The sequence below is a fragment of the Hippocampus zosterae genome, chromosome 6 (genome assembly GCF_025434085.1).
Source record: "Hippocampus zosterae strain Florida chromosome 6, ASM2543408v3, whole genome shotgun sequence".
Lineage (NCBI taxonomy): Eukaryota > Metazoa > Chordata > Actinopteri > Syngnathiformes > Syngnathidae > Hippocampus > Hippocampus zosterae.
This window is the reverse complement of record NC_067456.1, coordinates 3,489,582-3,611,477: the sequence shown is the minus strand read 5'-3', so window position 1 is coordinate 3,611,477 and position 121,896 is coordinate 3,489,582. Positions and strand designations below refer to the sequence as shown.

The window sequence follows — 121,896 nt, the reverse complement described above, 5'->3', positions numbered from 1 at the left end:
GTACTTTAAGAAAACTACCAGTACATTTGATTCCTCTATATTGATTTTAAATGTCTTAATTTTTGAATTTTATGAAATCCACTATATAAATACATTTGCCATCCTTGCCTCTAACTCCTTTTCAGGGACAGCGGTTACTACAGTGGACAGCCAACATGCTATCAGGTTACAGGGTGCACGAAAGGGTTAAACACCCCCTTTTATAACATCCGTAATTCATTTTCTCCCAGGCCACCTGAAATCAACCAGTTCATGCGTCTGTATTTTCTCCACGGACTGACTTAAAAACGTCCTGCAATTCTGGAATGACCCGAGGTCATTACTAAAGGACATATTTCATTTAAAAGCTCATCTTGAGCTTCACTTCAACTTGATGAAGATGTGTAACCAGAGATGGTGGTCTTTTCGCGGGTTTGATGAAGTGCCACCATCTTTTAAATGCTTGTTGAGAAGCCGTGAGGACGCCCGACTGTAAATCTCCACTCACACATGCAAGAGGAGCTCGGCAAATCCACCCCACCCCCCCACCCGCCCCCCAGCAGCAGTCAGAGGGGGCTGCACGCAGCCTGCACGAGGGAGGACACACCTTCAAGTCCCTGCTGCAACTCCACAGCGCGACAGAGAGGGAGGCATCCCCCCCCCACACACACCCGCCCCCCTCCCCAACTCCTCTTCTCCCCCTAACTCACACAAGAAACTTTCATTTTCGGGAAGTCTGCACGCTCTCAACACACACACAGGCGCGTGCAATGCCGGCGTGAATGGTGAATGGGATCCCAAAAAGGTGCACGGAGAGACGATTAGGGGAGACGCGCGCAGGTGGGAGACGATGATTGTCTGCATTTATCGTAAAAGCGTGAATTAGTTGCGTGGATTTAAAAAAAAAAAACAGCAACAGCAACAGAAGGAAAGACAGAAAAGAAAATCAATTGCAAACGGGGATGGAAAGCGCTCCTCTGCCTCATCCGGACAGGAGTGAAGCCCCCCCCAAGAAAGAATGAAGTAACCGCGATGGAGCCGGACAATGCCCCGCACTCCGATCTCAAAGGAGCCGGGGGGTGAGTCGCCACACTTTGGCATCTTATTTCTACTTGCATGAAATCCATGCTTTAACTTTCCATGTCATGAATTAAGTTCGTGGAATAGCGCATAAACGTCAAATGCGGAGGGGGGTGGGGGTGGGGGGGTAATCATTGGAAAGTGCGGCGCAGTTTTCAACGTCCCGTTTTGGCAGCCCGACTGGGATTTTGTGTTAAAAGAGATGTATGGGAGGAGGAGACAAGACGTCCTGATCTCTCCTCCCACGTTGTGCATCATCTTCTGTTTATTGGCTGCACCCCCCTTGCCTCAAAAAGGGGGACGAGGGGGGGGGGCGGTGTTGCATCATATCCACTCATCGCTCGTCTACACTACTGTACATACAGTGTGAGTGCAGCAGCACACCCACTTTTCTTTTGGTTTTAACATCCAGGAGAGAGGAGGGGGAGAAAGAGTGAGGGGGGGGGGGGGGAGTCCTGAGGAAGGATTTAATGTCAGCGGAGTGGTTTGACCGCCGGTTTGCAGCAGCAGCTCTCTGGGGGAAAAAACCACAAATGTAATAAACTTTGTGAATTACAAGCGCCGTTTGCGAGCCACCCGCAACCCACATTATCAACTGCGGGAGTGTAAAAGAAGCTTTCAAAAGAGAGAAAGAAAGAAAAATTTGGGTGAGGGAGGCCGACGCTGCGGTTATCACCTAGCATGGGAAATAACTACTGTTTACTCCTTTCATAATAAAAGATGATGGAACTATCCGTGGCGGCCCGGTAGTCCAGTGGTTAGCACGTGGGCTTCACAGTGCAGAGGTACCGGGTTCGATTCCAGCTCCGGCCTCCCTGTGTGGAGTTTGCATGTTCGCCCCGGGCCTGCGTGGGTTTTCTCCGGGTGCTCCGGTTTCCTCCCACATTCCAAAAACATGCATGGCAGGCTGATTGAACACTCAAAATTGTCCCTAGGTGTGAGTGTGAGTGCGAATGGTTGTTCGTCTCTGTGTGCCCTGCGATTGGCTGGCAACCGATTCAGGGTGTCCCCCGCCTACTGCCCGGAGACAGCTGGGATAGGCTCCAGCACCCCCCGCGACCCTAGTGAGGATCAAGCGGTTAGGAAGATGAATGAATGAATGAATGAATGAATGGAACTATCCGTCCATTAACGAATTCGCTTATCTTCACGAGGGTGGCGGGCGTGCTAAAGCCTATCTGCAGGCGGGGTGCACCCTGAACCTCTCGCCAGCCGATCGCGGGGCACACATTGACAAACAACCATCCAAGAGTTTGTGGCCCATGTGTAGCAGATGACAATTTTGCATTTGTATTAAAATGTTTTTATTTGTTTTTCTGTGTCCTAGGAGAGTCCTCATTCTTTGGACTATTCTGTGTTGTAGCTGCTCTCTCACACTGGCTCAAAGTGAGTATTATCTCCAGAACAAACGCAAGTGTGCTTTTATTTTGCTCCTATTTGGAAACAACAAGACAGACATGGTGGTTCTCATTCAGTACCAGACAATTCTAGACCAAGTCTGAAAAGACGTTTAAAAACGTCTTTGGGAGTGAATGAGTTTTAATAACCTCGATGTAGGGCGGCCCGGTAGTCCAGTGGTTAGCACGTTGGTTTCACAGTGCGGAGGTACCGGGTTCGATTCCAGCTCCGGCCTCCCTGTGTGGAGTTTGCATGTTCTCCCCGGGCCCGCGTGGGTTTTCTCCGGGTGCTCCGGTGTCCTCCCACATTCCAAAAACATGCGTGGCAGGCTGATTGAACACTCTAAATTGTCCCTAGGTGTGAGTGTGAGTGCGAATGGTTGTTCGTTTCTGTGTGGCTGGCAACCGATTCAGGGTGTGCCCCGCCTACTGCCCGAAGACAGCTGTGATAGGCTCCAGCACCCCCCGCGACCCTAGTGAGGATCAAGCGGCTCGGAAGATGAATGAATGAATCTCGACGTACATTTGCCTGACTTTGGCGCAGGCAGCCTGGTTCAGTTCAGACACAAGTGATGCGGAGAATGAAAATAAAGGAATGCTTATTCCGGTTCTGGCAACCGATCCAGGGTGTCATCCGCGACAGACCCCGGTTCCCCCGTTTCCTTGAACAGGAATAAGTTGTGTGAGGAAATGGACAGGTCGAGTGATTTATGCGGTCAGTTGCAATTTTCTGACGACTCTGGCGACAAATTCGGGCTCCAGATAAAAGCGAAAGAATCTGTTCAACTCTTGAGGGCATCCCGGATGAGGGTAGTAGCAAGGGTGTAGCAAAATTGATCTTTGACCCACCTGCCGTCTGGGCCAACATTTCTTTCTCCGCAGCACAGCCCTGAATTGATTTGGCAAGGCAGCTTTTCTTGTGTATTTAATGGAGAGAAAACCCGTGCATATTTTTCCATCTTTATATAAGCTGGCAGTTTCGCCAGCGCACGTACTGAGTGGATTAGCGCACAGTATCCAAGATGAGCTGATTGGCCCTGGATGATTTTCAGACCTCTTGAAGCTAAACACAGCGCCTTTGTTTGACAGCGCCAACGAGGCTGCGGTTCCACGGTGGAGACCGGCCAATTATAATTTTTTTTTTAATGTTTTGAATACAGTACCGATGAATGCCTCAGATCATGAAATTAAAATCAGATTTTCACTTTTCATCAGTTTTCACCTGGAAGTTGAGACATAGTTTAATGCCATGATTTATATTAATAAGCCTCGAAATTCTTTCGTCATTTTACAAGTGAACATTGAAATATCGGCAATCAAAACTCGCGAGAGAATCCATCGATTTTCTGAACGATGGATGAAGCTATCCATCCATTTTCTGAACCGCTTCATGCTCACAAGGGTCGTGGAGCATGCTGGAGCCTATCCCAGCTGTCTTCGGGCAGTAGGCTGGGGACACCCTGAACTGGTTGCCAGCCAATCGCAGGGCACACAGCGACGAACTTCCATCCGCGCTCACACTCACACCAATGGACAATTTTGACAAGTGTCCAATCAGCCTGCGATGCATGTTTTGGGAACGTGGGAGGAAACCGGAGTACCCGGAGAAAACCCACGCAGGCCCGGAGAGAACATGCAAACTCCACACAGGAAGGCCGGAGCCGGGATCGAACCCACAACCTCTGCCCTGTGAGTTCGACGACACTGGACCACCAGGCTGCCGAGAGAATCTTCATCTTTATTTATTTCAACACTCAAAAATCTCCTAAAATATCACCGCTGTTCCCTCCCAGGACCAGTTCACCCTGCATTTTTGTTTCGGTCACTGATCTAAAAACGGCAAGTGGATGTGATTTGTAGGCCAGCGCAGGAAATCTCAGCGCATCCACTTGTTTCATGACCTCGTTCCATTGGCTGGCTTTTGACATTTGTGAGACTGAAAAGCAAGCTATTTGTCGAGGAAAAAATGTCGCTGTGCAAACGACTGCACAGTGGAAGCTGGAAGTCGAATGCCGATGAGGTCGTACAATATATCGGAGGCTCTCGGTTTCCGACGGAATTCCCTTTGCGTTGGTGGAACCGAGTGACTGGACTCGGAAGATGCCCGTCAGGGTTTCTAAAAGCTCTCCGCCTTGAACGAGATACAAAAGGTGTTCTGGAGTTGCCGACTCCTGAACTTGTATTCGGTGCATGCAACAGAAACAAGACAAAGTTCTCCCCTTGCGAGTCTTCGGTTTGATGTTTGCGGTCTGACGTCGCTGACTTCTCCTCTCTGTCTGTTTGAAGATGTCGATATTCTGCAGCAGCTGGGTCTCTCTGGGCAAAGGGCAGGCGGGTCGTCGTCCTGGAGCGCTCGACCCATCCCGGATGGAGTCATCCCCTTCAAGTCCGGCGTGATTCTCACCCCGAGGGCGAGCGTCCAGGTGCCTCTGCGCACTGTCATCCCAGCTTCCTACAGCGCCTCCAACCTCTCCCTGATTCTCAGTCTGTCTCTTCACCGCAGCAACAGTGCCTTTCTTTTCTCCGTTGTGTCGAAGAGAGGGCGAGTGCAGCTCGGTGTGCAGTTCATACCGGGCAGGGTCCTTGTTTACGTCAGCCACAGGTACTCTGTCGGATTCGACTATGATGTCCACGATGGCCGGTGGCACAGTCTGGCCTTGGAAGTCCGAGGTCACCGGGTGTCCTTGCACACGTCTTGCGGGAACAGCAGCCTTCACGCGGATTTGAAAGGCAAAAAAGTGGAAAGGCTCGATCGGGAGGGCTCGTTCCTACTGGGGAAAACGAACCACGACGCGGTGCCATTTGAAGGCGCCATCTGCCAGTTGGACATTTACCCCTCAGCGGAGGCGGCTCATCACTATTGTGATTACGTGAAGAAACACTGCAGACAAGCCGACACGTATCGGCCCGTCTTTGCACCCCTGCTACCTCTAATCGATCCAAATGTAACTCGTACCACAGCACTGGCATCCCGAAATACTCTCAAAGCTACCGCCTTCTCAGCAGAGGGATTCGTTTTTGTTCCGAGTGATCATTCTCGAGTTGGGAATGACACGTCGATGTTTCGGACTCCTGAACCTGCTCTTGCTGTCAGTCAAGTGGACCGTCCGGGGTTGGAAAGACCCACCGAAACCGTGACCTCATATCTCTGGAGCAGTCCGACACCACCGACATGGGAATTACCATCGCAAACAGACGCCGATACAAAGGAAAGAGAGGTCCACTCCCTTGTTGGCCAAGGATTCACGGATGTACCAAGACTGCCGGAAACCACGAGCGAGTCCACACAGGCATCCTCTTCAAGATCCTTTTTTTTCCAGCAAGTGTCCACCGTTGCGCCAAAAACCCCCGATCCCGAAGCAACCAGAGCGCGGGATGTCAAAACCATGCCGGTTATTCCTGTCACTCCTGCAGCCATCGATGACTTCCAAACATTCGACCTTGAACCGACCCTTGTCTCACTATTGGCAGGACCACCCGGACTTAAGGGAGAACCGGGGCCTCCGGTGAGTGTGCGGACGAGAAGTCAGTTCTTACAAACCTGTGTGGGAGAGTTCCTGGTACAGTTCTGTCAGCAGAGTGTTTATTTTACAAGTGATTATGATTAATTATACCATTTCATAACTCTTGGCTGCCCTCCGTATGCGGGCTAATCCCTAATACGATTTTGGTTCTCATTTGTATGCGAGTTCGTAGCTTTAATCCTGCTGACGTGGATATCAAACGTGTCTCCAGGGTTTGAGGTTGTGTAAACCTGGAGCGCTCTGTGTTGATATGTCCAAATATGAATTTCTGTTTCCCCTGAGGCGGCCCGGTAGTCCAGTGGTTAGCACGTCGGCTTCACAGTGCAGAGGTACCGGGTTCGATTCCAGCTCCGGCCTCCCTGTGTGGAGTTTGCATGTTCTCCCCGGGCCTGCGTGGGTTCTCTCCGGGTGCTCTGGTTTCCTCCCACATTCTAAAAACATGCGTGGCAGGCTTAATGGACGCTCTAAATTGTCCCTAGGTGTGAGTGTGAGTGCAAATGGTTGTTCTTCTCTGTGTGCCCTGCGATTGGCTGGCAACCGATTCAGGGTGTCCCCCGCCTACTGCCCGAAGACAGCTGGGATAGGCTCCAGCACGCCCCGCGACCCTAGTGGGGATCAAGCGGCTCGGAAGATGAATGAATGAATGAATGAATGAATGTTTCCCCTGACTTCAGTTTATTGTTCCGAAGTTACATTTAAACTAGTCAAAAAGAGCTAATCTCCATTTTAGCCGTTTTATAAACATCCTTGGCTTGTCTGTATCTTTGATGACTGGCGCCGGGGTGTTAGATTCTTCTGACTGACAGCCCGACGACAGCCCACTATTTGAACAAAGGCACAATTAACCGGTTACACTGAAAAATACCTGATATTTTCCTCCCATTCGATGCACTGCACCCGAGGCCGAGTACGCCTATCAACTGTTTTTGTGCTAATTTTGCCTTTTCCCAACCAAGGGCACCAAACATCTGCTTTATGTCTTATGAGATTGTCATAAGATTCTATTTTTGGTCTGAGGTGTGTCAAGAGCGGATCTGTGCCGATAATGGGTTCAACAACTGCAGAATCTTTTTGCTTGTTGTGCTCTGCGTTGAGATAATTGGAGCACGCCATACCATATACACCCACATTTTCAAATGCTTTTAAATCTTTATGTGTAGGATCTGTCACAGATTAAAAGAAAAAAAATTGAGGATTAAAAAAAAAATTGCGTGTACCACGCCCTCTTGGACCAACCAATTGAATTAAAGCCACATGTACTCTTTGAAGGTCAGCTATGTCAAACAATGCTTGTCTTCTCGAACATTTTGGCTTTTTAAAAGCAAGAACCAAAAATTTGCGAGAACACATACGTAAACACTCAAGAGCTAGAACACCAAATACATGTGTCTACTAGAGTAAGCGTGGAATAAAATGCAATTTGACACCAAAGTGTCAAGTGCTTGCATGATTAGCAATAAAATAGCATATGTAGGGCAGCACAGTGACGAGTGGTTAGCACATCTGTCTCACAGTTCTGAGGGTTGAGGTTTCAGCCTTGGCCCCGGCCTTCCTGCGTGGAGTTTTTATGTTCCTTCCCATGCTTGAGTTTTCACTGGGTAATCCAACTTCGTGCCCTGTTCAAAAAAAACAAAAAAAACATGCATGTTAGGGTTCCTGAAAACTCCAAGTTGCCCATTGCCGTGAATCTTTGTTTGCCTATCTGTGCCCTGTGACTGAAAGATTCTAAGACATCTGCACTTCGCTATCGGCTGTCTAACAGCGGGTAGGTAGGGCAGGGGGAGGGGAAGGGGGATACTGACAAGGGAAATTGGAATTAATAAAAAAATGCCCGTAAAAAAATATAATCTAGAAGGTAACTGGAGGGTGGGTTGAATTGAATTAGCAGTACGTTTAGAAAACTAGTTGTTGCCTCGCATAGCCTACCGGTAGTATTAAATGGGCATGATTACAGCATTATTAACTAAAACTGGCGCTTTTCTGGCTTCGTGTAATTCTGAGAACAAAAAGTAGCAAATATGGTTTTAGTTCTCAGCTGCCGTCCCAGCCCTAGATTCCTTTTTAAAAAAAATATATAGCTAGCTTTAGCATAGACTTTAAACAGATTTAGCTTCCGGTGCTCACCTTTTTTTTGGACTACAGACTACTTCGACATTATTTAGTCAGCGGTTTGATATGAAACAACGTTACATAGCATATGAAGTTTAGATTAAAGATTAAATCTCAGCCTCTTTGATAGTGACCTTGCTCTATGCCTAGCTTTGCAGAGTTAGCATTTAGCTGCATCAGCATGTTTCCTCCACTTGACATTGTTGCAGTCTTGTTCACTGTCTGTCCGCGAAACATAAAACGCTTACATGCTTTTTCCATTGTTGAAGAAAGAAACCTTCCGTGCATGAGCACGTATGACACACACACTCACACACACGCACACAAAATGGTTTGAAATAAGTTTTTCCTGCTGTGGTGGTGAAGGGAACCGCAGCTCTACGAGCCACTCAGACTAATTTTTGTGAGAGCAGAAATTGCTGCCAATCACTTGGGTGGTGAAGGTCATCTTCCCGATGCTTCGCATGACTGCGTAACTCGCTGACATCTGCTTTTATGTACTTGACGCAGACTTCCATGGCAACCGTACATTTGAAAAAGCCCATGACACGGTGTCTGTTTCACATGTTGTAAATTGAACAAAAAAGAAAATAATTGAAACATGTTATGTCAAGACTGAATTCCAACATTTCCACAACTCTTTTTTTTTCCGAGCAGTCCAGCTGAAGTAGCACTTCTACGCTGTGATTCATTTTTGTTTTATAATATTCGATAGTCTATAATTACAGTCAGGCCAAGATAGGATCATCCTTGATTAATAACAGGGGGGGTGAGGGGAGGGGGGGATTCAAATGTACCCACCCAGTGAAGATGTCTCACAGGGTGTGACCAAAACTAAGAAACGGGTTGATGAGAACCGGCTTTGATTTTTCTAACCATAATTACAACAGTGGCACCCTGTGGTGAGCATGTCTGCCTCACGGTTCTGAGCTTGTGGGCTCGAATAACGGCTCGAGCTTTTCCAGTTAATACGTTCTTCCCCTGAGGTCAACGCCGCTTCTCGCCCAAAGTCAGTTGGGATACGAATCCATCCAAAATGGTCAACCGCTTGCGATGGATAGTGTTTCCTTTGAAAAGTGACATCACCACCTTTGATTAGTAATGCCTACTGAAGCACTTTTCAATTTTTTTTATGTTCACGATTCGCGTGAAAAGGTTTTGATTGGATGCAAAAGTTAAGCCCTAAGCTGTTCGTAAATACACTCATTTCATAGCGGGTGCTTACGCTTCCCATAAAATCCTTCTTTTGAACAATACGACAAATATTTCTGGTAGTATTTGATTTTGTACGACTTGACTAGATTCTCCCGAGAGCAAGCCTGCTCTTGTTATTGCTTCGGCCGTGGGAAAACGAAGCAACGCTGCTAACTTCTCAAGCGAGCTCATGTTCCTCAGATCCCTCATTAGTTTTGACCTTTCCGAGCCTCGCTAATCCATGTATGAAATTGTTTTAAAGCCGGCCAATGGCTTTCATTAAAGCGTGTTGCCTTGCCTGTTCGATATGTCACAAGTGACACCCTTAACAAGACATTTTCTGGCCTGCCAGTGCTGTATTTTACTCTCCCACAGTTTTAGCATCTGGGACTTAATAGCATTCAAATAACCGTGAATAACACTCATTCACTCCCAAAGACGTTTTTAAACGTCTTTTCAGACTTGGTCCAGAATTGGCTGATACTAAATGAGTTAATAGTCCGACATGAATGCACCTGTTGTGACATCACTTTAACACACTCATCGAGATGAAAAGTAACTTGTGATCTGACACCATTCTTTCCAGGGATTTCAAGGACTTCCAGGATTGCAAGGAAAGCCAGGGAAGCGGGGCCCACGGGTGAGTGAAGGGAACAACTTCCATTGCGCATCGCAGGTGCTCCGAACATTTCCTCGGTGGTGTGTGTGGCCTCCATCGGCAGGCAAAAGCGACTCCTTTTGTGCATTGCTTGGCATGTGGGCGAAAGAAGAACTGATTCGCGTGTGGTGTGTATATGACTTCCATGTGCAGTCCCTGTGATGTCCGGGCATGCTGATAGGATGTCCTATGTCGAGGTCAAGATGGTCAAGGAAGAACATTGTGTTTCGGCGTGCCCTTTTGAAAGGAGCATGAATACAATTAATGTATTGTTGTGGTTTCACTCGCTATGTTGTACCACATATGGCATCCAGAAAAAGCCAAAATGGCAGCAGCTGTCTGTCTGCTTTTTATTACTTTTTATTTTTAGTAGGCAGGCTGTGAAACCTAGTAAAAAAAAACCCTTAAAAAAACAAAACAACAAAACTGACGGGCAAACAAGTAACAAAATCGGACATCATTTTAGCAGGAAAAAAAATCTGTGATGGTCTTTTGCAGAGCTGCTGCATGACTTTTGAGTCCTACTTGAGGTATTGGGTAGGGCTGTGTGGCCTGTGTTGCAGGCCAATCCCTTTAAACAGCAAAGAAAGAAGCCTTTGTCCCCCATCAAATCATATTAAAGTGTTTAAAGACCTCATCGGGAGATCAACGAGTCTTTGCGCTCGCACACTTGGAGGTTCAATCATCAGTCAGCATCCAAATGGATCCAAATGTAGGCCAGTAACACTCCGAGTATGACTAACGCGCCCTTTGCATGACCCAGCACAAATTTCCAAGCATAGTTTGTGTGATTAGAAAGAAAAGGGAGAGATTGGGAATGAATAGCGTCACAAAAAGTCCACTCAGGTAAAATATGGGCGATATTAAAACAGAAACTCTTGTATACCGCACGGACATGAAACGCATTTGCAAATTATCATCCATACATTTTTTGTATCACTTGTTTTGTTTGGGGTTTAAGCCAAAGGGGTCACTGACCTTTTTGAAAAGCAAATCTACTTCTTGGCTAAGGATTGTGAGTTGCCTTTCATTTTGTGTCGTCATTCGGGGTTGGGAAGAAAACAGACTTGAATCGGAAAACCCAAACCGTCCTCAAATCGGTTTGATGGTTCCTGGAATTGGATGAACCAGAATCAGAATCAGAATCAGAACGTAGATCTGCAACGAGCCAATAAAACAACCCGAATATGCCACTTTTCAATGTCACATATTTACAAATTCAATCGCTTACGCTTGCGCTAGGAGCTAGCCTCCAACATTTTGCGCTAGGAGCTAGCCTCCAACATTTTGCGCTTGTTGGTGCATTGCTAACGAATGAAATCACATTCACAATGGCGCTTAAATGAACGTCGCGTTCAAGGTCGTGATTGATGACGGGGGAAAATATTTCACCAACTGGCAATGATTTGCCTTTCGGTGCCAGAAGGAAGTCCTTCAATATGAAGAGGTTAGCATTGAATTAATCGTGCATTCATTCATTCATCTTCCGAGCCGCTTGATCCTCACTAGGGTCGCGGGGGGTGCTGGAGCCTATCCCAGCTGTCTTCGGGCAGTAGGCGGGGGACACCCTGAATCGGTTGCCAGCCAATCGCAGGGCACACAGAAACGAACAACCATTCGCACTCACACCTAGGGACAATTTAGAGTGTTCAATCAGCCTGCCACGCAATGTTTTTGGAATGTGGGAGGAAACCGGAGCACCCGGAGAAAACCCACGCAGGCCCGGGGAGAACATGCAAACTCCACACAGGGAGGCCGGAGCTGGAATCGAACCCGGGACCTCTGCACTGTGAAGCCGACGTGCTAACCACTGGACTACCGGCTAATCGTGCATGTCTGTGGAAATAATTTAACATTTTACATCGATTCTTAATCATCGAAGTCTAAAAGCACAGTCAAGGTGTTCGCGGGTCTGGTGTGCGCTAATGGCCCATAAAAACGGTAGTCCCTCCCGGAAAAAGTCACCGGCACACGTAGTAAACGCCCTAACGGGTTCGACTTGCTAGGTGCCCTCGGTCTAAAGATGTCAGGTGTGTGTGTGTGTGTGTGTGTGTGTTTGGTTACCTGTAGGCATGCGTGTTTCACAGCTCCATTGCAAGCTTGGCATTTTGTCATCAGATGGAGGTTGCTGCACAAACGGCAATTCTTCTGCTCCTTATCGGCCAATAATGACTTCCATACGTTTTAATCTGGAGCATACAAAAAAAAAAAAAAAGGTGGGGAATTCACTGAAACAAAAAGAAGGAGGAAATCTGCGGATGAGCTTCTGTTAAGTGTCTCCATATGTCCAGCGCCTGCAATGGGGAACAAGGGTCCGGGATTTTTTTTTTTGGGGGGGGGTGGGGAGGGGGTGTCGAGGGGGGGTGTAAAGAAAGTAGGTTCTTTTTGACTTCTATGACTTCTCCCCCCACATGCTGACAAGTCAGATAAAACACAGAGATGTGGAAAGGATCACCCAGGTGGAACCTGATCCTTTTCTTTCACCTCCGGTGCGGGCCCGACGCAGTCAAAGAACGGGCAGAAGATACAGTGGCTTCCTGTTCAGCCCTTTGACGATATTTTAATGCGAAAGATTTTGTCATCTCAGCACTTCTTGACCACCAGGACACTTTATGGTGCTCTGTTTTTCCAACTGGCCCCTCTTTGTTAGCTCGCATGAATTTATGATCCCATCAAGGGTAAAACGTATTTTCACTTCTGCCCACCTGGTCCGACTCGCTTTTGTTCAAACATTTGGCGTGGATTTGCTCAAAGAATTATAACCGAGCGGGTTTTAAATCGCATGCCGACAGTTTGTGGCGCGGGGCCACTGGAGGAGGGGGGGGCGATATGATGTGATGGATGAGTGGCCTTCACATCATGGGCCCCCCATTTACCAGTGGGAAAAGTGCAAGGGAAAGGAAAATAACCGACGTTACGTGCGCAGGCAGGAGAGACACGCGGGAGACACATAAGGGCTCGCAGAGCACGCAGACACAAACAATGGGCCCCAGGGGCCGTGACCTGGGCCTCAGATACCCGCTGCAAAAAATGAAGAATATATACAAATATGCACATGTGTTAGTAGTCATATAGTCAAACTTTAAGGGCCCTTCTGGGATACCTCTCATTTCTTCTCAACATTTTCCCCATTGGAAATAATGAAGACAAAGAATAGAACCAGTCAGTTTTGATCATAAAAGCGTTGTTAACGAGACAGGTAATATATACGATTGAACATCTGACATTGTCATAGAATTCCAAAATCCGTATTCGGTTTGGCCAGTTAGCTAGCGCTAAGCGTCTCGCCGTTCCAACGTCAAACATTGCCAACTCCCGACGTGCTAGCAGCGAATGTCATGACAAAGGCTTTCATGCGCTACCTAAGATGGGCTTCAGTCACTGATTGATTCAAAGTTGAACGTAGCGCCGATTCGCCGGCTCAACATTCCCATACATGCACCGTGAACACCACACACGCACTATGTCAACCAAAAATATTTTACATAATATATGCCCCCCCCCCCCAAATATATATATATATATATATATATATATATAGGGCGGCCCGGTAGCCCAGTGGTTAGCACGTCGGCTTCACAGTGCAGAGGTACCGGGTTCGATTCCAGCTCCGGCCTCCCTGTGTGGAGTTTGCATGTTCTCCCCGGGCCTGCGTGGGTTTTCTCCGGGTGCTCCGGTTTCCTCCCACATTCCAAAAACATGCGTGGCAGGCTGATTAAACACTCTAAATTGTCCCTAGGTGTGAGTGTGAGTGTGAATGGTTGTTCGTTTCTGTGTGCCCTGCGATTGGCTGGCAACCGATTCAGGGTGTCCCCCACCTACTGCCCGAAGACAGCTGGGATAGGCTCCAGCACCCCCCGCAACCCTAGTGAGGATCAAGCGGCTCGGAAGATGAATGAATGAATGAATGAAATATATATATATATATATATATATATATATATATATATATACAGTAGGCGGCCCGGTAGTCCAGTGGTTAGCACGTCGGCTTCACAGTGCAGAGGTACTGGGTTCGATTCCAGCTCCGGCCTCCCTGTGTGGAGTTTGCCTGTTCTCCCCGGGCTTGCGTGGGTTTTCTCCGGGTGCTCCGGTTTCCTCCCACAGTCCAAAAACATGCATGGCAGGCTGATTGAACACTCTAAATTGTCCCTAGGTGTGAGTGTGAGTGCGAATGGTTGTTCGTCTCTGTGTGCCCTGCGATTGGCTGGCAACCGATTCAGGGTGTCCCCCGCCTACTGCCCGGAGACGGCTGGGATGGGCTCCAGCACCCCCCGCGACCCTAGTGAGGATCAAGCAGTTAGGAAGATGAATGAATAAATGAATGAATGAATGAATATATACAGTATAGTCAGAGACTTTTCTAATCACTTTTTTGGTTTCAGGGTCCTGTTGGCCCACATGGAAGCCCCGGTCAACCTGGACCTCCTGGATTGAAGGTATGGTATTGATATGCTAACAATTTGTCTTACATATTCTTTATAACTAAAGCCACAGAATCCAAAGTACATTTGTAGTATTGTGGTTCATATGGGTGATTTTCACGCAATTTTCTGTCCATTGCCCTGCGATTGAGTGGATTGAGCTATTCAGTCAGCTGGTATAGTTTCGGCGGAACTCTGTACAGCAAAATCAGTATTAATATTGTGTTTGACGGTGGGAGCAGCATCAGGTAATAATAATTGCGTAGGAAGCTTAACGTTCGGAAGAAGCCTATTGCTTCCTTGAGCAATGTTCTGGAAAATCATTTGTTGATTAAATGATCATTTTTCAGTGGAATTTTGGTTTGCAGACACTTCTCCACAGTTGTTTTTATCTCGAAAACGTAATATATTCCCCCCCAAAAAATACATGCACAACAATTAAGATTAAGATTCGGAAACATGTCTTAAGTATTAATCACGCGATCATCACATGAAAGCAGACTGGTGACAATCCAGTCCAACATCAGAACACACTCCCGCCCAAATTGCAGAGGAATCGACCTTGAACCCTGAGGAACCTCATTCCAATCACTGCCAGTCTGTCTTATACGTAACTAATTATCCCGCTCAAGCACCAAAACATTTCCAGTTCATCACCACCAAAATTACGTAATTAGCAGAAAATTCATTCATCATTCATTCATCTTCCGAGCCGCTTGATCCTCACTAGGGTCGCGGGGGGTGCTGGAGCCTATCCCAGCTGTCTTCGGGCAGTAGGCGGGGGACACCCTGAATCGGTTGCCAGCCAATCGCAGGGCACACAGAAACGAACAACCATTCGCACTCACACTCACACCTAGGGACAATTTAGAGTGTTCAATCAGCCTGCCACGCATGTTTTTGTAATGTGGGAGGAAACCGGAGCACCCGGAGAAAACCCACGCAGGCCCGGGGAGAACATGCAAACTCCACACAGGAAGGCCGGAGCTGGAATCGAACCCGGTACCTCTGCACTGTGAAGCCGACGTGCTAACCACTCGACTACCGGGCCGCCCTAGCAGAAAATTGATGAAGCCTATCCATCACCCCACATGATGAAATCCGCGTTGAAAAATCGTGCCAATCACTACCTTTCAACATCCACGTCATGATTTTTGCATATGCGAACAAAAAAGGCGCCTGACAATAGAATGAAGCGACTGTTTTGGTCATCGTAAGTTCACATCTATTCTTGACGGTACTCGTTGAGTCCACTTACTCTTATTGAGGTCAAATCCCCCCCGCCCCCACACTGAGCAACTCTTTTCGCTCCCTTAAAAAGCCTCTTGTTTCTTTTCGGGTGAAGCGAACAGCCTCGAGTGGGTCCAAACTCATTTACAATTGGTTGACATCAGCATGCGTTGCAGCTTGGATTTGTTAAGAAAGCAGTTTGCTCGGAATAATATGTCAAGCTGATGTCACGGGGGGGGGGGGGGGGGGGGGGGGGTGGGGGGAGACTCGTGCATGTTATACTTTCCTGGAATAAGAGGTGTTTCTATGTCAGGTAAATCGATTAAACCGCAATGGTTTTCCACCGCATATGCCACCGTGGTCATCAACGCATGCCATCACGCCATAACTCAAACCCGCGGTCGAACCGCTGACTCCGCAACCCGAGAGTAGATGGTGAGCTAGCCGAGATTTGTTTTGCGGATGTTATCTGATCTGGATGTAACGATGATAAATTGCGACAAGACGATGTTCAGTCACTCACTACTGTGAACTGTCTGACCATTACATCTGACACGGAGAAGAAAATGGAGATAAATGATGCCGGGAGGGTACGATTGCAGCGAGGCGTTTGAAAAGAAGTCACGACGTTTTTGCGTTGAAATCTTTATACGATTCAGTTGGGAAAAAAAAACTACACAAAAGGATGTCTGTACAGGATGTTGTTTCTCTTGGCTGGAGATCCGCTCCTCGCAATCAAGCTGGACAAAATTCTCACAGACGTTTCATGGCCAGGTTTTGTTTGATACGGACATGGAAAGGAAGCGATACGTTGTTGGTGTCACTGCTTAATTTAAAGGCGACATGTGTACTCGTTGAAAAACGAGTATAAAAATATGCTAAATCCCCCTCCCCCGCATCTAAGCCAGTGATGTCAGTTCTTCCCCACGGATCTCTTGCAGTAGAAATGTACAGGCTGTTTTCTCCCTTTGGTGCGATTAGACACTACAACGCTGACCCAGAATGCACCAAGTAGTCCCGCTGCCCGAAAAGGGAGAAGAATGTTCCGCAGTCACTCCTTGAAACCTCCTTGGTGTAAACCGAGTTCCTGGAGGGCATAAATGGCCCGCGCGCTCGTGTAAATATACCAAAAAGAAGGATGACCTCATTACTTGCTGATAGCGTGAATGCAAACAAAGTGTCTCGGGGCTATGGGAGTGAGTGAGTGCTTTGGCGATGAAGAGAAAGCGCAGTACACTGCAGAAAAATGACTCAATTTTTCTCTTCCAGGGAGAAAAAGGTGATCCCGGTCTGTCTCTTGGGCAAGCCCCGGAAGGACAAAAAGTATGTAGCGCCTTCCAAAGAGATTCTCCAAGATACATGACATAGAGCAGCTTGCTGTCATTTATTTTTAATTCCATTGCAAAGAGCCCACTTGCTTGAAAATTATCATTAAAAACCGCTCAGCAGCAAACCAACATTAAGTGCAATCACGTATTTTGTACTTTTTTAAAAAAAACAAAAATCAACTCATTCAAAATGTTAATATTATTGTGGTACTACTTTGTCTTATATATCATTCCAATTCTGTCGCCCAAAATTGATTATTGAAGTATTTGGCAGTATAAGACCCAGTGAAAGTGCAACTAAGACATGTCTGCCATCTAGTGGCTCATGGTGATATTACAACAAAGTCGGCAACCTCGGATTCAAATAGATAGAAATTACAATATAATTTTTAAAAATTTCGGTATAGCGTTTTCTCTCATCTTAATTTGGGCAGAAGGTGAGGCATACAATCTTTATCCTCCGCAAAGAGCGGCTGATATTTTTGCAGCTGGGTGGAGGATATGTGACCCACTTTGTTCTCGCAGGGAGAGCCCGGTGCCAAAGGCCATGCCGGACCGCCTGGCCAATCTGGGCGAAAGGTAGGACGCATCTGTTTCATCTCACAATCTGTTTAGGTTTGTGCAAGCAGGAAGGCATCTGTAACTTGTTACAGGCCCATATGTGTGATATTGTGTCTTTTCAGCAGACATCTGATTAACAAGTCTTCTTCCTGCTTCTCCTCCTCCTCCCCTAGCCCTGATCTGATTTGGAATGACTATTTCAGAGCCAAAAAAATAAAATAAAATGGATGTTAGGCTTGTTGCTTGGAACGTGGTGCATCCAGCGGCACACCTGCGTTCTGGATTCACTGTACTTTGGACATCTGCAAGTCAGATTCCAAGCTCACGGTGTGATAGGCGCTTCATTTGACTCGGCGATATTAGCATACATTCCCTCAATATGAGTTATCGGTCCAATTTTAGTGCCGTCCTGCACACTTTTCGCTGTGATTCTTTACATGCTACGTGTCAACCTGTCACAGCGATGATGATGAGCAGTGAACTCTTCTGCTCAAGACCTTGTGCTTTGGATTGTAGCCTTGGCCTCTTCCCGAAACCCTGGGATTCTGCTTTCTGGAATCCCACAACCCAAGTCATTTCCAATACAAACCTGTCCCCCCCGGGTTACCCATTGATTAGTTTCCCAAATGGATAGAAAGGAAGTTGTAAACACCGACACTTGATGCGCAATATGCATCATACATTAGGAAGCGTATTATTACTATATAATACATTACTGTAATAGACATTGAAACGCTTTGCCATGGGAATTCTTTGCCAACTTAATGCTAACACATTATTGAAAACGCCATTGATCGGCTTAAGCATAACCATGATAGATGATTGTGACTCGATGAGAAACTCATATTTGAACACAAACATTAGAGAAAGACATCTACACACACACGCACAAGGCATGTATTCTTTATCCTCTGAAAAGAAAAGCGGCCGACTAATATTGCGGCTTACTGAAGCACTGAGACCTGGAGTGATTGTTCTTTGCGTCTGCCCGATTGCAATCAAGGCGAGAACTCCAAAAGGAGCAGTGTAACAAATCGACTTGTAGCATTAAATCATGATGCATAACTCTTGACATTCTATTCACTTCGGTTCTGACTCTACATCTTTTAAAACTTTATTTTCTTTGTAAAAAAAAAAAAACACTTGGCAAACATTCCAGTTTTCTCGTGGGTGGGATTGGAGTAGATTCATGGCATTCCCGTTCATTTGAGATCCACGGGTTTTGAGTTACAAGCGTGGTCATTAAACCGCTATCTAAAGGCACAACTGTATGATCACGTTATTCTGCGGTGCAGCTGCACGCCGTCTGTCACAAGCACTGATTTGCGTGGTCGAGTTGCCCAAAAAAAAAAAAAAAAGGCAAGCAAGCCGTGAAATAAAATCAAAATCACAAAAGTCGCAAAAACTCACGACAAAAGGCCAGTGCAGAATAAATTTGGCCTAAATTTGTATCCATACACTATTATCGGCATATAAATTGCATATATGATCCATCCAACTCATCTATTTTCCAAAGCGCTTCTCCTCATTGGGGTCGCCGCTGAGCTGGAGCGTTTTCCAGCTTGCTACCCACAAAATTGGCCAATTTCACCATAACAGCTATATAACCAGCAAAAAAAAAGACACGCTACTATATGCACTGCAAATCACATAAGTGGGCCTCGTTCAGTTCGCCAAATTCCCTCTACCCTGGATCCAATGGTGCTTAACACCAAGAAATGAACGAGTGCTTTGCCTAAAACCCTCAAGACTCTCAGATGATCCCCCCCACTGGCTCCGGCTGGAACGTTATGACTGTCGTCTCCAAATAATGTGAATGTAAAACTTTTCATATGTTTTAATTTTTTTAGATGGGTTCTTAGAAACAGCAAGAAAACGATACTGGGCCTGTGAGTGCCAAAATTGTTGACATTCATCTGGCGGTATCGTCTTACTTTGGAGGAACCCGCCCTAAATTTACTTACTTGTGCAGCCAGAGTATCTCCTGAGATCTACAGTGAGCCTGTTCAGGATGAGCGCTGTTGAAAACGGATGGATGGATGGATGGATATTATCGTTGCTTTGACGAGCCACCACGTGCACCGTGTCGTGACTGATTAAATTGGATTCGAGTTGCATTTTTAATATATACGCCTGCTCTCCACGGGGATAAAGACTCCTTATCAATACACCAAAAAGGTCACCGAAAGGTCAGGGAGTCTGTCGGAAAAGCGCACACTCACATGATATGAATCATAGAAGATGTCTGAATGTGTTATGCAATCAAATAGTGCTGCAGACTGTAACCGACCCTCCCGCCCGCCTCCTAGCCCCCCCACAAAAAAATGTCTTCTTTTCCTCATGAGTCATAGAACATGTAGTCATGGGAAAACGCTGATCTACTTCCTGATCGTTTATGGTAATCTCTCTCTTGCAGGGCGTTGTCTGACAGTCTGGCTCAAGTCCGGACACATCTGGGTTAAACCTTGTCCCCCGCGTTAAAGCCGCAACTGCAAACAGCGCATTAAAAATTCACGTTTGAGTCCAGTGACTTAAAGAGATTCAATCACCTCGCATCGAGGCCGTCAGAGTCCTAATCGCACACAGCTGCACTCAACTAACTCCTTTTGCAAATCGTCTGGATCATATTCCAACTGCGGGAGCCAGAAAAGAAAAGAAAAAAAACAAAACAAAACAACTTTACTCAGCACGTTCTATTCAAATTTTGCAAAAAATTCCATCACCTGCCTCTCATGTGGTTCATTCTCGTAGAGTCGATTCTATTTGGATACATGGAAACACTTGAAACTCAATCATCCTTTATCAATAGCAAGGGGTATCAAACTCATTTTTGTCGCCGGCCACATTGTAGTTACAGTTTCCCTCGGAGGGCCGTTGTGACCGTGAATTTTGTGAAAGCATATCAATATTGAACCACCTCCACACATGGCAGACTATTGGAACTCTCGAAAAAAAATCTCTTGGTGTGAGCGTGAGCGCGGATGGTTGTTCGTCTCTGTGTGCCCTGCGATTGGCTGGCGACCTGTTCAGGGTGCCCCCCCGCCACCCCGCCTACTGCCCGAGGACGGCTGGGATAGGCAGCATTCCCTGCGACCCTTGTGAGGATAAGCGCATTAGAAAATGAATGGAGGGACATCTGTTAGCCACTGTCACATTATGCATTCGTGAACATTATCACGGAGCATAAGAACATTAAAAAAAAAAGAAAAAAAAGAAAAAACTGCATTTATGATTCACTTGAGACTTGAATAAGTCGTAGTTTCGGCTCAATTTGACTAATGAAGGGACTGACGACCAAACCAGCAACTGTCGGCACACAGCCAGCTCGTTCCTTCATACGATCCTTTGATGAGCTTCATAATGTTTCCCTCAGTCTTGCATTTAATTTTTTTTTTTGGGGGGGGGGGGGTGAAAAGGAATTCTGTTGGGATATTCCGTGATTCATTTTGTTGAGAACATAAAATGTCATTCATTCATTCATTCATCTTCCGCACCGCTCGATCCTCACTAGGGTCGCGGGGGGTGCTGGAGCCCATCCCAGCCGTCTCCGGGCAGTAGGCGGGGGACACCCTGAATCGGTTGCCAGCCAATCGCAGGGCACACAGAGACGAACAACCATCCACGCTCACACTCACACCGAGGGACAATTTAGAGTGTTCAATCAGCCTGCCACGCATGGTTTTTTTTGGAATGTGGGAGGAAACCGGAGCACCCGGAGAAAACCCACGCAGGCCCGGGGAGAACATGCAAACTCCACACAGGGAGGCCGGAGCTGGAATCGAACCCGGTACCTCTGCACTGTGAAGCCGACGCGCTAACCACTGTTTTGTTTCCCCCCCCCTCTCCAAAAAGCGCTGGATTGCACGGCTTGTCTGTGTCATCACCCTCAAATACAATGCGAGTTTGGGAGGAAGTCCCCCAAACTCCTTCGACAACAAAAATGATCTTCGAATTCCATCACTTGGCAGGAGTCACGCTCTGTAAAACGATGACCCACCGCAATTTCCCTGACATCTTTTTGCCGATTCTTTTTTTTTTTTTTAATCTCTTTGGCCGACCGGCTGTCTTTGGGCCAGAGAAAGCCCCTCGGTCTCTCCGGGGAATGTAAAGGTTGCCTGGGAGACAGTCAGCGCTGTAAAGTGACACTTGTGTGGATTATTAGCAGCTCTGGGCTGCTGTGATTTTTTTTTTTTTCCTTCTGTCGCCAGCTCTGAGTATGCTGGAAAAGAAGCACTTAAGATGTGATTCTTTGTGGCGAAATAGCACGCACGCAAATGTGATTTGCTGAATGCGCATGCTAAGCCCTTTTTCTTTTTCAAAAGGTTTCTTATGGTACGTGTACGATCGTCTGCTGGCTAATCTTGATTGTGGTTATTTTGTTTCCTCAGAAGAAGTCATTTACACCCCCCTGAACCCCTGATTTTTAAGTCAAAGCAGACTGAAAAAACAAAACAAAACAAAACAAATAATCATCACGCCTTTGACTGTCAAAGCCTTGATGGTGGATTAGAATAAAGTTTAGATCCTCCCTAATGGGTTTGTTGCGTCACCGGGCGTCAAGACGGTTATAATAATTAATCACTTGAGTGATTAATGAAGTGTTCGGAATTAGCTCGAGGGCGGCCCGGTAGTCCAGTGGTTAGCACGACGGCTTCACGGTGCAGAGGTACCGGGTTCGATTCCAGCTCCGGCCTCCCTGTGTGGAGTTTGCATGTTCTCCCCGGGCCTGCGTGGGTTTTCTCCGGGTGCTCCGGTTTCCTCCCACATTCCAAAAACATGCGTGGCAGGCTGGTTGAACACTCTAAATTGTCCCTAGGTGGGATTGTGAGTGCGAATGGTTGTTCGTGTCTGTGTGCCTTGCGATTGGCTGGCAACTGATTCAGGGTGTCCCCCGCCTACTGCCCGGAGACAGCTGGGATAGGCTCCAGCACCCCCCGCAACCCTAGTGAGGATCAAGTGGCTAGGAAGATGAATGAATGAATTAGCTCGATGGTGCGGAGCAGACCGTAGATGAATCGCGTCTTGAAGCTAATGTTCGCAAAATGGAGCGCAGCGCTGTTGAGATGACATCAGCTATGCCGAGTTGAAAGACGGCCGCGAGAACTCCTCTGAAAAGTTTTAAAGCTCAACTAAAATATATTCATTCATTCATTCATTCATTCACTCACACATTCATTTTCCGATCCGCTTTATCCTCACAAGGCCGGGGGGTGCTGGAGCCCATCCCAGCCGTCTTCGGGCAGGAGGCGGGGGACACCCTGAACCGGTTGCCAGCCAATCGCAGGGCACACACACAGACGAACGACCATCCACATAATAATTTTGCCATGATTCAAAATTGGAAATGTCCCGCATGTCACAACAGTGCAGCCTCACAGTTTGAATTTGGAACGGGAAAGACCGGAAACTTTTTGGTTGAGCTTCACATTGTGGGAATCTTAAGAGATTTGGAAACGTCGGATCGGTTCCAACCGGTAAAGAAATGCGGATGGAGTCAAACGGTGAAAATTGGCAAAATAATGAATAAAAAAAAAAAAAGAAAATTTACTCGGAACATCATCGGGGTTGTACGATTGACCACTTTTCGAGTGTTTGATGACGGCAACGACTCTTCGGTCACAACGCAAGAAACGAAATTACTTTGAAATGCTGTCTAAGCGTGAGACGGCTCACTGAGCCAACGAGAAAAGTCATATCGGTGCTTATTTTATTGGCAGTGCTCTGCTCGTTTTATCAGGAAATAGAAACATTGGGAAATTCCAAAGCGCATAGTTCACTTACATACCGTCTCACTAATTTTTTTTTTTTTTTGGGGGGGGGGGGGGTCAACAGGGGCAAAGAGGTCATCCAGGCCCTGCTGGTCTGCCTGGGGAACCTGTGAGTATTTCTTATTTTTCTTCCCTGGTGTACACATAATGAATTTTAACCGCTTAACTGATTTTGAGAACACGACCGAATCCAAGCATAAGTCGGAAAAAATAAAAATCATGAAGTGTGCGCGTACTGATTTTCTGAGGCCTGATTTACTCGAGTGTGCAAAAGATCCAAAAGGCACAAACTTGACTCCCTGCGTAACGGGCGCAACCGGGAGTGCATCTGCCAAATGTACGAAATTGCCGAGCAGTTCATTTTGTGCATTGTGGGAGGAGCATATGCAAATGCTAACAGGAAGTAGCATGTCGAAGTACAAACCAGCACAAGAGGTGGTGGCGGAGAGAACTTTTACTCTTCTGTAAACATTTTTCAAATGCCAGAAACAAAAATGATCACGCTGGGAGGAGGAAAAAATAAATAAAGATAATTATTGGGGTCAACTTAAACAGGAAAACGCCCGAAGTACGAACTTGTGGAGTGCTTCACGCATTGTTTATTTATCTTTTTAAGCTAAGTTGTGAATATACTCCAAAACTCACTGCACGGTCTATAAAAATGAACAATTATTTGTGGATACAAAGCAGGATGCGAGCGGGGATATTAATCGAGACACATCAGCTCTCAGTTGTTCAGGAATCTTGGCGGGGGAGAGAGAGAGAGAGAGAGAGAGAGAGAGAGAGAGAGAGAGAGAGAGAGAGAGAGAGAGAGAGAGAGAGAGAGAGAGAGAGAGTGACTGCTGGCAAGCACACAAGTGGGCTAAATCGGTCGGACACCAGAGGCTAGTTGCAGCACTCCCACACTCCCAAATCTTGTGCAATCTCCCTCGCCAATTAGCTTCCTTCCTGCCTGCTAGCTTTGGATGCACATGTGAGCGACATGCTGACGCCTCAGAATCGGATGCATGCAGACGACATCACGTTTTGTCGTCTTTTTGCTTGATTTCAAATGAAGTGCCATTATCGTGCAGAGCGTAAAATCGCATTCGGGACTGCGCCAGCCATAATAAATGGGAGCAATGTTGCTTTGAAATCCTAATAGAAATCATCTTTTATTTAAAAATAAATAAATAAAATAAAAAATTTGATTCGTGGCCAGAATGACATCCTGGCCCTCCCCAGGCAGCACTCGAATCTTTAATTTGATGTTGCAGGGATTGTATAATCAATTTTAAGTAGCTTTTTTTTTACTCAACTGACGAGCGATGATCACATTCCTTATTTTTACTGAACAATGAACTGTTTGTCATTTGTCATTTTGTTTTTTTACATCATACAATATCATTTCGCTCTTTTTATTGTGCTTCAGCTGCACTTGTGGCTATTTAATAGGAAAACATGTCGAATTTAGTAAACAGTACAGCCCGTTTTGGGATTCTTCATGCAACTGCGTCATCAAGTCATCTTCTTTGGAAGTTTGCGGTTAATTTCAACAGGATTCTCATTTTGCTGCGGAAAATTCGGCTGATTTATGGGGTAATATTTCAATTTTAATTCGCGAAAGTATTCATCGCAAATAATCTGGACGTAGCGCAGATGAATTCCACGTCATTGTGCACGTTAAAGATCAAACGCTGTTCATCATATTGGCACGTTATTATCTTGGTAAAGGCAGAATATTTGAATCGGGTCTTGTTATGCGTGTGTCTTTCAACTACGGTAAAATGAAGCATTACACCAACGCTCATTTTTAATTTTTTTTTTTTTTATAGGCAGTGATTACAGCCCGATGTCAAATTATACCGTAGCGTAGTCGCCCTTCGCTCAAGCGTTTCAAGTGTGACGCCGCCACGGGCGACATTGGCTCGCTCGACTTTAACAACGCGGCATTTACGATGCCATTTGCATGTCGATCCCTAACGGCTGCGAATGTTTTCTTCTCAAAAGACCTTTTCCATCCTGTTCCTCCAACTCAAAACACACACACGCGCGTTAAATAAGAGGATGCTTCCTTCCTCGGATTTACCTCCTCCCTCGTGTCTCCTTTGCGCTGATCTCTCTTTCATTTTTTCTCTCCAAAGGGCAAGCGGGGAGCGGACGGAAGCCCCGGGGTCAAAGGTTATCCTGGCAGGCAGGTGCAGTGAATCTAGTCTTGCAGGGTTGGTTGAGCAGGGCCACACACACACACATACGCGGGCACACGGGAACACACACAAAGGGCATCATCATCATCATCATCATCATCATGCATTGTGCCCTTAAGACGCCTAATTCTCACACACAGACAGACACACACAAGGTAAAGCAACGACCCCCCCACCCCCAAATGCTTTCATCAACTGAAATATGAAATTGCTTGAGAAAATTCAGACGGTTGGATCCACAAACACACGTTGGTGATATTTTGTTTTCCATTCAGGGTTTACCCGGGCCTAAAGGTGATCCGGGGCCAAAGGGAGTCAAGGTGAGTTCAATGCCAGGATCAAAAACACAATGAGTCCATTAAGACGCATTTTACTGTCATGGAATTTACGCGGGTGTGTCAGGATCGACTTGAATGAGGTCCTTGTGTAACGTCTGTTTCTCCACCGAGCAGGTCGGGCAGAAAGGTCATCGGAGATTCTTGACGCGAGGGTATGTGCCCTTGGACTACATCGTGGAAGCCAGCACCATGCAGTCCATGGGCATATACACTGGCCTCAAGACCTCGCTCGTCTTGAACGGCGTCTAAAAATTACCAGCCAAAAGATGCGCTTCCTTACTTGTGACGTTGCTCAAAGTTTCTGCTGTCCTTAATCTCTTCAGGGGCCGATCGGTATCCCGGGGCTCTTTGGCCGGCCTGGTCTTGATGGCGAGAGAGTGAGTGTGTGTGTGGTATTGCGCTGAAAGAAACCAAGAGATTAAATTCACACATTTCCAATTCGTTCGATTGCACAGGCAAGGTCCAGAGTTGCAAAATTAGCCCAGCCCCCCCCCCCCCCCCCCCCCCCCGCTAGGAAATTGGATCGAGTGAGATCCAAACATTTTAAACGCCTTCTGAATGAACGAGGGTCGGTCCTCATTTGCTACAGGACAGTATATGTGTTTTTATATGTGTTTCCCCAAATTCTGAACCATTGGCCTTAAATTAACTATTAACTAAATTAACTAAACCATTGTCATAATTAATCATAATTAATTGATCATAATTAAGACGTTGGACACGTTGGTCACTACCTGGTGCGAGCAAGTCGATCCTTTTTCAACGTACGGTATTTCATGATTTAAAAAAAAATATGTATCTATTTTTTTCACATCCAAAAATGTGTAAACATGCTATTCATACAAATATAATATTTTTGATTGACAGTTTACTCGTTCAGCACGATGTAGTTTCCTCTTATTTTCTCCTGACATGCATTATAATTATTCATTCATTCATCTTCCGAGCCGCTTGATCCTCACGAGGGTCGCAGGGGGTGCTGGAGCCTATCCCAGCGGTCTCCGGGCAGTAGGCGAGGGACACCCTGAAACGATTGCCAGCCAATCACAGGGCACACAGAGACGAACTTCCATTCGCGCTCACACTCAGACCAACGGACAATTTTGACAAGTGTTCAATCAGCCCGCCACGCATGTTTTTGGAATGTGGGAGGAAACCGGAGCACCCGGAGAAAACCCACGCCGGCCCGGGGAGAACATGCAAACTCCACACAGGGAGGCCGGAGCTGGAATCGAACACGGTACCTCTGCACTGTGAAGCCGACGTGCTAACCACTGGACTACCGGGCCGCGCATTATAATTATTTTTTTTTTAAATTAAGCATTGTGACATAGTGCACAGTTAAAACATGAACGTGGCACTGAGACATAGTACTGCTTAAAAACGACTTAAAAAGAATTCAATTATTGCCCAATTAGGTAAAATAACACCCAGATGTTCAAAAACACGCATTTCAAAATAATCAATTGCAAATGCGTTGCACTTCAAAGTGAAATACAACTGAACAAAATGTAGTGTACCATTGTTCTTTTTTTTAAAAATAAATAAATGGAATCCCTTGCAAAATTAAATTCTTCTTCAAAATGATTCTTTCACACAACACGAAAGGGAATCCATTTTGCTCACTTGTTTGTTTATTTGTTTGTTTCAGGGAATTCCGGGCATTCATGGGAGGAAGGGCGAGATGGGTAGGCCGGTAAAGTTTTCTCTCAACACACTTTTCATCATCCTCATTTTCCAGAGCATTATTTTAGTCGAGCCATATCGTCAAGCTTTGTGAACCGATCACCTCTCGCGAACATCGCAAGCACGCGCGCGGGTCTCCTTCACGACGAGGCGAAGAATGCCGAGAATGTTTTTATTGTACGGTCCTTTGCTTTTGTTTTCCCGAGTGAAGTTCAAACACGCTTTCCCTGCAGTTTGAAGACAATGTCGGAAACGCAGGACGTCGCGCATGGTTTTTTCATTTGCATACTTTGCTAATACCAAGTGTCAGTTGTGGTTTTGGCCCCGCGGCGCAAAGCAAGCCGCACACGCCTGGCAAAATCTATCGCGGACGGCGCCGGGATGTCACTCTTACATGGAAAATGGCGAGACCGCCGGTGAGCGCTCGTGTCAGCGTGATGCGGCCAAAACGACGGGCTCATCGTCGCCTTGCCATGAGTTATTTCTCTCTCCCAGTGAGCTCATTTTCTTTGCATAATGTACTTGGTCCCCCCCGAGTCAGCAGAAGTGCCATTCTAAAACAATCAGGCTTGTTTTACGCTCAAATCTGCTGCACATTAAATCAAGTGTCCAAATTAGAGACTGGCTGGAGTTCTTTAGGCGGATCCTCACATTTAAGAAAAAAAAAAAAAGAAAAACCGTTGCCAATTTGTTAAAGACTTGCATGTGTTTCTGATCGAACCAAGACGTTTATTGGCATTTCTGGAAAGAGGCAACATTTTCCACATTTCCTGTGGGCTTCATGTTGCACCAATTACCGCTTATTGCTCGATGCACATCAGCCAAATGTTCCAGATCAGATGCACAAAGAAAGTGGAAGAATTTTTTTTTTTTTAAAGTATCTTTTTAGAAATGAACTGAATCTCAGTCACCAAACAGAACGCAATACTGTACCTTTTTTGTTTTGTTTTTTTTTTTCCCCCCTCTTGGTCATCATTCTCGTCTTTCGCAGACGTGTGCGATGTTTCCTTGTGATGTGCGTGTTTACTTTGGCATGCTGATGTGCATGCATCTTTTTTGGGGGTGGGGATTCCTGCATTCATAATGGCATCAGCAGCACCAACCACAATTTTAAAAAAAATGCACAGTATTTCATGGCTGAAGGAGTTTTATTTGACCATGCGGACAAGTCCCGGTGGCTTCGGATGCGCACGCTATTGAAATTTCCTGCCAGGCTGTCAGAAATGAAGCATGGGAAGCGCATCTGATGGGATCCGCTCGGATTTAATTTGAACACGTCTTAACACTGAACGCGCAGTTGAATGAAACCATAACAGCGAGACAATGAAAAAGCCAGTCGGTTCCCCCCTCTACTTACATAACGACCTCGTCTGTCTGCTTAGGGATTTCCTGGCGACTTTGGAGAAAGAGGCCCCCCTGGTCCTGATGGCAACCCTGTAAGTACACGACGGCAAAGCTTCATGGATGATGTAATCCGTATACGGGCACCCTTCACGTTGATAAAATGCACCGAGGGAGAGCAGGACTGTTCAAAATACGGTCCATGATAAGGATCCATTCGCTCCGATTTTGCTTCTCCTGGGATTGTCGCAAATAATCCCAGGGCACACATCAACAAACGGCCTCCGATTTATGAACAATCCGGAGTCCTCAATGAACTTAACATGCATGGTTTTGGTTCAAACTCAGAACCTCTCGACTGTAAAGCAGACGCGCTAACCGACCGAGATAGCTAATATTCCGGAGCAATTAAAGTGAAAAGTAAAATCAACCTTGCTGCAAGGTTGAACACTTATAGAACCTTAACTATGCAGGAGCTGTGTTTGAACATTTTACTATTCTTAGCAGTCATACAACTGTATTAATAGAAAGAAAAGAAGAACAAAAAAAAAGCACCTTCAATGATTGCTGTGGAATCGTACAAAGCCAGTCACTCCCGGTGAAGATTGTTGTTCTTTTCTCTTAACAATTCCTCGTGGAGGCGGTTTCTTTTTTGGGAATAGGTGTTGCGATAGTCACAAATCGCAGAAAGAAAACCTCCCCAAACGCCTGCAGAGCTAATTCTTTGATGCTCGCTGATCTTGGATCTTCTCAGGTGTGCTGGAGGCCGTTTTGGAGTTTGGTGCGACTTATGAGGAATATTGGACAACCTCACTACATTCATGTGTGGATAAAATCCCCAACAGACGGGGTTCCCGCTCAGGCCACTGGAATGACAGAATCCTAATCGGAAGAATGGTTGCCATTCGAGCAGTGACACTCATCGTATGCGGTGATGTGATGTCACTTGGGTTGCGTATGAGACCTGGCTACCAGATTTGGCTCTTCGGAGTCTCTGCGGTTCTGCTCAGTGGTTGAAACAATACTTGTGGGATTGACTTCTTTGGTCGGCCATCTGTGGTCCATCAAGGGGGGAAGGACACTTGTGGAGATGAAGAATGGGGCCCCTTTGTTGGAATTAGCCGACGATGCTATCTTGCCAAACCGCTTGGTTGTTAAGCGTTACGGTCAGTGCAAAAGATGTTCCAACTCAAGAGACCTGAATTGAGGGGACCACTGCTGAGTTCCGTAACGTGGTTTATCCGAGCTGGGACCAAATTCCCCTGTGGACGTTCAGTCTTATGTATAGTCCCGATGCCACAACGCTCTAGTTCGTCCAAAGTGGAAGGCAGCATCCTAAGTTTTACTTCTCAGGAAGCCTAATTTCCCCGTCCGGAGCAGGAAGTAGGTCACGTTTGGCTGCTTTCATCTCCTGTTATCCTTTGGAGAACCGGAGGAGGTGACGGGAAGGCCACGCCGGGCCGCTTGTCATCCATCCCTCCGCCGAGTTGCGAGAGGATGTGGACATGGCATGCGAGCGCAGGGGTTGATCGGCAGGACAACAGAGGTCTCTGTGTGTCGCGCGCCAAGTGCTCAGGCAGCAGCGGGCTCAATCGAAACAAAACACCTGCGCAGAAATGCACTGGATTAACTTGCGTAACCTTGGGTCTAATTTCGTCTTTCCCTTTTGTGTTTAAGGGCGACTTTGGAGCTCCCGGACCACACGGAGTTCCTGGTCTTCTCGTAAGTATTTCAACTGGCCTAGCAGACACTTTGAGATTTGAACTGCGGGGTTTTCTTATCTGTCTTTTGTGCGCGTTGTTTGTTAAGGGCGAGATGGGTCCTGCTGGCATTATGGGTTTACCGGGACCTCCGGGACTCAAGGTAAACGCTGCAACGAGTCTCCGTGGTGATGAGATGTGGAAGGAGCACACTTTGGCTTGTTATTTCTGAGCTATTTGTCTTTTTGCTTCCAAGGGTGTGTCGGGAAATACCGGTGAACCTGGACTGAAAGGTGATCAGGTGATCTGCACATGTACTTCTCAGACTACTAGTTCTCAAAAACCATTAAACCGGCCTAGTTTGTCAAACAACCGTAGGTACGCGATTATTTATTAGGCGTGTTATTTGGTGTGTTGGACAGTGCCGCCGGATTGCTTTTATCATTCGTAAAATGGCTCCTGGGGCGGCCCGGTAGTCCAGTGGTTAGCACGTCGGCTTCACAGTGCAGAGGTACCGGGTTCGATTCCAGCTCCGGCCTCCCTGTGTGGAGTTTGCATGTTCTCCCCGGGCCTGCGTGGGTTTTCTCCGGGTGCTCCGGTTTCCTCCCACATTCCAAAAATATGCATGGCAGGCTGATTGAACACTCTAAATTGTCCCCTAGGTGTGAGTGTGAGTGCGAATGGTTGTTCGTCTCTGTGTGCCCTGCGATTGGCTGGCAACCGATTCAGGGTGTCCCCCGCCTACTGCCCGGGGACAGCTGGGATAGACTCCAGCACCCCCCGCGACCCTAGTGAGGATCAAGCGGTTAGGAAGATGAATGAATGAAAAAAAGGCTCCTGTAATACGTCTTTTAAAAGCAACCACAAAAGTCTTCCATGCATCAGTCGATATTTTTAAAAGGTACCAAATTCAGCTAATGAACTTGACAATGTTTCGTTCAAGCAAGACCGGTACATACAGATGGCTTTGACATCTGTGATGACTTTCAGCATGTACCCTTATTGCTTTGCAGCCACAAAATGACCATGCGGTTATCTGAGGTGTTGTCGAATCACCGTTATCTGGTCGTTTGCAACTAGTTTTACAGTGGCTGTGATTTATCCTGGAGCATATTTGGCAGTGAAGAGTTATGTGGGTTGTGGCGAGACACTACCCCTTACAGCGCTAGTTGCGGTGCGTCACTTTGAATTGATTGACAGACCGTGGCTAGCGCTGACGTGAAACCACGGTTCCCATCGGACATTTTGGCAGGCTGTAAAAAAAATGTTTTGCTTCTCAGGGTGACGTCGGTTTGCCAGGGGAACCAGGAGAGGCGGGTTTCAAAGGGGACAAGGTAAGCTTGCCCAATTTAAGCCCCGCTAAGTTCGTGGTTCGATTTGCTCAATCCTTTTAATAGTGTCAACATGTTCCAAGAGAGTTAATGGTAGCCTTGTTTACACGAAACTTGTACTTTCACAGGGTTTCCACGGGGCACCTGGTATACCAGGACCATCTGGAATTCCAGGACCACAGGTGAATCCCTTAGTTTGGTAACACTTCCTCGTCAAAAACTGAAAGGTACATTGTTTTCTCGCTGCATTGATTTCTGAACACTTGGTGAATGGCGGTGCTTTGCCAATGACAAACTAATAACCAAAGCATATGTTGGAGGAAAAAGACTTTCAATGCAGTGCTGGGACAAGTCTGACCTCATTTTATAACATGGTCTGGGAGGTTTTTGTTTTATTTTGCTGACAAAAAGGTACGCCAAGCCCACTTTTCTGTGCTGATACGCCACACAGTAGTAGTCGTCATACCTTGGAGGCTGGTCTGGTCTCTTGTCATTTAAACGACTTGATCTTTTCAAATGTGCAACGTATACCTTTAGAGTGAGGTAGAGTGATATTTACCATACTTGAGGGTCTACTGGAGTATATACTGTTCATGGGTCAGAGCCGTTTGCTTTTGCGTCAGACTGTTACGATGTCTTTAGTGATTATCTTCATACTTTTTAGGGTCAACCCGGTGAAAAAGGCGCAGATGGTTCAGCCGGCCCTCCTGGCCTCGAGGTAGGACGTGTTTCCGTCATGTTTTGAAAAAAGCAACATAAATGCATCATGGAATAAAATCACGAATGACAGTGTAATGACCTCCCACTGAACATTCGGCAAGCCTCCTCGCTGCCCATCTTCAAAGCCCTCCTCAAAACTCACTTGTATTCTTTGGCATTCGATTAAGCATGACTTAGATTTGTTCTTGGTTTTACTGTTTGGTGCTTTCTACCGCCTTTATTACCGATTTGTCTTACTGTTTATTGTGCATGTTAAATTGCTCCATGTACAGCACTTTGTATGCGGCGATGGCTGTTTGAAAGTGCTCTAGAAATATGCTTGACTTGACTTGTGATAGCGTCGATTTGGCTCCACGGGGATCATTCTAGGGTTTCCCGGGTGACATCGGCCCGCCGGGTCAAAATGGTCCAGAGGGTCCAAAGGTCGGTATTGTGTAAATATCAACAAACGGTGTCTAAAATGTGGCGAAAGTTGATTTTTGGTGTTGTCGATCCCAGGGTAGGCAAGGCGCCCGAGGGTTTCCTGGTCCACAAGGAACACCCGGACTCAATGTGAGAAACACCCACTCGGTTGATCAAGAATAGATGGCTGTGTCTTCCGCTGGGTTTTGATACTTTATGCTCAACAGGGCGATGAGGGGCCGATCGGGCCGGCTGGGCCAGCTGGAATTGAGGTGAGTGCAGGCTGGACGAAACCAATCACAATCGGTTGACCCAATTTTTGATGTCGCTTATCCTTTGAAGAAGTAAGTCAATCCTGATCAGGTTTACGTTGGAACAAAAGGGTAGTACGAACAATTTCTACCAATAAGTGATACGGGATCAGTGTCGACTTCTCAGGCGTGACTCATTGTATGGTTTCTTCCCATTTTACTCTAACTGCACTACTCTGTCGTCTTCCATTGGCTGTTTTCAGTCAACCAATCAGTCGTGAGCCTAACTTGCAATGCAAACCAACTGCGATGTCTTTAGTTTCACCGAAACAAGGCACGGCTGACAAAGACCAGATGGATTTTAGCACCGTGCGAGTAAAATAACTTGCAAACATTGCCTTCACATTGAGTTGAAATAGAAATGTCCAAGGCTCTGCGGCGCTGTTTTAGATTCAAGATTCTAATGTATTTTGCTACGCAATGGTAACCAAATCAACGGACAACGTCCACTCGAGTGGACGCGTGCTGAGTGTTTTCTCATTCCACAGCACATTCTCTGTGTCACTTTGACTTTGTGTTCAGGGCAGGCCGGGGAGGCAAGGATTCCCTGGACTTACAGGCCTAGACGGAGTCAAGGTCAGAAGGACAAACCGAACTATCTCCCGGCTTCTCTTTTGCTATAATGCCTTCATGATCAGCATATGTATACATTTTCCTTGAACACGCTCACAAATGAGACGCACTTTACATTCTCTAGGGTGAGATCGGGATAGCCGGAGAGGTCGGGAATCTAGGCGAGAGGGTAAAATTTCTTTTCTACTGGTGAACCTCAGCACGTCTTCGTTTACTTTGCAAAGCTGGGATGTTCGTGTGAGGAACAAAAGAAGTGTTCTTTTCTTTTAGGGTTTGCCTGGCGTCGTGGGGACGACTGGCGCGACGGGCCTTGCAGGAGAAATGGTTTGCTTGTTTGTTTTTTTTTCTTTACTAATTACATATTTTGCGACCCAGGCTTAGTTTGGATCAGTTTGCTGTCCATCATTTGGGATAAATAAAAAAAACATTAAAGTATTTGTTTGACTTTAATGTAGATACTGTAAGTTATAATTACGATGTGCCCTTGTACAGGGTGATCGAGGGAAAATGGGCACTCCCGGACCACCGGGAGAATCTGGGCCGATGGTAAGTCTTGGAGTCTTGTCCCGAGGGCACTCAGTCCTTTGTGAGCTACGTGCGGCTTAACGCTTTCATGTGCCCAGTAACCTGATAACATGATAAGCCGTCCACTGTAGTAAGCGCTGCACCTGATAGGGTCGAAGGGAATGTGATGATGTTCATTCAGCCAGGCAGATTGAGCCCCTTTAATTTTGATGTCCAACATGTTTGTGAGTCACTGCAGTTTCACTTTGTTCTTTCAGGGTCACACTGGAATACCCGGAGAGACTGGCCCTCCTGGGGCAGAAGGGATCCCGGTAAGTCAGCCCCACCTTCATCCTCAAAACCACAGGTGTCAAACTGTCGCGGGTCTGATTTGAGTTACAGTTTCCCTTAGAGGGTCGTTATGACTGAAACCATACTAAGAAGTCAAGTTTGTGATACGTTGAATTATTTCAATGGGTTTTCTTTTCGATTACGATGCATGCGTGCATGAGAGCTGGAGTGTATCCCTGATAAATTTGGGGTACATCTTGTACTGAGGCGGCCCGGTAGTCCAGTGGTTAGCATGTCGGCTTCACAGTACAGAGGTACCGGGTTCGATTCCAGCTCCGGCCTCCCTGTGTGGAGTTTGCATGTTCTCCCCGGGCCTGCGTGGGTTTTCTCCGGGTGCTCCGGTTTCCTCCCACATTCCAAAAAAAACATGCGTGGCAGGCTGATTGAACACTCTAAATTGTCCCTAGATGTGAGTGTGAGTGCGAACGGTTGTTCGTTTCTGTGTGCCCTGCGATTGGCTGGCAACCGATTCAGGGTGTCCCCCACCTACTGCCCGAGGACAGCTGGGATAGGCTCCAGCACCCCCCGCGACCCTAGTGAGGATCAAGCGGCTCGGAAGATGAATGAATGAATGAATCTTGTACTGATTGCAAGCCAATTTCAGTATTGACAGTATATATCCTGGATATTGCTATTTTTAGGGCCCAACTGGCTCACGGGGATCAGGTGGCACCAGAGGACCCAAAGGCATTGAGGTAAGTAACTTAGTTTGGCTTGGAAAAAAAACCTCCGTTGACATAGCTTTTGCAGATATATTGCAAATCTGCAATAAAATCGGAGATGTCAATGTCACGGGACATTGATATTGTGCCTGCCAAAACATACTCACGACTCTCCTCCATAAAGGAACCGGGTCAGTGATATACTGTCAGAAACATGTGGTGTGGAAAGGAGAGGCGGTTGAGTGCAAAGTTTATTGCCTTTGCCGTCATTCAACTGATCAAATGAGACGGCCGCACTGGATGAAACAATTGAACACGAGCGCGGATAATGAAGCCATTTCATTTTGGAAATGAGTTTAACAATCCTCCCCTGACATCACAAATGCAATATCTGATCACCATAATCGTTGAAAATTACATTCAGTCCCTGGAAAATAGAATTAAAACACCCCTCTCCTTAACACGCTGCCTGATGAAAATCCTCATTAAAAGTTTCCCATTTGAAGAGGCCACCGGTTGTCTGCACGCGTTTCTTTGCTTTTTAGCTGTTGTATGTATGAAGAGTGATGTTTCCTTAGCATCGTGTCTTTGATTACAGAGGTTCGTGAGCTATCAGCATTTGACAACTTAAAAAAAAAAAAAGTCTGTCTCCAGGGTTCGACTTCATGGGGGCGTCCAGAATGAGGATAAATTGCTTTCACTTCAATTACTCCGTGTTTGAAACCGCACCAGCGAATGTGAAAGTCGTTATTTTTCTCACAATATTTAGGAAGGATTTTTTTTTAAATAACCTTTTTCTTTTCTTTTCTTGAGGGTCCGAGGGGCCCTGATGGCATCGTCGGGGAAGATGGTCCTGCAGGACTAAATGTGAGCCACCTGAACAATTGTCCAACATTCTTGAAATTTCAGTTTCAAGTGTTTGTTTCTTTGCTGATGCTCTTATTTTTGCCTTTCAAACTCCATTCGGAAAGTGCGGCTCTTGAACTGGACACATCAGAATCGCTCCACTTGCATAAACATTTTGTCCGTAGAGACAAAGAAAATCTAGCAAAAGTAAAAACAAAAGAGCTTTTTTTTTCCATCAGGTTTATTTTCCTGTCATTGATTATTCTTAACATCTGAAGAACTTTATTCAGGAAAGCTCTTTGTTAGAGAAGTAAAATACAAGTTGTTAGCACTTGGCTCGCTGCCTCGGTTTGATTTTTTTTGGGAGGGGGGGAAAAAAAAATCACCTGAATCTGTTCTTTGCAGGGCCCTGATGGTCCGCCAGGAAAGACAGGCATTCCTGGCCATGAGGTACAGTGTATGAAAATTAAAAAAAAAAAAATCAAAAATTAAAAAATATATATACTGTTGCGTTGATCTATTTTTTTTTGTAATTTACGTTGTACAAAATACAAAAGGTAGTTTGTTACATCTCACAGACAAGGCCATGACACACATGGTAATTTTGTTTTTGTTTTTTGTTTTTTTTATTTTATTGAGCATATAACAGGTTGACAAAGGTCAAACAAAATTATAAAAGGAAAATTAGAAATAGTTAAAAGAAAAAAAAAAAAAATTGGCTATTTTGAGCCTGAATGATGGTTAAAATTTTTTAAACAATTTTCCACCTCCTGAATTACAGTATAGTACACATACAGATAAAAAAATTTAATACATAATTTAAAAAAAACATTGCTGAAAAGAGTACTTATTTTGCCTTATTGTGTTGCAGGGAAAGCTTGGCGAGCCCGGTGAAGCTGGGCCGAATGGATTTCCGGTACGTGGCCATTCTTACCTGGTATTAATTACTGCACACTTATTTTATTATTATTATTTATTTTAATTAGTTAATAGTATGGTGCCTTATTTTAGGGGATACAAGGGCACTCTGGCCCTCCAGGGGACAAAGGACTTGCTGGGGATGCCGTGAGTCATATTTTCATCAACTGTCATCAGTCAGCCTTTTTTTTTTCTTTAGATTTCTTTGTTCCAAGAATCATGTGTCTTCGTAATATGATTTATGGTATTTGGTCACTGTCTTTATTTCGCTGTCATAAAACCGTTGTGAACCGCACATATATTATTTAAAGGCGAATGAGTCACTTTGTAACTCTCACACAAGTGTTGAAATTCCCACTAACTGTATGTTAACACTCACTTAACTTTTGACAGTTTGCCCGGTTATATTGCTGCTATCCTGGAGTGTATGATATATAAACAAACACGTAGCTGTGAAATCACCCCCCCCCCCCCCTGCTGTGGAAACAAACTGTAAAGAATTGCGACAGGAAAACGCCGAGCACAATTTTTTTGTTCTTGCACCTGAGTCTCACAGACGCCATTTAGACAAGTCGTGAGACAATGAGTCACGACATCCTATACCTGCCGAGACAGTTTTACTGTCGTCCTGACAGTGTTGCCACGGCAACAGGCTCGTCTCCATCACTTACAAAGACTCTGGTGCGTGATTTTCAAAGCACTTTCCATTGCAGATTTAATTTGGCTCCTCCGGCCCACACACGCCATCTCATTTATTTTCACACATTTATTTCCCTCCTTCGCTGTCATTTTTTTTTTAGGCTGTCAAAACTTCACATTCATGGCCTACCTTTGTGTGTGTGTGTAGGGAGCAGCCGGGCCTCCAGGAACGGGCGGGGCGACGGGGGAGATGGGACCCTCGGTGAGTCTGATCACACAACTGGCTTCGGAACGTGTGCTGATGATTGAAAGTTGCTTTGTGTTTCTGTACAGGGATTACCGGGGAAGGCTGGAGATGGAGGACTGTCTGGTGAGCCTGGGGACAAGGTACATATATGGCACTTTATTAGGTACACCCACACAGTCTAATGATATCCGACGTCTTTAGAACTTGCGATTTGCTGAAGGATGATCATTCATTCACAGGGTGACCTTGGTCCATCCGGCAACATAGGAGAGCAGGGCTTGATTGGCCAGAGAGTAAGTATCGTCTATACCAGGGGTGTCCAAACTTTTTGCCAAGGGGGCCAGATTTTATGTGGTAAAATGTCGGGGGGCCGACCTTGGCTGACATTCTTTACATTGAACAACAATATTGTTCAGCAAATTTTAGTAAGCCAGTCTGTTTCACATTTCCATTTTTATTTTAATTTCAACAATCTTCAGAATTTCTTTTGGTTCATTTGAAACAGGTATATCACACGCAACTGCTTATTCACTTGACTTTTTCTTAAACAGAAGTCTCCTGAGTGCAAATTGATTGATTTGAAACATAAAATGTATCACCATGACTTTTCAATAGTCACAAAACCTTTGACGCGAACAACAGGGAAATGAACAAGCAATACACATATCCACAACTGCAAGGATCATTTGAAATATGACATATCAGTCAATATAAACACGGAGTGATGTCTTGTTAACTCGTGAGTGATGCCCTCTAGTGTCTAAATGCTATTACTCATTTAGTGAATGCTATTACTCATTTAGCCACTAGAGGGAAGCAGTACTCTATGAAACATCACTCACCAGTCTACGAGACCTCAGTCAATGCAACACGTGTTCCATTGCGCCCAACCTGCGGGCCGGACAGCACTGATTTTGTGACAGGGGCCGAGGGCCGGATGAAATTCGACCGCGGGCCGGATTTGGCCCGCGGGCCGGACTTTGGACATGCCTGGTCTATACAGTGCTGTCGTGTGAAAATGTGGGTGTATGTAGTTTGTAGTAGTTACATTCATGAAGATTTCCCCCCCCCCTAAGGGTGAGCATGGCATCGATGGTGAGGCTGGACCGAGTGGACCTGATGGAGTTAAGGTAAAGCACTTATGATGGAACATACAGTAAGTGTTTATGTTGATCCCCAAATGTAACTCAACAGTTTCAGCATGGGTTCATTCAGTCCAAGAAATACGTCAACCAAAATCAAATACGTGAAACAGATCCAAATGAGTTCAAATCCAGTTGAATCTTGTCGTTTGAGGCAGACGTACGAGTGAGCTCTTGGACCTGCTCTGAGGCAGATACAGACAATGTGACTCTTTTAAAAGCTATCATGGCTGGAAAGTTTTTTTTGGGGGGGGGGGGGTGGATTGTTGCCGAATGAAACCAAGTCAAACAAACAGAATTACGAGATTCATTTTGGCTCCATGGTGTATACAACATATTTTTTGTCAACCAAGAGAGTTAAACAGTGTACATTAAATCCACTGTGTAGCTTTTGGATAGAAAGAAGCAGCTCACCAGGGATTAGCAAGCATTAGCTGTTCACTCTTGGGAGGAAAATAACATCAGCTCCTTGTAATCGCTTCGTTCTTCAATTCTGGTGAAAGACAAATGGAAAGTCAGCAAGTTTTGACTGTCTCTTTGCAGTCGTGTGTCACTCAGTCAACCCTCCCAAAAGGTATTAAAAGACTACTAAGTTGTCTTTTCATACAACAACATCACTCTGTATAGCATAGACATTTTCCTCTTAACTAAAGTTAAAAACTCATCATGGAAGGTCCGAATTGTCGAACGCATAGTGGCTAGCAGAACTTTCTGTATTCAGCAGCATGTGCCTTCATAAGAATGAAGAAAACACTTGCGAACTAGCCTACCAACAAAATGAAGAAGATACTTAAATACTAATTAACTAGCTAGCCAAGTTTGGGACATGGACGCTATTTGCGCCTTGAGTGACTGTTTTCAAAAAGTAACTCCCGAATAATATGACTTATGTTACAAAGAAACTCCAACCGACCACCTAGCTTGATTAATCACAACCTAGATAATTAACAAAGAAATTAAATAGTAAACCAACAAATGAAATACTTAGCTAACTGCACGCCAAGTGTTGCCAATGTAGTGTCTTTTCTGATCCCTCGAGAGACGAAGCAAAAAAGCTACCTCACTAACCATCTTTCCAGCCATTTTACAAAACGACGAATTCAGCTGATTGAAATCCACATATGAAGCAATGAACTTGGAAACTAGCATACACACCTTCTTACCCAGTCGTGCCCACTTAGCCAACTCTGCTTCCTGTCAAGCTAGTTGGCAAACTAACCAATTAATAAATAAAATAAATAACATTAACTCTGTAACTATCTCGCTAGCTAACGGCCATACCAACCAACTAGCCAACCTTCATTCTATACTCTATTACATTTTGCTATGTTAATATAAGGTAAACAATGATACCCAGGCGAATTTCATGTCCTCTGTATATTGAAGATAAAATGTTACGGCTATTTGCTGTTTATTGGCATTTCTGTTTGAGTAATTTTCATAGACTCTGCTTGATAATTTTGATCAGCTTGAGCATTACTATTCTCCTCCGCCACATAAATCGATATCAATTCTTCCACTGCTACAATGATCTCTCTTCAGGGTGAGAAAGGGGATGCCGGCGCAGAAGGTGCCATGGGAGACAAGGGTGAAATAGGCCAGATAGGAGAAGATGGACCCTCTGGGCCGCCTGGACTGTCGGGAGTGAGGGTAAGTGTTTATTGGATTCTCTTGATAAATAAGACGTCTTGTTTTTGTCCACTTGAACTCATTCTACTTTAAAAAAGGGTCAGGAGGGTAAACCAGGCAAAATTGGCGAAGGAGGAAAAGCAGGAAATAAGGTTTGTCGACCCGTCACTTTCCCCTTTCGTCAATTTGCAATCAAAGTCAATTTGCTGTCCCTGTAGTAGTGATTGAACACTTCTTGACCAAGAGATACCTTCTCGGGGATGCTCTCCGATCGTAAATTGGAAATTGTCACTGAAGTCACTGGGGTTTTCACCCCCGCTACATACCTGCTTATTGACTGCCTCTCGCCAGGGCACCAAAGGACACCAAGGTCACCTGGGTGAAAGCGGGCCAATGGGCGAGCAGGGAGCGCCAGGATTTGTCGGACTGAAGGGAGCAAGAGGAACAATGGGTCCAGTGGTAAAACATCCGCTCGCTTTTGAACTGACAGACTTAATTGGATTTTGGTTTAACGTGGACTAAATGTGGATTTATTTCCCCAGGGTGCTCCTGGAAGAATGGGCCAGCTGGGAGAACCGGGAATTCCAGGCTATGAGGTGTGGAATAATAGCATTTTTTTAAAAATAAAAATTAAAAAGGAAATCCTCTTCAGTAAGGTGATAAAACAATCACCCAGAGTGGGATTTTGTTAGATTTCTATTACTGCAGGTAGCCACTGAGGATACATTGTTCTGCTTTGTGGATGTCACAGTCACAACACTCTAGGGGGATGAATCATTCCGGGCCTTCCATCTGTGACCTTATAGAATTACCTGATCCATTTGACCGTAAAATAGTTTTCAACATACCACCAAAAAACGTTTTTTTTTTTCCTTTTCACACGTCACTGGGTATTCTGCAGTTATATTTATTGATCACAGTTTGCAAGAAGCAACCTTATTAATACATAATTGCAATCATCTATACAATGTATGGTGAACAAAATGAAACGTTCGTATTTCAAGTGTTTTTAATGATCTCATTTGTATTTTTGAGACCTTTTGAATGGCAGGTTTACAGATTGGGTGTCATTTTAAAGATATTCCTGGTGGAAAAATCCAACTCAAGATTGTGAAAGACTTTTTTTTTTTAAGGGAACAGACAAAATAGTGTGTTTGTACTTTTGAGGGGCGTTTGGTGTCAATTGCATTCATTCATTCATCTTCCGAGCCGCTTGATCCTCACTAGGGTCGCGGGGGGTGCTGGAGCCTATCCCAGCTGTCTTCGGGCAGTAGGCGGGGGACACCCTGAATCGGTTGCCAGCCAATCGCAGGGCACACAGAAACGAACAACCATTAGCACTCACACTCACACCTAGGGACAATTTGGAGTGTTCACGCATGTTTTTTGGAATGTGGGAGGAAACCGGAGCACCCGGAGAAAACCCACGCAGGCCCGGGGAGAACATGCAAACTCCACACAGGGAGGCCGGAGCTGGAATCGAACCCGGTACCTCTGCACTGTAAAGCCGACGTGCTAACCACTAGACTACCGGGCCGCCCGGTGTCAATTGCAAATACATTGAAATGACCAGATATGGTTCATTGTGGCAGGTTTTTTTTAAACCAGATCTTTTCTGATCAGATTGAACTTTGTTCCATTCTTACGTTGAATTTGGTTGAAATTTGTTCCATTGGCAGTGAGCACTTCTCTCCTTTGCCATGGTGACCAAAATGTCGATCACATCAGAAATTGACTGACCCCACACTCCCAATACAGTGAGACTGGACATTTCAGTGGTCTTTTCAAGAGGCCGGCCTATGCCCTAAGGTTTTTTTTTTAATTTTTTATAAACTTGTTTAAATCATGACAACAGATGACTAATGAGTGGTAAAGTGTTATTTTGTCCGAGTAACGGCGTGCTCCTCTTGTTGTAGGGTCACAAAGGACTACACGGCTCACAAGGACCACCAGGACCAAAAGGTGAAAAGGTACATTGGGACACGATTCGTTCCGCACTCGTTACACATTACAGCGCCCAACGGTTGTCGTTTAAGGTAGCCCTTCGAGACGATTGGTCGGAAGTGGGGCGCATCTAATTCACTTGTTAGCGTTCAAGTGTGCAATCCGCCGAGTAAATGGACACTTTTAGTCACGATTGAAGCAATACAAACATTTCTGTACACCGGACAGGATGCGGCACAACACAAACCAGATTAAAACACTTTGAGCCATCTGGATGTGTGCAGTTGTATTGTTGTCAGGAAATAAAAGCAATGCTTGTTGATTAATCAAAATCATGCGGTCACATGTGAACTTGATTGACTCCCTCAACCAAAACGCGCAGCCGATGTGATACAAAACATACTTACACGATTGTCCCGGTCACTCTTTTTATTTCTCATTTCGCCACTGTCTTTCATCATTCCTAATTATTTTCTCAATTTTGTCATTGTTATTTTTTTAATCCTTTTGTTTGATAAATGTAGAACACGACGGATAAAATCCCTCCCGCGTCTGTTATTGTTCAATTAGTGTCAACGAGTTCCAGAGAGAGCGAGACACTGACTCATCCTTGTGCATTCGAACATTTGGAAAGCACCTGTCCTGTGACGTGGACACGACGATTACGCCATTTGCCATGCTAACCTAAGGGGTGAATTCTCAATTCCTTTTTTTTTGTTTTTGATGATTTCCCTGTTACTTTTTAGGGTGCGCAAGGGGAGGACAGCAAGATAGAAGGACCCCCAGGTCGCCAAGGTGATAGAGTGAGTTTTTCTTCTTTGGTTACCGCTGCTCGGCGATTTAGCCATGAGATGTGAACCGTATTAACGCCGTCGGAGGTCGGGGGTTCAAATCTGAGCTTTGGCGTGGAGTCTTTCCTCTGTGTATCAAGGCATCATCCCGCATTCCCATAACATGCATGTTAGACTCAGAGAAGACTCCAAATTGTGCATCGGTGTGATTGACGTTTTCAAAGAGGAGCTAAAGGGAAGGCGCAGCAGCTCGTTCTGATCCTGCTGATCTCACGACGGCTGCGTGTGAAAGGGAACACGTTCCTATGGTGAGAGAGGCGAGCCAAGCAGATGGCTTCACACCATCCCGGCGTTAGAGACGGCTTGTATGAGGGGCTGCGATTTTAAGACCGTGTGCAGCGATGAATATTTTAGTGTCGGACCCGCTGTGATTATGTGACTTATGTATATCGGTGACGGATCCAACCCCTCCCCCCTGATCTTTGGCACAGACGAAGTGCAATTTGTCAACTCCATCATCTACCTGGGCTCCACTATTACCAGCAGCGGCGATCTCAAGCCAGAGATTGACCGCAGACGCGTCCTCGCGGCCGCGGCAATGCAGTCACTATGGCGGCCCCTCTGGCGCCACCACTCAGTGTCCCAAAAGACCAAGATACGCATTTATAACGCAGCAGTTCTTCCCATCCTCCTGTATGGTGCAGAATCCTGGCCATTAAACAAGACCCAGGCCAAGAGGATCGACGGCTTTGACAGCAGGTCACTAAGAACCATCGTGAACATCAGCTGGCACCTCCATGTTTCCAACTCAGACCTCCGAAAACATACCCTTCAGCCCCCTGCATCCCGACTGGCCGCTCAGAGGCGCATCCGTTGGCTTGGTCATCTCCTCCGATTACCCCCGGAACACCCAACTCGTGCCATCTTCTCATTTGATCCAGCGACAGCCGGCTGGAAAAGGCCACGCGGCAGACCCCACACCAGATGGCTTGATGTCATCAGAGAAGATCTCAAACACCAGGGACTTACCCTGGAGGATGCAGCGGACCTGGCCCATGACCATGGTCATTGGCGGACCCTGGTAAAGCTGATCGGCTCTACGCACTGCGACGACCCAGCCGAATGAGACTGGGCCCCCGCGTTGCAAGAGCATTATTATTATTATTATTACCTGCTGTGATATGTCACTGGTTTGTTTGGAGGCGTAAGGGACGTCGCCATCTATTTTATGTTCTCTGAAGGGGATCTGACTGAACCACATTTGAGGTTGTTTTTGTATCTGTGTGCCCCATGACAGGGCCCTCCTGGTAACAGAGGTGATAGAGGAGAATCAGGTGACCCCGGACACAATGTAAGTGAATTTAAGATGACTACATTCCCCCCACCACTTATGAAGCCCAACGATTTTAAGCTCTGCATAGTGTCATGTATGACATTTTGCAGGGTCCAGTAGGTCTTGATGGAGAGAGAGGTAAAGCCGGTGCCCAAGGACTTCCTGTAAGTATGCCATCGGTGTGATTTAAAGCCACACCAAAGCTTCAATGTTCCTTTTTTTGAAACCATAATGGTCATTTCAGGGACATCCGGGGCCCAGAGGGCAACAAGGACCGAAAGGATCCAAAGGTGAACAAGTAAGGACTTAACTCAGTGTAATGTAGATGACTGCAGGCGCTGTGTGTCGCTCGACTCTCAAAGTCTACCGTGCACTCGCATTGGAGTTACACAACGTTAACTCTCTATGATCCAGGGTCAGAAAGGAAAATCTGGGCCGAGAGGAACATCTGGGAGCAAAGGACCACCGGTGAGATAACTGGCAAGAATATAAGACCTTTAGTAACCCGTAAAGACAATGATTGAAGTTGTTGGAAATCTTCAAACACAAACTTCACAATCGAGGAAGGGCAATAAATATTACGGGGTTATAAAATGGAATATCCAGAGGCCCAGACATGACGTGGGAAAACATTTTTAAATGGTTGTAGGCTTAAGGCACATCACTCAATCTATGCCAGCCATTTTAGTTCCTCGCAACTGTTGACTGCCAGCCATTTTAGAACCTTTTGACTGATTTATCAAGACCCACAGAATAATCTGTCGATCTATCTTAAATCACTGTTATAGCAAGTATAACGGTAAATTTGATGCCAATATTTTTGCTTTCCTGACAGTTAACATCTGAACAGTGGTTTCATTCTAGAAACCAGGTCAAAAAAACATTTGGGAATGGCTATTCACAGCCAAGTTTTTATTTAGTGATATACGAGTGCTGTGAGTAACATGGCCGCTAACCAGTCAGTGGCTAGCGTGATAAGCTAACGTAGCATTCGGTTCTCTTTCTTGTCAAACCGCATTGACGGTACAGTACTCAAATGCATAAACCGGTCACAGATTATCCAAATCATAGTCCAAGCAAAATAAAAAGAATGTGGGGGAAGGGGGAAGAAGTAGAAACCTACCAAAATAAAAGCTGTAAAAGCACAGCATGGCCTATCAGAAGCTAGCATTTTGGCGATCCATCCGCACGACTACCGGTAGTCATCTCTGCGAAACTGAAACACTCGTGGCACAAAAGTACTTGCGCTCAAAATGTGTACAGTATCTACGTACTTCCCTGTAACTTCCTCAAGTATTATAAAATAAAGATGTATTGTATTTATTGTTTTTGACAAGGGTCCAGAGGGCTCCCCTGGCCCACGAGGCGTTACAGGAAGGGAGGGTCTGGAGGGGCTTCATGGAATGGATGGATTGCCCGGAACAGATGGAAGCAAAGGCGCCAAGGTAAGGCAGGCTGTTTTGATGAATGGCTTAATAACTTCGCTTCGTCATTCCTATCTTTGCAATTAGGGGGAGCAGGGAGAAGATGGAGGATTAGGCCTCATGGGGAAACCTGGGCCGCAGGGTAAAAATGGTGAGACGGGTCTCCCTGGATCTCAAGGTTCCTTTGGCTCAAAAGTAAGACTGATCGTATTGGCGAAAACGGTGATATCTCACGGCTGCTACCAGTGTGTTTGTGGGGCATTTTTTTACCGGATGTCATATTCGTATGCTTTTAGGGTGAAAGGGGTCTTCCGGGCCAAACTGGACCCGCAGGAATTCGGGGAACCGTTGGCGGTGAGGGATTGATGGGAAATCAAGGAATGAAGGGCTCCAAAGGGCAACCAGTAAGCACAAATACTGCACGTCATTTAGCATCACAGCCTATTTTGGCACAGTTATAAATATTTGTACGACCCATCCTTTAATATTTCAGGGGGACATTGGTGAACAAGGATTTGCAGGGGTGCTAGGTCTGTTTGGACCTAAGGTAGGATTTCCATCCATCCATCTTCTACCGCTTATCCGGGGCCGGGTCGCGGGGGCAACAGCTTTAGCAGGGAAGCCCAGACGTCCCTCTCCCTAGCTACTTCTTCCAGCTCTCCCCGGGGGATCCCGAGACGTTCCCAGGCCAGCTGGGTGACATAGTCTCTCCAGCGTGTCCTGGGTCTTCCTCGGGGTCTCCTCCCGGTGGGACATGCCCGGAACACCTCACCAGGGAGGCGCTCAGGAGGCATCCGAATCAGATGCCCAAGCCACCTCATCTGGCTCCTCTCGATGTGGAGGAGAAGCGGCTCGACTCTGAGCCCCTCCCGGATGACCGAGCTTCTCACCTTATCTCTAAGGGAGAGCCCGGACACCCTGCGGAGAAAACTCATTTCGGCCGCTTGTATCCGGGATCTCGTTCTTTCGGTCACGACCCATAGCTCGTGACCATAGATGAGGGTTGGAACGTAGATCGACCGGTAAATTGAGAGCTTCGCCCTTTGGCTCAGCTCCTTCTTCACCACGACAGACCGATACAACGTCCGATTTCCATCAAAATCCATCCATTCATTCATTCATTCATCTTCCGAGCCGCTTGATCCTCACTAGGGTCGCGGGGGATCCTGGAGCCTTTCCCAGCCGTCTTCGGGCAGTAGGCGGGGGACACCCTGAATCGGTTGCCAGCCAATCGCAGGGCACACAGAAACGAACAACCATTAGCACTCACACTCACACCTAGGGACAATTTGGAGTGTTCAATCAGCCTGCCACACATGTTTTTGGAATGTGGGAGGAAACCGGAGCACCCGGAGAAAACCCACGCAGGCCCGGGAAGAACATGCAAACTCCACACTGGGAGGCCGGAGCTGGAATTGAACCCGGTACCTCTGCACTGTGAAGCCGACGTGCTAACCACTGGACTACCAGGCCGCCCAAAATCCATCCAGTATTTTTTAATGTATCATACGTTGACATTACACGATTCGCGTTCTTCTTGAGATGTTCTGCTCTGGTACTAACAAGTCAACTCTACATTTTGCTTTCATTATGTGCGAGTCCATGAATGTAAAGAATTGGTCTCTCTCCCCAGGGACCCCAAGGAGACATGGGCCCAGCGGGGATACAGGGTCCAAAAGGACCAAGAGGACTGATGGTAAGTACGTCTGGATATTCTGCCTTCTGCCATTTGAACCCAGAACACATCTCTGCGTAGCGCTGTGTGATATTACGATATACGTATATCGTAGGGTGATTTAATCATACATGATAGAAACCTGGATCATAATTTTGTGGGGTATTGAGTTAGCTCTGTTGCTACGCTAATGTAGCGTCCGAGAAGGTCGCTCAACAACGGCCGCCCGCCTTTGTATCACATCATCCTTGTGACGTGACCGATTGACCCCTCAAGCCAACCGTGACATGAATTTAACCGCTGTAGCGTGGGTTGATTGCTCATGTCTGGAGAGTGGGGTGCAGGTATCACGTGCCAACGAGGCGAGACCGCTGCACCGGGGCCGCCAACCGTTCCGCGGCCCGGCGGTTGGCCCCCGCTGCTCGCCATCACTCAAACGCGTCCTTGCTTTCCAGGGTACGGACGGAGCTCTGGGCCCCGTTGGCATCATCGGCCCCAACGGCCATCCTGTACGTAACCTGTATAACACATCCTGACTTGACAGTTTTATGGTCCTTGGAGTGACCCCCCCCCCCCCTGATTTTTTTCCCTCGTCAGGGACTACAAGGTGACAAAGGAAGTCGGGGGGACGTGGTGCGTGACAAACTTTTGACAAATCCCTTTCTGTCTGAACCGTGAGTGCTGGCTGGCATGCTTTGCGTGGAGGCTACACGCACACACACATGCACACACACGCACGCACACACACACACACACACACACACACACACACACACACAACGCTCTCGAACGTCCTTTGGCACTTTCCTCTTGTGCACCACCGTTGCAATATCCACAGTGACACTTGGCGCTAATGAAATTCTGCTTCATACCGATCCATTTAATAGCTTTATTGATATGCTTCACATCTAAAAAAAAAATGCGCTTACGATGAGAAGGGAGTCATCTCGCAGAAGTGGTTTGAAAAAAAAAAGGGTAGGGCAGATGTTTGTTAAACAGGCGGTGCAAAAAATGTTTCAACCTCCATCCTCATTCTATTGTTCTGGAATTGTCTGCCGTCAAGTATTGATCTATTTCATCCTTAACAGGGCTTGCCAGGACCAAGGGTAAGGAATAATAAATCGTCTCAGTCAAAGCAACCTCTGAAAAAAAAACAAACAAACAATATTTTAAAGCCAAACATGTGAACAGGATTTTTTTTTTCCTCAGGGATCTCCCGGTCCTCGTGGCCCACCGGGACCTCCAGTAAGTTCACTTCACTCTGCATAGTTTATGTGCATCACTTATTGGACGTTTGGTAATAAGATCGCCTTTTTGTTTTCCCTAGGGTCGCACCAGTTCTACCCTTTCTCTTGTGTGTATTTCTTTTTCTGGTGAATTCAGGTGAAGCCCCAAACTGTGTGTGCTTTGCCTGACGCCGTTGTTTTATTTCTGTAGAGAAACGAGGCACTTGGTGCAACTTTTCAAGTCATCATTGATTCGCATGCTCCACTCAGGCCAGAGGTGAGTTCTGATTGGCAGTTAAGCCTGTGGGGGTTGAACCTTTTATAGGGAACTCATTGAAATAAATGGACATTTGACATTTTAAACGTACCACATCATTATATTATACGATGCAGCTTTTGCAACTTTGTTACGCATCATTATCATGACATCGCACGACTTCCGATATGTGACAATGAATTTTAATAACTCCATTATCATCGTCACCCTTCTTCATTTATTGGTTGCTATAAATCACACGGTTGAACAACCTTTACGTCCACCCAAAAGAAATTGAACGGCAGTTGGACGGCAACTCCACTCGGAGAAACTACCGCACAGCCCAAATCTCAAAACTGCTTCAAATTTTATCATGAAATCATGTGAGTGAGCATGCATTCCACAAGGCTTAAATAAAAGATGATCTTCGATTCGGGTGATGCATCTTGAAAACGGTATTTCCCTCAGGTGCTCAACACAATTCAATCATCTGAGGCTGGTAACCTCCAATATTAAAGTGCAGTGGAGATGCAATGAAAACGTTCAGGCAAATAAGTAACAAAGTAATGAAAGGCAGAAACCGGGCAGTGGAATGGTTGTCGACAATTAATATTTCATCGACAAATTGTATCGCAATTGCCAACTTCTCATGTGTTATGTCTCTGAAATACTTTCCCAATGTGTTTAACACATGCACATTATGGCGCTGATTAATTTTGTAAGTGGGCCAATTTCAACTAAAATGACCAAATGTGGCTGTCTTCCTTGCCCTGTTATATAAAAAAACAAACAAACAAAAAAAAGACACATTATAATCTAGGAACATTATAATGTATAAGGCACTGAAACCCGGATACAAGCGGCCGAAATGAGTTTTCTCCGCAGGGTGTCCGGGCTCTCCCTTAGAGATAAGGTGAGAAGCTCAGTCATCCGGGAGGGGCTCCGAGTCGAGCCGCTTCTCCTCCACATCGAGAGGAGCCAGATGAGGTGGCTTGGGCATCTGATTCGGATGCCTCCTGAACGCCTCCCTGGTGAGGTGGTCCGGGCATGTCCCACCGGGAGGAGACCCCGAGGAAGACCCAGGACACGCTGGAGAGACTATGTCACCCAGCTGGCCTGGGAACGCCTCGGGATCCCCCGGGGAGAGCTGGAAGAAGTAGCTAGGGAGAGGGAAGTCTGGGCTTCCCTGCTAAAGCTGTTGCCCCCGCGACCCGGCCCTGGATAAGCGGTAGAAGATGGATGGATGGATGGATGGCACTGAAATCTTGACTCAGGGAAGCAAAAGGTTTACTGTTCTATCGTGTGAGTGAGGTGAACCACTGGGCTCTGGTTTGAACCCCCCAAACTTTCCATCCGTTTTTTTTGGAATGTGACATATGGGTCAACGTCCTCGTGAGTCTTTTAGATATACAAGTGTATCTTTGTCAACAAATCTGGTTTTCCAAAACACATGAAGCAGAACTGAAAATTCTTATGTTCCTGCAAACATGAACTCAAAATGACAAATGTTGTCGTCTGTTCAAAGCTGAATTACCACAATATGGACCTTCCTATGCTGGACCAGGGAACAGAGATCTTCAGGACTCTGGAGCATCTCAGCTCTCTAATTCACAGTCTAAAGAACCCACTAGGGAAGCGCAACAATCCAGCTCGCATCTGCCGAGACCTCTACAACTGCGAGCAAAGGATGTACGACGGTAGGGTCCCAAATAGCCGGACAGATGCTTACGCTGGTGCATAGTTTTGTTTTGTTTTTTTTGCAGAAACAATCTGCTGCTGCTTTTCCAGGAACTTACTGGATCGATCCAAACCTGGGCTGCGATGCTGACACCATCGAGGTCACATGCAACTTCACTGCTGGAGGACAGACATGCTTGAAACCCGTCACCGTCTCCAAGGTTGGATCAGCAAATTTGCGCCTAAAAGTCAATGCATGGCAGGGTGTTTTTTTTTTTTCTCCTGGCTCAAACTGTCGCAGAATCTGGGAAGAGAATGCTGATTTACCTTCCAGGTGGAGATGGGGGTCGGTCGCATCCAGATGAACTTCATCCACCTTTTGAGTAGCGAGGCTGTGCAACACATCACGGTCCACTGCTTTAACACGACCGTTTGGGCAGCGGGACCTTCCTTGCAGCACTACAGCCAGGCCGTGAGCTTCAAGACCTGGACAGGGGAGAAGATCCGAGCAGGCGATCTTCTGGAACCACTTGTGCCCAGAGATGACTGCTGGGTATGCGCACGCTCCACTCTCTGCTTTATGTGAAATGAATCAGATTTTTTTTTTCTTGTAATAAATCGCTTGTGTTTGTTAAAAGATACATTGGAAGAGGGCCTTGAAAAAATATCATTTATTCAATCGTAATCAGAATATTTCTTTTTGCCATATGTGAATAAAGTGCAATTGCACATCCACTACAGTAGGTGGCAGTGGTACTCTCATTATCAGATTGTGCACAGGGAGTACAAAACAATGCTAAAGTTATTCAGCAGATTTGTATTTTTTTTCCTACTTAGAAGCTTTTGATTGACAAACGGTGGGGCGGGCGTAACAGAAAATAATTAAGAAGTACTGGCATACTCAAGGCAGATAACAGTTAAGTGTTGAAGTTTCTGCGTTTCAAATATTTTTGGGCTGATATTTTCCCTTTTCACGAAAATAAATATTGCTTTTATATATCAGTTATCAGCCTCCTTGGCTGCTAATAATCGGTATCAGACATATCGGCAGAGTGTGGAAGACTATTGAGAGTTTACCTCACTTAGGAGATGTATACCTTCTACACAACTAAAATAAACTTGACCGGGAGGAACAAAGAAAGCGATTTAGGGAACTGAAACCCAGACAGAAAACTGTCGTCTTGTTCCAAACTCCATCGCAGCAATTAGTCCAACTGTCGCTATTTCTATATTTTGAATGCAGATCGTCGGCTGTCATTTCATCTTTAACTTGTAACGCATTTCCGGAAAAGCAATTTTTAGATCAAACCAAAACCTTTGCAGAAATATGGAGGCAAATGCTTTTCACTGCCTGGACCGTGACGGAATCTATTTTTTGACACAATGTTCCCAGATCAAGGACGGCCGCTGGCGTCAGACCCACTTTGTGTTTCAGACTGAGGAGCCCAATTTACTCCCCATCGTGGAAGTATCCAACTTGCCGACCACAGAACCTGGATCACGTTATCACCTTGAGGTTGGACCCGTTTGCTTCTTATAAAACCTCAGTAAAGGCCAGCCCCCCCTTCCACCTCATGAGTGGGGTGACCTGACGGACAGTTTCGGACTGCAAGGAACCCCGATTACGCTCCTGAAACTATGCTTGGACTGCAGAAACAGAGGCGGGAAACATATAAGACTTCTGGCACTGATCCGCCTTTGGAATAAAAACCTTTCTTCTCCAGTGACTTGCAGCAAGCTTTCAATTGTCCCTGGATGGAAGAAAAACGATAAGAACATTTCATTGTTTTGGCGCTATCAAACTCTGGTTGTACAGAAATAATGAAGGTCCATTTATAAATGCGCTAATGTATTATTTATAACTGTGTATGTGCTGTATATTGTGATATAAAGTGCAATAGCTGTGACTGCACGCATCTTATCACTCATTCGGATGTCTTCGCACAAGCACGTGAGAAGATACTACCTCGTTCGGCACGTCTGAGTGGTCCTGATTCGGGTGCGCTCACTGGACACAACATTAGGGACACTTGCGCAATCTAATGAGATCAGGAACATTCTCCACTGCCCTCGGTTAATAAATCCAGATAACTTAATAAATGCGGTGCTGATCAAAATCCGATTCAAACGGAATGGTGTCATCTTTGGAAAGGCAAATGTTTCGCTCTCATTCGTTTTGCGTGCTGTGAAAATTTGTCACGTTCGTGGCGTTGTTTTTCTAAAACTGGCGGATCAAAATGTATGCACTTATTTGTGATTCATTTGTCTCAATCAAGACGTGAGTTATTGTAAATTGTGAACTTAAAATGTTAGTAAACACTCTGACGTCGATTTTTTTTTTCCATGCCATTGTCTTATTGCTCGACTGAATGGAATGACAATTCAATACACCCGTTTGAAAAATACAACCAAAATTGAGAATGACTTCACGTTAGACTGTGCAAGTGTTCCCGAACCTGGTGCTGCAACTATCCTGTACTCATTGGGAATACAACACAAAATATGCTCGCCGGCCACATTTGGTTCAATAAATTTTATTTTGTCAAGCTACCGTGATCATTTTTTTATATTTACTACCGTTAAATTATTCTGTTCAATGTGGAAAAACTCAACACATATTTGTGAAAAAATATCCGTGAGGTACTTTCTTATCTACTAATTCTACCTTCTACCGTCAAACGTCTATCGTGGGCACATAGCATGGCGGCCCCCGTCGATGGGGAGGTTGACTCCGGTGATGAAAGTGGCGGCATCCGATGCCAGGAAGGCGATGCTGTGGGCCACCTCGTCCACTTCGCCCGGTCGGCCGAGTGCGTGAGTCTGCTTGCACTTTTCTAGGAACTAAGAGGAAAAAAAAAAAAAACATAAACTACACCATGTACCACCTACAAATATACATACTGGTATCTCTCCAAGTACCGCATGATCAATAATATATTAGGTTTTGCGTTTGCATACAAACAGAATCAAATACATGTTTACAATCATCTCTTCAAGAACACGTAAAAGTATTGCACTTACCAAGTGAAATGCAACTGAACTGCATAGATTTTTTTGTGTACCACTAGAGGGCGCCCACCGTTCCAGGTTTACTGGCATGCAGATAAATCCCAAACACACCAGGCCACTACTTGAGCCCAGACAGTTAAAATAAACCAGTAACATGTTATTTGACTTCCAAATTATCCTCATATCAAATGGATATTTCCCAATGTCAAGTGAATTAATCATCATCATTTTTTTTTTGGTTGCTCTTTCTTCTATTATTATTCCTGTGCAATTTGATGCAAGTAAATGCTGTTGGGGATAGGCTGAGAAAACGCTTTGAAAGCTTGTTTGATAGCAGGAAAAATAAAGCAAAACCCAGAAGGGGAAAAAAACAAAAAGCTACCGTGTCTCTCCTTCATACGTGCTCACTCCTCCTGCACCTTCCTTCTTTTGTCCATATGTTGTGAAAGCGCTATATAAATCAGCATGTATTGTATTGTATTGTATTGTATTGTATTGTATTGTATTGTATTGTATAAGGGCGGCCCGGTAGTCCAGTGGTTAGCACGTCGGCTTCACAGTGCAGAGGTACCGGGTTCGATTCCAGCTCCGGCCTCCCTGTGTGGAGTTTGCATGTGTGGGTTTTCTCCGGGTGCTCCGGTTTCCTCCCACATTCCAAAAACATGCGTGGCAGGCTGATTGAACACTCTAAATTGTCCCTAGGTGTGAGTGTGAGTGCGAATGGTTGTTTGTTTCTGTGTGCCCTGCGATTGGCTGGCAACCGATACAGGGTGTCCCCCCGCCTACTACCCGAAGACAGCTGGGATAGGCTCCAGCACCCCCCGCGACCCTAGTGAGGATCAAGCGGTACGGAAGATGAATGAATGAATGTATTGTATAACTGTAAAAAGTTCCATATACAGCACATGCTCATGTTTGTACCTGAGCATATTGCTCCTCATTCAATCCTGCCCTCTTGTGCACTTCTGTCACGATCACACCGGGACTGTGGAATTAAAACACACAATGGATCAAAAAGTGTCCCCTAGAGCACTTTAGAAGGCCACAAGGTCATGAAACATACCACACGGAGTTGACTCGAACTTGCTTCGATGCTAGTTCTGAAATGAAAAGCACTTTGATTCCTCTTTTTTTTTTCCTAATGAAAAGAGCATTGTAAGATAAAACTGCTGACTCACCCAGTGCGACACAGCGAGTGAATTGGTCAATGGCCGACTTGGACATACAATAGGCCAGAACACCAGGGAACTACAATGACAACAGACTGCAAAGATTGTACCAGATGCTTTTAACCTGTACAGTTATTTTCATGCTCTTTGGACACTTCATTAGGAACACCAACAATATGTATTGTGTCTATGCATGCAGTGTATATGTGTGTGTATGTGTGTGTGTGTGATCTAATTAGATCGTGTGTCGAATGAAATGGCCATTAAATTTAACGATGACAATTTTATGAATATCTGTACCGATCTCTGTCCATTGATGCTGGACACGTTGACGATGGAGCCTTTGGTCTTGACCAGGTGAGGCACACAGAGCTGGGTCAGGTGGAACACAGATCCTCACTGTGTTCTCGTCTGTCAGATCGCCGGGCACAAGCAAAGGCTGCTCAAAACATGAGTAGAAGGAAGCTATGTTTAACGACTTTTCACAAATGGCATCCGTATTTGTACACATCAATAACACCTCAGTTCCTCCAGCATACTCTGTGCACTCCTTGGCTACTTTCTTCAGACTCTCCACATCTCTGCCATTGAGAGCCAGCGCAGCTCCCAATTTAGCAAACAGGGCGGCCGTACCTGCACCGATACCTGAACTGGCACCCGTGATCAGGGTCACTTTTCCCTTCAGGGAAGACACCTAAAAGAGACATGACACGGCTATAAAAAAAAAAAGAAAAAAAAAGATAATATGATTATATTTACTCCAGCAGCCCTCGCGCCCCTCGTGAGGATAAACTGGATCGGAAAATGGATGGATGGATGGACATTTAGCCAGACAACATGACAGCACTACCAGTAATACAGTACATTCTTTATCCTCAGTGAAGAATGATGAGTAAGGGTGTCATACTGATGAACTGAGAGTAGAAATAACTTAATGACCAGTTTGTCTGTCTGTCTTATACTGTGGCCAAGGTGAGCACCCAAGAAAGAGCAGGACTATGGTCATAGAATTGGTGCAGTGTGACCAAAACTGTTTCATCCCTTTGAACGTTTGAGGACTTCTCCTTCCCATTCCACAACACGGACGAGTACATTATAGACAGTGATGTGGAGGGTTCTGGCGGTCACAGTGTTTGAAGACTTTAATTTCTCTACTTTAAGTCATACAGAATCCATAAAGTACGGTCCAGAAAATAACATAGACGATGATGATTAGATATTTATTTGTCCCACACTGGGGAAATTTGCAATCAGTGCTGACATGATTCGACCAAATAAAAACACAAACATTTATGAAGCAGTATTTTTTTTTCCTCTTTAAATTTGTCTAAGGTCATCCATAAATTGCAATTGAGAGTTCCAGTTTTGGGGCGACCATAAAAGCAACACAGAAACCACATGACAGAGGCGGTCATATTGTAAAACCGCGACTTTATATTGTTTTGAATGTGAATGACGAAGAACGGAATACAAGTCGTCAGTAAGAAGAGGTTGCTTGCGTTTCTTTTAAGAGTCCTATTCGGGGGGTGGGGGGGGATCCACCAATTTCACCAGAATTATAGAGCTGCGTTTCGTTGTTTTTCTCCAAGAATGAAATAAAATACATTCTATTCTACCATGTTAGAGAAGAGTTCATGCCCCTTGGATCTAACAAGAGGGAGAAGCGAAGCGTAACTTACTTTATATGCGTCTCCTGATGCCATTTGCGTTTAAAAAGTCAACCTGTAAAATTTCACTGACGTGTTCACATGTAAACTCATGACCAGAGCCACGCGCAGATATTTCCGGGTGGGGCCCAAGCTCGACCTGTGATTGGTTTAACAGAAGTGACGTCGCTAACGATACAAAATACCGTCGTAGTTCTCAACAAACAATATTGTGCATTGCTGCATACTAATTAAAATGACGGTATTGTTAATTTTAAAAAGATGGTGATTAAAAAACTTTAAAACATATCCATTTGACATTTTTATTCAACGTTTTTTGAATGAATAAAATTGCACAAGTGGAATAAGAAACGTTTTGCTTTCTTATAGGTAACAGTTCTTTTTGGCTAAAGCTAACTGTGATGTACATATGCTAATAAAACGTTTGCGGTGTTATATTATTTTTATTATTATTATTTTAACCGGATGTGCAGCATGATTCCAATTCAATATAATTTGCTCTGTAAAAACGAAATGATGCTTGAAGAATAAAGAAAAAGCCCCATGAACATTCTTCTCACGGTCGTCCATATACAATAATCACGCTTGCCAAAACATTACCTACCCATACAGTTCTGAATTGATCATTTATAATTCACAATCCCAAATGTGCGACTATATCTAATTATAAACTCTCATGGTTAGATTTCTCTTGGACTCATAGCATGGCGGCCCCCGTCGATGGGGAGGTTGACTCCGGTAATGAAACTAGCAGCGTCCGATGCCAGGAAGGCGATGCCGTGTGCCACCTCGTCCACTTCACCTGGCCGACCAAGTGCGTGAGTCTGCTTGGACTTTTCAAATAACTAAAAGGACAAAACAAAAGAGACCATTCAAAACAAGCCACTGATTTAAAGTTGTGTCCATACACACCAGGCTATAACTGAGGTCAGAATATTGAGTGGAACGCCCCTTCCCCAATGGGTTCTGTGACACTGATTGACTTCCAAAACGACTGTTATACAAGATAAGATAAGATAAGATAAGATAAGATAAGATAAGATATCCTTTATTTGTCCCACACTGGGGAAATTTACAGCCTCCAGCAGCAAGAATGTAGGTAGAAAGAAGAAAGAAGAAAAAAAAACAAGAGGTTAAACACAGAATAATAAATCTAAAATGAAGTAACACTCGATAAAACTAATTTTGATATTGCTTCTACGCCAAATTGTTCCACCTTGGAGGATCTTTGAGTTTGTTCAAGCAAGGGACAGGCAAGTGTCGATGTTGCTTTACCATTGCATTCTCCTTCTCATCCATTCCTGCTTTCTTGAAAATGTCTGTGACGATCACACCAGGGCTGCGGAAATAAAACACACCACGGTTTAAAAAGTGTCCTCTGCAGTTATTTGGATGAACATGAGGTCTTTGAACATACCACACAGAGTTGACTCGAACTTGCTTTGGTGCCAGTTCTGAAATTAATTAAAAGCATGTCAAGTACATTTTTTTTGTGTGCATCTTTAGATGAAACTACTGACTCACCCAGAGCTACACAACGAGTGAATTGGTCAAGGGCACACTTGGACACACAATAGGCCAGGTTGTCCGGATACTAAGAAGACAACAGTTTGAAACATTTCTTGAGGAGGGATGTCCGACGTCCAACTCTGTGATCATTTGCGGCTGTTTATTTGATTATAATACACAGATAGACTATATATATTATTATTATATGTTAGCTCATATGTTCTTAAGCTAACATATAATTATTTAGGTATCTTCTGTGGTAAAGTCATTTGAAGCGCTGCAGTTTCTTTGACTTAACAGAATAGTGTGCAAAGGGTAAACTCTCTGTTTGTCTGTTTCAGGCGTCAAACTGACTTTTTAAACCCTTGGATCCTACGGAACCTACAAGTACATTCATTCATCCTTCATTCATCTTCCGAACCGCTTGATCCTCACTAGGGTCGCGGGGGGTGCTGGAGCCTATCCCAGCTGTCTTCGGGCAGTAGGCGGGGGACATCCTGAATCGGTTGCCAGCCAATCGCAGGGCACACAGAAACGAACAACCATTCGCACCCACACTCACACCTAGGGACAATTTAGAGTGTTCAATCAGCCTGCCACGCATGTTTTTGGAATGTGGGAGGAAACCGGAGCACCCGGAGAAAACCCACCCAGGCCCGGGACATGCAAACTCCACACAGGGAGGCCGCAGCTGGACTCGAACCCGGTACCTCTGCACTGTGAAGCCGACGTGCTAACCACTGGACTACCGGGCCGCCCCTACAAGTACAGTACTTCACAAATGCTAAGCCAGAGGATTTTTTTTTTAAATATTCATCTATAAAGTCTATTGGATTAGTTTGAGAATGTAAAAAAAAAAAAGTAAAGCATATCAAACTGGCCCCTGCAACTTGATCCACCTGTTGTATTTTCAGTATTTGTTGTAATTACTTCTCACATCTCTTGAGTTCATCCGCGAACATTCCTTGATAGCTCAATGAATAAACGTTCGAGGCGGTCAAGCGTTGCAGAACTACATTTCTGAGATCTTGAGCAACCACCATTGCCACCAAAAGCTCATTCCTCACAAAATCACTCTTTTTTTCTCCTTTTTACCTTTTTATCATTCGAGGAAAAGCAATGCTTTGTCCTCTTTCTAAAATGCCCTAATTGGGCACTAAAGTCCTGTCAAAATAGTAATTGGTCCACCGAAATATGATGAAGTGATACTGAGGAGGCACATGTGCACTTAGGCTGTGCTTTGTCTAACCTCCAATCATCTGTGAGCCATTTATTTTGAAACGTAATACTGTAAAAAATGAGATTGAAGCGATTTTGGATGAATTTTGAGATCACAGTTTGTGGTCTACTTATGGTTGAAATTATTATGGCGGCCCGGTAGTCCAGTGGTTAGCACGTCGGCTTCACAGTGCAGAGGTACCGGGTTCGATTCCAGCTCCGGCCTCCCTGTGTGGAGTTTGCATGTTCTCCCCGGGCCGGCGTGGGTTTTCTCCGGGTGCTCCGGTTTCCTCCCACATTCCAAAAACATGCGTGGCAGGCTGATTGAACACTTCAGAAATTGTCCCTAGGTGTGAGTGTGAGTGCGAATGGTTGTTCGTTTCTGTGTGCCCTGCGATTGGCTGGCAACTGATTCAGGGTGTCCCCCGCCTACTGCCCGGAGACAGCTGGGATAGGCTCCAGCACCCCCCGCGACCCTAGTGAGGATCAAGCGGCTCGGAAGATGAATGAATGAATGAATGAATGAATGAATGAATGAATGAATGAATGAATGAAATTATTATCATATTTCTGGGAAGCACTTGTCATGGCAGGGATCGGCTGCAATTGGTTACTGTAATCGGCAGCCACATGAATCGCGATGTGGCTAAAGACTCCCGCCCTCCTGGGAATGTCCATACCGATCTGCATCCAGCGACGCTGGATACGTTGACAATGCAGCCTTTGGTCTTGATCAGGTGAGGCACACAGAGTTGGGTCAGTTGGTAGACAGATCTAGAAAACGAGTCCCAATTGGAACGACCTCCAACAGTGTATCCTGACGCATGAGTGCGTCTCCGCGGCGATGCTCACCTGACATTAATGTTCATGACCCTGTCGTACGTCGCCAGGTCTGACGTCTCGATGCCGCCCATGGCCAGGATGCCGGCGTTGTTCACCAGGACGTCCAGCCGGCCGAAGCGCGCGATAACTTCCTCCACCGTCTTCTTCACTGTGTCCTCGTCTGTAAGGTCGCCGGGCACGAGTAGATGCTGCACGGTGGAGGCAAAGCATAAGTAACGACTCTTAAGACCTTACTGACATGTTGTTTAAAAAAAACAAACAACAACAAAAAAAAAAAAACCCCGGATGAAGTCAAAATTTTAAGTTGAGCGATTCTAAAGACATTTCATGTTATGCTAATGTGTAAATTGGCTTTCCCACATTTTCAACAAAGAAATGAGACTTGACAGAACAAATCAGCTGTCCCACATTCTAGATGTTATTACATTACATGTTATTACATGTTATTACAACCCAGCAATTTGCTTCCCTTGTCCTAAATTGCCATGAATGTCAATCATTTATATTTCAAAGTTGTTCCAACTGAAATGACTGTTTTATCTGCCACCCCCCCCCCCCCCCAAAAAAAAATACAAGTTCTGTTTTGAACAGTACCTGAGTTCCGCCACCACACTCTGTACACTCTTTGGCCACTTTCGTCAGATTCTCCACATCTCTGCCATTGAGTGCCAGGACAGCTCCCAGTTTCGCAAACAGGACGGCCGTGCCTGCACCGATACCCGAGCTGGCACCCGTGATCAGGGTCACTTTTCCCTTCAGGGAAGACGCCTTAAATAGACATGACACGGCTGAACTTCAAAACGATATATAAATTGCAATCTAGGAAATGACTTAATGCTTCTGAAAGGGCGCGAAGCAAGTCAAAGCAACTTTATTTATGTAGCACACTTCATACACAAGGCAACTCAATGTGCTTCACACAACAGTGAAAAGCATTTCCATTATAAAGACTGAGCAAATGCACACATTATTTGAGATGCAAAGCATTGCTGTCAAATTGTCCGTTGACATATGCTAGATTTCTTTTATTTTGACAGGGGTCCACGCGCCGCGTGAGAAGTGTGTGACCGTCATGCGGTTTCTCAACAGACATGGATCAAATCAGTGGAGGAATCTGCACTTTGTCTTTTCCAGTGCAGAATGTCCTGGCTGCAGTAATTCAGACGAACAGACGTTTCGCAGTTCATAGTGTGGCCAAGTTGACCCTTTGAGTTATTTATTAACTAATGTGCCCTCTCTACATCATGCATGTAATAGACTTTGAGCTAAAAAAAATACTCAGTGGAAAGGATCAGAAAAAATAAACTTACTCTTAAAGCGACACTTGAGGCCGACATTCCACTAACTTGCATCAAGTGGTCCGGATTTCACGCTGCCAGGGTATAAAAAGCCAGAGAGACATGGGCGGAGCTACGTGGAGGCCACACCCCCATTTGCTAACTGTTGCGTTTTGCTCCCAATTTCACATCGATGTAGCGTTCTGAGATCCATTGGACGCTCTGCCATAATTTTTTTAAATTAGCTGCAGATTTTTTTTAACAATGACCTCAATGAAAATTCACATAATTTAGTTGAAATCGATCACAATGATTACTGTCACACCATGAGAACCAAAACAACATAACTGAGAAGTCATTGTTTATCGTACCATCCACAGTCATGGCTTTATGAAACAAACTGCAAGTATAGCAGTCTTGCACACGCACTCATAATACAAAAGCAGGAACAAACCGAAGTAAAAGGCAACATAAAGGATAAAGATATTTTTCTGTCATTGTGTTTTTCAGATGATTGGAATTAACGAGCCATTGGTTGCATAATGCAAAAATTGAAAAATCATTGTGTGCAAATGAGCGCATGAGAATACAAAACAACACAAAATAAAATTGAATTAAATAATACATTTAGGGGCGGCCCGGTAGTCCAGTGGTTAGCACGTCGGCTTCACAGTGCAGAGGTACCGGGTTCGATTCCAGCTACGGCCTCCCTGTGTGGAGTTTGCATGTTCTCCCCGGGCCTGCGTGGGTATTCTCCGGGTGCTCCGGTTTCCTCACACATTCCAAAAAACATGCGTGGCAGGCTGATTGAACACTCTAAATTGTCCCTAGGTGTGAGTGTGAAGCGTGGATGGTTGTTCGTCTATGTATGCCCTGCGATTGGCTGGCAACTGAGTCAGGGTGTCCCCCGCCTACTGCCCGGAGACGGCTGGGATGGGCTCCAGCACCCCCCGCGACTCTAGTGAGGATCAAGCGGTACGGAAGATGAATGAATGAATGAATAATACATTTAGCTCAGCAAACTTTTTATTTTATTTTAAGTTGTTCGGCATGCATACACGCCTGTACAGCACCTCATTCTGGTATTGTTACCCTGGCCACGCCCACCCAAAAATTATTTTGCCACACCTGCTCGTGAGTGAATATATAGAGAAGTAGAAAAACTAGACACAGACTTGGTGGATCTCAGGAATTTTTTTTTTTAATAACAAACATTGAACAAGTGCATTATAAGCGGATAAAGGCCAAGTGGTAGAAGACACATGCTCAATGGAAAGTTATGAAACACGGATCCTATCTGTGTTGAATTTGAGCAATGAAGTGAGAAATATCGGTGGTAAAAAAAATTTACTATTGAATTGATTTACTTTGTTCTTTTCTAAACAATGTAATCCTCACAATTAACACTTTTGAGATTTTTTTTAACACACCGACAAAAGCATTTGGGCATTACGATGACATTTTCTAACCAGCAAAAGGGTTGGCGTGAATGGTGACGTCTTTAATGTGAGTTTCGGTCAACGGTCGGAACGTCTTCTCATGCACAGGGAGTTTCTCCAGTTCATCCAGTGCTTCCAAGCCATCAATAATTCTAGGGAAAACGAAAAATAAATGATCTGGCATTCTTTGAATAGATTAAGGATTTTTTTTTGCATTGAGACGTTAACATACTTCATAGTAAAATTTGCTTTTTTACACAGTTATAAGTTTAAGTAGTAGCATTAGGTACTGTGCGTACTTTCCAAAGACGGTATATTTCATGTCCAAATGAGGCTGTTTGGCGTAGGTGAAGAAAAACTGGGAGCCGTTTGTGTTTGGACCATTGTTTGCCATGGAGACCACTCCTCTCACATTATGCTGAAAAAAAAGAGGATTTTACCAAACATTGCTCATCGCCAAAAAAACACCAAACCCTCAGTCAAGCACAGAAGGGGGGGGGGGGGGGGGCAGCATCAAGCTTTGGGTTGTTTTTATTCAGCCAAAACTGGAAACTCAGTCAAGTAAGAGCGGATTGTGAACAGTTTGAAATACCAATCACTGTTAGCACAACATTTCTTTCCACTGTCATTACAGGAAAAGAAAAATGGCAAAGAAACACAGACAAAAAAAGCTGGCTGAAATTAGGTAGACTGAAGTGCGAGGAAAGTCAGTGTGAAAATTTAGGGTAGAACACCAAATTGCATCCGCTCCAAGACATCTGACCTTCCAAGTTCTTATGCAAGTGAAAATTTGAAAAAGAGAAGAAAAAAAGGGGCCCTCTTACTTTTAAATGTTCGCTGAACTCATCTTCAAATTTGCGCCCCCATATGCTTGTTCCTCCTTTACCAGTGCCTGTGTGATTTTGCATGCAGAACAAATCACAAAAAGGCTACGGCAACAGTGCCATTGTAAACAATCACTCCAGTGTGGTTTCCTACCTGTCGGGTCTCCCGTTTGCACCATGAAGCCTTTAATGTTTCGGTGGAAGATGCATCCTTTGTAGAAGCCGCTGGCACACAGGGCGAGGAAGTTCTGAAATGAAAAACATTTCCATTCACACATTTAAGGAGTTCGGCATGTTTGGGGAATGTGGGATGGGAGAAAGAACATGCAAAGTCCACATCTAAAAGATGGCGAAAAGATTCGAATCTGGAACTTCAGAACTGTTACATTAATACCTCCCTGACGGTTTCACTTAAACTTGGTTTTCAAATTCACTTTTACACTAGGTCTCCTGCCCTTATCAGTTGAAACACAACTTAAAAATATAGTTTCTCTCTATACATTCATAGAAAGAACGAATTTCCACGAAATGTCCCCAAGCGGGAAATGCGTCGCGAAGAACAATCCGAAAGGGGGAATGGATCTTTTACTTACCTCGCATGTTTTCGGTGCGCGTTCACAGAATATTTCGATTTTGATGTCTCCTAAATCGGTGTGAAGTGTAACGGCCTGCACACATACAGACAGACACCAGAGGAGAAAAATACAAGACAAAAAAAATCAATGAATTCGGCCCGTGAACAAGAAACAACCCGTTCGTTCTTTGTAAATTACATTCATAAAAAAATAAGAAATATAGTATGTACTATTATGACAGGTTTGGAGGCTCTCAAATTAAACACAAAAAAGTTACCATTTTAAACGTTTCGACTGTGCGTGTGTGTCGACGAAATGAATCCGTGTGGATGTATCTCTTCGGACGGATATAGGTTCCGGCAAACCATTTTTGTACAGATAGAACCTGATTTCCGTCCCGACATACGACACTTTCGAGTACAGAAAAGTCCGATTCAGTTACTTCATATTTTATATTCTAAATAGTTATCCCCTAGGGTAGTTTTCGTAGAGATATTTATTGAAATTATGGTTTCATTCTTGCGTTTGGGGGAAACGACAGACGATAGCAAGTTTCGAATTACGGACAAAAAACGTCGCTGACGTATAAACGGAATTTTGTCGTAAACCAAGGACCTCTGTCGTATAAATTGCCTAACATCAACACGGCTACTCCTGAATAATCTTACCGTAGTAAAATGTTTGTGTATTTTGAAAGATAAAACAACAAAAACACTATTCTAAGAATAATATAAAGGAATACAAGACTGTTAAAAAAAGGCACGAACATACGTGGTTTGAATGTTTCTCAACTTGCCATTGGTTTCAATGCAAACAAAAGGTATGAGTGGTTATGAAAGTCTCGTGTCAATTACAATATTAAAAAAATGTAGCCGAGTGGTCTAGCATCATCTTGTCAGTAATCCCAAAGGAACCACCTTGACAGAAATAAATACATTGTATTGTTGATGCCCTGCCGAGCCCAACCTCGGAAAAGAATGATGGAATCAATTGAATATTCGTTTATTGGACGATTCATTTATTTGCAAAAGACGGTTGATTTTTCATTTCTCACACCCATCACTCTCACACCAAAACAATTATATTCGTAAATATCTAAACATAAGTTTGCAAAGTAATGACAGTAATACAATATTCAATCATAAAAAGGGAGCAAAGCCAACATCACAATGGTTCTCATTCATTAATGACCTTTTTCCAGTTTGCTCCGATTGATTAATTATCAATGCATGACGAAACATTTACCGTACAATACATAGAAATGTTGTTCTGTTTCAGCCGTGATTATATGGAGCCTAGTAGTCTTCCACATTAGCTTTAATAGGTGGTCAAGTGTAAAAAGTATTAGACTCGCAATGAAAACAAACTGCAACAGCATATTAAAAACAAAACAAAAGCGAATTGGAGTTAAGGCAAGTGGCCTGCACACACAGCTGTAAAAATAGAAACATATCTCCTCATCGTTTTGTTCGAGTGTGTCTCACTGGTAGATGATTTATGCAATTGTTTTTAATTGACAAAAAGTACATTTGCTCCAGTTTGTCAAAGTAATTGTGCGTATCGAATGAACATCTGCGAGGAAAAACCTGCAATCAGATATACATAACAATGACAAAACTATATTTCCTAGAATGTGTTCATTGGGGTGATTTAGGTTGACTTTGGTACGTAACCTTATACTATTACTTTCTAATGTTGACATCGGAAAAAATATACCCCCAAAACTTCCAAGACTCCTACCAGGATTCTTCCCGCTCCCCAGCAGCCATTTCATTTGTATAAAATTCTCCACTTATGATAAAACAAATGTTACTGATTGTAAATTGTGAGCAGCCAAGGCATTTCATGACTGTTTCTCTGAGGTTTGGTTTTTAAGAATTGTACGTTGGGGCTGCCTCTGGATCAAATACCGATAGGCAACCTTCCCCGCTCGACGTGTGGACCCAGCAAACCGTGACTGCACATAACAATCGTTCAGAGGACTCTCTGACATGCGTTCAAACATATTTTCTCATCTATTAATCAATGTGGCTCACACCTTTCACTCACATTTTTTTCTCAAGATTTTTACAGTATATGCTTACACTATGGCCATAAAACAGTAAATCCAGGTGACATGAGCTGGTGCGCATCCTTTTTTTTGATTCAGACTTACGGTAAATGATTGTCAACTTTACAGGGTACTTGTAAGGTTGTAAATAGACGCAACATACAACATGATATAACGAGCGTAACGTTCCAATATTTTGCTGAGCTTCATAAAGTCCTTGTCGGCGATGCTGAAACAAAGTCCACTGGTTTGGATACGATAGTATTTCTTCATACAAAAACAAAGACCATGCAGGGTCACCTTGGCATCTCAGTGGCTTGCTTGACAGGACGACACGTTTAAGAATACAGAAGAATGTCCTCTTTAGTGCTTGTGAATTATTAAATAAAATTTTTAAAAAAAGCTCAGTTGAGTTGGCCTATTGTTTTGCATACTTAAAATTCTTCACCATCATTGAGATGCATACAATGTAAACAAACATCGCAATGGCACTGCTTCTCCAATTCCCCTTTGGGATCAATAAAGTGTTCTTGTGTTATTGCTAAATAGCTTGATGAGGGAGTCGGAGTGCATGTCCAAAACAAAAAAAAAAAATTAAAAAAAATCAGTCGGGACTCTACGCACTAAAAGAACCAAAATGGTGGCAAACTGAGTGAATACTTCCCGTTCCCGATTCGCTGTACATGACGCCGTCCTATCTCGGGTTTGGGGCGGTCGCTTCTACGACTGGCTTCCCGGTTAGCTATTAACTCTCGGCTACGCTCAAATTTGCTCTTTGTCCGTCCTCCACAATTGTTCTTTGACTTCCGTGGGAAGCGTGTTGAAGAGGTCCTCCTCCACAATCAGACCGGTTCTCTTCAGCTGCCGGCACTCTGCCAGCTCCACGGGCAGACACTCCAGACGGTTGCCTCTCAGCTCCAGTTGCGTCAGTCCGCTCAGCTCGCCGAAACGCGACGGCAGGGACTGCAGGCAGTTGTTGCCCAGGTTCAAAGTGCGCAGTTTCTTGCACTGGAAAAGCTCATTGGGGAGGCTCTCGATCTGCACGTGAGGGGGGGTTGGAAGAGGAAAACGTTACCGTTTGAAGGTAAAACCAGGTTAAATCTCTTTGCATACCTGGTTTTGACCGTAGGTAAAAGCTGGACGACCGATTTGCTTCGTAACGATTGTGACATAACTACCGACGAATGAAAGAAACAAGCGCGACAAACGCTGCTGGGTGTTGACATCATCATCAAACGGCGCCCCATGGTGACGCGGCAGGTTTTAAAATGGCACTTACGTTATTCTATCAAGTACCGTATTTTCCACACTAAAAGGTGCACCGGATTATTGAACAAATGACAACAGCTAAAATAGCTTAGCTGTTGAGTGGCGTTGCTACAGAACGATCAAATGTCAGTCACACTTATTTAATAAAGCATAATGGATGGATCCTCCATGGATGGATGGAGGTCTTGAGGAGCCGACGATGAGAAGAAAGGAGCGTTGGCGCAGAGTGCCGATGCGGATTTGGAGCTGGGAGTCGCGGCTTGGAGTTTGAAGCGGATTATGTGGGACAGGAGAAGTGAACTAATCTCTTTTCGTCAATGGACGCTACAGCTTCGTGTTTGCTTTCAAAACTTTGCTTGTAGCAGACGTGTGCACATTTTCAGCATGATGTCTCTGATCCACTAGTGAAAGGACACTTTGATCCTCTCCTCTTTCATCTATAACTGCTTCAGACAACAAAGTATATGCAGAAAAGTGGTGAAGATTGCACGACTGTCTCTGTCCTATGTGTTGTCTTGTGTTATTTTTGTTATTTTTGACTTCAAAATGGCGCCGCGAGAGTGGCTGCCTTTCCAGCAGCTCCTATTTTTTTGTTGTTCTACTTCTTCCTTTCATAACTTTGCTGCTGTGAATCTGGAATTTCTCCATTGCGAGACTAATAAAGGTTTTCTTAATCTTAATCTTATAACATTGACTCGTTAACGTTGAACTCTCTTGCCACTGCTCTATTTCCGTGTCCAGCTGCGTAACCCGATCACGTTATAACCATACACAAGGCGCGTCGGATTTTTAAGGCGCGCTGTGAGCTTTTAAGAAAATGGAAGGCTTTTTTCGGCGAGCGGTACCATAATACGGTACCAAAGAAACCCAAACAGTTTATTTTAGTCCCAATTTAATCCCGTTGAATGAAAAATGAAACGACGGAATCCAACCGCGGCACGGCGGGTTCAACGGCGGCTCGCGTACTCACTCTATTGGCAGTTACGGCGAGGTACTGAAGGTTCTGCAGGGAGCCGATGTCCGCCGGGATATTGGTTAAGTTGTTGTGGCTCAGGTCCAGAAAGCGAAGCTTGCGACAATAAAACAACTGGCCGGGAATCTTCTCAATCTTATTTCGGTTCAGGTACAGCTTCTCCAGATTGATCAGCGTGCCAATCTGAATGGGAATGTAGGCAATCTGATTGTACCAGAGTTTAAGGCAGACCAGCCTGTGCAGGTGCTGGAAGCTGATGATCTCCTCGATGGTCTTCAGGTTGTTGTCCTTCAAGTCGATCTCCTGCAAATTGTGCAGGCTGAAGATGGAGTGGGGTATGCGCTCCAGGTCGCAGCGGATCAGCTCCAGTTCCGTCAGGTTGACCATTTTCTTCAGGCTGTTGAGCACCATCAGCTTGGTGCCTTCGTTGTTGACGGAGAGCTTCTGGAGGTGCATGCCCACGTCGGTCACCACCTGCGGCAGCTTGGTGAGATTGCTCTTCAAACGCAGGACCTTGAGCCTTTTCAGCTCCCGCAGCCCATCGATGACGATGTAGCGGTTGTTCTCCGCGCTGAGATTCCCGGTGAGATGAAGCTCGCTGAGGTTCTTCAAGCTGTAAATCCACAAAGGGATCTCTTTGATATCGGTGAACTTGATGTGCAGCGACTTCAAGTTCTCCCGCAGAAAGGCCAACGCCGGCGCCTCGATTTTCGCCGGCGTGTGGTAGAGCCACATCTCCCGCAGGTTGACGAGCTGAGCGATGATGGGCGGGATGGTCACGTCCGGTATGAGCTCCAGTTTGAGAACCTCCAGCTCCATCAGGTCAAAGACGGTATCCGGAATGCCGCTGAGCATGAAAAGGTGCAGCTCCAGCTTCTCCTGAGAGTTCTTGGTGATCCTCTGCCTGAGCTTGTCCAGGGTCCACTCGTTGTTGAGGTTGAGCTGCCTCAGTTTGTTCTCGCTCACCTCCGAGAGGAAGACGGCAAAGCGCTTGGAGTAGAGCGGGTCGTACTGATCGATCATGTGCAGCATGAAGGCAAAGTCGTTCTTGACGTCGGGGATGTCGCTGTAGCTGCTCTCTTCTCGGATCGACTCGAAGGAATACCTCTTGAGCGAGCGCCGCAGCATCCAGCACAGCGTGTACATGCAGATGAAGCCGTACACCACCACCAAGCTGATGTAGAAACAGGCCAGGATCTTAAAGAGCGTCGCCAGCGGATGAGCGCAGCGATACACGCTGTAGCCCGTCAGACTCTCGATATCCACGTTGCAGTCCACGCTGAACTTGATATCGTTCACGTAGTAGCCCGTGTAGCAGATGATCAAAATGAATTTGACCACCTTGATCATGGTCTGACGGATGTACAGCCGGTACACGATGTCCCCTTCTTCCACGTGGATTCGGAACTTCTTGACTTTCTCGAAGAGCGCTTTGGCCTGCTCGCCTTCCTTCTTATCCAAAACGCCCGTCTCCGTTCGATCCACGATGCCCTGCTCCAGGCGCGTCTTGGTCCTCTGGAGCATGGGCACGCTGGCCTCCACGTCTTCGCTGATGACCGACTCCTTGTGCTCCATGGAGCCGTTCATTTTCATGGGTTTCGGATCGCTTTCTTCCACCACCGTCTCGGACAGAGCCCTGGTGGTCCACGGCGAGTCGAAGCACTTGAGTAAGATGGACACAAAGTGCTCCAGTTTGGAGCTCGTGCGGGGAAACTTGAACCAAAAGTTGCTACAGGCCAAGAAAATAAGGGTATGGAGTAGAACCAGGTAGGGGAAATACTTGGCAAACCAGTGTAATCGAGTCTCGTAGCACACGGCGTCCACGTAGTTGTACTGGTGGCGGTCCAAATCGTACCGGATTCCTTTGGGCTCCCATGAAAGAGGCGTGGTGAAGGAGGAATTCAAGTTCTTCTTGCAGGTCTGATCGACCACCCACTTGCAGGGCAAGCAGATCATCTTGTCCTGGGTGACTTGCAGAGTGCCCCCGAACACCGAGATCATGAGCATGACGATGGAAATGTAGTCGGTGAACACGTCCCACCATGGTTTCAGGATGCGGTAGGCCGGCTGCGTGTCCACAAAGTACCGCAGTTCAGTGATGGGGATCATGGTTTATCTGGGAGAAAAAAAAGCACAGGTTGGAGCAAACGGCTACTTTGAGGAGAGGATGCTCGCTTCGGAGAGCGGCTTATTGAGTTCCCTTCAGAAGTCTCCAATTTCTTGTTTCCATTTGTTACTTACAAGACAGTGCACGGGTGCTACACCATTTCTGATCTGATCTTGATAAAAATGAGTTACGCGATGTGATCTGTTGAGAACCCCTGCTTGAAGAGCGCGTGAAAATGAGCTTCCGGCTCCCCCCCCCCCCCATCATAAAGTGTCCGTTCATAGACTTCACTCTAATGAATATGAGGCTTTTGCTTTAACAGGTCCAATTAATCTCTGAAATGGGGTGCCAAACCGGATGCGGACTTCTCAGCCAAAACTCATCACTCAATTAAATAGAAAGTGCAATTTTTTTTGCGTCTTCCTGTAGTCTTTCCATTATTTAGATTTGCATAAGTTGAAAGCAAATGATCCAATTGACATTATTACTGATTTGTCTTACTGTTTATTGTGTATGTTAAATCGCTCCATGTACAGCACTTGGTATGCAGCAATGGCTGTTCGAAAGTGCTCTAGAAATACTGTTGACTTGACTTGACAAAGTTGGAGTGGCTGGCTCAGATCCCAAAACAATGAAATTGCAATATTAGAAGTGAAGAAATGATTCAAGGCATCTCTCTCTCTCTCTCTCTCTCTATATATATATATATATATATTGCGCGTCGTCCTGCACGCGGTCTGTCCTTCCGTCTGTCCCTTTTCAAAACGTACCTACTTCACCGCGCCGCTGCACGCCGCCACTGCGCCGCTCAGGCAGTGGCTCACTACAATCGCGTGGGCATTTTAGCGAAAAAATGTTGTCTACCCACAAGCATTGCAATGAAATTGTTAATTATTTAGTAGAGCTAAACATCTCTTTATTTTCGCGATAAGCAATAAAGATTAACAAAAAGTTGAACCAAGCAACAACACTTTTGTGGGCTGAAGGCCCACCTTACCAGCCTTCCGCAGGAACTAGCTGATGAGCCGCCCGGAGGGCGGCGAACCAGCTAGTTTATTACAAATCTATTTCATCATTTTCGGTGATTGACTATGGAAAAACATCAACGGTCAATTAAGAGATTAAATATTTGTTTTATATATATATAGATATATATTTTTCATGGCATTAAAAATCCTTGGAACATTTTACGCAAAGTAAAAATCAAGCAATCTCAACTCAAGACAGCATTTTTCTTTGGGTTACTTTTCAGATGGTCCGACTTATTTTGCTCGACAAACGTTCAACTATTATCTTCATGTCATTTTAATACACTTCCACACAGATTATGCATTATATCATTTGACAATCATAAAATGAACATATGATTAGTCACATGCATTTGGAGAAGAAAATGGATTCTACTTACGCCACGGTAAAGAGCAATAAGTCCACCCGTTTGCAGTGAGCAACATTCCGCGTCAGCTCTTTTGTCAATGTTGTCCATCAGTGTTTCGAATCAGCTCCTGCCTCGGTGTGTGTGTGCGGCACGCCCAGCGAGGGTCTCTTCTAAAGATGATGTTTCGTTTTGGCATGTTTAACCCAAACAACGCGACGGCCAGAGGAGCCACCTTGCTCGCTAGTTCTCTATTCTTAGCCATTTCCGTTAATAATACCCAGAGTATTGTCTGTGGGGGGCCTTGAGTTGCACCCCCCTCGACCTTCAGTCGGAGAGATCCTGTTTACCTTATAGAAAGTACTGTCTCCAAGTCAGTTGCCTCTCCGGGATACTCTACTGTCACCTTTTCCCTCACCTCCCCAACACACCTACACTTAGACAATAAGAGGCAGGCGCTGGCAGTCACCGCGGGCGTCTACTTTGTTCGGAAACGATAAAGTCGGTGACATTAAGTCTGCGTCAGAGGCCAAAAATGACATTTATACTGGCTCAACTTCAGAGCTCCTTTTTTTTTCTACACACCATCACATCACATGCCTGTGTGTGTGTACAAACTTACCAGTTTCACTGTGTTATCTGGGCTCCAGTGCCTGTTGCAGTTGGTGATGGATGAGACGTTTTCTGTGAGTCCATGACCGTTCATGGACTATCACCACTGTTACTGCCATGAGCTTACCCGTGAAACCTATAAAGAAAAACAACAAAACACACACGCACACACACACACACACGCACGGTGATTCGGTAGATCGAGCTGACTTGTGTGACATTTATGTTCACGTGGCAAAAAATGGTGAGAAAGTAAAATTAAACATAGTTTGTGTGATTAAGCTTAATGAGAAGTTGGACACAGAAGCCATCCAATATAGGTGACATTGGAACCGACAGACTTTGTCAAAATGGCTTAGTGAACTAATATATTCATTGAACAATGCGACGTTTGTACTAAAAAAACGTTCATTTTTTTGGGAAGAGGGGGCATTACGCAAGAGAATGTGATGTGCGGTCAATACGAACATCTTCAGCGCACTAGCCATGAGCGCTCTTAGCTAGCGGGGCTAAGTAGCTACATGTTTACCACCCCGCTCTTTGTGTCATCTGGGCTGGAACTTCAATTGGGAAGAAACGCCGCGGACACTCTTGTCAGCGGGACGACGACAAGTTGCGAGAAAACAGCTTGAGGCGTCGACTTACTGTGTTTGAAGGCGCGTGCTTAAATCCAGAACCACTGGAAGGAGCGTATATTTGCCTTTTCGTGACTAGAGCAGCAAAAGCTAGGCTAAACCAAGGCGCTGTTTTCTGAGCACAATCCATGATGATCCCTCACCGCCTACCGGTAGGTGGCAGTGTGATGATTTTATTAAACGTAGAAGAAAACGTCGCTTCCTGGAGATTCTTATGTACCGTATTTGTTTTTAGTTGCAAGACAGCTTCAAATCGGGTGTTCGTTGAAACTCCCAAATGGTGTCATTGAGCATTTTGCGAACGGTAGGTTCATTCCGGACGCTGTCGCTCTCAAGCCGGCTCGTCACGAGTGAACCGGACGTTTTCAAAGCTGTTATATGTCCAGCAAGCTGTTCGGTTGTAGGCTTGGCAAAGGACACCTGGAGCAGCAGGTCCCTCAGAGCCATTGGGAAGCAAAGACAGTTGGCTTGCAACCTAAGGAACGTCACGACAATCAGGAGGTGCAGCACATACAATGTTCCATCGAACTGTTGGAAGTGTAAAGAACCTTTTGACACAAGCCCAACATTCTTCTGCCCGTCCTGTAAAGTAGTCCAGCCTCCTAACGAGGCAGTATCTTTCTTCAGCATCATGGACTGGTAAGGCTCTTCAAGCCTTCATGTCATACATAACCGCTTTCTTTACAGACTCGAGGTTCAGGCATAGACAACAGGTTTGCCCCAATTATCAGCCTGTGAAATTGTCTTTTTTGTAGGGGATGGGGGGGGGGGGGGGTTAATGCATAAACAAAATGCCTGGTTGCCAATTTGTGTATTTTGTCTCTGGCCTGGGTGGTATGAAATGTAACCCAAGCTGTAAATGAGGGATTACGTTATAGCAAACTGGCATACAAATCATAACTAAGTCTCTGAACAGCACCTTTGGAGGAAAAAAAATATATCTTCGTTCCCTTTTCCCCCCCACAGTGAGGACACATTTGCACTGGACATGCACAAACTGCAGAAAAGATACTTGCAGCTCCAACGCTCCCTACATCCAGACAACTTCAGCCAGAAATCTGCGGTAGGCAGGGGTTTGTAAGTGGATAACAGCTCGGAAGCACGGTCCGTGAGTGGTCTGCCGCTTCGCCATCTCTTAAGTGTTTTTCAAGTACTGCACAGTGTACTGCACAGCCCTCAGTATACACGAGTAAACAAGTACACTCGCTGAAAAGCAATCTATTACGCTAATCCATGAACAAACCATAACATTTTAAAAATATGATGATGATGATTACTCCCATAAGTTATGTGCCATAGAAAATGTTGCTTCTGAAAATGAACCTGAGGTAATCTGACAGATCTGTTGGGGTGCTGTCATTTATGTTGAGCACTGCATGCAGCATTCTGATTTTATTCACGCTGGTAAAATGGCAATGGGGAATGAGGTAACATCGGAAAATGGTGATGAAATGTTTGTCTGACACTTCTCAGATGCATCTTTAGATTAGTGGCCGATGTTTATTACATAGGTTGGAGTTTTCATGATTAGATTACATCAGTTCTACTGCACTTGACATACGCTAATTACCTAACCACACTCTCATCATGCATGGTATAATTTAAAAAAAAAACAACAACTATAAAACAGTATTTACTGAGTACCTAATATATTTCGTCTTTCTATGTCAGCTATCACAGAAGATTGTGTAGAAACACACAAACTAATGAAAGATTAGACTACTCTCTCATCACAAAAAAAAATGTTTCTACCTTATTCCATTTTTTTGTTTCCCATCAGAAGTAGAAAGTGGGTTGATTTCACCCAAATCACCTGTTTTGGATGTTAAAAAACCCAGCAGAAAGCAAGATTTTTTAAAAAGATATATTTTATGCTCAAGGGGGAGTTTTAAGATCATAATGTTTGCTTTCATGACACCTCAAACACCTGAACAGCCCCATTCTAAAAACGCCACCACCAACAACAAAAATTTGTTTTTGATGGCATGTACCAGCAGTGAACTATGTTGAAGTGAATCTTAAATTGAGGAACTCTGCTTAGCCATAAGTAAGACTCTACTGCCATCTTGTGGCATCTATTAGCCTCGACAAGCAATTCTAAAGCTTTTTTGGGGTGACGTTCATTATTCCCGGAATCTTGCTATTTGTATTTGGTCACTGTCCACCTTGCTGGGGGGGGGGGTTCACTGCCCCAAAAGCCAAATAAAAAGCAAAGCACAGGTGCCAAGTTATTCCTTTGATGCTTGCTTAATCAAAGCAATAGGGATAGTCTCAAGCTCACCCTCGACCCTCGCGAGGACAAAGCGGTAAAGAAAATGGGTGGAAAACAGCCGATCAAATGTGCCCTTGTCGAACGTTACAAGGAAACTGCTTGACTGTAGCACAATAAATAGGCTTTGTGAGCAAGGAGCGTGTGAGGAGGGGGTTGCTCTTCGTGTGCAACAGGACACATGCAGCCTGAAGTCACAATCTGCAAAGACGAGGAATCTTGCTTTTGGTTTCTTTTTTTAATTAGACATCTTCCAGGGTGTGTGTGTGGGTGTGGGGGGGGGGGGGGGGGGGGGGGTTGCATCACATGTAGACAGCCCATTACTTCTACAAGGCAGCCACCTACTGCATTGGTTGTTAATACAGCTCAACAATGATGAGACTATAGATTATTTATTTCTTTTTCTTCACAAAGAGCTGACGGACTGCACATACTTTCATACTACACGCACGCCTGTCAAAATATTTCTCCCATTTTTCATTTTGCCTTCAATAATACCCGTGCGACGGCACGGTGGTTGATTGGTTAGCAAAACGCGCCTCACACAGGCAGAGGTCATTGTTTCAAATTTGGTCCCAGCCTCCCTGCCTGGAATTTGCATATTCTCCCCATGCCTGTTTGGGTTTTCTCCGGGTACTCCGGTTTCCTCCCATGATCCAAAAGAGGTTCAGCTGTTTTTTTGTAAATGGTTACGGACAACAAAAAGAGGCTAATCCATCATAAAATGTTCCCTTGCAGGAAGAACAGGAGTATTCTGCGCACCAGTCGGCGCATGTCAACAAAGCCTACACAACTCTGCTCAAGCCTTTGAGTCGCGGCCTTTATCTGGTGAGTTCAAACCCCCCCCCCCGACTAACGTCGTCTGTCTCAAAGATGCGGCATGTCACCATGTAACGCATCACGGCGCGTCCGTGTTGTCTTGCCTTCCAGCTGGAGCTGAAGGGGATGCGCATCGACGAAGGCACGGATTCAGGGGCGGATGCCGAGTTTCTGCAGGAGCTGATGGAGATCAATGAAGCCCTCGAACAGGCGCGGACTCCAGAGGAAACCGATAAGATCAGCCAGGACACCAAATGTAAACAGATGACTTCATGTCCTCTCAGCTTATTAAGCCTCTCACACAGATGTAATCTTTGATCCACAGTTAGTACAGGTCACACACTGGGTTGGTCGATTTATCTCAGACAACAGCTCATACACTATCTTACAACAACTATATTACAAACCCGTATCATTCATTAAAATAAAAAATGCTGATAAACCAGCAATATACTTTTTTCCAATAGAAAATATGAGGAAACGTGGTGCGTAAATCTTATTTTTTGTGTGTGGAAAGATAATGCAGGACAAGCATAGCCCCTCAATCATATTAACATTTTGAGTGAGCTCAAGTTTGTGGGAAAAAAAACAATTTACAAAATGAGTTTCTTGCTCAGCAGTTTTGTGCCACCCTTGAATGGGCATATTTAAGCAAGCGAGTCCTTTGCGCTGGGAAAAATAAAAAGAAAGAAAACCAGTATGTTGTTATTTTCAGGAGTATTAGGTCATAAACTGACTGCGATGAATTGCACTTCCTCTTGAAGCTCTTTTTGTTTCTGTGTTTTTTTCCTCTTTCACAAAATTCCCTTTGTTGTACTTTCTGCATTTCCAGACACTTAGTGATGCAATGTTCGGTTTCCGATGAAAGAGCCGGTCTCTTTTTTTTTTTTTATGTACACATGCACTAGTTGAACTTGTCGCATCGCTTGCAGGGAAACTGAAGGGCCTGACAGCGAAGATAGACGACACCCTGCGTGCAGGTAAGACATCAAGAAGTTCCTTTGAAACATTTTCCACTTTCCTCCTACTCATTGCATGCTAGTTTTGTCATCTAGGCTGAAGATCTATGTTGCTCAATGAGTCATCACTTGAACCTCTTTTTTGTGCTCTGTCTTGTCTTTATTATTCATTTTCTCCCTGGCAGGAGAGCTCCAAGCTGCCAAGGAGTTGCTTGCCCAAATGAAATACTTCTCAAATATTGAAGAGAAAGTCAAGGAAAAACTTTCTGGATTCATGTGATCCCCCCCCCCATATCATTGTGACACTGAAAAGATTTGTACTGGGGCATCATGATGACTTTTGCATTGCTGTACATGCATTGTTCATAAATGTGGAAGAACCTTGAACCAAAGTGCTTCTCAATTTCGCTTGACTACCATTTATTTCATCAGTGTTTTGGCTTTATTGCTCCTCGAGATTAGTAATCAACGAAGCCTTATTTTGATTGTTCCCTCGACGTCCACAACTTGGTCAAATAGACAAAAATTCCAGACTCTCCTCTTGGTTTTATTACGGTTTACCTCTAGAATACAAAATTCCCAAGAGACGTTACTATCAGATAACAACAATGAAGAATTCGGTGAATGAATTAGCGAATAGAAATGTAAAAAAATTAATATTGTGGCTCATCGCGTGCCGACAAGGACTCTTCCTTCCGCCTTGAAGCCATTGAACCGGAAATACCCGAAAGACACGACATATTCTACAATATTAAACATAAATCACGTTTTTTTGGGGGGGGGGTCACCATTTATTCACTTCCGTTGTATTTAGGTTCCTACAGAGCCAGAGGAAACGTAGTCCATCTAGAGTTTACTTTTCACAATCAATTTGACCGTAATCACGCATTGAATCTGAAAGGAATTTGGGTCGCGTCTCATTGTTATCCAACTCGTCGTCCTCATATGGTGATCGGCAAACTCAGTTCCTCAGGCTTCCTATAGGTGGAGACATTACACCTGTGCAGCCACAGCTCTCGGGACACGTTGTACAGACTCGATATGAGAGCAGCAGGAAATCCTTTATTGCGGCAGACAATCTCTTGAATAATTCATGGCGACCTCGTATTTGGCATCGACGCTGTTATAATCAGGAAGCGCCGGCGAATGACGATCACCGGATGAGCCAAAGATCTGTGATCTGTGTGATTTCCACCTGATAAAGTGTGTGGCATAATGAAAATGGGCACAGAATGTTCATAAACCGTAATTACTTTGTAAAGCGGGTGCTCCACTTGCATCAAAGCGGCTGATCTTTAGCGTGCCGCCAAATTTGATAAAAGAGCTCGAACTGAATATCGGGTGGTGTTTTTTTGACACGCTGGCATCAGCTATGCAACATCACACGTAGAAGAGAATTAATTTGATTGGGATGCGCATCCACCAGCAGCTATTATTATTCATCTGGTAATCAGAAGTCACCCCCGTGTCTTTAAATTAATAACTCATTCAGTACCAGTCAATTCTTGACCAAGTCTGAAAAGACGTTTAAAAACGTCTTTGGGAGTGAATGAGTTAATGAGATAATATGATTGACCAACTCCGAGGCTGTTGTCATCGGCTGGAATTCTTTTGAAATTGAGTTTGAAAGACACCCAAGTGGGGAACTTAATAGATAGCATGGAAAATTGACTTGGATGGGCAGCTCGGCAAAAATGACTTATGGATACTTGTGATTAGCATGCAACTCCACGCCTCAGCGTCACTATTTATTCCTTCTTTTGATCTGTTTATTTAGATTCAAAGGCCTGGAATATTCTTTTTCTGAATATTATATTGACATCTATTAATTTATCAATTTCACGGACTCGTTTGGTAGAGGAGTTGTCTGTTTGAGCCGATTCTTTGTTAAAATTACGTTTTTTTTTCATGGCCTAAAAACACCCACAAAAGAACTAAATTATTGTTTTATAATTTTTGGGTGGCTGAAAATGTCCAGTACAGTACAAAAGTACTGTGAATATAATTTTTTTTTTTTAATTGTGAACGGCTTTGTTGGCGTTTGTTTGTAACAGCCATTGTGCTTCTCAATTCGAGTCACCACTGATTTGTGCACAGCCCGACACATGTCCATATTTTCAAAGACCTTTGACCAGGAAAATCCGCCCTGCCAACATGGCCGCCACATGGGCACATATGTGGTCTACTATATATCTGTAACAACAGTGGCACAACTTCAAACATATGGACGTGGTCTCTTGTCTGCTGTGCTGTTTCTTGGCAAATGTGGCCAATCACAGCAAATTCTGGAACCGACACACTTTGACAGCTGAACAAACTACTCTTTTGAGTAGTCTGGACACTATTTTATGTCCTTTCGTTGCTTCTCGGTCTGTTATATTGAATTTTCACTGTATTAGAAAAGGTAAATGCTGTTACTGTCAGTGGGAATGGTGTGTCCGTTTTTAATGCTCTGTGATTGACCGGCGAGCAGCCCGAGGTCCAGATAGTCTGCCTCTTCATTTGAAGCTAGCTGTGATAAGCGGCGTAGAAATTGAATGGATGGAGAAAAAAAATATATCGTTGCTGTCCAGTGAAAAGCATGTCTCCTGAATGAGTGAGTTTAGTTTTTAGCCTAAACTTTAAATGGAGACCAGTATCTTTTGTTTTTCAATTTAAAGAGCAGAAAACTCACAAAATGTGCAGACAGATGCTGTTTAACGGACGGCAGCACACGTCTCGCAAAATGCATTTGTTTAATTCTAGTCAGACACTCCGAATGGGTTGTCTCGCAACATACTTTGTTTCACAAATGCATCTGGGAGGGAGATCAAAACAGTTTGGAAAATAGAAAGCACTTATAAAAACTAAAAGAAAATAATGTGAAAATGACGTTAAAGGCAAGTGGCATTGGGAAATAAAATGGGAATGTGTCTGAGTTTCCTAGATAAGCTATTATTCAAAATTTAAAATACTTTAGATGGAGAATGTTGTCATACCGAGGGCAAACATGAGTCATGCTGTCTGATCAGCATCTTCATATGTCACACGTGTGAGGTGGATGATTTTTTCTGGCAAAGCCGACGTGTTCCGTACCACAGATTTTGACAGACGTATGATTATTATCGAGAAATAGGCCTTTTTTGTGCCGAGTAAAAACAAAAGTATTGATTTCATGTTAACGTATTCTTTCATGACACCTAAATACAAACAAAAATGAAAGTGTGCTCGCGATGGCAAAATAATGTATTGACAGTGAATTATCAGTGCAACAAGTTAACACGTGACAGACTTCACTAGCTCTTTGCATGCTATTCATTCGTAATAGTAGTAGTATTTAGTAGCGTGTGCGCACTTTGCGTCATCACTTCACATTCTAAATTCAAATAATCTCAGACATATTTTCTCTCTTTTGTGACTCTTTGTTGTTAATTTAACATGACAGAGGCTTTGATCACTCACACGCTGCTTGTAACGGCCACATTTCCAAATATTCACCATGTTCATGGGTTTTCGCTGACCACAGAGACATGACGATCTCATCCAAAAGAGACCTGGTGCTGCCATAGTTATTTTATATTTTTTTAATTATTATTATCATAATAATCATAATTATTATTATCATAATAATTAAAAAAATATTATTTTTATAACTTAAAATTATTATTTTATTTTTACTTTCCCATCTTAATAGTCAAACCAGAGCTGCCCAGTCTGCCCAGCGCTGGCGCTGCTTGTTAACATCATTTAACGTCAACGGCGCCCAACGAGTGAATCGACAATCCGTTCCAATCATCAGCATTCTTCTCAAGGAGCCAATGATTAATCAGTGATGCCCATATTTCACATGCTTATTTACTTGACAATTGTCACACAGAAACCAAATGTGCGGGCTGCAAATATCGACAAGCATGGAGTCATTTTGTTTTTGGCACATTCGTTCATCCGATAGCCGCTGGCTACTCTTCCCCTACAAGGAGCGTTTCGATCATTTCGTGGACCGGGTGGCCGCATTTGAATCGTTTAAAAACGTAGAGCCCGCTATAAATAAAAAAACGAGAGCAATAACTTACGTTGAAAACTGACTCGGGATTTGCATGGTGGAGTGGGGAAATGAATTTATTTGTGTTCAATGGGGTAAAGCATTTGATAATGGTGTCACAACAATGCGGCCGGTGCTTCGATTGGCCTCCAGTCGTTTTACTAATGGCGCATGCTGTCGCAGTCGCGTGAACATTACGGACTTAACATATCGAGGCTAATGTGTTCTTTTGTTCAAACAGGCTGACCTTAATGTTCACACGACAACATTAAACCTGCCTGCCTAGTAAACCACTCGCAGACAGCGGCAATGCTTCGGACAGCAACTGATAGTTTCGACACTTTATGTCAGGGGTGTCCAAACTTTTTGCCAAGGGGGCCAGATTTTATGTGGTAAAATGTCGGTTGACTGACCTTGGCTGACATTCTTTACATTGAACAACAATATTGTTCAACAAATTTTAGTAAGCCAGTCTGTTTCACATTTCCATTTTTATTTTAATTTCAACAATCTTAAGAATTTCTTTTGGTTCATTTGAAACAGGAATTTGAAATATGACATATCAGTCAATATAAACACGGAGTGATGTCTTGTTAACTCGTGAGTGATGCCCTCTAGTGTCTAAATGCTATTACTCATTTAGTGAATGCTATTACTCATTTAGCCACTAGAGGGAAGCAGTACTCTATGAAACATCACTCACCAGTCTACGAGACCTCAGTCAATGCAACACGCGTTCCATTGCGCCCAACCTGCGGGCCAGACGGCACTGATTTTATGACAGGGGCCGAGGGCCGGATGAAATTCGACCGCGGGCCGGATTTGGCCGCCCGGGCCGGACTTTGGACATGCTGCTTTATGTGGTCCCATGCTTGGAATTTCCATCTGGACCTAAAGCGATGGATGCACTGCAACCAGTGACACATCATTAAGATCCTTGTCCTTGTGGTGTGACACGCGCGCCACCTGCGTATGTGCAGCGATAGCCCACCAGGTAGTCGGGCCATCATAATCCGCCACGATCGGGTTTCCCCTCCCGACCGTAATCCACGTTTTGATGTTCCTCTCATTCGGCGGAGCCATGTAGCCCCAGCCGAAAGCCGGAGCTCAAGTGCGAGGAATGTTTTAACTCCTTTCGGTCTTTTGATACAGTTTGATATTGGGATCTGCTTCAGGTGCTGTCAATTGTGAAAAAGTGAAAGGCTTTGCAAAAAGCGTCTCCTCGCGCACAGCATTCACTTGATGAGTGATAAGGCTGAGTCCGCTTGTTCCTGAAAGAGAGAAAAAAAGACTTTGGGGGACTTTTCGTGACAGTTTGGGTTGTTCTTTTTTTTTTTTCTCTCTCTCTAAACTTAAGTCAGTGGTGGTTCGCACTAAGGGCAGAAGAGGCTGTGCCGAATCAGATTAGTCAGGATTAGGGCCCAATCGATATTGATTTTTTTTTAAAATGGTGGTTCCGATGCTTGGCAGAAGAAAATTCCAATAAACGATTACTCGGCCGGGGCGGCACGGTGCTCGACTGGTTAACACGTCTGCCAAAGGTGCGGGGTTCGATTCCGATCCCTGGCCCCTCTGTGTGGAGTTTGCATGTTCTCTCCGGACCTGCGTGGGTTTTCTCCGGATACTCCGGTTTCCTCCCACATTCCCAAAAACATGCACAACACACCAAATTGTCCCTGGGATAGGCTCCTCCCCCTCCACCCCCCCGCAACCCTCGTGAGGATAAGCGAAAATAAATGAATGTCCCTCGCAGTGATTGCGAGCGCAGATGGTCTTGGGTCTAAGTGTGCCGTGCGATTGGCTGTCAACCAGTTCACTTCCCCGTCTATTTCCGAAGCCTTTTCATGCATTCGTTCTCGTGAGGCTGACTCGAGGCCTCTTGGATCCAAATGACATTTAACATGTCCGACTTGAGAGGAATGTAAATGCACATCTATATATATATTGCGCGTCGTCCCGCACGCGGTCTGTCCTTCCGTCTGTCCCGTTTCAAAACGTACCTACTTCACCGCGCCGCCACTGCGCCGCTCAGGCAGTGGCTCACTACGATCGCGCGGGCATCTTAGCGAAAAAATGTTGTCTACCCACAAGCATTGCAATGAAATTGTTAGTTATTTAGTAGAGCTAAACATCTCTTTATTTTCGCGATAAGCAATGAAGATGAACAAAAAGTTGAACCAAGCAACAACACTTTTGTGGGCCGAAGGCCCACCTTACCAGCCTTCCGCAGGGCGGCTCATCAGCTAGTTCAATATAAAACCAGATTCTTTCCCCGGATCCTAAATATGGGCTACTTTAGGCCAAAGTCCACGGTCGAGTCTCCAGTGGAGTGGCTAAGTGTCAGACTTGAAGGCCTCGTGTGTGCAAAACACGGCGAGGAAGTGAGTGGCTGCGTGGGTGACTAATCCGCTGTCTGCCAGCCAGTGCTGAAAAGCAGCCATTATCATATTTATTACTCTGAGCACAACGCACTTTGATGAAGCCTAGGGTTCTTTTGTTTGATTTTTTTTTTTGTTGAGTGCTTTGTTGAGTATTTAGGTCACATTTAGCATGGGGGAGAGACAGGGGTGGAGAGGGGTGGGGGGTAGACCTGTGAAACACGCAATGCTTTTTGTCGGAGATAATATGTAAATGTTCATATGAAAAATGGAAGAATCGTCGAGATGACTGTGACTGTGTTCGACATGGGCGCGCTTCGCGCGACGGTTTGGCGCCTCGGATGAACGGCGAGCACATTTGAAGTCGTCATCTAAAGCCGTGCGACCTCTCTTCATGTCATAAAATTAAGGATGTTGATCGGCCCGGTAGTCCAGTGGTTAGCACGTCGGCGTCACAGTGCAGAGGTACCGGGTTCGATTCCAGCTCCGGCCTCCCTGTGTGGAGTTTGCATGTTCTCCCCGGGCCTGCGTGGGTTTTCTCCGGGTGCTCCGGTTTCCTCCCACATTCCAAAAACATGCATGGCAGGCTGATTGAACACTCTAAATTGTCCCGAGTTGTGAGTGTGAGTGTGAATGGTTGTTCGTTTCTGTGTGCCATGTGATTGGCTGGCAACCGATTCAGGGTGTCCCTCGCCTACTGCCCGAAGACAGCTGGGATAGGCTCCAGCACCCCCCGCGACCCTAGTGAGGATCAAGCGGCTTGGAAGATGAATGAATGAATGAATGAATGAATTATATTGTTTGTTCTTTCGCATTTTCAAGTCAATAAAGCAACTCCCTTACGGTATTTGCGCACGTTATTTTCGTCGACTCAAATCACCTTCGATTACACCAGGCGGCCATAACAATCTGGCCACTTTCACGAATCCAATTTTAAGAGTTTCAGAGTTCAAATCAGCCTTTACACAGATAACACTTGCTCGGTCTTTATTGACACTGTCAGCAAGGTGTTAGCTTAAATCTTTTTAACCGGCTGCGATATGCAGTCCTCCCATGAAGCGAAATAGCACATTAGAAGCGGCGCTTTGTTTGAAATAGTCAAATCGATTCAGAAGGTCTCTTTCTCCGATTGTTTGCTGCGTCCGACGACCGCACGAATAGCTGCATTGGTTATTCAATTAGCATTCGTTTTACCCTGAAAGATAGGCCAATCTGAAATGAATGTGATGTTTCGATTTTGTTGTTAATGAATAAGAAGATCAAAGATGAGCACAGATCGGATGTAATCTTTGGGTATAAGTGGGTGTGTGGGGCGGAAGCCCCCTTTTCTATTTCCTATTCTGCGCCAAATCATATAACGCTAGCACCTGTGACGTACGGCACGCACCAGGTGTCAGTGTAAACAAAACATTATTTGTAAGCCGTAGTAATATTAGTCATCCTCTGTGGAGGATAAAGAATATATGCCCATGAGTATTGTTACATTGTCTTCATGTGTCAATCCATGGCAAATTATAAAACACAAGTCAAAGCAAAAAAATAACATAAATTAATAGCAAATGATTAATTTGCTGAAAAACAGCTTGTATATCCTATAACACAGTTGCAGAAATACACTGTGAGTCAGTCTGGGTTCTGTTGGCGGTTTCTTCCCGGGATCAAGTTTTCCTCGCCTATAATCCACCTCAAAATCTTTGCTCATGCAGATCCCCAACGCGGGGTTTTGTTTCGGTAACATCGACCCCGACGTTGAACTTTTTGGACAGGATTCTAAAGGTGCAAAGGTTTGGTCGGTGCAACACTGCTCATCACGCTACCAACAGTGAAGCACAGTCATTATTTTTCTCTGGAGCTGTTTTTCCTTCGCATGGAACTGGGGCCTTAAGGCGAGATAGAAAAAAACGATGAACAGTTTGAAGTAGCAGTCGGTGTGAGCACTAAACTTTTAAGCTTCTTCTGCTGGAAAGAAAATAAAAGGTCAGGGTTGCCTACTCCAATATCTATTTCATTCATTCATTCATTCATTCATCTTCCGAGCCGCTTGATCCTCACTGGGGTCGCGGGGGGTGCTGGAGCCTATCCCAGCTGTCTTCGGGCAGTAGGCGGGGGACACCCTGAATCGGTTGCCAGCCAATCGCAGGGCACACAGAGACGAACAACCATTTGCACTCACACTCACACCAAGGGACAATTTAGAGTGTTCAATCAGCCCTGCCACGCATATTTTTGGAATGTGGGAGGAAACCGGAGCACCCGGAGAAAACCCACGCAGGCCCGGGGAGAACATGCAAACTCCACACAGGGAGGCCGCAGCTGGAATCGAACCCGGTACCTCTGCACTGTGAAGCCGACGTGCTAACCACTGGACTACCGGGCCGCCCCATCTCTATTTCAGTTGGTGATTTTTACTTTCCCACTCGAAAAGAGTGAAAACAAGGTCCCATTTCTTTTTCTCTAATAGGCACCAACCTTCGAATTCATTCAATACCAGCCAATTCCGAAACAACTCAGAAAAGACGTTTAAAAACGTCTTTGGGAGTCAATGAGTTAATGAGGGGGTGTGTAAACTTTTACATCCACTGCATACTGATGTCCACCCTCACAGAACTTCTTTTTAAGGATGCCCTTCAGGTTCTGGATCGGGTTAGGGGGTCACAGCGCACGGTTGGGGCCACACCATGAATGGATCGTTTCAAATTATTCACAAGACGAGCCTTCACGTAGTTCTGACATCACTGCAAAGGTTTTCGTCTTATGAGAGCGGCTTTCTGCGTGACTGCAATTCTTGGGAATGCTCCCGCACGGAGAGATCCTCGGCACTCCGGCTTACAATCAAATCGCGGTAAGCCGCGTTGTCAATGTTCAATAAGCCCCCCGGTGTGAATATTAATGTGAAGCAGCAGGAGAGCCGAGCATGATGGGAGCTTGCGTTGTTAGCATCCCACCGCTAACAACCAGCTCTAAAAGTAGCATCCTCTCCTCCACTTCCAAGACCATACCACTTGCCTTATCTGTGATTTTTACCTCACTGCATTTACCCCGCAGCAGTCTGGAAGGCACGTAAATGAGTCTTCCTCGCCCCCCCCCCAAAAAAAAGTCGCCTCACTCGCACTGTCCGTATCTCACATCACAACCACTCATGACTCCGTGCATCCCACCCAAGTTCAGCAACTAATCGAACCAATTTTTTTTTTCTTTGTTGCTTTCGCCGCAACCGTTTCTATGACAACGCCAGTCGGGCTCCCGCTGCAACTTTCAAAGATGAACGCACAAGCCAGATAATCATTTGTTTGATCTATCTTCTCTCCAAGGTAGCGATATCGGGAGCGAACTTTGGCTCCTTCAGATGGCAATATCACAAAATGTATCGCTGTCTGTTTTAAGACAAAAGGTGGATTTTTAAAATATATATTTTTTTAAGATTTACGGTCATTTTTACGATCATTGGGCTAATCTTGGCAAATCCAGCTGTTGGGGGAGGCTGACGGGAATAATTTGCCGTTGTGGCAGCAACAGGAATTGTTTGGACAAGGGCGATCGGTGGCGGGCGAGGTGACGCTGCACGATGTAATCCTTTTGCTTGATGTTGTAAGAGTGATTTGTCGCACCGCACGAAAGATATCCCCCCGCCCCCCCAAAAAATAATAATAATGAAACAAGCTAGTAGTCTTTTCGTTCCGGCATGATAAAGCTTCTCCGATGCTCAATCGCCGATCGTGGATCAGAGGAGCGTTGGCGAAGAGCGCCGATGCGTATTTGGAACCGTGAGTCGCCGCTTGGAATTGAAATGGATTTCCATGGGACAGGAGAAGTGAACCAATCTCTTTTTTCGTCAATGGATGCTACAGCTTCTTGTTGACTTTGAAACTTAGCTTGTAGCCGACGTGTGCACATTTTCAGCATGACGTCTCTGATCCACTGGTTAAAGGACACTTTGATTCTCTCCTCTTTCATCTCAAACTGCTTCAAACAACAAAGCGTGTGACAGAAAAGTGGTTAGAACTGCATGACTGTCCGTGTTTTATGTTATGTGTTGTGTTTATTATTTTACTTGATGTTAACTGTTTTGTAAAGCGCTTTGTTACAGCTGCTAGCTTTTGTTTGTTACAGCTGCTGAAAGCGCTATATAAATCAGCATGTATTGTATTGGATTGTATTTATGTCGGACAACAAGGGCCTTTTGTCGTTCCGGACGAAATATTTCGGGGTTCGATCCGGAAGTCGGTTCGGGATCGCGAGTGTCGCAAATAACCGGACTAAAATGGCGTAAATCCATATTTGTTAGTGAAGCGATCTCAGATCATCATTGGATCGATTTCTTTCAGTGACTACTATCATCAGCGACTGCAAAGAGCTTCACTTCGCTTGGTTGCTGTGAATTCACCCGAGTATTGAAAGAAGTTTGTGCTTCCACCTTGGGCCTAGTTTCCAACCAGGATGTTCGTTAGCAAATTTGTCATATCACCTTCTGCTTACACCCGCAATCGGCCGGCAAGCGGCGAAGGGGCTTTCCCGTGCCTCGAAGCCAAAGTCCGCTCCGCGTAGGCTCCGGCTCTCACCTATGACCCCCGATGAGGACAAGCGCTATAGAAAATGGATGGATGGATCTGACGGCACGTGCAATTATTCAGTCCCGCCACCACGGAGGTTATTAAAACATTCAAGCGCAATATAGAGGCAAATCATTCATCCGAGGAAGAGATACGGAAACCTCGCTTCTCAAAACAGTTGCACGATTGCCCGCAGCAGGTATCGGCTGCGTGGCTTTTATGAAACGTGGGTCAGAATCCACCTCGCTCTCCATATTGCGGTCGACAGGACGGCGACCGATATCGGATCAAATCGAGGCCCCTCGAGAAAGTACCGCCGCTACTGAGCCACGGGCTTCGCTTGCCAAGTTCCCGTCAGCCAGCCACGTCGCCGCCGGGCTTCATGCCACGACGATGATGCTCCGTCCTCTGGAAATTAATCGCGCTTGTGCCCGCCGCCTGCTGTTTGGCATTGGTGGACGAGACGTTTGGTCTTGGAGCCCGTGTCAGTCAATTTGGCAGTGGCAGTTGCTCTCATTAATTCACTTGCCGGGCGTGTCTGCCAGAGGGAGAGAGCGGCATCGTTCAGATTGATGGCGCTCCTCTCCGGTCATTCCGTGGCCTTCAAACTTCACAATGATTAGGCGTGCGTGGGAAAAAGTCAATCCAGATAAATGGCGCTCTCCGTGGTACATCCCCGTATAAATCATCGTTTGGACATTTGTACTGAGGCTCGATTACAAAAGCCCGCGTGCGCTCGATGAGGAGCTGCCTGCCATCGGAGGCTCGTTATCGTCATCACATCAGCTTCGGTCAGGCCGCCGTTGACGTACGTCAAACGAACAAAGTTCTTCTCGGCAAATAGCCAGGAACCATTTCCTTTCTTTTTTTTTTTTTATGCACTCGAGGTCTATTTTAAGGGCAGTAAAACTCCGGGTTGATTCATTTTTTTTTTTTTGACAGCTCCGCAAACGCTCAAAGCACGAAATGATAATTAATGACAGTTATTTTCCGCGCGGTTCCATCTATTAGACTGATAAGAAACATTTAAAATCCTATTAAGGGTGTGGCGGTGTGATCATTTCAATACAGACAGACGTCAAGATGAAAAACGACCTTTGGACAGACGCGTTTCTCAGTTCCCGCCCCCTCGGCGCAAATATTGACATGCGATTAGCTTGCTAGCTGTGCTCGCACCCTGAAAATGCATTTCCCCTTTCGAAAGTGCGCTGGCCTGGCCGTTTCAGAGCGCATCGTTGTCCGCCGTGCACGCATGTCATGCAGAGGAGCGAGGGAGGAACAGAAGAGCAAAGAAGTTGGATTTTTTTTTAATTGATTTTTTTCAAGTCCGAATTAACAGCCAGCGGCTGGACCGCGGCTTCAGGCTGGCGGGCTGCTTTAGAGCGCATCGTTGTTGGATGCGAGTGAGCGCCTGTCATGCGGAGAAGACATCAGAGTGAAACAGTGGGAGTGAGTTGAAACGATAGTCCGTGCGGACTGGGACTTTTTGATGGGATAGCCGGCTTTAGAGTGCCCCGTTGTCTGCCTTGAGTGTGCGCATGCCATTGGGAGAAGGTGGAACAGCACAGGGTTTGGGACGGGAGGGGCATCTTACTTGATAGCCGGCATATAGTTGGGGGCTTTGGGCCTTGAGTGTGCCCGTCGTCTGCCTTGAGTGTGCGCACTTCATCGAGAGAAGGTTTGCGGAGAAAGGGGGGAAAAAAAGTTCAATCGTGGCTGACTCATTACTGCCGTGCTCTACTACCAATTATACCGCCATTAGTGCAACCACTCCTGACATTAGCATCTCTATTAATTAGTGCCACGACAACGACGACGAACGACGGGTACGACTGGAACGAGGTGCGACAGTCGTACTATCACATGCCGATGAGCAGCCCATTGAGAGTGGATGAGAGCAAACTGTGTAACGAATTGCACAATCAAGTACCCCGGAATTGTCGCATTTCGGTCCAAGTGTTAAATTGAATAGATGAGAAGCTTCTTTGGTTTGAAAATTGAGCTGTTGTTTTTTTTTTTCTCCTTCGATTCAGTGTCGGCATCTGGCTTGTTTTTCTGAGCGTTTCCGTCGACTCCCGCGGTGTTTTTGACAGAGGCGCTCATGGGAAATATGATTTTTCAAGCAGATGGTCTCATTGGCTTATCAGAGTTTCCCCCGCTTCAGTTTGCTTATCTTGTTTTCGCCGCCTTCCTACACAGCAGGAAGCCTCTGTCTTCATTTTTAAAAAGTTTTTTACCTGCTCATTTCTTGCATTTTTTGGGGGGGATCTGATATCATCCTGCGCTATCCACCAATAAGGAGTTTTCTGCATGTGACTCATGTCTTCTCACTGCAAGACGAGTACTTCCCACTTGATGTGAGAGGAGGAGGATGTTTTATTATTATTATATAGTATTGAATTTTGTGTGGCGCGCTCGGGGTTATTATATCCCGCTTTAGCTTTCATTTCATTTGGGGTTTGGGACTGTAACCATGGCAACCCCACAAGCCCCATGCCCCTCACGGTAATACCTTATTAAAGGGAAACATTATAATTTCATGTAATGGAATAGCTGTAATGGGATTAGTTCTGTCATTACAGCCATTAGCCTTATCTGCACCGCTGAGTTTTTTTTTTTTCCAACACTGGGTGCCCCTTTGTGTACCCACCCTTGCAGAACAGACTTCTTCGATTTTAGGGACGGAGGGGGCAGATCCCGGCGTATCAAAACTCAGTGGTTTAAAGACACCGCCGGCCTCATTAAGATGCGGCTCAAAAAAAAAAAAAAAATGCCCGGAACTGCCAAAATATATTTTCCACCGACTGCTGGTGTGAAAACCTACTCGAGCTGCAATGTTCGATTGGCTGGCTTGACATCAGCGAATCAAATCGGCCGCAAACTTGGTGCAACTTGACTGAAATGGAAAACTTCCAGCAACTTCCTGCTCGGTTGGCTTCTGGTCATAATTTTTGAAAATTTGAAGAGGATGGGTTGAATTGTCCATCCATCCATCCATCCATCTTCTACCGCTTATCCGGGGCCGGGTCGCGGGGGCAACAGCTTTAGCAGGGAAGCCCAGACTTCCCTCTCCCTAGCTACTTCTTCCAGCTCTCCCCGGGGGATCCCGAGGCGTTCCCAGGCCAGCTGGGTGACATAGTCTCTCCAGCGTGTCCTGGGTCTTCCTCGGGGTCTCCTCCCGGTGGGACATGCCCGGAACACCTCACCAGGGAGGCGTTCAGGAGGCATCCGAATCAGATGCCCAAGCCACCTCATCTGGCTCCTCTCGATGTGGAGGAGAAGCGGCTCGACTCCGAGCCCCTCCCGGATGACCGAGCTTCTCACCTTATCTCTAAGGGAGACCCCGGACACCCTGCGGAGAAAACTCATTTCGGCCGCTTGTATCCGGGATCTCGTTCTTTCGGTCACGACCCATAGCTCGTGACCATAGATGAGGGTTGGAACGTAGATCGACCGGTAAATTGAGAGCTTCGCCCTTTGGCTCAGCTCCTTCTTCACCACGACAGACCGATACAACGTCCGCATCACAGCAGACGCTGCACCGATCCGCCTGTCGATCTCTCGCTCCCTCCTGCCCTCACTCGTGAACAAGACCCCAAGATACTTAAACTCCTCCACTTGGGGCAAGATCTCCCCCCCGACCTGGAGGGGGCACTCCACCCTTTTCCGACTGAGGACCATGGTTTCAGATTTGGAGGTGCTGATTTTCATCCCAACCGCTTCACACTCGGCTGCGAAACGCTCACTTTGTGCCAGGCGTTATTTAGCATCTCTACATTTCCATCCATCCATCCATTTTCTGAGCCGCTTTATCCTCACGGAGCCCATCTTCGGGCAGTAGGCGGGGGACACCCTGAACGGGTTGCCAGCCAATCGCAGGGCAGATATAGACGAACGACCATTCGCGTCCAAATTCACACCTTGAGACAATTTTTTTTCATCAAACTGCCATGCATTCATCATTCATTCATCTTCCGTACCGCTTGATCCTCACTAGGGTCGCGGGAGGTACTGGAGCCCATCCCAGCCGTCTCCGGGCAGTAGGCGGGGGACACCCTGAATCGGTTGCCAGCCAATCGCAGGGCACACAGAGACGAACAACCATCCACGCTCACACTCACACCTAGGGACAATTTAGAGTGCCTGCCACGCATGTTTTTGGAATGTGGGAGGAAACCGGAGCACCCGGAGAAAACCCACGCAGGCCCGGGGAGAACATGCAAACTCCACACAGGGAGGCCGGAGCTGGAATCGAACCCGGTACCTCTGCACTGTGAAGCCCACGTGCTAACCACTTGGCTATCGGGCCGACCACTGCCATGCATGTTTTTGGAATTTGAGAGGAAACCGGCTTACCCGGAAAAACCCCACCCAGGCACGGGGAGGCTAGAGCCGGAATCGAACCCTGCACCTCTGCACTGTGAGGCGGACGTGTTAACCTGTCATCCACTATGCCAGCCCTACTCTACTTGTCATTAAAAAAAAATATACGTCTCGATGTGCTAACATGAGAGAAATAAATTTGTTCCAGTTTATGCACCCAAATATTTACACTTTGAGTTCTTTTGGGACCGAAAAAAAGAAATTAAGGAAACGGCCCGTCTACGCCTTATTAAAATATCGCCGATTGAACATTTGTATTTGTTTGAGCCCTTCAGGCTTGTAAGCGCTCCAATGTGAAACTTTACAATGAGTCTGGACTCCCGATTTTATTACGCGATTACATATGTCCACTTAAGGCACATCATTGCGTTTAATCTATGCTTTAATTACTTCCATAATTGAGTGCGGTTGCCCACACGGGGAGCCGAACATTTGCTTTGATTCGACTTATGGCCGCGCCGCCTCTTTACAAGGCCCATGTGGTTGTTTTTAAGAGTGTATACAAAAAGGTTCGGTACACAATTCCCCGGCATGATTACATTTTAACGGTCTTGCACGGACAAAGTCATGAGCTGTTTGTCGCCGGCGAGCTCCTGCAACCAGCTTCGTACTTCCAGCCGTGTTGTGGATCTTTGAATTTTTGCTAATCTCGGTCACATTTCTCGAACAACACAACTGATATTTTCAAAAGAGACTTATTTACAATATCCCCTGCTGGTTTGGTAAACGGTGAATCAAATATAATGTATAGAATAATGTGAATAATCATGACCCGGAAGTTGATTATAAATATGATATCAATTCAAAAAAATTGAATGCAAAATTTGGCGGCCCGGTAGACCAGTGGTTAGCACGTCGGCTTCACAGTGCAGAGGTACCGGGTTCGATTCCAGCTCCGGCCTCCCTGTGTGGAGTTTTCATGTTCTCCCCGGGCCTGCGTGGGTTTTCTCCGGGTGCTCCGGTTTCCTCCCACATTTTCAAAAACATGCGTGGCAGGCTGATTGAACACTCTAAATCAGGCATGTCCAAAGTCCGGCCCGCGGGCCAAATCCGGCCCGCGGTCGAATTTCATACGGCCCTCGGCCCCCGTCATAAAATCAGTGCCGTCTGGCCCGCAGGTTGGGCGCAATGGAACACGTGTTGCATTGACTGAGGTCTCGTAGACTGGTGAGTAATGTTTCATAGAGTACTGCTTCCCTCTAGTGGCTAAATGAGTAATAGCATTCACTAAATGAGTAATAGCATTTAGAGACTAGAGGGCATCACTCACGAGAATAACAAGACATCACTCCGTGTTTATATTGACTGATATGTCATATTTCAAATGATCCTTGCAGTTGTGGATATGTGTATTGCTTGTTCATTTCCCTGTTGTTCGAGTCAAAGGTTTTGTGACGATTGAAAAGTCATGGTGATACATTTTATGTTTCAAATCAATCAATTTGCACTCAGGAGACTTCTGTTTAAGAAAAAGTCAAGTGAATAAGCAGTTGCATGTGATATACCTGTTTCAAATGAACTGAATGAAAGAAATTCTTAAGATTGTTGAAATTAAAATAAAAATGGAAATGTGAAACAGACTGGCTTACTAAAATTTGTTGAACAATATTGTTGTTCAATGTAAAGAATGTCAGCCAAGGTCGGCCCCCCGACATTTTACCACATAAAATCTGGCCCCCTTGGCAAAAAGTTTGGACACCCCTGCTCTAAATTGTCCCTAGGTGTGAGTATGAGTGCGAATGGTTGTTCGTCTCTGTGTGCCCTGCGATTGCCTGGCAACCGATTCAGGGTGTCCCCCGCCTACTGCCCGGAGACAGCTGGCTCCAGCACCCCCCGCGACCCTAGTGAGGATCAAGCGGTTAGGAAGATGAATGAATGAATGAATTTGTGTGTCCCTAAACGACCTTGATTAAAAAAAAAAAATACTCGTGCAAATTAGGCTTTTGAGATAAGTTCATATTTTGTTTTTAAGTTAGACCTTCAAAAGATTGCTCCATATAGATTTTATCACGCTTTATAATTTTTAGATGTGATGTTTTAGATAAAAAAAAAAACTATGGATAAAGCTCACTCCTAATTCACAAATATTACTAAATATTTGACTATATTACATATTACAGTCTTGTGAGTATATCATCATTATTGTTCTTATGAACACCTGATATGCCAGAGACGAAATTAGGGCAGATTCAGAATAGGCACAACAAATGTATCGAGGTAAAAAAAAAAAAAAAAAATCTAGGAGAAAAAAGTCAATTTTTTCTAAAATCCACTCAAAATCTAAACAGCAATTAAATATTTTATGTACCATGAGTAACATTACACGCCAGATTTTTTTTAAATGCCCATTTTCCAGGAACTTTAATGTAATAATTTTTATGCCTATTTTTTTTAATACCCTCGAAAAATATTTCCGACAATATAGACCTGTTTTCCTGATATAAATTTGTAATATTACGTGTGATTATTCGTCGGAATCCTCTGCTGAAATGTGACAAGGCTTCTGCTTTTTATTTTTATTTTTAATTTTTTTGGCACTGGCTTCACTGTGCTAGCGATGCGTCAGCCCTGCCAGCGCTGTTGGAATATCTTTAGGCTCTCTGGTAGTGATTCACACAAGTGAGCCATTAGGAAATTGATGTTTTCCTGACCCCGCGAGGCGGAGAGCGGGTGGGTTGAAAGTCGAGGCTGCCGCTCCCGCGAGCCTGGTGGCAACCGAGTGTCGGGCGCATATTACGCACCCAGACCGCCAAGGATCTTTCTTTTAGTTAAGCCGCGCGTTTGCGACTGGAAAGTGGGCTTTCCTGTGCGAGAATGAAATAAAAAAGACATTCATTTATAATAAATGAGACAACAGGGGCTGTTTGGAGTCTGTTGATGCTTTTTACATGGCTAAGCGTTGTGACACGGATTAGATTCTACATGGCGTGTTTGGCTGCCGCTTTTAGGCATTCAGCCCGTTAAGAGCTCAGAGAAAACACTTCAACCTTGTGAGGAAGGATGTGTTGTTGACAAAACGCTTTGGCTTTTAAGGATTTTTTTGGGGGGGGGGTTGTTTTTGGTTTGCCTCAAGTCAAAGGAGCTCGGAGCAGCACTCTCTGATCGTCAGGGTTCTGACTGAACCAAAGGATGCTTCTGGAGTCCAAAAATGTAGGCTCAGACAAAGTCCGATAACAAAAATATTTTGAAGAGAATGGTCACAAGGAGCCACGCAAAACAATGCATGAAACCAAAAGCAACAAACAACATTCCAAAAGTCCAGCAATAACACAAAAACAAAGATCAAGAAGAGTAATAATTCATTCATTCATTCATCATCCTCACTACGGTCGCGGGGGGTACTGGAGCCCATCCCAGCTGTCTCCGGGCAGTAGGCGGGGGACACCCTGAATCGTTTGCCAGCCAATCGCAGGGCACACAGAGACGAACAACCATTCGCACTCACACTCACAACTAGGGACAATTTAGAGTGTTCAATCAGACTGCCATGTAATTGAATCGCAAAACTAATTTCAAAGATCTATGAACAAAGCGAGAGTGACTATGAAAAACAAAGTCAAGAAAATCACACTTGAAAACACAAGAAGAGCAAGTAAGGTCAATACTACAACAAGGAGCAGGTAGCGAGGCAGACCTTAAATACGCAGCAAGGCTTGATGGGGAAACGCGGCGCAGGTGTGCCTGCCGGAGGGAAACGCCCTCCTCCCCAGCTGCAGCTGAAACACAATCAAGACACAACATGATGCTGATCTTTTGACATTTCAGCTTCCTTATATGGCATTTTCGGCTTGTGTTTTTTTTTTCATTCACTGATGCATCTCTTCTTTTAAGTCTGACTTGAACGCCACCGTAATTTCTGCTTCTTGCCCGGTGACGACGACAAGCTGCAGACATTTCATTGAAGCTGACTGCTTCACACGCCGGGGGGAGTGACACAAGGGCCGGCGAGATGGCGCAGGGTCGACACGGGAGGGAAGTAAGATTCGCCCTGACTTAACTCGCCCCTTTTTCAACATCTTGCAGTGTCAAGACACATCTGGATGCTCCCCATTATTCAGGAAGCACTTTTAATTCGGGTGGGTCTGCCAGCTTGTGTGTGATTATCAAGTTTGTAAACAACCATGGGGCGGCCCGGTAGTCCAGTGGTTAGCACGTCGGCTTCACAGTGCAGAGGTATCGGGTTCGATTCCAGCTCCGGCCTCCCTGTGTGGAGTTTGCATGTTCTCCACTGGGCCTGCGTGGGTTTTCTCCGGGTGCTCCGGTTTCCTCCCACATTCCAAAAACATGCGTGGCAGGCTGATTGAACGCTCTAAATTGTCCCTAGGTGTGAGTGTGAGTGCAAATGGTTGTTCGTCTCTGTGTGCCCTGTGATTGGCTGGCAACCAATTTGGGGTGTCCCCCGCCTACTGCCCGGAGACAGCTGGGATAGGCTCCAGGACCCCCTGCGACCCTAGTGAGGATCAAGTGGTTCAGAAGATGAATGAATGAATGAATAAACAACCATGGTGATAAACAGATGGCAGCATTGCGCTGCTTTGGATTTGATATCAGCACCGCTTTCTAGTTAACGATAACGATTAGGCATTAAGAAGGCGATGGATAAAGTACTAGTTTGTCGTCATAAAGGATTTTTGTTTTGTTTTTGTCCCAATAGGATCAAATTCAGTCGTTGACGAGGCTGGGACTAAAAACTGCAAAACTTGTCTTTAAATGTATTCAAGTGTGGGTTCATACTTTTCCAAATCCAAAGTTTTTTGACGCCGAAGTAGCTTTGTACACCACTTAACCATTCATTTTTTTGTGCACCTGAAGGTTCCTTCAAGTGAAAAAAGAAAATATGGATCACTTGCAAGTAGGCACTCTGAAGGAGCGCACGTCGGCAACGATAGAGAGCTTTGCAGAGCTGCCGGAATCGATACTTACACAGCGACACATAACAGTCCTCATGCAGCAATTGTATCGGGGTGTCATATTTTGTTTCATGACTGGCCAAGCTCGCATGCAAATCAGCCAGAAGGCCTCCTTTCCTCTCTGCCCGCTTTTCATTTGCTTTCTCGACAGTCAAGAGAATGGAGCGGGGGAGGGACACGTTGAACATTTCGTCTGTATTCATGAGCTTATTGTCAGGAACTTGGGCAGAATTACGGTGTTATTCAGCAGCCTGCGCGAGTGTGCGAGATGCAGATAGTGCGTCTCCGAGGCGCTACAGCCGTTCAACACTCCAACGCGGGGTGCGGGGGAAAATGAGGAAGGGGGTGGGGGTGCAATCAATCAAATTGGAATAATGATCTGAGAAATGAGACGAGGCTGTCGCCGCGACACCACATTGTCCCGCCCACTCATCGGTTTGGCTTCCGGCGAATGAATAGCACGCGTCAAGAATAAGTTACATCGGGACGCATTTGAGGTTCGACGCCGCCTACTTCGCGTGCCGAGCGGCACGTTAAATGTTGAACAAACGCCCGGGCTGGGTTTAATTACATTACACGGGGAAGGGAGTGAATACCTTTGTGAGCTTGTAAATCCGTCTGCCCTCAGTGTTGATTGTAAATATTCCCGATGGCGGACGGAGGTTGGTCACAACAAAAGCGCATCTGTTCTCCGCAGAGCCAATTAAAAGTTTCCCTTCCATATATTTCGCCTTTCACTGCGGCTACCCCTTTTATCCGTTTTTAATCTGCGCCGCAATAAAAATAATGGATGTGGAGTTAGAGGAGAGCGTCCAGAGCAAAGCATCTTTTTCCTTCCCTTGGCCGGCGCATTCACCCCCCCCCCCCCCCGCCCCCCCCATGTGAGGGTTAAGACGACCCTGGCCCTGGAGTGCGGCCACAGTCTCCAAATGGCAAACAAGGGGGACGCAACGGTCTCTGGATTGTCGCCACGGTGAGGGCGCCGAGCCCTGCCAGTGGCACGCGAAGAGCGGCCGGCGGGAATAACAACATTAACGGCTAGAAAGGCCGGAAAAGAACAACAGCTGGCCTCTGTGTGTCGCGGTCCAGTGCCAGCGCCCGACGGGAAATAAAGACGTTCCCGTGTGCGGTCGAGCTCCGAAAAACACATTGGGTAGCAGAGAGCTACAGACTTTAGCCGACGATCGCGACGAGACGTTAGCCTTCGCTGCGCTAACACGCTAAATCGGTTTATGGAGGTGATTGGCGGCAGAAACGGGAAGGTAGCATCCTTTGCTAACGGCCTCTGTTTTTACGCTTCACTGTCATGGCACCACCGTTTAGTGAACAGGCTGTTAATCGCACAACCTGAAACATAAATTGGAACCAGGAACATGTTTGCGCTGTGCTAGTTAGCACAAGTCATAAATGGAAATAAAAGTGCGGCCATTTTGGAAATATGACCGCGTGTGTTTTGCTACACAGGCATTGTGAACTTTCACCCCCAGAAAACTGGAAATGACGTGAAAGTATAAGGGCACATTGGGTAGAAAAATAACCGGTGTTTCGTTCAATGTTTTCTTCTCCCAAACAATTCAAGCGAGACAGCAAACGCAGCGCGGGGACACACGCAGAGGCGTTGGTTGGCCTTTAAATGGCAGCTGCGGAAAAAAGCAAATCTGTTTGACATCACTAATGCAAGGAGAGAGAATGACTCAACTTGTTGAGTGGATCTTGCTCTGCCACCTTTCAAGCCCACAATTACACAATTAAACACACGCACACACAATTCCATGACTAACCTCTTGTGTATGTATCTGCAGACCATCTCTAGATGGCACTGGAGACCCAGCGCAATATTTCCCCAGTGTGTGTGTGTGTGTGTGTGTGTCCGTGCGCCTCATACATTCAATTATTCATCATCTCCAGTCCAAATATGGTTAAGCTCTTCAACATGGTCTTCCTTCTTTTCCCCGGTTTTGTTGATTATTTATTGTGCAATGACTCACCATGTTTGGGTGGACAAGACGGTCGGGTTGCAACCGTGTCACCGCGTAGACGTTGTCGTTAGGTCCTGATGGAAAAAAAAAACATAGATGTATGCATTGGCTGTGCATACACATTTTTTGTTGTTGTTGTTGTTATTTTTGATAGCCAGGATGTGCAGATGGTGTTATTTCACCTCCGACTGAAATGAATCTTAAATCAGTTGCCTCACTGTCCGAAATATATAAATATATATACACATTTATATTATAACCCTCTCATGTATTGGAGCTAGCATACCCATAATAAATACATTTACAGTCGAAACTCCACGTTTTCATCCCTATAACGTTCACATTTCAAAGTCCCAATTCCGGATTTTCCATTCACCCATTTTGTTGAAAAAGATCAACTTTTTATAACGACCAGATTTTTCCTCCGCAAAATAGTGAAAAAGGCCTTCGTTACAACGGAAGTTAACCGCCGCCTCAAGCTTGCTTACGAACAAAACGTACGTCGCGGGATTCCCCTGTGTTGCGTAGCAACGCGCCTCGTTACGTTGTTGGTACTTCCTGCCGTAACTTCGGGAAGCACTGTCGTGGTCTAGAAAACATATCTGGAAAACGGAAGCAAATCTCGATATCTGTGAAGGCTGAAATTGTCTCCCTCTTTTTGAAAGTGAGTCAGAAATAGAGGGACTATGTAAAATTTAGAGGAAGAAGCCTTTTAGAATGAACAACAAAACAAGAACCTTTGCTGAAGACTTAAGGTGACACCTATGGCTACTTTTTCTTTCTGCCAGGGCTCTAGTGCCATCTTACATCATTCTCGAGTGTTTGAAAAAAATAGCACAATACAACATTTGAATAATGAATGAATCAAGAGGCATTGTGCTCCACGGAGGAAGAAGAAGTGGTAACATTTTTGTTACAAAGATAATCACCTTTTCTGTTCAGTTATAATGCCGGATTTTAAGGTTGGAAACCTATGCCAAATGTTTTGTGAACACTGAATAAAAGAAATATAAAGAAAAAAAATACATGAAAAGAAAGGGCTGCTAATTAAAAACTGTAACAACTGCTGTGGATGCAAATTCGGAATGTCCTGTCACTGACCTCGCCATCATTATCGTGTACCGGCTTGCATCTTACTTACACGACGGTCAAAGGGAGGCACGAATAAAAGTCTCGGAGCGGCCTAATTACGGGAAGACGAATGCTACGTAACACTCTGTACAATCTGTAATTTTCTTTTTTTGGGCCAAACTGTCAGACTTCACCTCGACTTCCTGGAGACATTTAACAAATCACCACGGCAAGCGCTGTAAGTATGAAAGCGCAGTCGGTAATCACCCTCCTCCCTACGCTTCCCGTTTTTCCAACTCATCCGCCACATCGTTCAGCACTAAGAGGCTTTGTGCTCGCTTTTAGTCTTTTGTCACGAGTTCTTCTCATTTTTTATTTTATTTTTTTTTACTTCTAAGCGCGACTCTTCAAGTCTTAGCCGGGACTCTTAATTGACCGCTTGAGAAGAAAATCTTAAATAATAACCGTGTCTGTTTGAATTTGGAGCCGCCAGGGGGTTTTGAGGAAAAATACATCCATAATACAATTCTTTAATCTGTCAGTCAATGGGGAGTCAGAAAGACTTCTGACTCACTAAAATTCAAGCGAAGAAGGTGCGCTTGGATTAGTTCTGAAGTCATATTTATGATATTTGAAATTCAAGGAGTAGTTTGACACAGGACTGCCAGACTTCAAACAGTTAAGTCCAAAAGTGGACTTGGGAGACCAAATGAAGTTTTTAAAATCTTGTTTTATCACACGCAATGGTACAACGCGCATACTTTCAGCATTATTTTGAAGGATTTCACCAAAAATATGACATTTAACATTCGAGAATGACGACCATTTTGACCAGAGTAACTCAATTTCCGGTTGCTCCACAGTGGGATGCTTAGAAACTATAACATCCATCCATCCATCCATCCATTTTCTGATCCGTTTTATCCTCACAAGGGTCGCGGAGGTTGCTGGAGCCTATCCCAGCTGTCTTCAGGCAGTAGGCAGGGGACACCCTGAACCAGTTGCCAGCCAATCGCAGGGCACACAGACACGAACAACCATTCACGCTCATAATTCCACCTAGGGACAATTTTGAGTGTTTAATCAGCCTGCCATGCATGTTTTTGCAATGTGGGAGGAATACCCGGAGAAAAGCCACGCAGGCTGGAGCTGGAGTCAAACCTCTGCACTGTCAGTTCGACGCGCTAACCACTGGACCACCGGGCCACCCTAAAAAAAACTAAGCAAAAACAAGCCAGCAACAACGAAAAACAAACAAACCGATAACAAATCGTTGAAAACATTTATGATTTGGATGAAAATCCTTTGCCGTCTATGCCTGGCCAGGTCACCGAATTCATTTTAAATTTCGACAAAAATTGTTGATTCTGTATTTCTGTATTTAAAAAAAAGAAATCCACTTGTTCATTTGTAGTCTTATCATATTTTTATGACCCTGCAATCACTTCATTAACCTGTAAAAAAAAAACCCAACACTTTTCCACAAAGTTAGCAAGTCGCTCTTCAATTAAAGTCACTCACTCGCAAAACTGCTCTGCAATGAAAATCAATTTAACGAAAAGCACGCCCCATTTCCTTGTCTTGAGACAGGATAATATTCGTTTAAAAATCTATTTTCATAGAACAAAATTGTATGAGCAAAACGTCTTTTTTTTTTTCTCAATGAAGACAAAACCTCATCACGAGACGTCAAGACTAATCTGGAGAAGGTTGGCGTGTCATTGTGGAAAGCTGCAATCAAGCGAAGCCTCTGCGAATGTAAATACCGTACAGGACGTTTGGAATGAGGTGCAAACGTAATTGCGCGGGGGCGCCTGATGAAGCTTTTGTCAGAAATCATCTTCTTCAGACAGAAATGACAAGGTCAGTTCGGAAAAGACCAATGTGAAAAACTGGTGAGAAAAAAGAGCCGCTCATGATCCAAGGCATACCACATCAGATGTCAAACATGATGGAGGCCTTACAATGGCATGCACATGTATGGCTGCTGATGGAAGATGTTGACTGCAGCTCAAAACTATTCCGGCGATAGGAAATGTCAAATCCTTCTCTGGATAAATCACTCAGTACAGTCTGTCCCCATTAGTGATGAATCTGTTCAGTATTCAGTGTCCTGCTCAATTTCACACACCTGCTCCCCATTCCCATTTATAACCATGAGTCGCATGACACCTGGATGAAAACATTTTCAAATTGAGCCCACTTTGAATATTTCTCATCGGGGTGTACCGGTACTCACCTTTGTTGCCTGACATTCATAGAGGTGCGCATACAAAACAACTACGGTACTTTTCATTGTAGCGGAGGGTCACTTCTTCATTGTTTTTGATCAAATATTGACAAAAACGTGTTTTAAAAATACAATTTCAAAGATACTCCAATTTATTGAGCTGGACCCATCCAGCGGATAGAAAAAGTTAACACCCCCCCCATTCAAATGGAAGACGAAAAAACGAGACTAAGAAAAACCCGACCAACTCAACTGACCCCACAACCTCAGCAAAAATAATTAAAAGCCCCAGAAACTCCAGGTCCACTTTGGAAAAGGAAGTACACAATGTGAACCGTTGTAGTGTACTGACTTTTCAACCCATCGGAATTCAGAATCAAAGGCTGACATTGACTGACCCCGAGCTCTGTATGAAACATACAACAAAAACCAAGAAAAACAGTCTGACAGATCTGAAGCCCGTCACCCCTAATCGCAGCCAAACCTCCGTCTTAAGAATCGGAGATGGGACAAACTGGACTGGTCTACAAACACGGACACCCTGATTAGGAAAGGACAGAGCCGACTCTTCCTACTCAGGAAACTGAGGTCTTTTGGGGTTCAGGGGTCACTCCTTAAGACGTTCTATAACTCGGTGGTGGCCTCGGCCATCTATTATGGCATTGTCCGCTGGTCAGGCAGCATCTCGGCCCGGGACAGAAAGAGACTGGAGCGACTGGTCAGGAAGGCCAGTTCTGTCCTGGGTTGCTCCCTTGACACTCTGGAGGAGGTGGGCAACAGAAGGATGCTAACTAAGCTAAAAGCTATGATGGCCAGTCCCTCCCACCCCCTCCAGCCCGCCCTGACAGCACTTGGTAGCTCCTTCAGCCAGAGACTGTTACACCCGCGCTGCAAGAAGGAGAGATACCGACGCTCGTTCCTACCGACTGCTGTCAGGCTGATGAATAAAAAATAACAATCATAATAATAATAATAATTAAATGATGTGAAGGAAAATTGTAAATAGTACTGCGATTTATCCATTTATGTTCATATTGTATTTAATTGAAAGATGTTTGTTGTTTTTTTTTCTCTGTCTCCTTTCTTCTTTCTACATACATTCTTGCTGTTGGAGGCTGTAAATTTCCCCAGTGTGGGACGAATAAAGGATATCTTATCTTATCTTAAACTCAAGCTTCACACATCTCACACGAACCACAACAGAAATGTGAACAAAGCAGGGCATGTTGTCCACAGAATTAAAAATAATAATAATGATCATTAAAAAAAATGGTGTCCTCCTTTCTTTACATCTCCCTCGCATACAAATATACGCGAGTGCGACAAAGCTGTGAAGAAAAACAAGAGCTAGCCCCACAGGCCAGAGGGACACTCGCTGTTCCTTCGTGCTATCGTTACGTGAGGCCCCGAAGATGAGAACCAGGTAGAATTGTTGGGATGGCTTCTGGATGATGGACTGGACATGAAAAAAAAGGAGGAAAATACACAAAGAAGGATATTTAGAGACGAGGGGGAGGAGAATTGCGGCAGGAGAGATTTAGCCGGATGCTTATTGAAATACAAGCACATTAGACACAGTCATGTCTTCCAACTGTGATCGAAGCACTTCCTGCCGTGCTCAACATGTGACCGAAACGTATCACCTTTGTCCGAAGGCGGCGCCTTGCGATTCGAGTGGCCCGACTTTGCGCTTTATGGTGGCAGTGAACTCACTTCAACCCACTTGACAACAAGCAGCGGTTTGCCAAATAGCAAACAAATCGTCAACAAAGAGGCTTCGAGCTGTTGGAGTTAGCCGTCAAATTACACCGAAAGCAAAAGAGAACTACGCGTTGTGTAGTTTGCACAACTACACTTGACGTAGTTGAGCGAGAGCGCTGCCGTTTAGCTACATACGGGCATGCTAATAGTTAGCATCGTTAGTGGCGATTTTAGAAACTGTTTCAACAGAAACGCTGGATGCAGGTAGACAGATAATATAACATGTCGTGTATTTAAAATGTGTTTTTTTTTGGGGGGGGGGTTGCAGGGGGGGGGAGTGAGAACAAATTAATGACATTTCCATTCATTTCATTCACCGTACAATACATTAATTCATTCATTCATCTTCCGAACCGCTTGATCCTCACTAGGGTCGCGGGGGGTGCTGGAGCCGATCCCAGCTGTCTCCGGGCAGTAGGCGGGGGACACCCTGAAACGGTTGCCAGCCAATCGCAGGGCACACAGAGACGAACAACCATTCGCACTCACACTCACACCTTGGGACAATTTAGAGCGTCCAATCAGCCTGCCATGCATGTTTTTGGAATGTGGGAGGAAACCGGAGCACCCGGAGAAAGCCCACGCAGGACCGGGGAGAACATGCAAACTCCACCCAGGTAGGCCGGAGCTGGAATCGAACCCGGTACCTCTGCACTGTGAAGCCGACGTGCTAACCACTGGACTACCGGGCCGCCTCCATACAATATATGTAATATATAAAAATATATGCCATAAATATTTCTTGTTTTTTGTGAAAAATGTACACGCAGGGCACGATCACTGGGCACAAACAACCGTTCAGACTCACTTTTGCACCTATTGATAATTTATATTCTTCAATGAACCGAACATGCATATTTTTGAAAAAAAAAAAAAAAAAAGACAGAATATCCAGAGAAAACGAGACGTCCACACAGGACGTCTCGAGCCGAGATACAAATCTCAAAACCTTTGAGGCATACATGCCAACCACTCGGTCGCTGTTTATCCCATTATAAATTAAATAAAGAAGGGCAAATAAATCCTGACGTTTTTCCTAAAGGTTCTAGCAGAAGCAGCTCCGACTAACGCTTTGAGCCCGTGAAATGACAGCGAGCTCAAGAAAACCAGGAGACAAGTAAAAGCTGAGAGTTGAGCAAAAGGTTGCCCGGCTGAGTCATTCTCTCCGAGGAGGCACTGCAACCATGAAGATTAGACTCAAGATGTGACGGAATAAGCTGCCGGCGAGGTTCTCTGGACAGGAGCGTTTACGTTGCGCTTTAAGAATCACACTGCAAAATCTCAAGTAGTGGCTGCGATGTTATCGCCTTGGAATTGGTACTTGGGAGTCAAAATCTGAAAGCGGTCAATCCTCCAAAATTGACGTACAAAGTGAGAGTATTGAGCGTCAAAAGAAATTAGTTTCTTTTTCCTTTTTATTCTCCCTTTGCCACAAGGAGAGATTTTCAATTTTTCTTATGAACTCGACCAAATAGTTTCTGTTTTTGTTCACATCAGATCAGGCAAGTGCATGAATCACCATCAAGGCATTCATTCATCTTCCGTACCGCTTGATCCTCACCAGGGTCGCGGGGGGTGCTGGAGCCTATCCCAGCTGTCTTCGGGCAGTAGGCGGGGGACACCCTGAATCGGTTGCCAGCCAATCACAGGGCACACAGAGACGAACAACCATCCACGCTCACACTCACACCTAGGGACAATTTAGAGTGTTCAATCAGCCACCCATGCATATTTTTGGAATGTGGGAGGGAACCGGAGCACCCGGAGAAAACCCACGCAGGCCCGGGGAGAACATGCAAACTCCACACAGGGAGGCCGGAGCCGGGATCGAACCCACAACCTCTGCACTGTGAAGCCAACGTGCTAACCACTGGACTACCGGGCCATCAAGGCATATTTGATGGAATTAAAAAAAGAAGTTTAAGAACTTATGTTTACTTCGAATGTTAAAACAACAAAAAACATATTTTGAAAACTATATAGCAATGACATCATTAAATACAAACTAAACAATGACACGGTTTGTGCATCATGACTAATGCATTGGGGGCTCCTTCTGTCGTGCTCGACATGGCCACCGTGTGGCAGTATAACAGTCATGCGGATTCAAACGAAGAAGAACTTCACAACTACTGAAAATAACTCAAATGATGGCACCAACTTTGTGGCATCTCGGGGTTAATGAACTGTGTTGAAATAATTTGAGGAGTTTCATGTCGGGCTTTGCCGTCGTCTTGTGGCATAAATGAGGAATTTCACATTTCAAAAGTGTCAATGATTGGGTGATTTGATGATCGTGTGAAAGAATATGAAGACTTTCTCACCCCTCCACAAAAGCGTGACTTTTCAGAATATTTCACCATCCGTCTTTCAGAATTAAGACTCCTCGGTGGCTCTAATATATGCATTCACATGCATCTTCTTTGAGGTTATTTGACTTGGATGCTATGAAAATGCCAACATTTAGGTATGTTGTATCTATTGCGGTGACGCTGTGACACCGTGTGCGTTATACTACTGACAAGAAATATCATTTGGTCCTGTGTGTCCTCTATGGGGGGCCATGTATCACCTCTATGAACGTCAGCAGCAACACTGCGGGGACCAAAATATTAGAGAGATGTATATTTTACTTTTACACGTGTGGTGCGACATTGAAAGGTTTAGGAGCATTTTTATAAATGAGTACCTCCGGGCATTTTGAGTCAATATCTCCGATGTGCAGCTGGATCCCTGTGTGCTCATCATCATGCCATGCAGGCTGGGCTCAGGGTCATTCTGTACAGTGTTGCACTGACAACAGCAGCTTGAGGTGGTTGGTGGAAGGGGTGGGGGGGGGGGGAGAAAGGTTGGTAAATGCAATGAAGTCCATTTCTTGAGATCTGAAAGCTGCAGTTTTACAACTCATTTTGGGGTTTTCATTTAAAAACCCCAAAATGAGTCGAATGGCTTTGTTGTATCGGTCTGTCGTGGTGAAGAAGGAGCTGAGCCAAACGGCGAAGCTCTCAATTTACCGGTCGATCTACGTTCCAACCCTCATCTATGGTCACGAGCTATGGGTCGTGACCGAAAGAACGAGATCCCGGATACAAGCGGCTGAAATGAGTTTTCTCCGCAGGGTGTCCGGGCTCTCCCTTAGAGATAAGGTGAGAAGCTCGGTCATCCGGGAGGGGCTCAGAGTCGAGCCGCTTCTCCTCCACATCGAGAGGAGCCAGATGAGGTGGCTTGGGCATCTTATTCGGATGCCTCCTGAGCGCCTCCCCGGTGAGGTGTTCCGGTCATGCCCCACCAGGAGGAGACCCCGAGGAAGACCCAGGACATGCTGGAGAGACTATGTCACCCAGCTTGTCTGGGAACGACTCGGGATTCCCCGGGGAGAGCTGGACGAAGTAGCTAGGTAGAGGGAAGTCTGGGCTTCCCTGCTAAAGCTGTTGCCCCCGCGACCCGGCCCCGGATAAGCGGTAGATGATGGATGGATGGATGAGTCGAATGGCAATGTGTCATCAACGGATAAAACTTCAAATGCCATGTCGATCAAAATCTATTTTTCTCCCCCTTCCCCTTGAATATTGAAAATCGTCAAACAAAACATCAAACAAAGATAAGAAAAAATGCTTTGATTGAGAATTACAGTAATTAGCAGGAAAAAGCAACTACTTGAAGCAAGCTGTGCCTATGTGAAAAAAGTAATTGCCTCCTACACTTAATAACTGCTCGGCCCTTAGCAGCAGCAACTGAAATTAAGCGCCTTCTTTAATTGGCATTGGCTTCGATGTCGGGATATTTTGGGCCACTGGTCGTGGCAAAATTAATTGGAGGGTTTTTGAACATGACCAGCCTTATTGAGGTCATGCCACAGCTCTGCAATCGGTTTGAAGGCTGTATTGTATTGTATTGTTTTAAGCCATTCAAAAATCGGCTTGCTGGTGTTCTTTGGATTGTTATCCTGCTTTGGAACCCAACGAGGTCACAAACCAAGGCTGTCACGAGAGGACGAATATTCCCCGTCGGTATTTTCTCATAGAGAGCAGAATTCATGTTTTTATCCATCACAGCAAGTCGTCCAGGTCCTGAAGTAAAGAAGCAGCTCCAGACCATTAAACTACCACCACTTTAACTATCCATCCATCCATTTTCCGAACCGCTCGATCCTCACTAGGGTCGCAGGTGGTGCTGGAGCCTATCCCAGCCGTCTTCGGGCAGTAGGCGGGGGACACCCTGAATCGGTTGCCAGCCAATCGCAGGGCAGACAGAGACGAACAACCATCCACGCCCACACTCACACCTAGGGACAATTCAGAGCGTCCAATCAGCCTGCCATGCATGTTTTTGGAATGTGGGAGGAAACCGGAGCACCCGGAGAAAACCCACGCAGGCCCGGGGAGAACATTCAAACTGCACACAGGGAGGCCAAAGCTGGAATCGAACCCGGTACCTCTGCACTGTGAAGCCGACGTGCTAACCACTTGACTACCGGGCCGCCCACTTTAACTATTGGTGTGATATTCTTTTTCTTTTCTTTTTTTTTTTAATGCTGTGCTATGTTTCAGTGTTTCTCCCAAACGTCTCGGGGATCATACAGATAATCCTTTTGCAAAATTATCAACAATATTAAAGGAATGAAAGTGTATTCATGTAAATTGAATGATGTCGTCCTTGTCTCGCTTAAAAGATAGTTTAATCTTGCCACTTTGTCATTTCTGGGCTCTGTGTTTTAATGGCACAACAAACATAACGTTGCTGTCAGTGAGTGACATTAAATCTCCAACCTGATTGGTTTTAATATCTGAGCAACGGTGCGCAGACGACTTAATAATTTGATTGACTATTGGCTGCAATTAAATGCTCGCAGTGATTGCCGTCACGCACCTTGCACGCAGAGCTTTTAATATGATCAAGCTGCACATCTTTAATGAGCCAACCTACTGTATATGTGATTTATATAGCATCTGAGGAGACAGCTGCAGGGAGCATTCATCCATCCATTTTCTCCAGCGCTGATCCTGACTAGGGTAACGAGTGAGTTGGAGCCTATCGCAGCTGGCGTTGGGTGAAAGGGCGGGTCAGCCCCGGAATGGTCGATAGTCAATCACAGGGCATGAATAAGAACCATCCACACTCACACTTATTGGTAATTTTATCATTTTCCCCTCGCCTGTGCATTCACACTCACATTGACACCTACAATTTCGTGTATTCAACCAATGGAGAAGACACATGGACAAAACAGTGATCCAAGATCAAAAACCTTTTGCTTTGTGCCCGTCTTCCTCGCCCTTCTTGGAATTGCTGCTGACGCACGCTTGCCCAAATAAGCGGCTTCACAGTTGTGTTTCGCAGCATCTGGAACGCCAGCCAAGTGATTCCAACATCTGGGCCGAGCAGCCATGCTTGATAAGGACATCTGGACCGTATTTGCAATCCGAAATGGGAAGCCTAGTGTGTGATCCGCGCAAATGTTTTTGATGACTCAAGAACTCACTCTGATGCTGACAATGTGAACAATGTGAACGTAGTCAGTCAGTCAATGCAGAATCCTGACAGCAACAACCTTGCTTTGATCATCAAGCCAGCTCTGCGAGCAGGTGATGGAAGGAAGAGAGAAGTGAAGTGGCAGTAAAAGAGGCCAAAATCCACAAGTCAGGTGGTGAGGCAAGGCAACACACATATATCATATAAATATATTCATTCATTCATTCATCTTCCGAGCCGCTTGATCCTCACTAGGGTCGCGGGGGGTGCTGGAGCCTATCCCAGCTGTCTTCGGGCAGTAGGCGGGGGACACCCTGAATCGGTTGCCAGCCAATCGCAGGGCACACAGAAACGAACAACCATTCGCACTCACACTCACACCTAGGGACAATTTAGAGTGTTCAATCAGCCTGCCACGCATGTTTTTGGAATGTGGGAGGAAACCGGAGCACCCGGAGAAAACCCACGCAGGCCCGGGGAGAACATGCAAACTCCACACAGGGAGGCCGGAGCTGGAATTGAACCCGGTACCTCTGCACCGTGAAGCCGACGTGCTAACCACTGGACTACCGGGCCGCCATATAAATATATACTATATATAAATAAAATGTGTCCTGAGGGTGAATGGGTTGCTCATTCATCTAAATCAAGACCACATGCTCGAGTGCAGCGCAGCATGCTAGCAGGGCAGTGGAGCATTGTGCTGCTGTGTATCTGACACTTAGCTCAGGGTGCAGCAGCCTACGCTTTCTCCGGCCTGACTTTTACTCAGGTCACCTTAAAAAAATGCTGTTAATATTCAGCTGCTTCCTTGTTGTGCTCTCGTGTCCGTTACAGTGTGTTCACTCGACCCAAAGTAAGGTCCTTTTCTGATTTACAGTGTACAGTATAATTTTTTGTGATATGCATTATTGTATCCATCCATTTTCTGATCCTAATGAGGGTCATCCATCTTTTCATCCATTTTCTTGTCCGCTTATCCTCATGTGGGTTGTGGGCAGCCCATCCTAGCTGTCTTCAGGCAGTAGGCGGGGCACACCTTGAACCGGTTGCTAGCCAATCACAGCCGAACAACCATTCAGGTTCACAATCACACCCAGGGACAATTTAGAGCGTTCCATTAACCTGCCATGCATGTTCTTGGAATGGAGGAGGAAACTGGAGTACCCGGAGAAAACCCACGCAGGCACGCGGACAACATCCAAACTCCACATACGAAGACCGGAGCCGGAATCAAACCCCTGCACCTCTGCACGGTGCAACCGACGTGCTAACCAGTAGACCACCGTTTGAAATTAAACAGAATGTGGTGTACAAGTGTTCACACATATTGCTCTCATATACTGTAGCTTAAAAAGCCAAGTAGAAATATGAGAGAGTCACCCTCTCAGTACGATGTATCACTTTTATTTTTTTACAAACACGCCCCGCTGCTTATCTGCAGTGTAAACAAATGAAAAGAAGGCGTGATGGGGTTCATTACAGACCATTTGGTTGGAACAACACCGGGACTAGCACATGAGTAGAACGTGCGCCATATTTCCGAGAGCCCCCCCCCCCCCCGCTTCTTAGTTGAAATCGCTCAGCAGGATGACGAGTCCCGATATTGTATTTGCGTGCAATGCAATGTGATGATCCTCTGCTTGCCCCCGAAGCCTCCGAGCCCCAACCCACAGTCCCAGTTATATTTCCATTTGCATGAAGTGGCTCTCATTATTCACAGCAATTTGTTTGCAGAGAGGCTTGGTGTTGCACAACCGACTCACAGCTGCCGAATGGGAAAATGAGCAGTTACTTGAGTTGTCGTAATTCTATTCCCCACTATCGTGGTTTCACAAGCACAAATTATTCATTTATGCTCATTCGTTTGATGTGATCATTCAAATGCACGCGGAAAGTTGTCAAGCGGTGGTTCTCAAACTTTTACACCAAAGTACCACTTTAAAAAAAAAAAAAAAAAAGCTCTCCGGGGCCACCTCTTCTAAAAAAAAAGAAAAAAGTTTTATTCCTAAGAAAAATTATTTTTAGCCAGTGTAGCATGCACGGTTTCAAGATTGACTCTGTATGTAAATAAAGCGACGTGGGGGTGGATCCATCTTAATATTCTTTGGGAAAAACAAAGAGTTATGAAAGAAGAAATGCAAATGACCGTATTGAATCTGAAAGTTAAATAATTGAACTGTACTAAGGCAATAAAGAGAGCCACACTTCGCTAATCACCATTTATCGGTATGTGTCTATCCCATTTTAGGGGATGCTGAAGAACCCCGAACATAACTCCAAGCACCAGCCAACATTTGAGATATCCCCAAGATTTTATATTCTGGATTTGTACTATGTATAAAAACACACTCCTCCCCCGTTCACTGACAAAATGGTTTGATCCAGCCGATCCCTCTCTTCTCTTTTCACTAAGATTAGCGGAGTGTGCGTATTTATATATTTTTTTGGTAGTCTTCCGGCAAAATGGAATAGCCTGACCTTACTTAAAGACGGATAGGTGGTTTCTCAAGTCAATATCAACACATTATTATCACAAGCAGCCCTCATTTCTGCTGCTTTTTAACCATCGGTCATTGTTTATGTTGTTAGCTAGCAGTTAGCTGACCTTTTTTCCTAGCAATATTACAGGCTGTCAGACAGTACCGCCGCCCTTTTCGAATTGCAGAAAAGCAGACTAATATTAATAACCGGAGGCGACACCGACTAGCTAACTGTCCAAGATCCCCGTGATCATTCAAACTCCTTTTTTTGTGTGTGTGCGTGTGCGTATAAGTATGATTTTTAGACAGTAAACTCATATGCGATTGGCTCTGGCACAGCGCCCCCTAAACTTTTGATCCGAGAATCGCCTCTGCTAATCACAAAGCCTTGAATTTTGCATTTGCAAAGCAAATCATTTGGCGAATATCAAGCAGGTATAATACAGTCGCTATGCGACCACCTCATTTAAACGACCACCTTAAAAATACGACCGGTTTTGTACAGTCCTGTGCTACCGAAGTGACTACGACGACGTGGACGAGCTAACTTGGCGATGGTTTCAGAAAGCGCGCAGCCAGAATATCCCTATCAGCGGACAGATGATCCAGGAACAGGCACGAGAATACGCGAAGGAGCCTAAAAAGGACGAAGTCTTTAAAGCGTCCAACGGTTGGCTGGATCGTTTCAAAACAAGGCACAACATTGGAGGCGCTAAGCTGTCAGGAGAGCAAGCCAGCGGTGATATGTAGTTTTTTTTCTCTTGCCTTATACATACATAGACTATTCAAATGCTTAAATTTCTTTTGTGTACAATACAGTTGCATGTACAATCCATCATTTATTACTCATTGTGTGTACATGACGCTACGGTATATTGTTGCATGTGAGCCACATTACTTCTGCATTATCATTACTGCATGCCACTTCAGAAATCAGACCACCCCGAAAATAAGACCACCTTGAGCAGTAACATAGGTGGTCTTATTTCTGAGGTTACACTGTACATGAAGTGACGGGTGTCCATTAAGCAGAAATGAATGTTCTTCCAAGATATTTGGCACAGAGAGTGATAGGACGGAGACAAAACAACTTTTCAAGGCGGATAAAAATGACACCGCCGTGTCCCTGCATCTTGTCAGAGTATCATATTTTGAAAAAAGGCATACAGCAGAAGGAAGAGCGATGCTGTAAAAGCATGCGCTTGTAAATAGAGGCGCCGTGCTTGTCCTTCAGAGCAGATTCCTCTCGCCCGGTCTAATTCATCCGCGCCGCCGCCTGATTTACAAAGTGTCGCCGGCGGGCAATCAGGGTGCCGCCTTTATCTCTACCTTGTCTGGCTAAATGAATTCCAAATGGCATGCTGCCCGGTTGTTTGTCATCGCATTTGTTATCGCAGACAACCGGCGAAGCCCATTTTAAACAAACATAAATCCATGGAAAACAATCGCATGAACGTGATGCAGTGTAACCTTTTGAAATATCACGCGGGGCCATCACGATGCGGGAGCCGATGATTTCCTCCCCCTTGCACTTGGAATGCAAAAATCAGACGGCCGCGTAAGTCATCTGGCAATGTACTCTTGTAATGTCACAAACTTGAAATACGGCAGGATAAGTACGCTCGTGTCCTGATGTTGGCACAGTGGTCCACTAAAGCGAACCGTGACTTAAAAAGTGCGACGGAACGGAACAGAGATACTCCCGGGAAATGAACACGGTAAAGACAAGGTTACAACCTCGGATTTTATTAGATCACGGAAGATTTCATCTGGAGGGTATGAAATGTAATGTAATAAGAAACTACATGAGCAACAGAGGCTCAGAATCCAATATGAAAGAAGGGGTAAGTATTTCAACCATTTCAATGCTACTTTATACATCGGATTTAAATGGCTGCCTATTTCGAAATCAAATTTGAAAACTACCAAATAGTTTACATAACCACTGCTGGAAGAGGTGAGACAGGTTCTCTTCCAGAAGAGTGGACCACTGCGGTGGAGGTGAGCCAAGAGACAGGCAAGAGGCTACGTCTTCTGGAAGAAAAGCGGAAAAGGAGACTTGGTGGACTGAACAGGCATACGATGGAGATGGAAAGAATGGATTCCACCTCCAAAATCCTTCCAGAGTGAGCTCCATTTCAGTGAGCCGTCCCAGTTGCTGATACCGAATCACGATTGGGTGAATATTCAACTCCAAGCTATAATTGTCATTGCCCCCCGCCCTCCGACCCCTACATCGACTAGTCAAGTCAAGTCAAGTCAAGAGTATTTCTAGAGCACTTTCAAACAGCCATCGCTGCATACAAAGTGCTGTACATGGAGCGATTTAACATGCACAATAAACAAATCGGTAATAAAGGCGGTAGAAAGCACCAGACAGTAAAATCAAGAACAAATCTATAAGTCATGCTGAGTCGAACGCTCAAAGACTAGTCAGTTTCACCATCGACTAGTCAGCTCCAAGTTCCCGTTGACCCCGAGCTGAATAAGATACGCATTCTAAGAAAAGGACGGATGGAGTTGTAAAACGTTATGTTATGATGACTTCAAGATGGCGCCGCGAGAGTGGCTCTGCCTTGACGACAGCTTCTCTACTTTTTGTTCTTCCACTTTCTCCCTTTCATAACTTTGCTGCTGTAAATTGGGAATTTCTCCATTGTGAGACGAATAAAGGTTTTCTTATTCTGATTTTAAAACAAGAAAACACGCGTCTACGAGGAACGACCATCACTCAACGGCAGAGATGTTCTGATCAGTAATTCTCAATATATAGCTTTGCTGCTGTGATTTGGGAATTTCTCCATTGCGAGACTAACAAAGATTTTCGTATCTTATCTTTATCTCTACGCTGGCAGCTTAGACGGTGAACTCGTCAGGGCTTTTGAGGAGGTCAGGCAGAGAGAAATATTACAGTTCAGGGTACACGGTGGGTCAACAAAACAGTATTTATTTTACATCAGGCAGCCATGTTCCATTTAGTCTGCTACGGCGAGTCAAGACAGTCTTTATAGTAGGACGCTCTTTGGACATTTTCTTCCTTGCATGATATGACCTTTGACCCGAATTACTGCAGTAATTCCGTGTCAAGTTTTACTCCTCATGAATATTGAATCCTTGAATGCCGTGAATGTCCCGCAAGGAGAAATTCAATTTACCTCTTTATGAAAAGATATGAGAACGTGGCCGCTTGTGCCGTGCTGCGGTACCAAAGAGCACTTTGGGGTTGGTGCTCTCTCTTTTCAACAAACCGGCCCCAATTTCTAGAATTTCGTTTATGGAAATGAAACAGGTCTCGCATTTAAGTGAAGCGATATGGTTACGGCCTTGCGTGGGAGGGAGGTGTGATCCAGCTCTCTCTTGAACAGACAACACTGATTTCATCTAAAGACTTAAAAAAAAAAAATCATTTCTGTTGCGGATGCACTCACGTAGTGAACCGGTGTTCATAGTATCCAACAAAACACGCTAACTTGTCACATCGGCTGACTTCTCCTGCTGTAACTTCAAAGAATATTCTTTCGTCAACCATCCATCCATCCATCCATCATCTACCGCTTATCCGGGGCCGGGTCGCGGGGGCAACAGCTTTAGCAGGGAAGCCCAAACTTCCCTCTCCCTAGCTACTTCGTCCAGCTCTCCCCGGGGCATTCCGAGTCGTTCCCAGGCAAGCTGGGTGACATAGTCTCTCCAGCGTGTCCTGGGTCTTCCTCGGGGTCTCCTCCCGGTGGGGCATGACCGGAACACCTCACCGGGGAGGCGCTCAGGAGGCATCCGAATCAGATGCCCAAGCCACCTCATCTGGCTCCTCTCGATATGGAGGAGAAGCGGCTCGACTCTGAGCCCCTCCCGGATGACCGAGCTTCTCACCTTATCTCTAAGGGAGAGCCCGGACACCCTCCGGAGACAACTCATTTCGGCCGCTTGTATCCGGGATCTCGTTCTTTCGGTCACGACCCATAGCTCGTGACCATAGGTGAGGGTTGGGACATAGATCGACCGGTAAATTGAGAGCTTCGCCCTCCAGCGTGTCCTGGGTCTTCCTCGGGGTCTCCTCCCGGTGGGACATGAGCGGAACACCTCACCAGGGAGGCGCTCAGGAGGCACGCGAATCAGATGCCCAAGCCACCTCATCTGGCTCCTCTCGATGTGCAGGAGAAGCGGCTCGACTCTGAGCCCCTCCCGGATGACCGAGCTTCTCACCTTATCTCTAAGGGAGAGCCCGGACACCCTCCGGAGAAAACTCATTTCGGCCGCTTGTATCCGGGATCTCGTTCTTTCGGTCACGACCCATAGCTCGTGACCATAGGTGAGGGTTGGGACGTAGATCGACCGGTAAATTGAGAGCTTCGCCCTTTGGCTCAGCTCCTTCTTCACCACGACAGACCGATACAACGTCTTTCGTCAACGTTCTTCCTAAATGCCCCCGCTGAGGCCGTTCCATCTTTAGAGCCCGGCCTGAAACTTTGAAGACTTGAAAATTGGGGCAAGAAAACAAATCTTGAAGCGCATGGAGGAATGACGCCCTCTGCCAGGTCATCATCGGTTTGCGGGGCTTATCGTTAAGATGATTTACGAGCACATCGGACCGTCTCCTCCAACGTAACACGTCGCAATCCCGCCAGTCGCCATCCGAGTTAAAAGGTATTAGGTCTTTGTGGAAAACAGAATGTTGATTCATGATAAGGGATGACCACACACATGGGAGGCTTCTGGAAATGAGCACAGGCGGCATTTCATGATACGCATCGACGGGTCAGTGCACGGCAGGCCCTTTTTGTGCGGCTCAGGAGTGGCCCCGGTGGCTGTGAGAGGAGGTGGAACTAATCTCGTGACAGCAAAAGGGGTTCTCAGTCCGCAGGGTGCCATCACTCACCGGTGCATGCGAATGACACAACAAAAAAAAATAAATTTAAAGGCTCGCGGAGAGCACACGGGTGATGAGACAAGTCTGGAGGGCAAGGCGGCGTGACATTTTACCGGGGCGGCGCGTCACTCTCGGTGCACGATGCGCTTTCACCGCGGTTGCATCACGCCAGAATTCGTGATCACTCGCCGGAGAGCGATCCAACCCGGCGACTCCCCCCGCCCCCCAAAGCGACGCCTTGATATGTTAAACGCGGTGGCTGTCGCCGTTCTCTTCCCACTTTCGTTGTTATCAAAGAACAAAGATTCCATCTGTTTAGAGTCATTAAGAGACTGAAAATAGCTCGGCGTGACTAAAGGGACCACACTGAAACGGGATACAATTGGGTATAATTAAATCTCGTTCAAGCTTCCACCGGTTGCCAATTCCTCGCTAGGCGGACGATTCCATTCGCCGAGCGGCTTTTGATGACGGCGAGTCAAACAATCGAGCGGCGGCGTCCTTCTTTTCTGAATTTGTCAACTGTGAATTCCATCCGCGGCTTTCAACGGATTCCGTTCATAAGCCGGATGGTCTCCGAGGCCGTAAAAAAGTATTTCGGAGAAAAATAGGCGCCGCGGCAAAGTCTCAGATCGGTTCTTCTTGTTTTGTTTGTTTTTGGTGTGCTTTTTCAATGATCATCTTTCGATGATCAATCGAAAACGCCATGAGCGAACTTCTCCCCGGGCATGCGTGGGTTTTCTCCGGGTGCTCCGGTTTCCTCCCACATTCCAAAAACATGCATGGCAGGCTGATTGAACACTCTGAATTGTTGTTTTTGCTTAATTTTTTTTTTTTAGGGTGGCCCGGTGGTCCAGTGGTTAACGCGTCGAACTGACAGTGCAGAGGTTTGACTCCAGCTCCAGCCTACCTGTGTGGAGTTTGTATGTTTTCCCTGTGCCTGCGTGGCTTTTCTCCGGGTATTCCTCCCACATTGCAAAAACATGCATGGCAGGCTGATTAAACACTCAAAATTGTCCCTAGGTGTGAGTGTGAATGGTTGTTCGTTTCTGTGTGCCCTGCGATTGGCTGGCAACCGATTCAGGGTGTCCCCCGCCTACTGCCCAAAGACAGCTGGGATAGGTTTCAGCACCCCCCCGCGACCCCGCGAGGATCAAGCGGCTCGGAGATGAATGAACGAACGACAGCCGGATTTTTAAGATGGCAGTAGCTCAAAGAGTGATTGTCACTTGAAATCGGAGGCATCAATGCATCAACCTGTGATGAGATTTTGAATCAGGCGTGTCCAAACTCGGTCGCCCGGGGGGGGGCGCTCTCCCGCCTCATTTCCATCGCACTTGATTCAAATCATCAGGAACGTTATCAGACTTCGTCATTTGAACCGGGCGGGAGAGCGAGCCGTGAGGACTGGAACCTCACACGCCCGTGTGGTGAAGCATTTATTTTGGACAGCCGTTTATCAAGACCTAATCTTTATTTATTTTAGTTTTTTTCTGTTTCTGCAACGTACCAAACCTCTCCGGGCGGGGGGCTCTTTAACCTGCTTTGCCGCGAGGCGTTGGCCATTCAAGCTTGAGCGTGCGTGGGAGCCAAAAAAAGCTTAAAAAGAATGCGAGGACTCCATGCTGAGAACGCGGCTTCGGCTCAGGTTGACAAAGGGCGAGTAAACAAGTGAACAGAAAGAGCCATTGAGATGAGAGCCTCTGACAACACAACAGGCAACAAAAAAAAACAAAAAACGGGTTGAGCCTGGCTCCACATCAATAAATGATTACTGCTGCAGCGCGGCTAGCGTTCCAGTGTGATCCCAATTATGAACCAGAATAGCACACAGTAGAACGCGGGCCAGATTATCCGTCAGCACATCTACAAAAAGATCCCGCGGCGTTTGCTTCATTCGGGGCACGAGAAGAGGCGAGAGACAATTTTGGGATTGTTTCATCAGGAGAACACACGCTTGCTCATAAAGTCATTAGCGCACCGCCGTTTTAGTTTGATCGTATGTTTTGGTGAAGACTCCCGATATGAGCACTGAGAGTGGCCGGCGACCAGCCTTGGGTCACACCCGTCCCTCTCCCAAAGTTGACTGGGGTAGGCTCGGTTGTCAAAGAGTTTGTAGAACAGGTGCTTAAGTCGTGCATGCGACAAAAAATTCAAGTCTCTGTGACTACCCAAAAAAATAAATAAATAAATAAAAGAAGATATTTATCAAGGCGGCCCGGTAGTCCAGTGGTTAGCACGTCGGCTTCACAGTGCAGAGGTACCGGGTTCGATTCCAGCTCCGGCCTCCCTGTGTGGAGTTTGCATGTTCTCCCTGGGCCTGCGTGGGGTTTCTCCGGGTGCTCAAAAATATGACTTCATTAAATCAAGAAAGCCGTATTTGATTTGAACAGTAAATTGTGATTATACTTACAGGGTAGCAAATCAATGATGATATTTTGAGTCTTACTACTAAAGCATACGTGCTAGCTGTCTTTGTTGCTATGCTAACTGGGCGATAACAAGCACACCCATAAAACAGAAAAAAATAATTGTCATTTTTGATAATATAAGGGGCGACCCGTTAGTCCAGTGGTTAGCACGTCGGCTTCACAGTGCAGAGGTACCGGGTTCGATTCCAGCTCTGGCCTCCCTGTGTGGAGTTTGCATGTTCTCCCTGGGCCTGCGTGGGTTTTCTCCGGGTGCTCCGGTTTCCTCCCACGTTCCAAAAACATGCGTGGCAGGCTGATTGAACACTCTGAATTGTCCCTAGGTGTGAGTGTGAGTGCGGATGGTTGTTTGTTTCTGTGTGCCCTGCGATTGGCTGGCAACCGATTCAGGGTGTCCCCCGCCTACTGCCCGAAGACAGCTGGGATAGGCTCCAGTACACCCCCCGCGACCCTAGTGAGGATCAAGCGGCTCGGAAGATGATATTTATCAACTGTGCGCACAACTGACGGACCCGTAACAGAAATTACCGTATTTGCCCGATAATCCGATGCGCCTTATATCTTGTGTTACCGTTTCTTTAAATTCTCAATTGAGTTGTTTCCCTGTTCATGTTCCCATGTCATCTAGTGGTGATTATTAGTAGGAACTAGAAGTCATACTTCGGTTTTCGACCATAAACCATTCCAGAAGGCTGTTCGAAAACCGATTTGTTCGAAAACCGAAACCACACTCTTTAAAAAAAATAAAATCTTTCTTGAACACGTCTGCTCACAATGGAACCTTACACCAGGACGTCTCACTTCCTCGTGTAAGGAAGGCGAGAGGAGTCAAGTAACGCATTCAAGTGCGCTCAGTTTGGTCGAGAACCGATTTTGGGTCATAATCTAAGGCATAAAAAACTTAAAATGTTTGGTCAAAAACCGATTTGCTCGAGAACAGAGACGTTCAAAAACCGAAATTTGACTGTAATTGTAACCTAAAAGGGCTTTGCCCGACCCTAATTTGCCAATAAACATTCAATCAGACAACTATTTTGTGAGCTCTGCGCAACCATTGTGAAACAAAGATAATTCCAAAAGCAGAGTTAACGACTGACTAAACAAAGGAAGAAGGAGACAAGCAAGACTTTTAAGGGATGTGAATACACGACTTTTGTGGGCCTTTTTGTTGAATCAATTGTCATCATAACTTTTGCCTTCCATTTATCGCCTTGTCCTGGGGGCCGCATTCCTCGATGACGAGGGCCTTCACCGATTTCATGTCCGTGTTTTTGGCCAAGCTTTGTTACGGCTGCAGCAGTTGTGAAGACGATATGAATAAAGCTGTATTGAATTGTATTGGATTCAATTTAGCTTGGCTCCATCTAGTGGATGCATAGCGCAACCGTTGCCTCTCTGTGTATACGTGTGTGTGTATATATAGGGGCAGAGGGCAGCTATTTTAGCACAAGCAGGAAACTAGAAAGTGTTAAAATGATAATATGACCAAATTAAAATTCACTAGAAGGCAGAACAGGACGCCGGATGGAGATTGAATGCTCGCGGCGGTGGCAGCAGTGGCCATAATGTTCAGTGAGATGGGACTGCAAACTGATTGTTAAATAAACCTGAAAAGCTTTGGGCATTCTAGTTTTCCTATTAGTGTTTGGAAGAAGAAAGGGAA

The 121,896-nt window shown here is 45.5% G+C and overlaps 6 protein-coding genes and 2 long non-coding RNA genes across 14 annotated transcripts; 2 read left to right on the top strand and 6 right to left on the bottom strand.

Annotated features, from left to right (window-relative positions):
- The first annotated feature begins 636 nt into the window (after positions 1-636).
- LOC127601947 (collagen alpha-1(XXVII) chain B-like) lies at positions 637-53,650 on the top strand. Of its 3 annotated transcripts, none has more exons than XM_052067685.1 (61): positions 641-1,058; positions 2,387-2,445; positions 4,743-5,962; positions 9,870-9,923; positions 14,327-14,380; positions 16,865-16,918; positions 17,449-17,502; positions 23,317-23,361; positions 25,376-25,425; positions 25,714-25,758; positions 26,100-26,153; positions 27,428-27,464; positions 28,845-28,898; positions 30,481-30,525; positions 30,613-30,666; positions 30,760-30,804; positions 31,784-31,837; positions 31,963-32,016; positions 32,499-32,552; positions 32,924-32,977; positions 33,053-33,106; positions 33,184-33,228; positions 33,790-33,843; positions 33,965-34,009; positions 34,111-34,164; positions 34,333-34,386; positions 34,623-34,676; positions 35,337-35,390; positions 36,171-36,224; positions 36,609-36,653; positions 37,075-37,119; positions 37,215-37,268; positions 37,969-38,022; positions 38,094-38,147; positions 38,247-38,300; positions 39,084-39,137; positions 40,692-40,799; positions 40,877-40,930; positions 41,130-41,237; positions 41,321-41,374; positions 42,695-42,748; positions 43,469-43,525; positions 44,811-44,864; positions 44,957-45,010; positions 45,091-45,144; positions 45,261-45,314; positions 46,184-46,291; positions 46,358-46,465; positions 46,567-46,674; positions 46,764-46,817; positions 47,904-47,966; positions 48,401-48,454; positions 48,543-48,578; positions 49,034-49,051; positions 49,155-49,190; positions 49,273-49,299; positions 49,383-49,448; positions 50,953-51,124; positions 51,216-51,325; positions 51,439-51,657; positions 52,498-53,650. In XM_052067685.1, the coding sequence occupies exons 1-61, from the start codon at positions 1,012-1,014 to the stop codon at positions 52,642-52,644; spliced, it is 4,992 nt and encodes a 1,663-aa protein (XP_051923645.1). In that variant the 5' UTR covers positions 641-1,011; the 3' UTR covers positions 52,645-53,650. The 3 variants fall into 3 exon arrangements, with proteins under 3 accessions (XP_051923646.1, XP_051923645.1, XP_051923644.1); XM_052067684.1 differs by having other exon boundaries at positions 642-1,058; positions 25,376-25,429; positions 27,428-27,472; XM_052067686.1 differs by lacking the exons at positions 51,439-51,657; positions 52,498-53,650 and having other exon boundaries at positions 637-1,058; positions 25,376-25,429; positions 27,428-27,472; positions 51,191-51,321.
- LOC127602588 (uncharacterized) lies at positions 11,411-26,176 on the bottom strand. Its single transcript, XR_007962833.1, has 3 exons — positions 26,057-26,176; positions 25,321-25,445; positions 11,411-12,130 (listed from the first exon to the last, which is right to left on the bottom strand). It is a non-coding gene; the product is annotated as an uncharacterized LOC127602588 (long non-coding RNA).
- On the bottom strand, positions 37,180-51,581 carry LOC127602589 (uncharacterized). 3 transcript variants are annotated; one of them, XR_007962835.1, is made up of 6 exons: positions 44,702-46,362; positions 42,384-43,952; positions 41,105-41,673; positions 39,564-39,642; positions 38,101-38,136; positions 37,180-38,028 (listed from the first exon to the last, which is right to left on the bottom strand). It is a non-coding gene; the product is annotated as an uncharacterized LOC127602589 (long non-coding RNA). The 3 variants fall into 3 exon arrangements; XR_007962834.1 differs by lacking the exons at positions 41,105-41,673; positions 42,384-43,952; positions 44,702-46,362 and adding exons at positions 51,224-51,346; positions 51,432-51,581; XR_007962836.1 differs by lacking the exons at positions 37,180-38,028; positions 38,101-38,136; positions 39,564-39,642; ... (1 more) ...; positions 42,384-43,952; positions 44,702-46,362 and adding exons at positions 47,836-48,651; positions 48,684-50,269; positions 50,686-51,346; positions 51,432-51,581.
- LOC127602582 (3-oxoacyl-[acyl-carrier-protein] reductase FabG-like) lies at positions 51,798-57,097 on the bottom strand. Its single transcript, XM_052068810.1, is given in 8 exon segments — positions 51,798-53,945; positions 55,035-55,098; positions 55,177-55,213; positions 55,292-55,361; positions 55,583-55,676; positions 55,678-55,721; positions 55,803-55,976; positions 56,962-57,097. Coding segments are annotated over 8 exon segments (666 nt in total). The 5' UTR covers positions 56,986-57,097; the 3' UTR covers positions 51,798-53,786.
- Positions 56,489-61,963, bottom strand: LOC127602581 (3-oxoacyl-[acyl-carrier-protein] reductase FabG-like). The gene is made up of 8 exons (XM_052068809.1): positions 61,830-61,963; positions 61,114-61,287; positions 60,529-60,707; positions 60,357-60,450; positions 58,474-58,543; positions 58,367-58,403; positions 58,225-58,288; positions 56,489-57,794 (listed from the first exon to the last, which is right to left on the bottom strand). The coding sequence occupies exons 1-8, from the start codon at positions 61,869-61,871 to the stop codon at positions 57,630-57,632; spliced, it is 825 nt and encodes a 274-aa protein (XP_051924769.1). The 5' UTR covers positions 61,872-61,963; the 3' UTR covers positions 56,489-57,629.
- Positions 61,964-62,973: 1,010 nt separating this feature from the next.
- Positions 62,974-73,156, bottom strand: ppil3 (peptidylprolyl isomerase (cyclophilin)-like 3). Its single transcript, XM_052068811.1, has 6 exons — positions 73,031-73,156; positions 64,653-64,727; positions 64,214-64,307; positions 64,060-64,127; positions 63,535-63,653; positions 62,974-63,387 (listed from the first exon to the last, which is right to left on the bottom strand). Exons 1-6 carry the CDS (start codon positions 73,112-73,114, stop codon positions 63,261-63,263), a joined length of 567 nt encoding a protein of 188 aa, XP_051924771.1. The 5' UTR covers positions 73,115-73,156; the 3' UTR covers positions 62,974-63,260.
- On the bottom strand, positions 64,228-73,161 carry LOC127601955 (volume-regulated anion channel subunit LRRC8A). 2 transcript variants are annotated; one of them, XM_052067703.1, is made up of 5 exons: positions 73,031-73,161; positions 68,924-71,042; positions 65,406-67,722; positions 64,653-64,727; positions 64,228-64,307 (listed from the first exon to the last, which is right to left on the bottom strand). In XM_052067703.1, the coding sequence occupies exons 2-3, from the start codon at positions 71,033-71,035 to the stop codon at positions 67,447-67,449; spliced, it is 2,388 nt and encodes a 795-aa protein (XP_051923663.1). In that variant the 5' UTR covers positions 71,036-71,042; positions 73,031-73,161; the 3' UTR covers positions 64,228-64,307; positions 64,653-64,727; positions 65,406-67,446. The 2 variants fall into 2 exon arrangements, with proteins under 2 accessions (XP_051923663.1, XP_051923664.1); XM_052067704.1 differs by lacking the exon at positions 73,031-73,161 and adding an exon at positions 72,442-73,024.
- A 57-nt stretch (positions 73,162-73,218) lies between these two features.
- hscb (HscB mitochondrial iron-sulfur cluster cochaperone) lies at positions 73,219-78,107 on the top strand. Of its 2 annotated transcripts, XM_052068808.1 has the most exons (7): positions 73,219-73,635; positions 74,060-74,294; positions 74,622-74,718; positions 76,663-76,752; positions 76,855-76,999; positions 77,676-77,723; positions 77,888-78,107. In XM_052068808.1, the coding sequence occupies exons 1-7, from the start codon at positions 73,542-73,544 to the stop codon at positions 77,980-77,982; spliced, it is 804 nt and encodes a 267-aa protein (XP_051924768.1). In that variant the 5' UTR covers positions 73,219-73,541; the 3' UTR covers positions 77,983-78,107. The 2 variants fall into 2 exon arrangements, with proteins under 2 accessions (XP_051924768.1, XP_051924767.1); XM_052068807.1 differs by lacking the exon at positions 73,219-73,635 and having other exon boundaries at positions 73,812-74,294.
- The last annotated feature ends 43,789 nt before the right edge of the window (positions 78,108-121,896 follow it).

What these genes read in the sequence shown, in the direction of transcription:
- hscb (XM_052068807.1), top strand. Translation starts at nt 73,933, where the DNA reads ATGGTGTCATTGAGCATTTTGCGAACGGTAGGTTCATTCCGGACGCTG. An exon ending in ACTTCAGCCAGAAATCTGCG is followed by an intron (nt 74,719 to 76,662) that starts GTAGGCAGGGGT and finishes GTTCCCTTGCAG; the next exon opens with GAAGAACAGGAGTATTCTGC. An exon ending in TGAGTCGCGGCCTTTATCTG is followed by an intron (nt 76,753 to 76,854) that starts GTGAGTTCAAAC and finishes CTTGCCTTCCAG; the next exon opens with CTGGAGCTGAAGGGGATGCG.
- LOC127601947 (XM_052067684.1), top strand. Translation starts at nt 1,012, where the DNA reads ATGGAGCCGGACAATGCCCCGCACTCCGATCTCAAAGGAGCCGGGGG. An exon ending in CGGGACCTCCGGGACTCAAG is followed by an intron (nt 30,667 to 30,759) that starts GTAAACGCTGCA and finishes TTTGCTTCCAAG; the next exon opens with GGTGTGTCGGGAAATACCGG. An exon ending in CTGGTGAGCCTGGGGACAAG is followed by an intron (nt 38,148 to 38,246) that starts GTACATATATGG and finishes ATTCATTCACAG; the next exon opens with GGTGACCTTGGTCCATCCGG.
- LOC127601955 (XM_052067703.1), bottom strand. Translation starts at nt 71,035, where the DNA reads ATGATCCCCATCACTGAACTGCGGTACTTTGTGGACACGCAGCCGGCC. An exon ending in TCGCCGTAACTGCCAATAGA is followed by an intron (nt 67,723 to 68,923) that starts GTGAGTACGCGA and finishes CCTCACGTGCAG; the next exon opens with ATCGAGAGCCTCCCCAATGA.
- ppil3 (XM_052068811.1), bottom strand. Translation starts at nt 73,114, where the DNA reads ATGAACGGTCATGGACTCACAGAAAACGTCTCATCCATCACCAACTGC. An exon ending in CAGATAACACAGTGAAACTG is followed by an intron (nt 64,728 to 73,030) that starts GTAAGTTTGTAC and finishes GTATGTGTGCAG; the next exon opens with GCCGTTACACTTCACACCGA. An exon ending in AGTTCAGCGAACATTTAAAA is followed by an intron (nt 63,654 to 64,059) that starts GTAAGAGGGCCC and finishes CTTTTTTTTCAG; the next exon opens with CATAATGTGAGAGGAGTGGT.
- LOC127602581 (XM_052068809.1), bottom strand. Translation starts at nt 61,871, where the DNA reads ATGCAAGTTAGTGGAATGTCGGCCTCAAGTGTCGCTTTAAGA. An exon ending in AGTGTGGTGGCGGAACTCAG is followed by an intron (nt 60,708 to 61,113) that starts GTACTGTTCAAA and finishes TCCACCGTGCAG; the next exon opens with CATCTACTCGTGCCCGGCGA. An exon ending in CACTCGTTGTGTAGCTCTGG is followed by an intron (nt 58,404 to 58,473) that starts GTGAGTCAGTAG and finishes AATTAATTTCAG; the next exon opens with AACTGGCACCAAAGCAAGTT.